This window comes from Globicephala melas, chromosome 2, assembly GCF_963455315.2.
Source record: "Globicephala melas chromosome 2, mGloMel1.2, whole genome shotgun sequence".
NCBI classification, from domain to species: domain Eukaryota; kingdom Metazoa; phylum Chordata; class Mammalia; order Artiodactyla; family Delphinidae; genus Globicephala; species Globicephala melas.
In genome coordinates, this window is record NC_083315.2 from 4,450,292 (window position 1) to 4,572,730 (window position 122,439).

The following is a 122,439-nucleotide window of genomic DNA, read 5'->3' on the forward strand; positions in this document are numbered from 1 at the left end:
GGACTTACCAAGCTCCAAGTTGCATGAGCCAGTTCTTTAAATAAATCTATAGAGTATGTAGGTAAGTAGATTAAAATATGATAGATGATAGATATAGATAGATAGATAGATAGATAGATGACAGATAGACACAGATAACTGATGGATAGATGTATAGAGCCCTTTGGTTCCACTTCTCTGGAGAACCCTACAAATACAAGGGACAATCAAAAAAAAAGCATTATAGAAGTATGTTATGGGCTGAATTGTGTCCCCCGCCAAATTCATATGTTGAAGCTCTAACACATAGAACCTCAGAATGTGACTGAATTCAGAGGTAGTGTCTTTAAAGATTCCATTACGTTAAAAATGAGGTTTTGGAAGTTCATATAATTCAACATCAAAAAAACAAACCACCTGACTTTAAAAAATGGGCAAAAGGCCTGAATAGACATTTTTCCAAAGAGGAAATACAGATGGCCAACAGGCGTATGAAAAGATGTTCAGTGTTGCTAATCATCAGGGAAATGCAAATCAAAACCACAATGAGCTATCACCTCACACCTGTCAGAATGGCCACCATCAAAAAGAACACAAATTGCAAACGCTGGAGAGGATGTGGAGAAAAGGGAATCCTTACACACTGTTGTTAGGAATGTAAACTGGTGCAGCCAGTGTGGAAAACAGTATGGAGGTTTCTCAAAAAACTGAAATAGAACTACCATAAGACCCAGCAATTCCACTCCTGGGTATATATCCCAAAAAAGAGAGAAAACACTAATTCTAAAAGATACCTGCACCCCAATGTTCAAACCACCATTATTTACAATTGCCAAGATACAGAAGCAACCTAAGTGCCTGTCAACAGATGAATTCATAAAGAAGATATGGTATATATACACAATGGAATATTATTCAGCCATAAAAAAGAATGAAATTTTGCCATCTGCAACAACACAGATGGACTTGGAGGGCATTATTCTAAGTAATAAGTCAGACAGAGAAAGAAAAACACTGTATGGTATTACCTACCAGTGGAATCTAAAATATACAACAAACTAGTGAACATAACAAAAAAGAAGCAGACTCACAGATATCAAGAACAAACTAGTGGTTACAGGCTGGGGGGCAATATAAGGGTAGGGGATTAAGAGGTACAAACAGTTAGGTATAAAATAAGCTATGGGGATATACTGTACAACATTGGGAATATAGCCAACATTTTATAACTATAAATGGAGTATAATTTTTAAAAATTGTGAATCACTATATTGAACACCTATAATTTATATAATAGTGTACATCAAGTATACATCAATAAAAATTTCCCCCAAAATGATCTTTTGTGTCTGGATGTCCACTAGACTGTGCAGTTCTTGTGGACAAGCAATGCTTCTCACCCATATTTGAATCTCCAGGACCTAGCTCAATGCCTGGCATATGTATTAGGTGCTCATGGAATATTTCCTGAACTAATGGGTAAATGTACAAACAGATGGCTGAGTGAACACTGAAAATGGATGAAGCAAGATATTACCAGTCTCTCAAGATATCATCTTTAATTTTAGAGTTCAAGTTACAGACTATTCACATTGTTTTGAGTTCACCTGGGAAAAAAATATCCTTAAGAATCGTCTGGCTGCGGAATTCTGACGAAAACAAGTGCAAAGCCACTGAGGAGAGCACTTAAACATTTAATCCCCAGAAAGAATTTCCAGTTAAAAAACAAAAACAGGGGCTTCCCTGGTGGCGCAGTGGTGAAGAATCCGCCTGCCAATGCAGGGGACACACGTTCGAGCCCTGGTCCAGGAAGACCCCACATGCTGCGAAGCAACTAAGCTCGTGAGCCACAACTACTGAGCCCATGTGCCACAACTACTGAAGCCTGCGCACCTAGAGCCCATGCTCCACAACAAGAGAAGCCACTGCAACGAGAAGCCCGTGCACCATAATGAAAGAGTAGCCCCCGCTCGCCGCAACTGGAGAAAGCCTGAGTGCAGCAATGAAGACCCAATGCAGCCAAAAATAAACAAATAAAATAAATAAATTTATTTAAACAGAAACAAAAACAAATCAACTACAACAACCAAAACCAAAAAGAAATGCAAAAAAGCAAACAAAACAAAAACTGCTCTTCTCTGCTTTATAAAACTTCCCCCCCTCCAAAAAAAAAAGCTTATTAATATGTTACTACTTAATTTGGGTACATATATAGATACAGGTGACTTATCTATTTGATTGTATGTTTGAGTGGATAATGTGAGGGTGTGAAGCATAAAACTCAGCACCCTGCCGAATACAGTTTCTTGAAAGGATAAGACATTTAAGTCTGAGATATATGTTGTTTGAAGTCCAAAATATTTTCTGCAAAAACGCAGCTCTGAGTTATGATGAAAATGACTTGTGTAAAGAATTTGTAAATCGTGCCCACTCATACACTCCTCTTTCACATCTTTCTCTTGTATCTTAAAAGAAAAAAATATGTATATATGAAGATTTTTTTCAGTATAATTAACCACATGCTCCTTTGACACCATAGCCATTGTTTCCACTGGAACTTCCTCTAATGGAATATGTTGTGTTCTTACCAGGAAAATAAAAGCAATTGGTTTTCTATTGTCTGAAGCATGAGAGTTGCTTGTTCTCAGCAAGCTTTCCCACAATTGCCCACCTCTCTCATCCTGTTTCTTTGTACCTGTCACCTATCTAAGGTGGGGTATTGCAAACCTCACCTTACCTCCTGTGTACACAGTACACTACTTAGTCCTTTTTGAATTACAGACTCTCTTGAAAATCTAGCTATTTTCTTCCCAGAAAAAAAAAAAGGCATAAACACAAATAGAGACATTTTGCATACAATTTGGGGGGCCTTCATAGACCCCTTAATGCCATCTAAGGAGTCCTGTTTAGGGACCTCAGGTAAGGAATTTCTGCCCGTGAGCAACCCCTTGGAAAAGGCAAGAATGAGCTGGGAGCGTGGTACCCATGCAAGATGTGACACCTCCAATGTATTTCACAATGTACATAAAGCTTTATCTAAGGCAAAACTTTTTAAGCAAAAAGGAATTGTTAAAGTGAGAAAATGATATTAAAGACCTAATTCCCAATAACAGCGCCTTTGATTGTTGAATTCTGAAATAAGTCAGTGTTACAGGGGAAAGATCCAGGGAAACTGGCCAAGTCATTACAGTAAAAAATTCATTTTATGCACAGTGTTTTAACAATCTTTTTTTTTTCCAAACAGATGAAGAGTTTAAAGAATTCCTCTACTAATAATATCATTTATTTTCAGAGTACAGTGAAGTGTAAAGTAAACGGATAAATAAATCTCAGTTAAAAGAAAATTTACACTTACCAAGATCACCAAAATACAAATCCATTAAAAATAGACCTTGTTTTTTTTTTTTTTTTTGCGGTACGCGGGCCTCTCACTGTTGTGGCCTCTCCCGTCGCGGAGCACAGGCTCCGGACGCGCAGGCTCAGCGGCCATGGCTCACGGGCCCAGCTGCTCGGCGGCATGTGGGATCTTCCCGGACCGGGGCACGAACCCGTGTCCCCTGCATCGGCAGGCGGACTCTCAACCACTGCGCCACCAGGGAAGCCCTAGACCTTGTTTTTGATGTCTATTTCACATTATCTAAATACATCCAGTTATGCAAATTTATATTTTTATTTCACATCTTTGCATTCTTGATATACATAAAACAGGACAAAGAACACATTTGCAATATTCAGCCTGGAAAATCCTGCTTGGGACAAACAAGATTCTCAGCTGCCCTGTTCTTTCTGCACATGTAAAAATATAATTCTAAATCATTGGGGTAAAAATCAAGATGGGTATAAGAAAAGAAGTGACTAAATTTTTGTGTCACCCGAGGTTATTTGTACTTGGCTTTTAAAATGCTCATCTAATTACCGAATAACTATTCAATGGGTAACAGTTCTTTGGGAGCTCCTTAAACGATTTCAAGAAGCTGAGCTGGTTGTTTCTGGGGTTCTTGTAATCTGTATGCAGTTGACACTAGCTACACACCAGTGCTGTATATTCACCTAAGATCTTTTTAAACATAGCAGTCAATGTCGTTATCCTTTTTTTGTGAAAATATCTTGCCAGGCTAGAAAATAAACAGTTATTTTTTCCACGAGGCAAAGGAAAAGGACAGACCAGTGTAATACAGCACTAATTTGAAAGGAAACAATCACATTGAATGAAAGACTTTACCATTTGAGTTATAATCTTATGAAATTCAAATATACCTAAATCACACCGTGATTCTAGATGACTGCGTGTTCATTCTGTTCAATGTTGCCCATGAGATCTTTTGTATCACTAGTTCCTGGACTCGATCCACTATTAAAATAGAGAGTGTTCTCAAAAGTGTCCTCTCGAGGGAAAGGCACACGTCTTTTCTTATAAAAGAAATACGCAGCGAAGCCAGCACCCGTTATAATCAGGAGGACCACTATGACTACCACTCCTGCCACGTTGGAAGATGGTTTGGAAGGGCCCATCTTCCTTGGGTCAGCTGTAAATAAATAAACATGTTAGGAAACGAGTTAAGGGGAGGCAGAGAGTAGAATGCTATGGAAACAATACAACTTTCTTCTTAGGAAGACTAAAATTCACAAATTTTCTTTCCAGTGACATTTGCCAAACAGAATGCAGGACATGAAAACAGAAGTCCATGTGATACAGAAGATTATTTTACATGTTAAGATGATCATGCAGTTGCAAGACTATTTCATGTATCTACGTAGCCCTGAACTGGTATAATATTTTATTTTATTTATTTTGTGTGTGTGTGTTCATGTGACCCTTATTTTATTTAATAATGGCCCCAAAGCCCAAGAGTAGTGATGCTGGCAACTCCAATATGCCTAAGAGAAGCCATAAAGTGCTTCCTTTAAGTGAAAAGGTAAAAGTTCTCAACTTAATAAGGAAAGAAAAACAGTTTGCTGAGGTTGCTGAGATCTACAGTGGGAATGAATCTTCCATCTACGAAATTGTGAAACAGCAAGAAAGTTGTGCGAGTTTTACAGTTGCGCCTCAAACTGCAAAAGTTACGGCCACGGTGCAACATTTTATCATTTTAAAATATTTACACCTGTTTCAAAATAATTCGGGGAAAAAAGAAAGTGAGTGATGGAAATCTGAACACACGAGTATTAGTTCACAGACAGCACTTACGAAGTTAATAAGGGGGCTTTAGGCAAGCTATAAATCTCACTTTGAGTGTTTTTGGCAGCAAACAACATGAGTGAAAGAGGATCAGTTCCTTATTCAAGCTGTCCATAAAATTAAAACTTAACACATTGCTTAAAAAAAAAAAGAAAGGAAAAAAATCACAGGGATTTCTAAGAGAAATTTCCTCGGTGGGCTCTCATAGGGCAACCCTTGGTAACAGAGCAATCAATGTCCTCAGTAAGATCTATGATAAAAACACCCAGTGACGCCAAGGCCTGCTCTCCTCGGGCGTCACTTAAGGAAGGTCGATGTCATAATGACAAAGGCTAGTATAGCTCAAGAAATGCGACTGAGAGGGCAGGGCGGATAGGAAGGGATTACTGTGGTTTTTAAAACAAACAAATTTGATTGATATATTACTAATATGGAAATTAAAATTTCAAAATGGTCTTACCTTTTGTCGTAATTAATGTATGAGTAGGTTCAGCATCAACAACTGTTTGTAAAATAAGAAAATAATTAAATACTGTTTGTAAAATAAGAAAATAATTAAATACTTATTAAAAACCCATAATAGTTGCGTGTAGATAGTGAGCATTATTTGGTTTACAAATACATCAAACCATCCATGTTGGATTGATGGTGATATATGATATAGACAGACAATAAATAGATGATAGATAGGTAGATAGATAGATGGATGATTGATTGATAGATAAAATCTGCATATTTATACAGATTGCTCTATCTATCCATCCTATAACAGCATCCTATAGCTGCATGATGAGTTTGAATACATTGGAAGATCTGAAAATATGATCTCCCCGGTTGCATTTGAGCCACTGATACTCACCCTCAAAATATACCCAATCTACCCATAAATAATGTATCCTAGGCTAGCAGTTTTGAAAATGGCTCACTGAAGCATAAGGTACTACAAGGCATTTGAATGAAAAATAAAATAAGATTCCAACATTGCACCAAAGGGTGTGGTATCTTAGAACAGAGCTTTCAAAGAATGAAGAACTACGCAATTCTAAAATAAAATAAAAATCTACTGGGGATGGAGTGTTAATTTATCCAACTCATTTATTTAAATCTCTTATCTAATTTATAATTTTGTCTCTTGGGAAAGATATTACATGAAGTAGAATAGCATAAAACATTATGGAAGTCCAGAGAGTATCACAGCATGGGCATATAATATTATTAATTCCCCCAGCCCCTGTCCTGACATGGTCTGTCATTCAATCTCCGAAGGAAACTTAATTGGTGTTACATGATTTATTCCCTAATAAATTCTCATTCCTCCTCACCGTCCACTTTGGTTTGGCCAGGGTAAGTATTTCACCCCTTCTTCTCGCACGCCATAGGCCTGGCTCTCCAAACTGCTCACAACTTCTCAAATTCATATGCATGGATATCCCATTATAAATGTATTGATATACCAAAATCATTATGTCAGTTAAGCAGAAAGAGAGTGTTTTGTGCTCACTCAAAACTGCAGACAGCAACTGATCACCACGGCAGATTGGATTTCTCACTTATAAAGAGGGAGATGGACTTCCCTGGTGGCGCAGTGGTTGAGAGTCCACCTGCCAATGCAGGGGACACAGGTTCGTGCCCCGGTCCGGGAAGATCCCACATGCCGCAGAGCGGCTGGGCCTGTGAGCCACGGCCGCTGAGCCTGCGCGTCTGGAGCCTGTGCTCCGCAACGGGAGAGGCCACAACAGTGAGAGGTCCGTGTACCACAAAAAAAAAAAAAAAAAAAAAAAAAAACCAGGGAGAGGTTTCAAGGAACCTGTAATCGCATTATATTGATAATTACACACCTGATATCAATACGTGAAAGAGATGGGAGCCTGGAAACACACATACCATAGGACAAATTCTAACTTACATTTTGGTCTTTTACAAATGTATCCTTTGTAGGAAGAACAGTGAATATTACTCCAAAATCCAGAAGATGCATATAAAGCGACACAATCATTTCTTTCTCCAGAGGGATCTCCTGTCTTCCAGTTGACAAAGGAGAGTGGGTTGTTGTTTATCCATAGCCACATTCCTGATTATCAGAGAAAGCCAATAAAAATAGAAGTTAAAAATAACTTGCCTTAAAATAAATTCAACTTATTCATGTAAAATTTCTAAGCATGTTATTTTATACTGCAATCAACAGCTGTTTTACAACCAAACTTTTCACAGGCAAGATAATAGTAACTAGTTGTTACAGGGAAACTAAGAATGTGTTTCTCATGTAGTTTTAGTTGAAAATTTATTCCTAATTAGTATAAATATGTAAACTTATCCTCCCCTAATTGTTTTTTTCCTGGCAAGAGATAGAAAATATTTTTTAAAACTTCTTTAACTTAGCTACAGTAGATATTCTTTAATTAGCAACTTTCAAGATAGCCTAATATGTGAGTCATTTAAATTTTCACTTCTTACCTCAAATGAAAATATGAGTTTGAATTTCCAAACTCTTCACAAATTAATCATTACTTAAGGCAAGACTTTCTAGGACTGAAAACTTGTTTTACCTACAACATTTTGAAATGTTTGTGATTCAGTAATCATGGTGCAAAGATTACCTTCAACGTTTCTATACAATCCTATCCAAAAGTTGGCTTTGCTTTGAAGCGGCTCAACTCGATATGACAGGAAACTTGATTCAGCAGCACTTTCAATGGTAACCAGAGAGGAACCTGCAGAGTACAAAAGGGCAAATATGATGGCAGTATATTTAAGTAGTTGAAAATATTTTTATCATGATAGTATTGATATTAAGAGCAATAAAAATCATCCCACTATCTCCACTTAAGGAGAAGAATTGCAAAGAGTGGCCATTTGGCTTCTAAGAATTTGTTTCCATTCTGAAAATATTATTTTTTTAAGCATCATTTGTGTAAGCACTTAACGACTCACTGCAGGATATACAATGATGAATAAGACACAGAATGTTTAAGAAGGTTATGGTTCAGTGGGTAGTAATAAGTTGAGAGTACAAAGAAATGTATTAGGAGAATATTTGTTTTAGGGGAAGAAACTAAAAGGAAGCATGGAGGAGACAGAATTTAAGATACTAGGGAGCATAATATTTCAAGTAGAAAGGATAGAAAATAATTCCAGGAAGAGGAAGAATAAGAGAAAAGATGAACAGAAAGGGAAGCATAGAGCTTCTTCATGAACAGAGATAGCTCACAGATGCATGGAATTCTCCATATTTAGTTTTTAGTAACAGGATTTGAAATAGATAGGTAGGTAGGTAGGTAGATAGACAGATAGACAGATAAGGCAATTATTGGGGTAAATGAATAGTGTTAATAGATAGTTCAGTTTGGCTGGATGAATCTGGTCAATGGGTGAAAAAAGACTTGGGTTAGGTCTCACTGCAGATGGTAGGAGACTGGTATTTAGGGTAATGTGGTGATTAAAAAACAGTTTTTTTCAGGCAGCAGAATGATGCAATGCACTCTGGGAGTATTAATCCAGCTGCACAAAAAGGAGAGAGGAAACAGAAAGACTGCTTACATGACTATGGCATTGACAACCCAGTCAAAGATTGATTCAGAGCCAGCACTGTATTTTATAGTTAAATTACAGAATTTTAAATAATAACAACTTAAAATATAATTTAAGCAGTTTATGCCAGACATTTTGCTTTGGGCTTTATAAGCACGATGTCACTAAAATTTTACAACAATCTTATTAAATTAGTACTACTGTTACTCCATTTTACAGATAAGGAACCTAAAGTCCAGAGGGTAAGTAATTTACCAAGATCCTAATGATAGAGGAGGGCAAAGTCATGGCATGATCCAGGCATCTGGACCTTGAGGACCTATACTTAACCATATGCTTGCATCCCATGTTACTGGGTCCTGGATTATTCTCTTGATGACTGTTTTCATTGCATAATTTCGTAATCCACTATTAAACATATTTCATAGACAATAGCCATTTCAATGTATTTGTGACATATTTTGATGAATGTGAATCATTCATTAACAGGAAAATATAGTTATCTAAAGTTGAAAACGAAGTTTCTACACATTCACTGCAAGATTTTTTTAAAAAAATACTCAGCAACATGAAAGAAAAACATTTTTTTAATTAAGAGAAAGCAGGTTTCAAGTGACATCATAAGGACTGGCAGAGTAAGTACCCCTGAAATTCCTCTCCTCTACAAAAGCAATAAGAACACTAACAAGTTTTTCAAAATCAACTTTTTCAGAACCCTGAAAGTTAACCAGCAGCTTGTAACAATCCAGGAAGCATTTATTCAAGAAAATGCTTGACTCTCAGTAAGAAAAGTAAGCTACATGGTGTTTTAACTTGTCCTAATCCCATAGCTTTATCCCTAGCTCTGTGACTGCGTTAAAAACCAACGGCCTCAAAATCACAGTGAAAACCAGAAGCCAGGAAGACACTGGGAAAGTCAGAATGGGATTGGGGTTCTTTATAAGTCACATTCTCAAAGAATTTCCATTATTTGATCTCTCTGACATTTCCCTGGAAAACCTCACTTGCCTTGATTTGACCTGACTCAGAGCTCATCCAATGTAAACAGCCTTTTCCTTGGGGGTATTTGTCAAAAACTAACCGTGGCAAGTACCTAATATCACAGCTGCCTGAAGCAGTGTGGGAAACAATTTTAGGTTAACAACAAGGTAACCAAAAAACTAAAAGGAAAAACTATGGAGTAAAATGTCCATAGGGAGCTTTAAGAAGCATTGACCTATTCCTGGGAGCCTAGAAGGCCACAGACACACATTGGGGTGTGTACACGCCCAGGACTATGTGCATGCCCATGAAAGATCTGAAAAGTCCCTACGCTCTCACCTCTGGCTGACCCTGAGGGTCTGCACAAGCAGGAAGTGAAGGCTAAGGCAGAGTTTTTAACTGCCTATATGAGTGTTGAAGGCATGTCTTCAGACCGAGCCCTTCAGTAAAACGTGGGGAACTTTCTGGTTCTAGGCACTAAGGAAATACGTTCCCAATCATTAGCTGACCACTAAACTAAGCAGGCAAGAGACTTCAGTAACCACACTTGAAAAAGAATACAAAACTTTACAGAATTCATGAGGGAAAGTTACTAAACAAGCAAATAACAACAAACAGCAACAAAAACAAACCTGGTGGAGTGGAAAGAAACTTATTTCCAGAGTTAAATATTCATTTTTCAACAAAAAATTATAAGAAATGTAAAGAAACACGGAAATATGACCCATACCAGCAAAAGCAGCAGTCAATACAAACTGTTCCTGAAACAGCCACACCTCTGACTTACTGGACAAAGACTTTTTAAATCAGCTATTTTAAAGATGTTTAAAGAACTAGAGGAAAAAATGTCTAAAGAACTAAAAGAAAGTATGAGACAGTTGCTCACCAAATAGAGACTATTAATAAAAAGGTAGAAATTGTTTTTTATGAAATAAAATTCTGGAGTTACAAAGTATAATAATTGAAAGGAAAACTTCACTGGAGAGGCCTAACAGTGAGTTTGACTAAGCAAAAGAAATAATCAACAAACTTGAGATTATCCAGTCTGAATAATGAGGGAAAAAAAGAAGAAAAATTTACAGAGTCTCAAAGATATTTGGAACATCACCAGTCAAATCAAGATATACATAATGGGAGTCCTAGGAGAGGAATGAGATAAAGAGGCAGAAAGAATACTTGAAGAAATAATGGCCAATAGCTTCCCAATGTTGATGAAAAACATTAATGTAAACATGCGGGAAGCTCAACAACATCCAAGTAAGATAATCTCGAGAAGCTCCACATCATAATCAAACTATCCAAAGATAGAGAATCTCAAAAGTAATAAGAGAGAAGTGATTCATCATGTCCAAGAAGTACTCCAATCAAAAGACAGAGATTGGCAAAATGAATAAAAAATAAAAATAAATTTTAAAATAATACAATTATATTTTATCTACAAAACACACATTTGAGATTCAAAAACATAAACATGTTAAAAGTAAAAGCATGGAAAAAGATAGTCCATGCAAATAGTAAATAAAGAAGAGCTGGAGTGGCTATACTGATACTAGACAAAAGACTTTTAGACAAAAATTGTTACTAGAGACAAATAAGGATGTTTTATAATGATTAAAGTTTTAATTCATCAAGAAGATATGACAAATATAGACATATACGCACCGAACAATAAGGCCTCGAAATACATGAAGCAAAAACTGACAAAGTAGACTTCTCCTGACTTCAAATTTAAAGGAAAAACTCATAGGGAGTTTTTAAACTCCCTGTGGCAACATATAAGTCTCCTGAAATTCCCTTCTCCCACATACACACCAGTGAACACCTACACATAGAGCAATTCTATCAGTAAAATCCAGAAACTCAGTGACTCCTACATATAGGGCAACTGAGAAAACACAAACATCTAAATGAGTAGGAAAGGCTGAGACACACTCTCTTCATAAACCCCACCCATGGCACAGTGCCGTATCATCAGGAGGGAGCCCCTAATGGCCAGTTTCTCCCTGAATAGAGAAGGGTTTCAACCATACATCTAGCACCCCAAATTTTTAGGCTCTTGTTCCTCTATTTGAAGGAATAGGCCCCCCAAATGCCTAACTCTGGAAGCTAATGGGGTTTGCAGCCACGAGACCCGTAGGACCACAGAAAATAAAGCAGCCGTTGTTAATGGGCTACGAACACCTGCCATGGCTATTCTCCCAGGGCTCAGCTAAGAGGGAACAGATAAAACGCCCGTCCCTCAGTCTTTCCCTAGAAGGGGACTGCCTGCATACTTTATAGCCTGCTGCCTGGGGGGTCCAGCTGCTAATGTGCACGCAGCAAGGGGCTAGCTGTGATCCTCCTGGGGGAGCTGGTGGGCCCTTCTGCCACCTTCTTTCTCCGACTTGCTGCAATGATAAAATCAGGTCACCAACAGGTCTCTGGAAGGAGCTTAGACACACACCTGGCTTATATACTTTCCCAGGTGCCCGAGGGTCCAGTTTCTAATCAGTCTGCTTTTATGTGCTAACTGTGATCCTCTCCTTTGGGATATCATCAGGTATTGGCACACCCTCAACCACTGGGAGCCACTAAAAACAAAGACAACAGCTGGTATAACCACAAAGTTTTGAGTGACAAACAGGAACTTGGGCTGGATTGACTGATGAGGTTCATCTCCCACACAAGACCACTCAAGACTGGGAGAGGTGCCTCTTTTATCTAATGTGCAGAAACCAACACAGAGAGTCAAGGAAAATAAAGCAAAAGCAAAATATCTTCCAAGCAAAAGAACAAGATACATCTCCAAACTGATATTAATAAAACAGAGACAAGTAATTTACCCAATAGAGAGTTCAGAATAACAGCTATAAAGATACTCAGTGAGGTCAGGAAAGTAATGCATGAGTAAAGTAAGAATTTCAACAAAGAGAGAGAAAATATTAAAAAGTACCAAAGAGAAATCACAAAGCTGAAGAACACAATAACTTAAATGAAAAGTTCAGTAGAGGTGTTCAACAGCAGACTAGAAAACTGGAAGAAAGAAACAGTAAACTCAAAGAAAGGGCAGTCAAATACATCCTGAAGCAAAAAGAAAAAAAGAATCAAAAAGAGTCAAGCTAGCTTAAAGGACTTATGAGACAACAGCAAGAGGATCAATCTACACATTACAGGAATTCAAGGAGAAGAGAGAGATGGGGGCAGAAAGCTTATTCAAAGAACTAATGGCTGATAATTTCCCTAACCTTGGGGAAAGAAACAGACATCTAGATCCAGGAAGCATACATAAGGAGTGCCAAATATAATGAATATAAAGAGACAAACACTGAGACACATTATATTAAATTGTCAAAAATTAAAGACAAAAAGAGATTCTCAAAAACAGCAAAAGAAAAGCAACTTGTTACATAAAAGGGAACCCTTGTAAGACAAAACAAATTTTTCAGGAGAAACTTTCCAGGCTGGAAGGGAGTGAGAAGATATATTTAAAGTGCTTAGAGATAAAAGCTTCCAGCCAAGAATACTCTACCTAGCAAAGCTGTCATTCAGAATTAAATGAGGGATAAAGAGTTTTCAAGACAAACAAAAGCTGAAAGAGTTCATCACCAATAGACCAGACTTATAAGAAATGTCAAGGGGAATTCTTCAAGCTAAAATGAAAGGACACTAATTAGTAATATGAAAATGTTTGAAAATATAAAACTCAATGGTAAAGGTAAATGTATAGGAAAATCCAGAATATTCTGATACTATAATGGTGGTAAGTAAATCACCTATAACTGTTGTATAAAGGTTAAAAGACAAAAGTATTAAAAATAACTATAGGGCTTCCCTGGTGGCGCAGTGGTTGAGAATCTGCCTGCTAAGGCAGGGGACACGGGTTCGAGCCCTGGTCTGAGAGGATCCCACATGCCGCGGAGCAACTAGGCCCATGAGCCACAACTACTGACCCTGCGTGTCTGGAGCCTGTGCTCCACAACAAGAGAGGCCGCAATAGTGAGAGGTCCACGCACCGCGATGAAGAGTGGCCCCCACTCGCCACAACTAGAGAAAGCCCTCGCACAGAAACAAAGACCCAACACAGCAAAAATTAATTAATAAACTTCTACCCCCAACATCTTAAAAAAAATAATAACTATAAATACAATAATTTGTTAACGTATACACAATATAAAAAGATGTAAATTGTGACATCAAAAATATAAAAGGTCGGGGGAATGTAAAAATACAGACTGTTTGCATACATTCAAAGTTAAGTTGTTATCAGCTTTAAATACACTGTTATAACTCTAAGATGTTTCATGTAATCTTCACAACAACCACACAATAAAACCTATAGTAGATACACAAAATAAAAGGAAAAGAATCTAAGTAATACTACTGAGAAATCATCAAATCACAAAGGAAGTGAGCAGAGAGGAAGAAAGGAACAAAAGAAAGTCAGGACAGACAGAAAACAATTAACAAAATGGCAATATTAAGTGCATACCTACCAATAATTACTATAAATATAAATGGACTAAATTCTCCAATCGAAAAACATAGAGTGGCTTAATAGATTAAAAAAAAAATCAAAAAAACACAAGACAACTATATGCTACAAGAAACTCATTCCAACTTTAGGACATACATAGGCTTAAAATGAAGGGATTAAAAAAAATTATTCCATGCAAATGGTGTTGAGAAAACTAGACACCCACATTCAATAGAATACAACTGGTCCACTCTCTAACACTATACAGAAAAATCAACTCAAAATGATTAAAGACTTGAATGTAAAACCTGAAATCATAAAAATCCTAAAAGAAAATACAGGCAATAAACTCCTCGACATTAATCTTTTTGTATTTGACACTAACAGCAAAGGGAAAAAAAGCAAAAATAAACAAATGGGACTACATCAACCTAAAGAGGTTCTGCATAGCAAAGGAAACCATCAGCAAAATGAAAATGCAACCTCCTGAATGGGAGAAATTTTCTGTAAACCACATGTCTTAATAGAGGTTTAATATCTAAAATATACAAGGAACTTATACAACTCAATAGCAAAAAAATAACCCAATTCAAAAAATGAGCAAAGGACCTGAACAGATTTTTTTTTCCAAAGGAGACTTACAAATGGCTAAGAAGTACAGGAAAAGGTGCTCAACATCACTAATCATCAGGGAAATGCAAATCAAAACCGCAATGAGATATCGCCTCACACTTGTTTAGGCTAGCTATTATTAAAAAGATAAGAGATAACAAATGATGCAGAGGAGGAAGAGAAAAGGGAACCCTGCTAGTGTGAATGTAAATTGGTACAGTCCTTTTGGAAAACAGTGTGGAGGTTCCTCAAAAAATTAAAAATAGGACTACCATATGATCCAGCAATCCCACTTCTTGGTATACATCCAAAGGAAATGAAACCACTATCTCGAAAAGATAGCTGCACTCCATGTTCATTGCAGCATTATTTATTATAGCCAAAACATGGAAACAACCTAAGTGTCCATCAACAGATGAATGATGAAGAAAATGAAGTATGTATATACAATGGAATATTATTCAGCCTTTAAAAAGAGGGAAATTCTGCCGTTTGCAACAGCATTGATTAACCTGGAGGGCATTATTCTAAGGAAATAAGCCAGACAGAGACAGACAAGTACTACATGATATTACTTATAGGTGGAATTTAAAAGTCAAACTCACAGAAACAGAGGGTACAACAGTGGTTGTCAGGGGGTTGGGGGGTGGGAGACATAGAGAGATGCTGGTAAAAGGGTACAAACTTTCAGTTATATGATAAATAAGGTCTTAGGATCTAATGTATAATATAGTGACTACAGTTGATAATACTGCATGGTATCACTGAAATTTGCTAAGAGATTAGAACTTAAGTGTTCCCACCACACACACACACAAAAAGTAAATATGTGACGTGATGGTCATGTTAACTTGACGGTTAGGAATCCCTTCCCAACAAATATGTGTATCAAAGCATCATCTCTTACACTTTAAATGTATTACAATTTTATGTCAACTATACCTCAATAAAACTAAAGAAAAAAACTAAACATAAAAGTAAAAAGAAGTGAAAACTCCAGACTGACTTTTGAATGAACCTGAAGGAAATGAGCATGTAACCCTTGCTCACCACTGTTGAATGAAGAGCCCTGACTTAGGGCATAATCAAAATTTAGCCACAAAGTAATTCAGTCAAGTATTCAGTGGGATTTAATTAAGTAGATTTTTAAATGCACCCCAAAAAGTTCACTTTATTTGACATTTTTATTTCAGGAGGGAAATTGTTCATCTATGTCATGTCACTTGAGTTTTGTTTCGTATTTATTCACACAGATAATCAGATCTAAATGCTTTTCTATTCATGGGAAAGCAAAATGGTTCCTGGGCACTTGTGAAGCCTGAGCCGATCAGTGATAAAAGATGAACGTGACACTCTGAATAATAATCCTAACAATTTAGAATATTGGGGCAGAAAGACTTGTTCAGCGAGTCACTGCTTTCTGCTAGAATTCTTTCACCTTTCGAGGCTACAACGTTAGAAATTATATTTGGGGGGCATGATGTCGACCTTTCTGTTACAATATAAATTATTAAGACAAAGAAACAAGTAATTTTACTTTCCTTAGGTTTTTAATATACAGCATTACTAGCATCCTGGTACTCTACATAGATGATTGTGGGATTTTCTGACGGTAAATGTGGTACTTACCCATTCGAAGACATTCCAGAGAAGCTTGGCCCCAGTTCCTTGTATATGAAGACTCGATATAGTAGCAGTGACCATGGAAAGGAATCCACGCTGTGTGCTCTGACTCGGGGCATCTACCAGGCAGCTGTGGAGGTTCAGTGGCAGGGATTTCTGTTAATAAAAAGACATTTCAAATAAAGTAAGACCTGAAGTTTCTTTAGTACATAGAATAATATATAAGCCATTAAGGAAATTTTCATCGCCTATCATTATTTTTTTTAAGCTCTAATGGTAATCATTTGGATATGCCATTTCTATTATTGAGTATTCTTTTTACTTTATCATTTTTTTATACAAAATGTATTTCCATAGAAGGTACTATGGTATAACGGCGGTCAATCACATTCATAATTAAGCATGAGGATCTACAGATAACCTACAAAGACATTAATAAGTTCCCCTAAAAGGTCAACCATAAATAATTTGCAAAGGCAGTCTTCCTTCTAGACAGTTTTCTTTTTCTAGGATCCTAGCCCTTATAAAACCTTCTTAGCTATGACTGACATTGATGTTATAACTAAACGGTATAGGTAGAATTCTAGGACTTTACCACTGTCCGACTCTATAACTGTATTCTAGGACTGTATCACTGTATTATCACTGACTCTGATGAACCTACGCATATTCTGATAAAATTATTTTGATATAGCTGTGCCGTCAACATCAAAAGTAATCATCATTTCCTGAGGACGCTGACATCATAGATTCAGAGGCCTATCCCAATAATAAAAATTCAGAAATGTATAAAGAGGAAATAAATTCTAGCAACGAAGAAAAATTTCTCTCTCTGTTATTTTGATCTCTCTATATTTGTTTATTGCCAGGTCAGTCTTTGGTTAGGTGAAGGAATCTGTTTTATATTATCCTTAAGCCACCCCAAAACATGTGACTGTTTAAGAATATCAACGGTGGTTTGTATCAGCTTATTGAGAAAATTTCAAATCCCTTGATTGTTTTTGTGGATTCAATTACCGTCTGATCTTTTGCAGAGAAAATAAAAACTTTCATTGCAACGTGCTGTCTTCCAATAGCCGTCAAGATCCATATAAACACACGCTGACTTCAGTCTGGGCTCATCACTGGCCCAATTAGTGTATCTCACCCTCCATTTATCGGTCCAAACATATTCATTATTGGTCTGCAAGAACAAGAACAACTATTAACATGGAGCCTGGCTTCGTTTAGAAAATACCAAAAGAACCCAGCAAGGAGTAAAAAGTATAGTTAAGACTGTGATTTGACAAAGAATCTTCAACATTTGGGAATTAAAAGAACATTATAAATTTTTTCTACCAAATCAAATTCAGGAAATGCAGCCTTTTTTAAGAAAAAAACGACTTCTTAAAGCTCCCCAGGAAGACATCGTTGGAAGCTATTCTGCAAAACACAGACTTAAAAACCTATGTCTTATTCTAGAAAACTCTCTTTATTTGCAGGCCCTCAGTGCAAAAGAGGGGTTTTACCTTTGGAACAAATAAAACACGTATTATATTATCACTGAAATGATAATAAAAACTAAGTCATTTTCCTTGCACTCATGGACCCGAGAGAAACACTTTTCTAATCTTCTTACTGTTTGGCTGTTGAAACAGGGCCAACAACAAATGACTTATGCAAGGTGACGTGGCTGGATAAGAGAGGAGCCTAGGTCTCTTACCTTCCAGTTAGGTGGTCTTTCAACCAAAATGAATCTGATGGCATCTTTTAAAGATAATTGTTTTATTCAATTTGCATACTTCTTATTAAAGTTATTGGGGCAAATTTATGGTCACATACAAATTAACTGACAACATCAAAAAGACTACTTATCAATAATGTTCTTTTGACGGTCTAAAAGAAATTTTACAGGTAAAACCTCACAACAGATGCTGTATAACTTTAATCAGAGATAAGTGAATTTTTAAACCATTCAAACAGCTGTCCCCTTTTTAACTGCATTATTTAATTTACCAAAGCAATTACCAAAGATTTAATGACAAAATCAAAAGCATGCATTATCTCGAGTTAGAATTTTGTAGTATTCTACCATATTTAATCAAATAATGCTGGCATAATCATTAACTCCATAGATGTAATAAATAGAACAGTATTGTTTTAGCTATAAATGTTGGGATAATGGAAAGCTATTTAATCTTTCTAACAATAAATAAAAGCCTATTTTAAACTCATAAGAGAATTGGGACCATATTTGTGAGAAGAAAATATATGAATTATCAAGAGAATTAGTTACTAAAAATAGATCCAACATAGAAGTAACGATGCCGTGCTTAAGTTTAAACACAGAAATCATCGTGTAACGACTTACTTTTAAATGTTTACTAACCTACTTGGGAGATACGCATTGCAAGAAGTGTAAATGTTGAGCTCTGCATCATGGTGGAAGAAGTTCTACAAAGTCTGGCACCAGTCTGCTTTCCAGCTCTACCCCCTTACCTCCTTTTATTTCTTCTTGGTACTCCTTCCTTATGAGCCACCATCCCAGACCACATCTGTAAAGTTTGACTTTCTCAGAGAAGCCCTGTTGGTCCTCTCCCCTTGCACAAATGATCGCTTTTCTCTCCTCTCCCAGCACTTTGTATATACCTCTCTTTGACACTGTATTATCTCTTGATTACTTGTTGACATCTCTATTTATTGTACTAGGAAGTTTGCTGATTGACTAGTTAGATGGATGGATGGATGGATGGATGGAGGATAGATGGATCCCCTGGCATCAGAGAAGACTCATTTTAGGAAAATGTTGGCAACTCCCACACCACTCTTAGTTCTGCCAACCTTCCTTCTCGGTTATGGAATACAGGGAATTGACCGCAATGAAATCTGTCACACACGGATGGAAGCGGCCCGGCTTCAGAACAGATAGCAACTCTAGAATGACTTTCCACAAAAAATAAGGAATATCCTCGTCGCCCAGGAACTATGCCCCTGACGCTTTCTTAATTCCTTTCTTAATCCCTATGGCATAGTTGTAATCATGACACTAGAAAGAAATAAGTTAATAAATAAAACTGTTTAGATGCAGAACTTAATTTTCATACTCAAAATATACAGTAACGCTGTATATTAAAAACCTAAGGAAAGTAAAAATAATACTTATCAGTTAGGTAAGTCTTAGTTTGATTTCTGACATAACATCACGAACTTGCTAGATCCTTGCACTGGGTCCTAGAGAGATTGGGTCTTGTACATGTCAGTATCATTTCCAAAGCCCAGCAGGTTTTTACACACAACAAGTATTCAACAGAATGAACAGAAGAGAATCATATTCAATCACAATTTTTCGATCATGTCAAGTCGCACGTGTTTCCAGCATCTCACCAAGTTACTGTTCAGGGCGATCCACACAGGTTCATTCAGCGTCTGCATCTGCATCCACGCAAACGCATTACTATAGGGATCTAGAATGCTAGCGATCAGGGAAGTGTGAAGCTTGCAATAGTCATCTGCTTCATGCCACTGCAGCTTTAATTTCATGAGTGAGTAGCTACTTTCGCCATATTTAATAAAGCCATCTGTTGGAATTGTTGTTGGAGAACTAGGCAAGGAAGGGTCTGGAATAAAAAATTATTTCCATTAATATTAAACATTACCTGAGCGCCATCTGTACATGACTTCCGTACCTCACACATCCTAAAAAGAATCTGAACAGCACAATTCAAACTGTCAGGGGTTAAACATATTTTCATGAGCCATTTCACATCGGAACACAAAGTTCTATTTTTTAACCAGTATGCCTGACTGAATTAAGTCATTTCCAAATGCTATTTAGAATATTAAGGTAAATACACGATCAAGTTTCTAACCTATAAAACCAAAAAGACTTGCAAATACTATGAGATCTAGTATCTGGATGAAAGACACGCCACAGTTTAATCTCATAAATTAAAGAACATCTATCATCCTGTCAACACGAATCTTTTTTTTTTTTCCATCTTGGTCAAATTTTAAGGTCAAGAACAGTCTTCCTCTCCTTCCCTTCCCCCACCCGACTCTGTTCCATTCCACCCATGAATTTGCATCTATTTGTATCTATTTGACTTCACCTGTGAATCCTGTACCTTCAAGAAACTGGTTTATGGTCTGGAATGAAGCCATATAACAGTTTCCACTTCATTTAACCTTGATCTCAGGATCAAGCTTTAATCTTATGATGATTTCCCATGTGAGCCCCATATCTTATCCAAACTGAAGCCTTCGCAAGCTGGTGTCACTCTGGCTTTCTGATCTTTCCTCCTCAATCTCTCAGCATGCGTTTCTAATAACGACTCTAGACCCACCCATACTTTGGGCCACTTACTGTCAAGACCCCAAAAAAATCTTGTTTCTGGGCGCCTTAGCTGATGCCTTAGGGCAGAACAGAGGTCAGCGGATGACAGCCAGAGGGTGAAATCTGGCCTGTTGTCTGTTTTTGTAGCCCGTGAGTTTTTAAATGGTTGGGGAAAAAAAAACAATGAAAAATATTTTGTGACATGTAAACAATACATGAAATTCCAATTTGTGTCCATAAATAAAGTTTCAGTGGAACTCGGCCACGCTCATTTGTTTACATACTGTCTATGATTGTCTGCGATCACAGCAGAGTTGAGTCATTGCAACAAAAACTTCATGGTCTACAAAGCCTGCAATATTTATAATCTGTCTCTTACAGAAAAAGGTTGCCAACCCCTGGTCTAGGGCTTTAGATGTCCCTGCCTACTGATGTTGTCTTGGCCAATTCTCCAACCTGTTCCACTGCATACCAACCCAACCCACCACGTGCCCTGTTCTGCCACTCCAAGAATGCCAAACTTTCTTTTGAAGAATCTGGTAAGGCAACAATTTTAATTCAGCAAGGAGGGCAGCCTCCCCTTTCTTCTGCTGTTGCTGCCACCGTGTGTTGATAGAATAGCATTAAACCAAGAGACCCAGCCCCGGATCCTTACATGTTACAGCCAGTAGGAAGTAAACAGTCTCATCGTTTCCCAGCTTGGAGAGAGCTGGGTTTGTCTTAACAACATGGGAAAAGTTTTGGACTGCTAAAAGTGCCCAATGAAGCTTGAGAGAAAGCTTTAAGAAGCTTCGCCAAAGGCTATACGCAGCCAGGAAATTAGCTCATTTATCCAATTAGCTTGTTTATTAAAACACTCATAGAAAAAATTATAAGGAAAAAACTAAATCACTGAGAGGTTACTTTCAGGTGGTTAGATTATGGGTAATCTTTTCTCTTTATGCTTTTCTGTATTTTCTAAAATTTCATCAAGGGATTGTTCTTAAGTGTTTTACATTCATATGTGTTCATTCACGTTTTTATTTAGGTATCTTTATATATTTACATGAATTCATATATATTCATTCATACATACTCATATATATGAATAAAAGCAACACTGTTTTACTTTCTATTTATTTAATTTTATCCTTTTGGCCACGCTGCACAGATTGCGGGATCTTAATTCCCCAACCAGGGATTAAACCCAGGCCCCAGCAGTGAAAGCCCTGAGTCCTAAACACTGGACCACCAGGGACTTCCTGAAAACAACACTGTTTTAAAAAAATACTGAACACACATTCTTTGTTGAAATTTTAGAAAATATAGAAAAGCATAAAAATGAGGAAAAAATTACTTAGAATCTAACCACATCAATATTTTAGTGTTTCCTCATAATTGTTATATATAGAGAGATATATATAGATGTATAGACATATTACATATAATATAAATGCAAATATATATACATAGAGAGAGAGCGTTAGAAAGAGACAGTTTTTGATAAATGAAGAAAAATACAATAGTACAGTGAAGGAACGAAAGGTCTTAATCCCACGATGCAAACACATCCACTATTCCTATTTTGATGCATTTCCATCGCCTTCTTGTTCTTTTTTTTTAAGGGGGTTCAAAGTGTTTTTTGCGTCATCAGTAGTCTACAAAATTTCATATTCTGCCTTTTTCACGTTAACACTGTCGACCTTTCCTGAAACCCAAGTCATTAAAAATTGTCAAAATATCTTTCGTTGGCAGCAAATATTCTATCCCTTGTGTTTACAGGAAGAAGAAAAAGAAGATTTTAAACAAGTTTAGGAACCATCATTCCCTCCTGGAAGGGGACTCCCCTCTCTCCCCAAAGTGTGGAAGCACAGATGCGTTACCAGTGGCCTAAGATTCTGGCGCTCGAAGGGTGTAGCGGAGAGAGAAAAGCGGCACGGCCTGGACCTTCTTTTGGATCAACAGGAGGTTAGACTTCCTGCAGGACTTTGCAATCACCTGAAAATATCTTCAGTGATTTTCAGTCATTGTCAGAAATTGCTATCAGTTCCCTGATTCCCCAGAAAGTATAGAAAAATTTGTTAGATCCGGGAGATCAAGCAGCTTCTAATTCAAGCTCCTCTGAGAGCTCTGCTCAGGGTGACAGCAACCCACCTCAACTTCAACCCTCATCTCTAATCTTTTATTTTCTGAACCTCTTCTATGTAGCCAAATGTTTCTATTCTAATTTCACTCGAAACTAAAATGCACACGACCATAATCTTGATTCTTGGTCGATATCCACATATCTGTTTTATTTTCTTTGCACCATAGTTAGGCTTCCTAAGATGAAAAAAGGACCACAAATAAGACATCTACATTTTTAGAGACACAGAATATATAACAAGTAATGAGGCATATAGGGTGTTTGGGGGCAACGGTTCTCAAATTACACAAATTGAAGTGAGGTATCCCTGCTCTGACATTTTTTACTTTTAAGGTAGAGGTAAGCAAGCATCCCAAATTTCTAACAAGATTAGAAAAAGTTTCAACCTCTAGTTTAACCTGTGCAAACTTTCTGGTAATGGATGAGGGGGCACATTCATGAATAAATTACGGAAAATATCCTTTTTGTCTGTCACAGCCATCCATGGATGAAAGTGAGAATCAAATAAACATGTTGATGGGGACTTCCCTGGCAGTCCAGGGATTAAGACTCCGTGCTTCCACTGCAGGGGGCGCAGGTTTGATCCTTCGTCGGGGAACTAATATTCCACATGCCACAAGGCACGGCCAAAAAAAAATTTTTAATTATTTAATTAAAAAAAAATTTTTTTAAAAACAACGTGTTGATGTGCAAGGGAAGGGTCACTTTTTTAAAACAAAACTTAATTTTTTTAGAGCAGTTTAAGGCACACAGCAAAATTGAGAAGAATGTCACTTTTTAAAAAGTATGGAAAAACCCCACCTCTTCCAGCCCAGCGTGGTCCGGTAGGACTTACCGGGAGGTGTTCGGCATATATAACCTCGCTTACTGTCACAGGTGTCATCCATCCATTTTCCTGCGTCCCTTGACTTCCCTCCGATAATAAGAACACAGTCAGCCTGTATATTCATGGAGAAGAAAAAAAAAAAGCCAAATGTGGATGGATAATTATTTAAACCAATTCATTAATAAGCAAAAAAAAAAAAAATCCTTTATCCCTAAACTCCAACTTTAAGGATAGTCCTAATTCATCTACAGCATGTTTAATTCATCCCTACTTTCCATGCTACTGGCCAATTTTCACGCAGATCCCTCACTGAACCCTTGCTATTTTAATTGAAAAGTAAGCAGAGTTGGATAAACTTTGGAGCTGGTTCTGAGAAACGCTGCTGTCAGAAATCTCATTAATTCCCTGACAGCTACCACAGCTTTCACCAGGGCCAGAGACATCTTCTCAGCCTCCAGCCTCATTATCCCATGAGCCTCAACTATCAGGAACCCCTAACCGTACATTTCAAAGATCCTCTGCTCATTCCCATCCCCCTTCTTAGCTATTCTTATCTTTCATTATCCTGGCTCAGCATCTCTGCTCTAAACCAGAAAACCTACACAGAACAAGGATGTTTCCACTACACAATGCAGGTGAACATTTCTCTCCCACTCTCTTTATCAAACTATATTTAATCCTCTTCATTTTATAAGTCCTGAAATTGTAACAACACAATATATGTGTTTTGATTCCAGTTTTGTGGAATACAAACTTTATATTTTTACACACACTAAGAAAAAAATCTAGGAATAAAACCAACAAAACAGTGTTGTTGTTTTTTTCCTGGAAGGTGAGTTTACAGATTTTGTTTGTTTCTGTTGTTTCTCCTTTTCATTATGTTCTAAAAACAAAAAAACTTGTGCAACATTGAATTTTTTTAAATGAAATTTACCACTCATCCAGGAAATCTTTCTAAGCAAACCCTATCTCACTCCAGTCTACTTTTCAGCCCTCATTTATGTAATAAGGATTGAAAGAATTTCTCCCCCGAAAGTCACTTACCCACAACCAGAATATATCTACCCTACACAGAGCTACCAAATTAATTATCATAAAGATGCCATCTTGATGAGATTGTTTTTCTGCTCAAAACTTTTTTTTTTTTTTGCTGCCTATCTGACAAAGTCCAAACTCTTTCTTAGGGCATCTAAATTTCTCTGAATTCTGCTTTCCACGTTCTAAAGTTGATGCCTATTTCTTTTCTGCATGACACTCCTACTATATTTAAAGCTCTTTACTTCCGCCCAAACCCATCTTGTGCCTTTTTCTTAAAGACTTTATTCACCTTTCCCACTTAACACAACCTTCCCCGGCCTCTTGCCATGATTCCCTAATCATGATGTTTTAAACTTCTTGGGAAGAAGACCCACATTCTTCCTCACATGCCTTCTTTCCATCAAACGAAGAGCTCCACAGATATGTGCTGCCTGATTAGATCACTACATCCCACGGTAAGTTTCTTTCCTCCTAACTACTATCATGCTTTATAGCTGATCTTCTCATTACACACTTTCATTTTGTTCCTCTCATCTTTCTTGTAGAAGACTTGGGGTCTAGCTTAGGTGTAAGCTTCTTCAAGGTAGAATAAAATCTTATGTGCCTTCATGGATTCCACAATGCCTAATGGTGTTTAACACTGATTAGTCAGCTTCAATGGTATAAGATTAAAAACAGTGAAATAAAGAAGCAATTGTCATGTACCACAATGTTCATTGAAGCTCTATTTACAACAGCCAGGACATGGAAGCAACCTAAGTGTCCATCGACAGATGAATGGATAAAGAAGATGCGGCACACATATACAATGGAATATTACTCAGCCATAAAAAGAAACGAAATTGAGTTATTTGTAGTGAGGTGGATGGACCTAGAGTCTGTCATACAGAGTGAAGTAAGTCAGAAAGAGAAAAACAAATACACTATGCTAACACATATATATGGAATCTAAAAAAAAAAAATGGTCATGAAGAACCTAGGGGCAGGACAGGAATAAAGACAGACGTAGAGAATGGACTTGAGGATATTGGGAGGGGGAAGGGTAAGCTGGGACGAAGTGAGAGAATGGCACTGACATATATACACTACCAAATGTAAAACAGATAGCTAGTGGGAAGCAGCTGCATAGCACAGGGAGATCAGCTCGGTGCTTTGTGACCACGTAGATTGGTGGGATAGGGAGGGTGGGAGGGAGACGCAAGAGGGAGGAGATATGGGGACATATGTATGTGTATAACTGATTCACTTTGTTATAAAGCAGAAACGGACACACCATTGTAAAGCAATTATACTCCAATAAGGATGTTAAAAAATAAATAATTAAAAATTTTTTTAAAAAAGAAGCAATCGTCTGTGTCTTAGGTTAATGCACTTAGCACTTAGCAGAGTGTTTGACACATAGTTATTAGCACTCTGCAAACAGTAGCTCAATCATGATGATGACGACGACGATGATAACTTCAGAAGCAGTAGGAGCTTGCAGAACTACACCCCAAATACTACAACACTTTCAAGAGTTTAGGGGTAGCTGATGCAGAGAACATTGCTAACTCTGGGTTCAAGCGTACATGCTGACGACAGCCTGGGCCCATACTGGAGCTGGCTTTCCCTATTCCTCGCTACCATCACCGTCTATGTCCTCCCACCCCCAACCCAAAGATGAAGCGTTCTTAACTGAATGTATACCCCTTCCTTCAAGGCTGGCTCAGTCTGAAACAGTTAAAATGTGCAAGAATGAACCGGATCAAGGAGTACTCTGGCAGAATTTTTCACAGAAGATTAACCACTAATACATCGACCTGAAGCAAACTGACAGTGTATGGAGAGGTGACGGAAAGCGATATTTACATCTTCATAAGAAAGACTACTCCTTCTCCCACCAGGGTAACCTTTCCCCCAGTTTGTGTAATGCACTCCTCGGCCATCCGTCCAAAGGAACGTGTGCTCTGAATTGACATCATTCAGCCCAGTCCAGGCGTGAAAAGTGGAGTTTTTCATATGATACGTAAGGAATGCTGAAAGAAAGTTTCACAAGATCATTGTGAACTTTGAGGGGAAAGACTCCAATATCAAAAATACTCAGAATACATTAATTTATAAATACCGAGCATGTGATCAATGTCTTTATTATCATTTAAAAGCACTTACCATGAAAACAAACACATTCTAACCTGAGCAGCATGTTATCACGTCAACTTTGGACTTTGTTTCTCATAAGAAAAGTCTAGGTTTTATCTGGGTCACTGCAGATAGTTGTATAGGTTGTGCCCTACCCAAGGACCCTGGGGTGCTGGGGCCGGGGAGGCTGAAATCCACCCTATGCCCCACCCTCCGTTTTGTACACCCAGATCTGGGTTATGGCTGCCTACCATCCTGCGCGAAGAGGTACATTTTTCTAATTCACGCACGGTCATCCTGTACTAGTTAGCACGTGTCCTGTTTCTATAAATAAGATAACCTGATTATACTGGGTTGGCCAAAAAGTTTGCTCGGGTTCTTCTAAAATGGATTAAAGACCTAAATGTAAGGCCAGACACTATCAAACTCTTAGAGGAAAACATAGGCAGAACACTCTATGACATAAATCACAGCAAGATCCTTTTTGACCCGCCTCCTAGAAGAATGGAAATAAAAACAAAAATAAACAAATGGGACAGAATGAAACTTCAAAGCTTTTGCACAGCAAAGGAAACCATAAACAAGACGAAAAGACAACCCTCAGAATGGGAGAAAATATTTGCAAATGAAGCAACTGACAAAGGATTAACCTCCAGAATTTACAAGCAGCTCATGCAACTCAATATCAAAAAAACAACCCAATGCCAAAATGGGCAAAAGACCTAAATAGACATTTCTCCAAAGAAGATATACAGATTGCCAACAAACACATGAAAGGATGCTCAACATCACTAATCATTAGAGAAATGTAAATCAAAACTACAATGAGATATCATCTCACACCAGTCAGAATGGCCATCATCAAAAAATCTACAAACAGTAAATGCTGGAGAGAGTGTGGAGAAAAGGGGACCCTCTTGCACTGTTGGTGAGAATGGAAATTGATACAGTCACTATGGAGAACAGTATGGAGGTCCCTTAAAAAACTAAAAATAGAACTACCATATGACCTAGCAATCCCACTACTGGGCATATACCCTGAGAAAACCATAATTCAAAAAGAGTCATGTACCAAAATGTTCATTGCAGCTCTATTTACAATAGCCAGGACATGGAAGCAACCTAAGTGCCCATCATCGGATGAATGGATAAAGAAGATGTGGCACATATATACAATGGAATATTACTCAGCCATAAAAAGAAATGAAATTGAGATATTTGTAGTGAGGTGGATGGACCTAGAGTCTGTCATACAGAGTGAAGTAAGTCAGAAAGAGAAAGACAAATACCGTATGCTAACACATATATATGGAATCTAAGAAAAAAAAAAGGTCATGAAGAACCTAGGGGTAAGACGGGAATAAAGACACAGACCTACCAGAGAATGGACTTGAGGATATCGCGAGGGGGAAGGGTGAGGTGGGACGAAGTGAGAGAGTGGCATGGACATATATACACTACCAAACGTAAAGTAGATAGCTAGTGGGAAGCAGCCGCATAGCACAGGGAGATCAGCTCGGTGCTTTGTGACCACCTAGAGGGTGGGATAGGGAGGGTGGGAGGGAGGGAGATGCAAGAGGGAAGAGATATGGGAACATATGTATATGTATAACTGATTTACTTTGTTATGCAGCAGAAACTAACACACCATTGTAAAGCAATTATACCGCAATAAAGATTTTTTTTTAAAAAAAAGGCACGGAGATTAAAAAAAAAAGGATGTTATGGAAAAACCCGAACGAACTTTTTGGCCAACATAATAATAACTAGGGGCCAAAGAGAGCTCTTAACCTTAAAAAGTTCTGAAAATAAAAACTATTTGTCAAAACGAAAAAGCATTAGGCTGTCAAATGATCACCACCTTGGACTGACAAACCAAAAGAGCTACCCGAATGGAACTCCTCCAGGACAGCCAGTTCCTAAGGGGTCAGCAGCCATCCACATCCACTGCGCATGCTTGGACCCAGGGGGCATCCTGGTGCTAAGTGCTCACATCACTGGGAGAGAAATTCAGAGAAAGCAGGACAAATATGGGCTCTTGCTTCTTTATCAGTTCTGTGGCAGACAGGATGGTGGCAAATATCCAGAAACTCTAAAAGGCTTAAATGTACATGTTCCCCATCCCTTCTCCAGCAGCCCATCCCCATGCCTGCCACACCATGGCAGCCGCCTTCTGAGGCCAGCAACCTCACCTGCCAGGAGCTGTGGACACCAAGGACACTAGATGGGACCGAGTGAATGAGCACAGACTCTACGGGACAATTTCCAAACTCTGCTTAAACACGACTCCTGAATGCAAATAGGAAACCAAATGACTAAGCACTTGGGTTACTAATAGAAAATGTAAAATAGAAAGAAGGCCACAGAGATCATCTGTTTATTCATGAACAAACAGTTCCACAGAAGGGTCATTGCTACAGGCTTACTCTTCGGCAGAGTAATAGACGCCACTACACTGCTCAGAGATTTGCTTATTTCTCTATTAACTCAAAGTAAAAAAAAAAAAAGAAAAGAAATTTCTTATAATATTTTTCAGAAAGAAAAGAGCATGGGTAGATATTTACTTTGGTTTTTTTATTTCCTAAATAAGATCATAACTCTTGCCTTATCCCCAACTTGAAATGAAATGTGGAAAAGCTCTACCTGCCAATATTTCAACACTGACTTGTTTTCTGCCAAGAACCACAAAAAGAATTCAACAGCGTGTGCCTGTGTTGCCAGGAATAATGTTAGTTTATCTGAAAATTGTTCCCTTCTGCACATCTCTATGACCCAGGTTCTAATTTTGTTATGGCAAGAATCAGCTCTTTGTGGTTAAGAGAGGGAATCAATTATTGTGTTTCTCTGCTGGGTAGCTAAGCCCAGAATGTGGTAGACCAGTTAGAGAAATGTGAGTGTTATATTCCTGAATTTTTTTTATTGTGTGCTATGGTTTGACACTTTTCTTTCAGAGTCTGGCAAGCTGCTGAACTTGTCAAAGGTTCTCAGTGAAAGCCTGGTTGATTTACTGAAGAATGTGTTCCAAGAAAGCACATGGTAGCATTTATGGAGTGAAATTAACACTTAGGAGAGCGCCACACAGCGTTCCAAGGTCTCTCTTCTTTCTTGTCTTTTTTGAGTATATCATTTTTTCCCAATAAATGATTTTGGAAGTCAAAGAACCTCAGAACCAAAAGGGAACTTAGAAATCATCCAGTCTACATCTTTCCCCAACGACAGCTCCTAAATTCCTACACACAACAAATATGTATTGGGCATCTTCCATGCTACATACCAGTCAACACATGTGACTCTGCAGCACCCATTTCAGTACCTTCCAACAAAAGCATTTTCACAGCCCTTTAAAAGAACTCACGAAGCATCCCATCCAATTCGTTCTAATTGTTAGAATAACCTCCTAATTTTGAGCCTACATTTGTTTCCCTGTAACTGCCACTCATGGGTTCTAAGTCTTCCTTCTTCAGTGGGACGATCCTTCAAAGTTCACATCCTCTTTTCCAGGCTGTGAAACCTAGTGTCTTTCAAACCGTCCTCACTCGCTGCTGGCTGTGGTTTCCAAACCTTCATCAGTTTAGCTGCTGTCATCTGAAAGGCCCGCAGTTGGTCAACATCATTTTTAAAGTAACTAATTTAACCTAATATCTACTTCCAGTAAGGTGGCCCCAAAAAGACCATGTGAAAGGGGTCAAGTACCTTTCTCTTGACCACAGTATAATGAATTTTACCATCTGCTGTATGTAAGTGGTGTGTTTCTTCATCCTGTTCTTCAAAGCTCTGGCTTATCCTTACGTTTTATCAAATGTTTTTTTCTCAATTTGTTCAAAGTTCATATTGAAAAATTAGTGTTATTGCATTATAAATTCTATGTCAAGTGACAAGAAGAGCAGTAAATGGAAAATGAGCAATTTCTAATTTTATTCCTGGAACTACTCTTCTTCTTTGACTCTTTGGTGAAAAAACAGGTTTGGCAGAAACAGATGGAATTGAAGCTGGAAGACCCAGTCTGCTTCCCAGTCCTGCCCCGTGCCCTGCAAGCTCCCTGGTCTAAGGCTCCCTGAGCACATTTCCTCATTCACAAGGGACTAACGATTCCTGCTTCATAGACTTGTTAGGAAAATGGAAAGGCAACTTACATGTAAAACGCTCAGCATAAGGCCTACAGCTAATAAAATAGCTCCCAACATGTGCTTGTTTTCCCTTCCTAGTCTTTACTCTGGAACACCGAAAATTCATTTACTATAAGCAACATTCTACCATTTTAGGGGAAAAAGTTACATATTTATGTTCATCACCGACTGTAAAATGGCCCACACACCTTGCTCTTTTTCATTGTGTATGGACACCAGATTTCCTCCAAATCCTATGCAAGCTTTTCGTGCCTCTTGCCAATTTTTTCTTTCTTCTTCAACAAATCCAAAGATTTTGAAACACTCGGATGGAAGGAGAAAAAAATCATAGGGATTAGATAAAGATAACAGTATTTGCTCTAAAGAAATCAAAATGATCCATGAAGATTAGAGCTAAATATACATTTGCTCACAACTAAATAGAAATGCAAAAATTGTTAGTTTTAGGGCTTCCGTGGTGGCGCAGTGGTTGGGAGTCCGCCTGCCGATGCAGGGGACAGGGGTTCGTGCCCCGGTCTGGGAGGATCCCACATGCCGCGGAGCGGCTGGGCCCGTGAGCCATGGCCGCTGAGCCTGAGCGTCCGGAGCCTGTGCTCCGCAACGGGAGAGGCCACAGCAGTGAGAGGCCCGCGTACCGCAAAAAAAAAAAAAAAAAAGGAAAAAGGAAAAAAAATTGTTAGTTTTATTACCCATCAGCTTTCTTTGCAAAGTTTTTTCTCTCTTGGGACAAAGGGCACGACTATTTGGGTAATACCGTCAAGTCTACTATCAATTCCCACAGAGAATTTAACATGGAATTTCCACATATTCTTGCCTAAAATTTTTAAAGTGATGAGCCAAGCAAACACTAACTTGAAGCTGAAAGATTTGCATTGCTACTCTCCACACTAGTCAGTGACGTGACTACAACTAAGTTTTCTTAGTACCTTGTAATTATAAAAATTCCAACCTTCCTTACAACCTCCTGGGACCGAGGGTGTGGTAGGGAGAGCCGTGGCATTGATACTACTGTTATGGCGTTGACAAATGAAGGCATTTGGAGAACCACAGTTAATGTCATTCCAGAACCCTGACAAAGAACAGAATAGTTAAATTAGATTTACATGCTTAAAAACAGTGTTTTTAAAAAAACTTTTCTAAAAACACTTTTTTAAAAAAAAACACCTTTGTATTGAAGTACAGTTGATTTACAATGTTGTGTTAGTTTTGGGTGTAAAGCACAGTGACTCAGTTATATATATCAAATTCTTTTCCATTATAGGTTATTACAAAATATTGAATACAGTTTTCTGTGCTATACAGTAGGTCCTTGTGGTTTATCTATTTTATATACAGGAGTGAAAAACACTTTTTAAAATGTGTTTAGTTTACAATAGCCAAGACATGGAAGCAACCTAAGTGTCCATCAACAGAGGAATGGATAAAGGAGTTGTGGTACGTGTATACAATGGAATATTGCTCAGCCATGAAAAAGAATAAAATAATGCCATTTGCAGCAACCTGGGTGGACCTAGAGACTGTCATACTGAGTAAAATAAGTCCGGCAGAGAAAGAGAAATATCATACGATACTGCTTATATGCAGAATCTAAAAAAAAAATGATACAAACGAACTTATTTACAAAACAGAAACGGACTCACAGACTTAGAAAATGAACTTATGGTTACGGGGGGGGGGAAGGGGGATAGTGAGGGAGTTTGGTATTGACATGTATACACTGCTGCATTTAAAATAAATAACCAACAGGGGAAAAAAGGATAATAAAAAGCTTACCCCCCCAAAAATAAATAAATTTTAAAAATGTGTTTATATTTTATAAGGATTCTCAAAAATGGTTTATGCTACAAACATCATTTTTACACAAGAGAGAAGAAAGATCTATGTGATACCCTTTTGCGCTTTCACTTAAACCAATAATAGTTCAACTTTATAGAGAGTTTACTATGAGCAAAGCACATACTAGATGTTGCAGGTTATTATCTAAATAGCCAGTAATTGCTAATAATAATAATCTAATAAACTTTATATACAAAGCATTTGCTTAGTGTTTTAGATGTATTATCTCAATCTTCTCAACAACTGATACATTCTGTTATTATTCCCATTTTACAGATAAAGACATAGAGATAAAGGAGATAGATAAACATTCTGGATACTTTCCTCATTCAGAACATGAAAACATGTTTCATAAAATGAGAAGTGAGAAGATTGTATCATTTAATTAGAGCAAATGTTAAGCATCGATTCTCCTTACAAATTGAACAGTTATGTTGCTAAAATTAGAATTCTCCTTGATTCTCTCTCCTTTTCTTGTCTGATTTAAGCACACAACTTGCTACTTTTAGCCTAAGGACGTAGCAAATGACATGTCACACCACAAGGCAGATTCAAGAAGATTGTGATCTTATCTACCTGAATTTGAATACATGGTGACACAGTTTTCATCATCATTTGCAAAATTGGGTTCCCCTGTGGCCCAAGCCACATAATCCACTTTGCTTCCGTCCATCCAACTGGAAAAGAAAGTTCAGCCGTTTAGCAAAAATCCAATCAGAAGAGTTCGCTACAGCCTAGTGGTGGGAACAGGCAAGTCAATCAAGATGAAGACAGCACAGCATCCGAAGCAAAGAGAAGAGAGGTTTCTAGAGAGAGCAGCAGGAAACCCCCACAGGTCATGGGTGCTCCCCCGGGGAACTGAGGTCTCCTGTAGTAACTGGATGCCTGGCTCGTCTGCTTTCTTTTCCCTCCCTGGAAGAAGTACTTTTATTCTTGATGTGAGAGAAGAAATGGAGATCCCAGTTACCCTGGAAGTGCACCAGAAGTAAACATCCTCCCATAGGACTTCTTAGGCATGAGTCCCACAAAACAAAACCACCCACAGACAGACGGAGAATACAGAGTTTCTCACTGGGCCTCTTCTCTGATTTTCATGTTTACTCTGGTTTCCCCTAAGGTAGGTGAGCCAATACTCATTTCCATAAATTATGGAAATTCGGGGGCCGTTCGTGAGCTGGAAGGAGACCAGGAGATCACCGAATCCGACCCTCTCATTTGGAGGATGGTTAAAACGGATGCTTGTCCAAAGGAGCATCACACATTTCTGATCTTTAAAAATAATGAGAGTGACTTTGGGTCTTTCTTGCCAAAAATGGCAACAGCAGTCACATGGAACATATGTGGTTAACACATCTATGCAGGAGCCAGGAAGACAAACTTGCTCTTCAAACTTAGAAGAACGTGGGTACTGATGAACAAGGAAAGAGACCCCCCAAAATGTACTAATTTCCTCCCTCCTGCAGCTCTTGCTGGTCCCTGAACCTAATGAAAAACAGTATAGTCATTCCTTTGAAGGGAAAGCATTTCAGGCAGTTGAAAGAATACTTCAAAAGCAGTGCTCCGAAAGCAGGAAGAGGGGCAACACGAAAGGCCCCTTTGGTTCTAGGCACCAAGGACAGTCCAAATGGGAATAATTTTTCAAATAGCTTCAATATTCATATCTGTATAATACATCTTCCTAGCAGACGATTTACTAACAGTTGATGACCTCCTGAAACAAAGAGAGGTGACATTTTGCAAGATCCAATCAGAGTCTGAGTTGTTGGAGATTCATAATGTTGAAATATTTAACAGGATTTTAAAAAATTGGTTTTTGTTTTTAAGATGCTTTGTAGATGGAGAGCCCAGCAGGATTTTTTTTTACATTCATTCAGCAGAACCAAAATCTGAAAATCACTTTTTGTTGCTCATCACAGCACTGTCCTAAGCAAAGTTGTTTTAGTTTGATTTACTTACGTAAACTTCTTATCCAAGCTGATCAATAAACCAATAAAATATGCTGGCTGTGCATCATTCCTGTTGACCTAGAACATGGAAGTTTACATGTAGTTCAATCTGTACTTAGATGATAAGCAAATTCTTAAATAAAACCTACAGATTAACGAGGCAGGCTATTTGGGGACTTTTCTAAGGAGGCATTCAGACAGAAACTTTGTTGTATATTCAATGGTTTTCATAGAAATAAAAGGAAAAGTATGCACATTATATAACAACCTGCATTTATATAGCAAATACCTGAAGACATTCTCTGTAACATCAGATGTCATTAGACACTATTAAAGACGTTCTTTAAAACAAAGTAGCCATTTGGGATTATGTGTCTAAGGAAAGACTTCTCCACCCACAAATATACTGGTGCAATATTAGGAAAGATCCTGAGAATTTCAAACCACGGTATATCTACGAAGATGGAGATAAGTCATGCTACACTCCAATACCTTTGTGATCAAATGAATTTTTATTCTTTCGTTACTGTTGAACTTATTTTTTTCCTTCTCTCCCTCTTACCTCCTTTCTGGAAAACAATAAAGATGCCATGAAGATTTTTAAAGAGAAAGATCAAGCCAAGGACGCTTGGAAAGAAACCAGTTATATCTTCACTGTTAGCTGACAATTTTGGCACAACCAAAAAAGACTTTTATATGAATAATCAAGCTGTACTATCTATTAACCAAGAATCTGGTTAAGATTAAGACATAAATTATAATCAACTTGCACTAAACACAAAGGGTCCAGGATTGATATATATCAACTAGTTAAGAACGATAATCTTTGAAAATCAAATTAGTGAACTCAAAGCCATCAAGTCTGGATTCTCCCAAAGCCCAGGCTAAACACTGTTTCTGGGTTCTCTGATTCTCCACTGAATACTCCAGCAATCAGGTCATTCACTTCTGCGATGGCCAATACCCAGCACCCCTGCCCTGACACTCACATCTTTACCCCTGACCTTAGGAGGTTCAAATTCAGCACATAATTGGAAATTGCACCATGGGGTAGCAATCGTAGACATTGTCTTTGCTTAGCACATGTCACTGTTCCATTCTTAAATTAATCATATGCTTACATATTTCCATAGAAACTTCTTTTCGCTTTCACTTCGGATAGAAACAAGATCTCCAAAATTCCTCTTGCAAAATTCTCGTGCCTTGTCCATGGTTTCCTTCTCTTTGCTAAAATAATACTGGTAGTCTTTGTAAATAGCCCACCCATCGTCAGTGACTGGTGGATCTGAAAAATTAGTGGAAAAAAGGTGATGAATTTTATTTAGACAAATTCAAGAATCTGGTATGTATGTCACACAAGAGTGAAAAGAGCAGAGTAGCACTATCAGAGGTATCTGCAGCTCTGAGAGCTCAGAAGAAGGAAGTTGATGCCAATACAGACTGAATCACCCAAATCCAAATATCTACTTTCCACTAACTCTGTAAAAAAGAGTTACTTTTCTTCTCAGCTAAGTTCCATGGTCATTATTGGGTAAAAGAACTCCCAATGTTACATTCACCAATAGGAGCTGGAATGACTGACATACACGCACCCATGATGTTTTAGGTTCAAAGAGTGGAAACTGTGAGAAAGCAACTTTCATCTTAAATCTAACAAAGAACTTGTAAAAGATGGACCTGGGTGCTTCAATGTGTAATTGAAGAACTAAGGAATTCAGGTACCAGGAGGGCTCCGAAGGCTTTTTCCCAACTATGGAATTCCATGATTCTGTGCTATAGTAGTTTGAGTAAAAGCCCCAAAGATGCCCAGGTCTTAATCTCTGGAATCTGTGACTGCTATACAGGAAAACGTACTTTGTAGACATGATTAAGTTAAGAACCTTCAGCTGGAGAGATTACCCTAAATTATCTGGGTGGGCCCTAAATGTAATTCATCAGTATCCTTACAGAGGGAGATGTGAGTACAGAAGAAGGTGGTGATGTGGCAAACGGAGGAAGATGCTACACTGCTGGTTCTGAAGATAAAGGGAGGGGCCATGAACCAACACATGCAAGGAATGCAGCTCTAGAAGCTTGTGACAAGGAAGGAGATTCACCCTTAGAGGCTCTGGAGGGAGCATGGTCCTGCCTATCCCTTGATTTCAGCCCAGGGAAACTGAGTTCACATCTCTGACCTCCAGAACTGTAAGGGAATATATGTGTGTAGCTTTAAGCCACCAAGCTTGTGGTAATTTGTTACAGCAGCCATAGGAAACTAATACATGAGGGCCGTGGATTTGATTCATGAAAGCTGAGAAGTGATATTAACATGCCTTACGTTTGTGCATGGAAGTATCTGTCTGGAGGAGTAGAGCCAAACTTTCATGAGATTCTCAAAGATATTAAGAACCTCTTCTCTCCACCTTCCTGGGGTAAGGTTTTTGGTTTGTTTGTCTGTTTTGGTTTTGGTTTGTTTTTTTTTTTTCCATTGAGAAAGGAAAGAGGAAAAAAATGAATCTATTTTCTATTTCTATCAATATAGAAATCAGGAAAAAAGGAAACACCTACTGTCTTGAGGAGCTGGGGTTGGCTCAGGCTTTGGTGTTTGTCCTGGAAAACAAAAGAAAATTAGATATAAACAGTGCTTGAACTTGTGCTATTACATATCCTTCTTGTTTCACTATTTTCACGGGTCAATAGAGCTAAAAACTTAACTGCTCTCTCTTTCTCTTCCTCCCTCCCAATCTTCAATTCTCCTATCAGTTGTGGGGGAGAAGAATAAAGAGAAACAGAATTAGGAGTTAAGAGTTAATCAGATCAGGTTCAACAATACCACCAGAAATTAGAAGACAGTTTTTTAGGCCCCAAAAGTAACATCATAGAAAAGAAAGAAAAGAACATGAGTTTTGGAATCAGAAAGTCTAAGTTCAAATCCCAGTTTGGGGGTTAAATGTCTTACCCTTAACTTTCTCAACTGCAAAAAGGAGTTAGTCACACACGTAAAGAGATGGGGTAAAATGTGAGTTCCTTGTGTTTAGAAAGTACTCAATAGATGTTCGTTTTGCAGTGGTGCATCTTATAACGAGCTGTGAAAGTACTTAAATTTTCATTATTTGAAACCATTAAATACGAACTATTTATTTACAAAATATAGTTTCTTCAAAAAACTTATTCTTGGGGCTTCCCTGGTAGCACAGTGATTAAGAATCCACCTGCCAATGCAGGGGACACGGGTTCGAGCCCTGGTCCGGGAAGATCCCACATGCCGCGGAGCAACTAAGCCCGTGCGCCACAACTACTGAGCCTGTGAGCCACAACTACTGAGGCCACACAACACAGCTACTGAAGTCTGTGCGCCTAGAGCCCGTGCTCCGCAGCAAGAGAAGCCACTGCAATGAGAAGCCCGTGCACTGCAACGAAGAGTAGCCCTTGCTCGCTGCAGCTAGAGAAAGCTCGCCTGCAGCAACGAAGACCCAACGCAGCCAAAAATAAATTAAAAAGAAAAGAAAACTTATTCTTACTAAATGTTTGTTTTATGAAACACTACATAAAATATTTTTCTTTCCAAGTAGTTACTAATACTTGGACTTTGCTGGAATCCAATAAAAGGACTCAAGTTACTTAGCTTTGGGTTTAATGAATTTAACATCTGTAAGAACAGAGCTACTAATAATACAAAAGGAAATTAGTCTTTGGTAGCTAAGAGACTTTTAAAGAAAAACTGGCCACTATTTATTCTTCCATTCTGAAAACACTGGAAACACTCCTCTAAGCCAGAGTAAGGAAAATAAGCAGACAGACAGTAGGAGAGCGACACAGTATCTTTAGCGATGGAGCTGGAACAGTAGCCAAGGATCCCCGACAGCAGGGGGCGACGTGGTTCCATTTATCTGTCCACAGAAGAGGAAGTGATACATATTTTGGTTCAAGGGTGGACCTGTTTATCTGAAAAGAATCTGACTTGGACATGTGGAACTTTCTGAGTCACAAATCATGACGGATAAGTATGCATTGATCATTTGGGGCCATCAATAACATGGTGGGTCTTACAGCATCAGGGGCCTCAAAATGGTACCAGTTCTTTGACTGAACATTTCCTTGAGAAATCCATAAGCAGCATATTCAGGCTGAGGGAGACTTTCACCTATTGGATGACTAACGTGGGTCAGAGGGTGGAAATGCCCAAACAGAAACTGCACCCTCATTACTCTGCTTACAGAGTAGAACACCTACCCACTCCCATGCCTATAGGACCTGAGCGAGAACCGCAGCTCGTGGGAATTATTTTGGAGGATGTGACTCTGGTCCAGGACTCCCGGGTGGCCTTTTGATCTTCTGTTCCTTTGGAACATTTATCTGTGCTCAGCGACTTCATTCTTATCCTGTGAAATGATGGCCCCTGCCAATTCCCTTATTTTGTTTGTTTGGTTCCACAGATAAAGGGAAGATATTGGGATCACTGGAGGTTAGTTCTCCAATCTGACATAAAGGAGAGGACAGATCATCATACCTTTTCGTATCTGGCAAATCCAGTTGTTAAGATGTTCACAGTTAATATCATTCCAGGACATACCAGGGTCACCTTTCAACTCACCACAATACTCAACATTTTGATAATTATTAGGTTCTCCATAAGCCCAATTTTCATATGAAACCTATATTAGAAACATTACATTACAACCATTAGCCATTTTTATCAGTCAATGCCAATCAACCAACCAAACACAAAAGGAAAGATGTTTACATTTCTTAATCGCTTCAGTTTTTTTTCACAATAGGTTTGTTTTGCAAAGAAGTTTTATGAACACAGCTGGGAAAGAAATAGCTTTCATTAAATGAAACTTCTGAAGTCAAATAGAGTATGCTATTAAGTATTATAAAATTTTCTTTCCCCCTTATTAAATAGAATGGATCCAGGGCCATGAAAGTGGGATTTGTATACAGGTAAAACCTGGCAAAAAGTTCCACTTCTCAGTATTGGGAGTTCCTCAATTTATAACTCATTCTTAAAGGATAATATTTCATTGTGATACTGGAAACTTTCTTTTTACTAGAGGGGTAGGAGAGAGAAATATAATTAGTTCTCCTTACAAAAGAAAAGACTTATGAAATGTTACTAAGGAAGCTACCAAACGTTGCCAAAGTGAACAGTGGAAATAAATGGAGGGCTGGGATTAGGTCCTCTGCGGAGTTCTCAGAGTGGAATCATAGCCCACAAGGTTTTAGAATAAGCATCATGATCTATTTTCCAGAGATCTAAATATAAAATCCATGTTAACAATGGAGCCATCAAGTAATCCACCCTACCGAGCACCTTGAAAAGTTGCTGATGGGTTGGGACAGGAAGTAGAACTGAAAGTATACAAAATCACTTCCTGTGATGATGGTCAGCACGTGCCACAGCCTCTCACTTCCCCGTTCCTGAGAATGGAGAAGTCTGACAAAGCCTAATGGTTTCTAATGGAATATCGAAAGTTGTTTCCATACCTCCTAGTCTACAAGAGGTCATAAAACACTCAATTTTTAAGAAGTCTAGCTACTTGCATACCAACTTGGCATGAGAGAATGAAGACATTATTTTATATCAATTAGGGGAAGGAGTTTCCTAATTTTTTTTCAGCCAGTCCACCATGTTCCACCTTGGGTGAACAGGAGAACTGTCCTGGGACAGGGGCAGAATAATGGTCCTAAAGCAGCATTCATTTTGCATAGAAAAAGGTCTCTAGCTCTCATAATAACCCATCTTAACAAAAATTTGGAGTAAGCCAAAAGGTTAATACCCAAATAAATACATGATAAAGTAAGAAAATGATATGTTAAGTCAAATTACTCACAGGAGATCCATCACTCCAAGTAAAGCCCTCAGAAGGACTTCCATATGTCAGTCCCAACCAAAACAGTTCGTGGTAGCTTCCACTAGCTCTGCAACATACAAGATATAAAGGTAGCTTATGAACCAAGTTTGGTTACCTATGAGTCCTAATCCAATTTGAAAATGACCCCCAAAACATAAATTAGTTAGTACACAGGTAAAGGGATTCAATGACTAAATGTAAGCTTTATGCAACAGTTGTGCATTTTGGTACAACCTGTAAATATCCTGAAAACAAGCTGCTGTTTGAAAGAACTGTAAAGCATTGGAAGGTACTCATTCATTTATTCATTTAACAATATGTACTGAGTGTCTTATACGTTTATAGAGCAATTCATCACAGGATTTATATCTATAAAATTAAAGCATTTAGAAGTGAAACTAAATCAAAAAGTGCCCACGGATTCAGGATAGGATATATGTATCCAAAGCAGCATAAGGAGCCAACAATTCTGGAAATATGAGAATTTTCTCAACATCATTAACACCCAAGGGGTCAAAGAAAGGAGTATTGTATAGAAAAGCTACTTACGTTATTAATCGCCATATTGTTTGCTGTTCCTCCTTATTATTGACACTAGCTAGATCTCCACCCAGAGCTCTACAAAAATCTCGAGATTCAAACCATGTTTTCTTCTCATGTTTTCCTTTTGTAAACAGCTAAAGGTGATACAGATTCAGAATTTATTTTACACTTCATAGCTTATCAAACCAAGAGAAATAATCTACTTGTGATGAGATTTCATTTATAGAAAAGCAAGACATTACAATGGCCCCAATTTGGGGGATGATTTTGTTGAGAAAACCTTAGAAAACGAACTTATTTTATGGCACCTGGAGAAGTCAGATTAAAAGCTTTAGGCATATGCGTTTGGCGTACAGCTTCTTGTAGAAGATAGGATTAATTTGGTTAAGTGTAAAAGGTAGCGTTGAGATGGAAGAGAATGAAAAGAAACTTGATACAGAGAAAGTACACATGAATTAAAAAAATTTAAGGGCAATAACCTCCCTAAGATTGCGTCACAGTTTGTTATCCTGTTTAGCTTAAACAACGAATAACGCGGCAGCCTTCCAACACTTTGTTGTTATGTTCTTAAAACTGCCTTTCCCTTTTTCCTTATGGATGTATATTTTAACAACGATTGGAGAACGTGTCATGACTGACACTTATCGGGAGAGCATCTAAAAAGATGGGATATAAGCTAAACTAAAGCTAAGATTTATAGACTGTAGAGAATATGTCATATTATCCACAGTGATAGTATGGGAAATACCCATCAGGATGCAAACAGTAAAGGAGTTCATCGTATCCACCAACTTTTATAATTTTCATTCATTATTTCTCATGAGACGTGGCGCCCACCATTGCACGCTTGTAGAAAAAGGGATTTGCTTCCAGTGGACTATGGTTGCCCAGCTGTCATAGAGCAACCCAAGGCGATCTTCACCTTGACCTTACTTGAGTTATCTGGATACAGGTAACTTGAGCAACTTTCCACTGCAGTAATTCTCAAGACTCCTGTGAATATCTCAAGTTGTTAGACGGTGATATAAAATTTTATTTTCTTAAATCAATTTACTAACAGCTGAATTTTATGACTAATTCTCACATCTTAATATGTACAAAGATGGTCTATATGTTTTCAAACAAACCCTACCCCAAGCACCTCTCAAACCATAATTTCTAGGGAAGCACATATATGGATTCGTTGAACATCCACCTGGATAACATCTGCTGGAAGCCCTGATTCACTTCCCAGCTCTGGAGAATTCTACTCCTTCTCTCAAAAATTCTGCAGCTCATCTCCACAGCCTGCCACCCTCAGGCGAATGGCTGTGCATAGGCCGAACCTGGCCTTTGTGCAATAACTCAAAAGTTTCCAGAGGCAGCAATCAAATACCTGATCGGCTTTGCATTAGTCCTCAATCCATTTGTAAAATCCTCTCCTGTCTTGGCTCAATATGTTCCCTTCTATGTAAATTATGCTTTTAGCTTTGACTGGCTAATCTGGATTGAACGGCTAATGAGTCTCTGTTGCTGCTAAGTAGAAGTTACCAGCTCAACTAGCCCTTGAGTTAGAGGAGACTAAACAACCTCATTCTGACACACGTTAGTAACTCAGGTTCTTCATCAGCTTTGCCTAACTGTCTTAAAAAAAAAACAGGGCCATATGCCTCAAAGGACTGAACAAAAGAAGTCCAGAGATCTGGCCTTTAGAGAATAATGTCATTAAGTGGTAGATAAGTACATTGCTGTATTTGGCTAAACCCAACCTTCTCTAGAAAGAATATGATTTACAAGAGAGAAAAAAACCCCAAATGCTTAATTCACTGGGGTATGGGGTATGTTTTTTGTTTGGGTGAACTTGATTGCATAAGGAGAAAACGGATGGTCCAGTCTAGGAATGTATTGGTTGATAGCAGGATATCAAATTGTCATTTATAGGTCACTGAACGGCCATGTGCCCCTATGGCAAGTCTTTCATCTCTCATCAGGCATAATAATCAGGGGTTAAATCAGAACAAGGGAGTATACTCTCTAGAATCCCAGTGTGACATGATCGCAGATTCGTTTATCAGTTCATTTAGCCTAAAGCTTGGGCTCCAAGAACAGAGCCAAAATGGGATGCAACAGGCTAGCATGAGGGGGAGCAGAAATTTTCACTAAGATAGAAAGAAGTGCGAGCTCATACTAGGGCAAGCAAGCATGGGAGAGAGGAAAGACGCCAAGAGTGGGAGGTGAGGAAGGAAAGGAGGCGAAGAAAGGCTGCCGCGAGTTGTGTTTGTGGTATGGGTTGTGTTTGCTGGTCTAAAAGCAACTGGTCCTTAGCAATCCACCCAAGGAGAGCTCTTTAAAAACAGTGGATGCCCCAGCCCCCTGCCAGATCAGTAAAATCAGGATTTCTACAGGTGGAGCCTGGGCATTGGTTTTGTTTCAATTCCTTAGGTGATTTTAGGCTGAAGCATATCCCAATTCTTTAAGAGCTCAGCAACTGAGACTTACCTTGAAACACAAGCTGGTTTTACTGGAGGTGCCCCAATCCTCTGGACATTTGGGTTCCGGGGTGGTTGTAGGCTCTGGTGGGCGAGTTACTCCTTCTGCCCAGTGTTTGCACACAAATTTTGCCTTTTCTTCACATCTCAAGACATCCCACAAGCCCCCTGCAACCCCAGTTCTCATGGCAACACACCCGGCTTTCCGTCCTGCAGGTAACAAAGCAGAATTCACTCAACAAGTGATTGTGAAAGCCAGCTATGTTCACGGAAGACCGTTCAACCCTGAGCCTCAAGCTGTGGGATCGAATCTACCTGTGACGAGAAAATGTAGAGGATCCTGCAGCATTTGGCTACTGATTTGTGCTATTTTTGAACCATTATTTACCTTTTATTTGTGTGGCCCGTATCCCCAACTGAATTATAATCTCAAATGTCAGGGTTTTGGTAACATTTTGCATTTCTAATATCTGGCAGGGTGTCCCCCTCAACACAGACATTTAACAGTACAATAGTTTTAGTATGATAAAATTTACCGTAATGACAAAAATAACGTTTTGGGTTTCTTTTCCCAAGGAAGTTGATTTTTTTGAATTTATTTTTTATTTTATATCGCTGTCTAGTTGATTTACAATGTTGTGTTAGTTTCAGGTGTACAGCAAACTGATTCAGTTATACACGTACATATACCCAAAAATAATGGGGTTTGATGTTTCTTTCTTTTTAAAAAAAAATTATTTAAGATCTGTTATTTTTCCCCCTGGGGTCCATGTAGATATCTGAGAACAGAAGTTCTTTGGACTTCAAAATGAGACACGCCTGAGCTAGAGATTTTAGATCAATTACTCAACTACTATGAACCCATTTCCTCGTCTTAAAATGCAAATACTGCTACCTACCTTACAGAGCTGTGATGCACACCAGCTTTAATGGATAAAAAAGTACATAAAAGACAGTGTGGACTACACTAAGCTTCATGGTTTGAAGCTTTCTGTTTTACCATCATCATTATTTCGAAATAGTAATTAAGATAGAGTTTTGGAAACATTAGGATTCCTTGCTGCTAAGATGAGATAGTCTTTGGTTGCTGTCCTTTTAAAGGCAGGAAATGTTTAGAAGTAACTCTCCAAGTTCTGGGGACGTATATTTTTCCCAAAGTATTTTCTGTAAGATTGCTAATTCCCTATGACTCGGGTTTGATCCATTTTTATTCCCTAAGGATGTTACAGGATTAATCTCTCAGAATCCTACTGCTAAATGATCAACACCAGTGAAATGAAGGAGTTTTGCCTGGAGAGTAAGAATTACCACCCTTCAAAAAAGCAAAAACGTGCACACAGTTCTTAATATACTGCCCTGTTCTTTCAAAATAAACTGAAGTCTTACTATTTTTCAGAATGTTCAATAATTAAACAAAAATCACACCATCCAAATTACTGATCTCTTTTCCTTATTGACAGCTGAGGATACAAATTTTTAAAACTTCTGAAGATTAGGACTTATTAGGCCAAGTAGTTAATTTGTGCCCTTAAGCTATATTATTCCTTCTTTAGCTTTTTATCCAGGCACAATGAAACACTTGCTATAAGGACATTGAATTTCCTAAGTGCAGTCATACTGAATTATGTCACAGGCTAGACACCAGTGCATAAAGAAAGCAAAGAACCTTTCAAAGTCTACTTCAGAAACTTCTTATTAAAGAAGGCAAATCGGGCTTCCCTGGTGGCGCAGTGGTTGAGAGTCCGCCTGCCGGTGCAGGGGACGCGGGTTCGTGACCCGGTCCGGGAAGATCCCACATGCCGCGGAGCGGCTGGGCCCGTGAGCCATGGCCGCTGAGCCTGCGTGTCCGGAGCCTGTGCTCCGCAACGGGAGAGGCCACAACAGTGAGAGGCCCGCGTACCGCAAAAAAAAAAAAAAAAAAAAGAAGGCAAATCAAAATTTATAGGGAGGGAGGGTGATCTTAGTGCAAACAGCCTGGATTTGGAAATTACAAAGATTAGTCTAAATCCGTGCTTATAAATTTTTCAAGTTCCAGTTTCCACCTCTTTACAATGAGGATACTTAAACTTACCTTGCAGGTCCTATAAGGAGAAAATTAACTCCAAGGCATATCAAGGGCTAAACGGGGTAGCCCATTCAAGATACGGAAATAATGAGTTCCACATAAGCACTACATCTTGTTCCAGATTTAGCGCAGTCATAATTCCATTCATAGTTACACTGAAAAGCTTTATACCCCTTGAGGACAGTTTTAAGTTCTCAGAAGTAAGTTAACCATTTGGAATCTTTATGACCATTTAGGATTTCATCACTGTTTCATAAATACTTCAAATAGAGCGGTACCGGATAACCTAGCAGTTTTCTCTTCCCTTTTTTTTTTTTTTTTAGACCACTGCAAACTAATGGGAACATTTTTAAAAGGAAAAGCAAAAAGAGAATGAAATATGAGATAATAAAATCTAAAAAGCACAATTAATTTACATAAGTCTGTTTGGAAAGGTGCTGTGAAGGAATTACAGGCTTGGCCCGATGGACGTGTAGGGTAAATGGAAACTCAAGATCAAAGTGCTGGGACTTCCCTGGTGGTCCAGTGGTTAAGAATCCACGCTTCCACTGCAGAGGGCAGGGGTTCCATCCCTGCTCGGGGAACTAAGATCCCTCAGGCCACATGGTGCGGCCAAAAAAGAAGAAAAAAGAACACAGATTCTTGGTCCGCTCTCCAGACCACCTGAAACAAGACCGAAGCTCTGAACATACCTGGCATATCTGAATTCCAGTGGGTGAACTGAACCCCTTCCGCGATGGTCCACTGAAAAGTTCCTTTGTTTTGTACATCTGAAAGTCCTATCCAAAAATATCTTTCAGGCCTCAATCCAACCCAACTAGTCAGAAAGGCTTGTTCATATCTTAAAAAAAAAAGAACTAAATTTTAGAAAAATGTGAATTTTTCTAATTATCCACATGAAAAATATCTCAATTGTATGCCTGAGCTATGCTTCAGTTGGCAAATCAAACCTATTGTGTTCTATTTACATGTCATTTAAATAATGCAAATTTTCACTAAGGAAATGTGATCTTATGAAGGAAAAATATCATACAGCTGATTGAATAAAATCATTCAACTGTACCCAAACTATTTTTCTCTGTTGCTCACCAGTCCCTCTGCTCCTCCTCAAAGTGAAAGAGAACTCAAAATGCAAAGGAGAAAACTATCGCCTTTTAAAATACATTGTTTGAAAATCAGTCCACTTTTCAAATATTTCAAATGCTCTACACAATTCTTGGTGAAGTAAGTGGAGAGGTTGTAACATTATCGAGGACAATACAGTTAGAAAATCTGTGTGGATTTTCCACTCAATTTCATTCTCATTTTTCAGCTCTGAAACAAAAGAGAAAATTATCAAGAAATACAGAGAACTAGAGATTCAATCTCTAGAAAGAACTGGGAGCAGAATCACAAATTCCAGCGTTCGCTCTCCTCTGGATCCCGTCCTTATATTTGACGTAATCTGGTAGTAATACAATGTAGTTGGTAAGGCAAACAAAATTTGTCTTAATTGATAAACAGACAATGGCGCAGCAACATATGCAAAAAAATATCTCTTTGGAGCAAAAGAAAAGTGATGTCCAGAGTTTCCAGGAACAAAGGGAGCTGTAGATGGCTCCAGTGAGAATAGAGAGAGAAATGGAGAGAAAGCCAAAATAACAGAACATTTGTTTGACCCTAGTCTGAATAATTTCATTCCCTAAACTGAACAAACCAAAAAAATTAAAAAGTAACAACTCAATTTTTCTTAAGGCCCCAAAACCAAATTGAACCACAGAGTTAGTGAGTTCCTGAACACAAGTATCACAGAAAACACATAAGGAAAAGCAAACTTAAAATAGAAAATCTAGGGAAATCTCTATTCCAGTAGACCAAAGACCAACAGTACAGATCGGAACATGCTCCCACAGTACTTAAAAATGTATAGCTCACTTCCAGGTCATAAGATAAAAATTATCTATGATCTTATTTTCAGAGGTTAGCATTGTATCAGGGTATTACAATGTATCAGACATTTAATTATACATGAAAAAAGAATGTTGAAAAACAAGTTCTTTTATAAAGACTATATAAATTCTATGACATCTTTCACTTTATCGAAGAATTTTTAATATCAATAGCATCCTCTACATTTTATTGGGTCTGTGTTGAAAGGTCAATAAATATAACTTACTGTATTAAAACTCAATGATTTTTACCTATTTACTTCCAATCAAATGGACATTTTAAAAAATTTCTTTTAAGTTTCTTCTGTGCCTGATCCAGTACTTTGCAAAAAGCAGGAGAAAAATAAATACTAAAACCTAAAGAAAGATGGGACTCTAGATGTTAAAAGTTACATAAAGGGCTTCCCTGGTGGCGCAGTGGTTGAGAGTCCGTCTGCCGATGCAGGGGACACGGGTTCGTGCCCCGGTCTGGGAAGATCCCACATGCCGCGGAGCGGCTGGGCCCGTGAGCCATGGCCGCTGAGCCTGCGCATCCGGAGCCTGTGCTCCGCAACGGGAGAGGCCACAGCAGTGAGAGGCCCGCGTACCGCAAAAAAAAAAAAAAAAAAAAGTTACATAAAATTCTCTGTGTCCACATCATTTTCTGGACCTAATAATCTAGTAAAACTAGCAAAGCAAAGCAAAACAAAGAATGGAAGACTAGAAAGAATGAATAAAATATTCAGTAAATCTCTCTGTCTTCTTTTTTGTTGGAGGTGGTAGTAAAGATAGAAAGTATGATTTTTGATATGACAAATTTTACTTACTTTTTTTGCTTTAAAAAATTTGAGATCTGCTACATTTTAAAAAAGTTAGATCTCTCATGGAGCTCAATATCAAAAAAACAAACAACCCAATTAAAAAATGGGAAGAAGACCTAAATAGACATTTCACCAAAGAAGACATACAGATGGTCAAGAAGCACATGAAAGGATGCTCAACATCACTAATCATTAGAGAAATGCAAATCAAAACTAAAATGAGGTATCACCTCACACCGGTCAGAATGGCCATCATCAAAAAATCTACAAACAAATGCTGGAGAGGGTGTGGAGAAAAGGGAACCCTCTTGCACTGTTGGTGGGAATGTAAATTGATACAGCTACTATGGAGAACAGTATGGAGGTTCCTTATAAAACTAAACATAGAACTATCAAATGACCCAGCAATCCCACTACTGGGCATATACCCTGAGAAAACTGTAATTCAAAAGGACACATGCACCCCAACGTTCATTGCAGCACTATTTACAATAGCCAGGACATGGAAACAACCTAAATGGCCATCAACAGACGAATGGATAAAGAAGATGTGGTACATATGTACAATGGAATATTACTCAGCCATAAAAAGGAACGAAATTTGGTCATTTGTAGAGACGTGGATGGTCCTAGAGTCTGTCATACAGAGTGAAGTAAGCCAGAAAGAGAAAAACAAATATCGTATATTAACGCATATATGTGGAATCTAGAAAAATGGTACAGATGAACCTATTTGTAGGGAAGGAATAGAGATGTAGAGGTAGAGAACGGACATGTGGACACGGGGGGGAAGGGGAGGGTGGGACAAATTGGGAGATTAGGTTTGACATAAATACACTACCATGTGTAAAATAGCTAGCTAGTGGGAACCTGCTGTATAGCATGGGGAGCTCAGCTTGGTGCTCTGTGACGACCTAGATGGGTGGGATGGGGGTGGGTGGGAGAGAGGTCCAAGAGGGAGGGGATACAGGTATACATATAGCTGATTCACTTCCTTGTACAGCAGAAACTAACACAACATTGTAAAGCAATTATACTCCAATAAGTAAATAAAGTTAGATCTATAAACAACATTTACCAGAGCATTAGCAAACTGTTCTGAACATTGTTTTATGCTACTAAAAGTAGCAAAATATTTTATTGTGTTTTCAATGAAGAATCCAAATAAAAACATGATTTTTAATGCTCCTATATTTACAAACCACACTTCAAGATTCAATGGAATTTACTCAGAAATTTAGAGCACATTGATATGCTTTTTTGGAAATGGTTCATTATTTGATACATTTTTTAAAAAACATGAAAATAGTTGCATACCTGTCTTCAATAGTTGTTAGGTAAGCCTTCTCATTCACACAGGTTTGGTTTGCTTCTGTAAATGTTGAAAGTGTGTGTCCAATCAAATAGCAGTAGAAGCCATGTCTTTTCCAGCCCTGTTGATGTTATGAAGAAGATTATCATGCATATTTATTATATAATATTATTTTAATAAGTCCTCTATGATGAAACACAAATTGATAAACAATAGAAGTGTGTAAAGAACACAAATAAGAATAATTTGACATGCAATGAAAACAATTTATGTGAATAAGGAAAACAGGAGTGCATTGTTCCTCAAATGGCAATTATGATACAAAATGGGGTGAGGGGAGTCATTCTCTCCACTTCTGATGCAACTTCCAACAAAAATCATTTGTGACATGTTTACCCAAGAAACTGAACAAGATGGCTAAGATCTCAGTTTTAGAATAGGTAACCACAGGAAATAATTTGCAGAGTAACAAGCCTAGTCACCTATTGAAGCCAGTAGTAGATGGTGAGTATAAAGCTGCACCACCTGGTCACAGGATAGCACTTATCAAACTTCTGGCAACATGATTTGATGTGCTTCCTCTCCCACACTTCAAACACACAGAAATAAAAGCATGCTAAATAAAATCATAACAATAAACAGAAAATCCAAACTAGAGTTTGGGAGAAAGAAGGGGACATCTCCAGGTATCAAAAATAAATACTAGAAAACTAAAGAGCTGGGATGGAAAATGCACAAGCTGAGACTGTAGTTGCCTGGTTATGTATCAGACCAAGATTAAGGTCCTGGAGTCTAGAGGCTGGGGTATTAATGTCCATACAGATTAGGATATTTGGCCATCAGCCCACCTGAGGCAGGGAGATAGAACTGAAGTCCTTGTGTAAAGATGATACCCACGAAGGGTAGCTCCTCTTTGAAAGGAGAGCGAGAAAACTCCACCCACAGAAGGAGGAAATGACAGAGATTCTTGTCACCTGCCTGGGGTTCTGGGTGAAGGAAGAAAAAAAAATTCTTCTGTTTGAAAATAAATACCAATTCTGTGCCATAGATGGGTGCCAGTCCCAACTTTACACTCTCCACATTGTATGAGAATCTAAGCCCCAAAAATAAAATATAAAATGTAGTCTACAGAAGGAGGATCTTGCAGGCACTTTGAGAAGTAAAATGTAAAACCACATGACAGAAATACGTCCACAATCCAGGTCACGTAAGACTATGACATTTGAGGGTCAGGGTGGGGATGGGATGGGGACAAATTCACAATCAAAAATTATAAACCATGTGAGAAAAATGCCTCATTTTAAGGGAAAGTCAACAGTTTAACATAATAAAACAATCTGGAAAAAATATAAAAAGAAGCATGTTGAGATGATTTAAGTGACAAAAGAAGAAACAGAATCAATGATGAAAGATGAAAATACTATGAACAAAGAACGAGAGGATTCAAACACACACAGAAAAGAATTTCTAGAAAAGAAAAATATGAAGTTAAAAACTCAATGGCCAGATTAAATATAGAAAATACAGTTTCAGAAAGATTAGTAAATTGACTGAATGTAGGAGAGATGAGAATATGAAAAGATGTTTTAAAAATCATATTGATAGAAAATATAAATGATAGAATGAGAAGGTTGAAAATCAACCTGAGAGAAGTTTCAGAAGCACTGAATAAAATTAATGACTGGTAATTTTCAAGAATGGAAAGATACAAATCCTCAAAATGGAGAGGCACACTCAATACCAAATGGACCCAATAAAATAAATCCAAAACGGAACACACTGTACTTACAGACAGAGAAAATGAGATCTTAAAATCAATCAGAGAGAAAATACAGAGTATCCACTTTTTAAAAAAAGATTTAGTCTAGTAGGAATTCCAATGGCAAAAATAAAGGCCAGGAGAAAATGAAATAATATGTAAAGTGCTGTCAGAAAACAGCTATCAATCTAGAATTCTAAAATGACCTACATAAGTTACTATGCAGGGTGAAGATGAATTCAAGAGATTTCCAAACAAAGAGAGTTTTCCACTCCCAAATCCCAGGGAAAGAAATTCTAAAAGATTTACTTTGGCAAGAAAGGAAAGACAAGAGGAGCAAGTGGGCTAAAAGTCTACACTGAACAAAGAAGTCAATAAATGTTAGTAAATCCAGGTCTAACTGCCTGGACAAATAGCAAAGATACCTAATTGGTGGTGGGAAGTTAAAGAATGGAATAGTAATAAGATCTGTAGTTTAGTCAATAATATTGTATCCATGCCAACTACCTGTAGTGATCATGTACTCTGGTTAGAGAAAATGCTGTCATTGGCTGAAGTGGAGTGGAGGATACAGGGGAATTCTCGGTACTCTTTTTTTCAACTTCTTGTGAGTCTAACATTACTTCAAAATTTGAAAAATTTTGAATGTTTGAGTGGAATAATTAACATCCATTTTGTTCATGAGGCAGAGAGAGATATTGGTTAACTTCAAGTCAGGAACGCATGTTAAAAATATAAGGGGGGGGGGGTTCCCTGGTGGTGTAGTCGTTGAGAGTCCGCCTGCTGATGCAGGGGACATGGGTTCGTGCCCCGGGCCGGGAGGATCCCACATGCCACGGAGTGGCTGGGCCCGTGAGCCATGGCTGCTGAGCCGGCGCATCCGGAGCCTGTGCTCCGCAATGGGAGAGGCCACAGCAGTGAGAGGCCCGCGGACCGCAAAAAAAAGAAAAAAAAAAAAAAAAGGAAGCAGCTGGAGAAAGAGGTTCCAGGGAAATACCATGCAAAAGATAGCTTCTGTGGCAATATTAATATTATTTAAAATTGACTTTATGATAGAAAAGCATTACTATGAATGAAGAAAATAATTACATAGTTGAAGGACTGATTCACCAAGAAGATATAATACAGATCAAAGTACATAAGTCAAAACTTGATACAATTACAAGGAGAATATTTTGTCAAGCAGACGAAATATTAGAAATATAGAATACCCGGATAATATAATTGCTAAGTTCTATCTAGTCACCATATATAGAGCCCTGAACCCCCAGATCAAAGATCATTCTGTTCAAGCACAGATGGAATATGTATAAAAACTGACTATGAACTAGATAATGAAGAAAATCTCAACAAATAACAACAAAAACTTTATATGAGCACAATGCAGTGAAATTTAAATCAACAGTAGCTCCCAATTATTTAGGAACTAAAACACAAACAAACCCCCATCACTACCAGCAAATTCTACCACTATGAAAACACACACACACATTTCTAAATAATTCATGGGTCAAAAAAACCTTCATGGAAATAAAAACTCTTTACAATTTAATCGTATGAAAACACCACATAACAAAACTTGGTGGCTGGTCCATCGTTTCAATTCCACCTTTTATTTCTGTAAGCATTTTAATACACATTCACTTTAATGTCATCTCCATTAATTCCACCGTCTAAGCTCCTGGTGGTATGTTTTATAATTTTGGATTTCACACTCGTCTGTGGGATTCCCAATCAGCCTGGGAAGGAGGACTTCTGCATAAGGAGGATTTACATTTGCGTCCGTCAGACATCCAGGAATATTAGCAACTTGAGACCACTTCATGCTAATTTCTTAGATCAACGTTTCCCATACAGGTAGCAATGAATTGAAAACTGAATCCCAGATCTTTATGACAGAAGGCCTGTAGTTTTGAATTCTCAGAAATACGCCTACACCACCAAGTACCCAGCCCCAGACAAAAAAACTATTATCTTCCTTTGTTGACAAGTGGATTTGTTTTCTAGACTTTCCAGTGATTTGAGGAAATCAGTGCCTAGAGCATGTGTTTTTAAACCGGCTAAATTAATATCTCTGAGTTCTTGTATCTTCTCCTGTTTAGTTAGAAACATAATGTTTATCTTTTAAGATCACTGAAAGCATAATAACCACACTCAACAAACAGTTGGCCAATATTTTCTTCTTCTTCTTATTTAACCTAATGATTAAATTGGATTTTATCATTATAGACATGACAGTTCACAGAAAAAATATACACAAAATTTTGATTGTGTAGAAGTAATAACATTTGAGGATTGGTTTATTACTTATAGAAAATTACAATAATAGACAATCTCCTGTACCTGCATATGATTAGGCAAAGAATATGTAAGTATACTGGTAGTGAAACCAGCAGTGAAAGTGTACTTGGCAGGAAACTTGGGTTCTAGCCTTACCTCTGTGTGACTCATACAAAGTTATCACTTCTCTGGGCTGAAATTTCCAGAACGCAAAAATTAAAAGGGGTTCTTCAAGCATCACTAAGATCCTTTCTATCTCTCACTGTATGATTTTCTGTGTTTGCTCTATTTTTCTTTATGGTTTAATTGGTCAGTACTCAAGTATGTTTCATGAATTCTGGTGTTTGTTATGATTTGATCACAACTTGACACTCTTGGACAGAAAATCAGTTTCTACTTTATTTTTATCCAAGAGAAGTGAGAAAGGAAAAAAGAGGAAGATGGGCAACTCAGCGATCAAACAGGAAAATGACAGCCATACGCCCCGTATTTTGCTTTCAGAAACAGCGCCACAGAAATCACTTACTTTAACCTCAAAGAAAGATAAGACCTGCGGGGAGGTATTACTAACTGTGCTGCAGGTGAGAATAAAGCACGATAGGACTGCATGGTTTGACTTGGTTTAACTGAGTTACTACCTGGTACTACCAGCTAGAGTCTAGACCTCCTGCCTCCCAGACCCTCAGGGATCTACTGAGAAGACTCCCCACCAGAAACAGGCTCACCAGAAATATTATAAATGGAAAAAATGACTAAGGATTGTTTGCTATCTGCAAGTTAAGGTTATCCACTGGAAATGTCCTTGATGACCCATCGCGTCATAGACTACCACTACCTGTAAGGTGAAGCAGTTGGCCCCTATTATTAAGTACCTTCACAGACAAAAATAAAGCTATCACATCATATCTGCTGATCTGAAACCACTGCGTGCTTTCTGTACTCACTCTCCGGCAGCCTGTTTCCACTTCCACTATTCCTGGAGTTTGGGCTTGTGATTTCATCTTACAGATGTAGCCAAGAGACTGTTCACAGGCCCGATCCGCCCAGTACCCATCCTGCAGAAAGCAAAGGAAAAAAAAAACAAAAACTCAATGATCATCAGTTGTTTGGTGCTATTTCCTCATAACTGCACCTCTGAAAAGGGAAATAAAGGTTCGAGGTTATTAAGAGAAAAAGGCATCTATGAAAACGAAAGGTAAATGGACATTTTACCAGGAAACTGCAAATTTGACTTTGGCTACAAAGATATAAAGAGATTGTAGCCCCAGTATGTTTTTTATATCTTCGCAGTCAAGCCACTCTGGAGGGGGATCTAGAGAGAAACGAAAAATGCTCATAAGCCCTTAAGAGATGGTCCCAACAGAAGGTTTACCTCCTCTTCCATCCCTATGGGCAGCTGTTTTCAAGTTAACTGAGTACGTTTAAAGCCACCCAGAAAGAAGGCCCAACCTGAAAACACACCTGAAACCAGTTTTCTTCCCTCCATTCTTCCCATTTCTATTGATGAGGGTCCCTCCTGAGCTCAGGTACCATATTTCACTCTATTTCAAATTCCACCCTTTCTGCCTTCCTTAGAGATTTCATGTTAAAAGACTTCTCTTCTCCTTCCCTTAACTGCTAAACACCTTGAAAAATGTTTTCCGTACCCACTACAACCTGGTACTCAACTCTTCAGCCAGTGTAATATTTGCAAATTGCAGATTAGGTTTGGCTACTCCCAGGCTAATGCATGTTTTCTCATGGCCAGTATTTTCCCTACACACCCCTCTACCTCTCACTCCATGCTTTCAGCCACACTGTCTTTTGAGTTCCCTACAAGTAGGATGCTCTCTGGTTTCCCCTTCCCAGGACACACTTCTGCCTGTTCTTTCAATAATTAACACATACTCTTTTCTTAAGCTTTCAACTTATCACCATAATAACAACCACAATGATAAAAACAGTAGCTAATACTTACTGAGCAGGAAGTTTGGGCCAGGCACTGTGCACGTTATACACCTTAACCCATTTAATCCTTATACCCACCATATGAACTGGGTATGATTATTATTATTATTTTACAAGTGAGGAAATAAGCCATACATCAAAACCAAGCCCCTGAACCACCATCTTCATTCTCTATTAACAAAAGATCACTTGATGATATACTTAACCACCAGCTTCATTCTCTATTAACAAAAGATCACTTGATGATATACTTCAGTCGCTAAAGGGATATTTAAGACACGGAAGCCATTTTTTCATATTTGGCATCTCTTTGTAACCTAAAAAAAAATCTGTAGCTCTCCAAGCACAGACTCTAGGCTGTTGGACCCAGAGGAGATCTAGCTAGGTCTCCATCCACTCAGGGCAACCAGCTAAAAGTAGGACCAAAGCTCTGAATTGATTAATCAAGCCATATAAAAACATGTGCCACCACCTGTGGAGAACAGGGAGCCCTCCTACACCATCGGTGGGAATGTAAACTGGCGCAGCCACTATGGAGAACAGTATGGAGGTTCCTCCAAAAAACAAAAATAAAACTACCCTATGACCCAGCAATCCCACTCCTAGGCATATACCCAGAGAAAACTATAATTTGATATATGCACCCCAATGTTCATTGCAGCACTATTTACAATGGCCAGGACATGGAACCAACCTAAATGTCCATCAACAGAGGAATGGATAAAGAAGATGTGGCACATATATACAACAGAATATTAGCCATGAAAAAGAACAAAATAATGCCAATTGCAGCAACATGGATGGACCTAGAGATTGTCATACTGAGTGAAGTAAGTCAGACACAGAAAGACAGATATGTATCACTTATACGTGGAATCTAACAAACGTGTACAAATAAACTTATTTACAAAACAGAAGCAGAGTCACAGATGTAGAAAACGTATGGTTATCAGGGGAAAAGGGGGGAAAAGGGGGAAGAGATAAATTGGGAGATTGGGATTGACATATACACACTACTATATATAAAATAGATGACTAATAAGGACCTGCTGTATAGCATAGAGAACTCTACTCAGTACTCTGCAATGACCTATATGGGAATAGAATCTAAAAAAGAGCGGATATGTGTGTATGCATCACTTTGCTGTACAGTAGACACTAACACAACACTGAAAATCAACTATACTCCAATAAAAATTTAAAAAAAAACGAACTTAGAACCAAGCATAAGAATGACATGGGCGTTCGTTACTGGTTAATTTCATCTTTGAAATGAAAGTTTCTGTCTGTTGCTTTTCTAGTCCTCTTGAGAACTTGGGTGTGCCAGACAATTGAGAGACTCAAAAAACTGAATCCGAATTCTCGTTCAACCTTGATCTATGTCAATTCAGTAGAATAGCAACAATGGAAACAATCGTATGTAGTAAGTGGGGCAGAAGGAAAATTTCCTTGTGGCTTTCGCTAGATATCAGTAACTAAAGTTGCCTTACTTTGCCTTTCATCACCGCACAGTCTTCCTGCCTATTGTTTTCATGACTTGGTTCTCCACGAAGCCATTTGGTAAATGTTACAGGGGATCCATCACTCCATTCAAAGTACATTTGAATCTTGATGTCATTTAAGCCAATCCATAACTCATCACTTGGCTCTAAACAGGAAGAAAAACACAGAAGTCATTTACCCAAAGTTTTCTTTCTAAACATCAGAAGGTTATCAGGAAAAGAAGACCCGTTCCTTATCAACAACTCCCTTGATATTATCACTACCATGAAAGACCATCCTCTTGAGCTTCAAACGGATCTACCTCTGTAGACTGAGACGTCAACTACATTTTACGTTGTCGATTTTTTTTTTTTTTTTGGTGGTACGCGGGCCTCTCACTGTTGTGGCCTCTCCCGTTGCGGAGCACAGGCTCCGGACGCGCAGGCCCAGCGGCCATGGCTCACAGGCCCAGCCGCTCCACAGCACGCGGGATCCTCCCGGACCGGGGCACGAACCCGTGTCCGCTGCATCAGCAGGCGGACTCCCAACCACTGCGCCACCAGGGAAGCCCCTATGTTGTCAATTTTAGTTTAAAATGTGTAATGTATTCTTCACATTGTGGATATGACTGTATTCTTTTGTTGTGCTACTGCAAATTCTATCTCCTGGGAGTTGTTAAACAGAAACTGAAGTGGGTCTATCATGATCCTCTATCTTGTGAAGCTGCTTTTTTGTTATAAATCATTTACCAACCACACTCATGGTGCTGGAAATACAGCAGCTTCTTTATACATAAATCTATTTGACTACTATTAAATCTTATTGAATGTTTTAAAATAATAAAAACTAAAAACCACTCCTATTTTACTGACGATGTTATCAAGAACATTCTAGGGGTTTCTGTTAAAGTTTAATCACTGTAATAGGAGTGAAAATGATCCATACAGTGAGAAGATATATAAATGAAGGGTTGGGCTGTCTTCTGGCATTTAGCACTTATTTATTAGTCTATGTATATGAATGAACCTGCCACCATTGTCACTAGAAACACCAGAAAAACCCAAATAACAAACAGAAGTTAAAATAAAAACACCAGGTATAGATATAAAAGAGGATCATTCTGTTTTGAAAATTCTATGAAGAGCATTATTGATTTTCTCAGTAGTTTTAATTCTAAGAATTCTAAATATCGTAAGTAAAAACGGGACCAAATAGAAGGCCTGAGGTCTCGTGACTAAAATCACCCACATTTCCATATTTTAAAAACTGAAGGAATACACAATTCAATATCTATTTAAGTTTCATATGTTCTTTAAACAGTTAAATAAAATTACTTGCCAGAAGTTTGTAAAGATGATGTTGTAGTAGAAAATGAGAAATATGCCACATTGTATAGGAATTTCCCTAAATGGTTTAGTCTCTTCCTCCTAAAAGTGTCACTCAACTTTGCTTTTGGAGAAGTCCCTGACTGGCCTGGTGCCAGTCCCAGCAGATGTTTCCAGCACCATGCAACATGAATGGCATTGCCAGGATGATCCCTTTTCCTTTCACTTAATCTGGCAGATCATGTTCTTTGGGCAGAAAATATAGGCTCCAAAATGACTTCATGTACCCCTCAAGGTTTTTAGGTTCAAGACCAGTGAAAACCTAAACTCCCAAGTCCCACGATTATAATAAAGTATTAAGAGTTTCTGATAAACATTTTTCTCACTAAACTGTTCTCCCCCTGTAGCTTCTGTACGCACAAGCTTGATCCTACAAAAATATATAAGATGCGAGCATAAAGTTGTTAGACGGACTTATCAACCTGTTAGGGAAGCTGTCTTTGTTGATGGAGTCATAACTTATATGCGTAGGTCCCAATGTATCCCCTGTATTTCCATGATTAACATGAAAGATATCAACTCAACTAGCTACAAAAAGGTTTTCTAGGCTTCTGACTTAGAAACAATCATTTTAATTTTATAACTTTCCTTTACCTTTATCAATATGATTTGTATTGTTTTAAATAAATAAATCTTTATCAATAATAAAAAAGAGAAGGTTTCCATAGTGAAAGTTTACTAATTCTCCAGCTGAGTTTAAAAGCAACCTTCGTCATCCAAACTCCTAAAATAACTACAGCAATAAATATATAAGGTTCTCCTATTACTAGACCATATTATATAAAGTAGAGCAAAATTTGCACGTTAGCCCTACAGCCTCTTAACTAATGTGTTTCCCACCGATTCACTTGCAAACCTTATTCCCTACTATAAGTATCATGCCATCTCTGTCACGATAGTATTCAGATACACTGGTTTTGATTACATTAGTATCGTGTAGTCCAGATGCTCCAGGACAGGTAAATGTAGAATAATCGAGAAATTATTTATGGGCTGTAGCAGAATACCATCGTCACCCTAGCGAACTCAGTGAGGCGCGCAAAGGAGCAAGGACTCCGTTCAGCACTGGCACCGACAGCAGCAGTGCTGGGGATGTTCTACATCTTTTTCTGAGACTACGTTACTCTTCTCATCTATTTGTTCACTGTTTTTTTCCTTCTCCCCTACCCCCACTCCTATCCATTTTCAGGCAGTAAGTGTCAGGAAGCAGTCCCCACCATCGCCAGCATCCATTTCCTCTTGTTTTGCTCTCTGGAAACGAAAAGGTCCAGCTATTCTGCAGTAGCATAAGTGGAAGCAGAAAACCATCATCGTTGAATCAGCAAGTATGGCTGAGTGCCCGTCATCATTACTTCCTTCCTCAGCCTCCTCCTCTTCAGGATAAGCATATTCCCAACTCGCTTTACTCACTTTTGAAATGTTTTTGATAGGGCCAATCTTTTAAAACTTTACAATATTGAGTTACTACATGTTCTCTTCGTCTCTTAGAGTCCTAAAATGGAGATGCAAATTTCTTGAAAAGGTTTAGGCCACCATCTAACCACTCCAATCAAATAAATTCTTTCTTTCCCTGCTCATCATTCTAGCAGCCTTAGCTAGATTAATAAAGAAAATAAAATTCAGAGGATGAGATGGTTCATTTAGAGACCTTTCCTGTGAGACAAAACATGGGCCTTAAAAGAGAAAATACTTCCGTACACACAACTAATTCCAACTAGTGAAATATTGTTCACAAATTTAAGGTAGACTGCTCTGAATCCAGATTATATATAGAAACACAGTATTTTTTTTTGAAACACAGTATTTTTAAAACTATGCATACGTTGATTCCATATTAAAAAAAACTCAAATGTTCTCTTAGTGGTAAAAATTCTTTAAATTACTATATAATTTTAATATTTGAGGCATGATCGATATTTGTTACTAAATTGTTCATTGAATTGTTAACTTGAATTTATTAGATTTAACATTTATGATTAAATTTTCCGAAGATGGGTGGTAAGTCAGGAAGATGAGAATCAAGTGTATTACAGACGAAGTTCCTACCATAGCCCAGCTGGGAGATAATGAAGTCAAATTCCTCGATGCTGTGTATACTTGCTAGGTCACCACCTTCCTTCCTACATGCAATCAATGCATCTCTTTGGAGTTTCTTCTCTTCTCTGTAAATCTTGTAACAGTGACCTGCATACGGCCACCACTGACTTGGACAGTTGGTAGGCACATCACTTTCTAGAAAAAAAAAAAAAAAGAGTTTGGAAAACATTTAAAAGGAGCTTTTTTTTATTGTTTTAAAAAGTTTTTAATTTAACGATATTTTCTATCATTCTCTACAGGAAACAGTTCATAGTCATAGGCAAATATAGCTAATATTTATTTTTTGGCACAGATATTCACAAAAGATAGACGAGATTGTGTTTGCTTTTAGACTAAAGATGATATGGAAGTCATCTTTCATTTTAAAATAAAGCCAAATGAGAAATCTGTTCTTATTTTCAACTGTACCTACAACAAGGCCACAGTAAGATACAATAGACTGTCTCATTTCGTCTGCATTTTATCATCGGCAGACCTGTCCTAAGCATGTTCTATAAATACTGGAAGCACAAGAGTTTTGTCATATAATGCATTCATTCCTCAGAAGATTTCAAGTTGCCTCTATTCTACGGGCATTAGGAAGCCACCCATTCCTCAGAGGATGGGCACGACTCACAAGGCAGGCAGGAGAAAGACGTGCTGACACAGGGCCTAGAATGGGTGGGGGGCGGGGGGGGCACCACGGAGCTTCTGAAACCATGGCAGTGTGAGCCGGCCACCTGTGCCTTTGAACTAACCCACTGCCGTGCACTTGCTCCCAAAAGATGGCACATAACTGCAGAAATCACAGGGACTTCGATTCCAAAGTCTTTCAGGCAAAATCTGAATCTGCCACAAGCTGTGTGATGTTGGGTCAGTCACATCGCATGAACCAAACTATCCAGGTATGTAAAATATTGTAAATCATATGAATACTAGTACTAATATTAAACTACCCATCCTCACTGTGCTCTGCACTTGAGATAATATGACTATAAATTACAAATACGACAACAATGTTTAATCAAACCAGTAACAGTGACCAAGGTCCTAATTATTGCTACTAGTAGTCAGGGTCAAATTTCATGACCTTGATTATACATTACAAACATGACAGTAATGAGCTAGGGAAAGTGACAGTAACAATGTTCGAAGGCAAGAGACTCGCTTCATTCATCCTCATATAGGCCCTGAAATGGCACAGGGCCTGGCACAGGGTAAGTGTCATGAATTGTTGGTCAAGAAAAAGAATTGAAGTTATATTTACTAGACAACAGCTTATTATGACCATTTTGTGGATACTATTTCAAACAGCAATTGAGCAATATATCTTGCGTAAAGAGGGACTATATTGCCAAATGAATGTCAACTTCTATATTTAAGTTTGCTACTAAATGTTCTCAAATGTGCTGCCTTAGTAAAGGTTCAGTACAGGGCACCTTTGTTATCCGTTTCATGTATCAGTTCCATAGTCTCTCAAAATCTGGGAATGTCTGCATCACCTTTGTATAAGCTCAAAATTCTGTGTACGGTCATTCAAGTAAATAGGCAGTCCTGAGATCCAAACACTGTATTATTATAACAGAAAAATGCATATTTTTAGAAAATCTATTCCTTCTATACAGTTCCAGTGGTGACCAAAAAAAAAAAAAAAAAAAAAGTTAGTATCACTCTGGAGCCCTCTTGTGGGATATTTTAATTTTGCTGCTCAAGAAGTTGAAAATGATGCCAGCACATGCTGAGGGCTTCAGAAACTAAACAGATGCACTTTAAAAATATTTCAAAACATGAAAACAACCGATGTAGAGGCGTCCCCTGGGGCAGCCACAAAAAATGGCTTATTCCTGTACAGCAACACTGTCTGACTGAAATATAACATAATCCACAAACGGAAGCCACGTATGGAATTATTATACATTTGCCAGTTGCCATGTTAAGTACAAGTCTCAAGAGAGACAGGTAACTTCCATTATAATAATACATCATATTTAACCCAATATACCCAAAATATGATCATATCAATATGTAATCAATTAAAAAATAATGAGATCGTTCACTTCTGTTTTTCATGCTGTGTCTTGTGAGTCCAGCGTGTATTTTACACTCACAGCAAATCTCTGTTGGAACTAGCCGCATTTCATGTGCTCAGTGGTCACATGTGGTTAGTGGCTACTGAACTGGACAGTGCAGCTCTAGCAACCTAGGGGTCATGGACGAACAGGGTGGCATTGCAAAGACAAACAGGGGACGAGGTGGAACCCTTGCCGAAGAAAGTCACCAATAATGTATGCTGCATAATCCTAACTCTGATATGCTTTTCCAAGCTCTGGTTTATTTGAGTTTACAGATAAGATAGAATGATTAATCCAGGAAGTATAGAGAAATTCAAAAACCAATGGGAAGTGGAAGTTAGCAAGTGAAGCAAGTAAGGCATGTAACCGAGCAGGACCCTAGGGGGCCTTCCTGGGACAGACCCCCTCCCCCATATCCTCTGCTGTAGCTCCCCTCTGAAGGACCCAGATAATAGTATCTCATGGACATTTCCTGAGTTGTTTTACAGATGCTAAAACCACCACCAAATGGAAGAAATTAACTACTTGATGATCAGGAGCGTTTTGGCACCTAAGGATTGATAACATCAACCCCTGGGACACTGCCATGTTCCCTCACCATCAACCAATCACAGAATTTTGCACAAGCTGATCACATACCCTGCAACCCACCTCCCTCGCCTGGACTTTACAAATGCTTTCCTGAAACCCATAGGGGAGTTCAGTGTTTTGAGTACTAGCTGCCCTGGACTCCTGGCTTGGCACCTGCAATAAACCCTGCAATTTCCTTCACCACAACCCGGTGTCAGTAGATCTGGCTTTACTGCACGCAGACCAGCAGACCCAAGTTTGGTTCCAGGAACAGGCATAGCACAGAAATAAGAATAATGGACTGAGTGCTTGACAATATGAACAAACATTCACAGGAAGAACAAGTGTTAGTATTTCCACTTAATAGATAGGAAACTAAAACTGGGGTGTTAAGGAACAAGGCCAAGTTACAGAATTCTACCTCCTTACCTCAGATATGATAAAACCACCATTCTCCTCACCCCCTAAGTGGTAATTCCAAACCTTCTGAAGGAGAATTATATGAGCTCTTCCAAGAGGGAAGGATTATATCAGTACCCCTTCTCATATGGGAGGAATAGAGGAGACGAAATACAAAAATGACTGAGGTCTCCCTGAGGCGTGCCCACAGCCATAAGGGTGACCCTGTAAAGTATAATCAAACCCAATAATGGGACCCTCATCTATATCCATTGGGGAGCTCCGCCATATTTGTATCCATCAAAATGGCAAACACACCCACTCTTTGATCTGGCAATTCCACTTCTAGGAATAATCACACACATCAAATGACACATGTATAAAGTTACTCACTGCGGGATTGTTTGTAATAATAAAAAATTGGAAGTAAACTAAAGTTCCATTAATAGGGGACTGGTTAAAAAAAAATATGGTCTCTCCCTGCAATGGCTAACGTACAGCCATAAAAATGAGCACAGAAGCTACCTATGTACTGTAGGGAATGATGCCCCAAATTGTTATTAAGTGAAAAAAGTAGAGCAAAGTGTATCATATGCTGCCATTTGTATAAAACAGACAAAAAGAATTACAAACATATTTATTCACATATTCATAGAATAACTAGGTAAGGATATACACCCAGACACAGTTATTCAGAGAGGAACTGCAAATCTGAAGTAAGAACTGGAAGAAATTATTATTATTTATCATGTGGTACCACAGACTTTCTAGCCATGTCGATCATATTTTAAAATACATGAAATTGCTTTTAAAAGTCAAGGAGCAAAAAAAGTGAAGAATGCCACGCTGTCAGATCTCCCAAGAAGAATATATATATACACACATAAATGACCATGAAGTATTAAGTGTCTCTCCAAAAACAGGTGATGGTGAAAAAAAATGTATCCATAGTTAGTTTGCTTTTTGTCAATTTGAAGAAAAAAATGCATTCCGGGCTTAGTAGCTTAATTCTTCTATAAAATTATGATAGAGAGCATAATTGCAGTTTTTCCCGCTGGTCTAGCCTATATATAAAATTCAGTGACTACTTCTGGGATGTTTTATTCCATTTTGGTGAAGACTTCAGTGTATATGTTAAACTAAATAACACTGGTGCCCAGATACGCCATTAAATAGTGAGGACATAATAAAAACATTCCTTTCAGATACTGATTTCCTAGCTTGGATTCCAGTTTTGTCACATGTGCGAGTTTTTTATATCCTCTGAATATCTTTTTCCTCATCTAAAATGTGTGAATAATAACACCTACCTCACAGGGCGGCTGTGAAGATAAAATTTTTATTAATGCTGTGTCAAAGGCTTTGCTCATGCCCAAACACTCCAGCACACTCAGGAAAGGTTAGCAACCACCAAAAAGACATTCTGTAGGAATATCATTAAGTTGATACCATAAATGATCAACAAAACCTGTCACTGCCTACAGTTAGGACTAGACTGTAATTTGATCTTTAAATTATAATATTTTATACACTTCAGATCAAATAGATCACTTACCTGAGGGGATAACAAAAGAATTCCAAGTTGTGTTGCCCTTTTTACAAATATAGCCTAGCTTCTGAACACATCGCAGATTTTCCCATTTAGCACTTTTCCCGGGATTTAGTGACACACAGCTTTTTCCTGGTTCCGCTGATGGACTTCCTTTGGGGAAAAGAAAAAATAAAAGTGGGACTATTATAGGAATTGCAAGTAAATAGACCCCCCAGAGCCTCGTGCGTTTATCCCTGGCATTTAATGGATCCCCACCCTTTCTGCTATACATTCACAAAGAAATATTTAGTGCCTGCAGAGCAAAAGACATGTTGGGTGTCTATTTGTTTTCTCATGGTTGGATCATTCCAATACCTGAAATGTTGATTATATAAGTTTACTTCTTTGAAATACATTTTTCCCCACAATATCAAACAATAAAGCTAAACCTTAAACCCTGAACAATCTTCACACTGGGTGATTTTACGTATGATGGGGGGTAAATAACAAAAGAATACACGATGTTCCAAATCAGCTATATTCAACATTGTCGATACCTCCCCAGAAACCTAAGTCAAGCTAACGGTGGACCAGCCAGAGAATTTCCGGACATGGGAAAACCTCCTCCAGTTAGAAAGAAGAGGCAGGAAAGAAGGCAACGCGAGGAGAAAGAGAAGCAAAGAGATGCTAGAAGCAGCAATGCGCCACAGTAAAGGCTGATAAAGTACTCCCAGAGCTCAGACTCTCTCTCAAGATTTTCAGCTCAGCCTACTGAAGAATACTTGTAGCAGCTAACCTCTCATCTCACTGCTTACTGGAAACGGATTAAAGAACGAGGTCAGGTCAACCTTCTTAATGCAATCGATACATGCATAGATGCCCACATTTCTCATGCTTTTCCACCACTTTAATAAATGATTTTGAAACCAGTGCTCTAAAACCTTGCTCCATCTCACAAGAGAAGACAGGGTGATGAGTCACATTTTGTCAATGTTTCTTCTTTGTGACCTCTGACATCTTTACGACCTGGACCTGGACCACACTTTCCCTTCCCGAAAGATGGGAATCACATCACCTGTTCCATAAAGCCTTTGTCAAAAATTTTTGGAAGCTGCTTGAACAGCACACAAAGAAAAAATTGTTAGTGCTAAGGATAAAGATGTTTTTTAAATGTGTTGATAGTATGACCAGAATTCCAGTATAACTGAACTAACAGATCAGGTACCAGTACTAGAAAGAAACTTTCGGAAACAATAATGTATTTTACAGCTAACGGTTATTATTTAATATATGAGCTGGTAAATCATAGTAATGCAGTTATTTATCAATAGAACACAAGACCTGCTTTAACAAATCAGCTCTTTGTCTTTCAATGGTTACTAGAGTTATATATTTGAATTCACACGTCTATACCTTTTGCGTGAACTATCCTCACTTCAAATGTAGATGTATTTTAATAGGCGCTTTACTTGTCAAGTACTCAGTTGAAGGCTGATTGAACAACTTATACAATAACAACTTCTAATGTCCCACAAGGTTTCTAATTTTCATTTGAAGAAACTCTCCTATTATTTCAGAAGGTGGTTTAATTTTGCGCCTACTTCTCAGGAATTGGTTTAATTGGTTTAATAAGGAAGGACATTTTCCTTTCTCATTAATATTCCAATTTTATTCCTCACTTTCCCAGAATCTAGACCCCTCAATTTTCTCACTGAACTCTCAGAATGCAAGTGGTTAAATATTACAATAATCATCACTTAAAACTGAGTAATAAATAAAATGATCTGCCTACAATAATTAAGCAGCAAAGAATAAACTCTAATCCCCCAACAAGCGATTCTTATTGTCTAATGATCTGACTGAGCCAACCGGCATTCTCCAATAGTGTGACTGAGTCAGTAAGCTGACATATGCAATTCTCACTCATAAATAGCACCTCTTATATTCCCTTGCAGCAGTGTTTACTTCCCATATTCCAGAGGAAAGCAGAGCTGAGGCTTAGTGACAGCCCTGCAAACATCATGCCTTGAAGGAGGACATTTAAAGTCAAATTTCATAGTAAAATCTAATCAGTTTAAACCGACGTATGGGCTCTAAAAATTCCCTCTCATGTTTTAGCATATTCCGAATATTATCTCTTTATTTCAAAGTTTTTCTTTTTAATACCATAAGTCGGTAACATGGAAAATGTGGAGAGTTTAATTTTCTAAGCCAAATGCAAAAACCATTCGATGGCTTTAAAAAAAGAAGTTTGACCATATGAAGAAACACCACACTAGTATTTTCCATAGCAGAACTGGTAAATGAAAATGTGACCCGTCCTTTCTCACACCTACGGCAGACATCACTAATCCTTACCTGCACACTTTCCTAATAAATCAAGATTAGTACAGGATGGGGCCTGGGTTGGGAGTGGAGAATCATACTCAGTAGAGGGCCTTAAGCAGCCACTAACAATGGTTGGTATTGGTGAATAAGATGAAGACGTTCTGTCATCATTGGTCCTTTTGTTTTCTCAGAATAATTTCTGTATATGTAAAACATCTTTATCATCTAGTCTCCTTTTATGTTCTGTTACCTCTATGTTACAACAGTACAGAAATAATTAGCTCAGAGTATTTTCTGTCCTGCAAAAAATGGGAAAGCCGTTGAAGGCTTGATCATCCCCTGTGTTTTTCTACAACTAAACTACAAACTGTCAACAAAACTACTCATGAATGATTATGCTAGTATGGAATATTACAATCTGTGGCTGGTATTATTTTTAATCCAACTCTAGTCAATTAAAAATAGGAGAAAATGGCATCAACGTAGACCTTCAGATCATTATAACGATGACAGAAATACTGCAAATATCTCATGGCTCAAGATAATGAGAAATTCTCCAGCCTAAAACAATTTAAATTTCTTAAATTCATAGTGTGTGTGCAGATATAAATAAATATGTATAAAATCTTTGAATATACTATGTAGCATTATATATTATATATATCATAAATATAAAATCAAATTTTTGAATATAATACCTAGCAAATCAAGGATGCTCTGCGAATATATACTTTAACAAAGTCCTCTATTGACCTGTGTGATTATCCTTCCAGACAAGTCCTTATCCCAGAAAGCTGGAATAACCTAATGGTGTTAGAGTATTCAAATCTAGTTGGCAGGTTTCAAAGCAAGGTGAGAAATAAACTGTACTTGATGAAATCTCCCAGTTCTTCTCTTTGATATCTACACGTGAGCTGATGAAGGTCTCCGTGGTACCTAGCTAAATTAAACGCAGATGAATTCAACCAGCTTAACGCCACCAAGTTAATCAGACGAGCTTAACCCTACCTGGTAACCAGTTCAAGTATCGGAACGGACTGCCCCCACTCCACTGCCATCCACTGTTGAAACTCAGACTGTTCAGTCCAATCCAGAGTCCGGAAGTCAAGGAACTGGTTAACCCTTTAGGACAAAAGCAAAACAAAAACAAAACTGACATTCGGAAAAGATGGTGAAATCAAACTCAGAATTAGGTACTTGAATCAAAATGTACTAGAGAGAAGTAACGAAGATCGTGCCGAGCATGTCTCCTTTGATCCTCTCCTCAGCGGGAATCAAGTACAACCATTACCTCCACGGGCACGTAAAGAAACAGAGGTGAGAACACAGATAAGCCAGCAACGGTCTCGCTAAGCGGCTAAGCATCCTTGCTAAGGATCGTGTGAATGTGCTTCTAATTTGGAGAAGACTCTCTTTGACTATCGTCAAACAAAAACATGTTTACTTCATTTTAGAGTAAAACTAAGATTTCTTTTGTACCAAAGTCACCGTTTTCTATCATGAAAAAGTTTAATACACACTTCAATCTATTTCACTCTCATAAGTTATTGCCCGACCTCATATTTTAGAACTTATGCTCAGAATTTTACTCGATGACATTTTAAAACATCCATTTTTTTTCCTCATTAAGATGATGATTAAAAACTAAACACTAAGTGCTTGTGTTACTACGAATAACACTTAGGCAGCTAATAAATCATAATTACAATGTTTCAAAGTCTGTGCTAGGCCCGAGATGCAATAAAAAACAAAACAGAAGCAACATGGACCTCAGTCCGCCCAGGTTAAACAACTCTAATGTGTTATTACCTGTAACTTTTTAAAAACCATGGATTTGCTGTTCTCTCTATATTCTTTTTAGTTGATTTAAAAGAATTAATGGAAAGGAAAACTATCGTCTGTCTTAAATAAAATACCAACCTGAAGTGTCTATAAACATAAAGGGTAATCATAAATGGACCACTTTATATCTACTGTTCTCTAGAGGATATATTCCCCAGTCAAATTTTTCAATGGTGAGAATAACCACTTACTATATTCAGGGCACTGTTTTCGCTCGTTTTCAATCCTCACAAACTCTAATTAGGTACTGCCATCTCCATTGTACAGATTAGGAATTTGACACCCAAATAGTTTAGATGACATGTGCAGAGTTGAAATTTAAACCTAGGTTCTTTTTGGGATTTAATTCCCCGACCAGGGACCAAATCCACGCCCCTGCATTGGAAGCACAGACTCTTAACCACTGGACCGCCAGGGAAGTCCCTAAATCTGGGTTCTTATGACATCAAATCCCAGACCCTTTAGCTCTGATGCAACCAACTAAGCTATCCAAATTCACCGAAATTTTCCCCAATTTTCATTAGCTGATATATACGCACATTCATGTCACAAATTCAAATGAAAGGGGATTACAGTGACTCGATGCCCCAGAATCCTACCTCACATTTTTTGCTCCCCAATGCCATAAAAGCAGAGATCACGTTCTTGGAGAAATGTGACCGGAATGCTGTCAGTTTATTCAGCACCTGGCAGAAAGGCACTGACAAAGGGAGAACCCGCTTGAGGATACTGACTAGGTTGATATTGATTAGGTAGGTTGATGCTTAATGAACTGAACTGAATCCAATACTGGAGCTATTTACTGAAAAGTAAATCCTACTGCGTAATTTCTTTAAAGTAATAAAAATGGGATGAAATTAACTACTAGCATGTAAAAAGTCAGTGAAAATTAATTCAGATCCACTTATCTTTATCAAGTGTTGTAGAAAAAAAAAGTCTGAGTTAGTACAGCTCTTGCCCTTAGGTACTTTATACACTTTGAGAGGTATCTCGTCCAGGGCCTTCATTTTACAGATGAAGAAACTGAGGACAGAGAGGTTAAGAAACTTGTGGAGAGTGAAACAGAGGATGAGTAAATTAGGACTTGCACTCAGGGTTCACTTCGGTGTTTCCAGTGAATTCAACCCTTGCTTAAATTAAATTTGCCTGTGAGTTACTATTATTGATATAATACATTTTCCAGATAAGTTTAGATGTTAGAGCACCTTTAAATAAAGAACCATGAACTAAAAAGATATTTCTGATAAATGTCATCCCTCCCCAAACAATAGTCCATGGCAGAACTCACTCTGGTTTACCTGTGAAGACTCAGCATTTGGTTCTCCAAAGTTGGAATTTTACCAAAAAATAAAATAATTATTACAAGCTATGTCAAGGGAATGACATTATCAAACGGGAAAATCTTAATATTTCTCTAGTCTTAAATCTCTGCAATGAGCATCATCGACTATGACTGCATTCATTACAAAGAAAGTACTGATAATGAAGTGATAGAAATTCATTCATAGTAAACCAATTTTATAGTTATTCATCTCATTGATGGTTTCCCTTTAGTTCATTAATTATTTTACATAGTTATTAAAACTCTTTTGAGTACTAAACTATTACTTATGTCTCTTTAGGGTAAATTAAAGAAACCAACAAAAACGGCCATCTCACCTCATTCATGTAAATAGATAACTTATAAGGTGTCAGGAGGAGATGCCTGTCTACTAGTCTGTACCTTAGAAATGTCATTCTGGGATCAGTGTCATGTTGATACTATATTTTATGTTAATAATTATTCTATTAAATACCACTGAACATTGATTTTTTCATAAATTATTTTTCTTATTGAAATATAGTTGACATACAATATTACATTAGTTTCAGGTATACTACATAGCGATCTGACATTGCATACATTATGAAACGGTCACCACAATAAGTCTAGTAACCATCTGTGCCCATACAAAGTTATTACAATATAATTGACCATATTCCTTATGCTGCGTATTACATCCCCATGACTTTGTTATATAACTGGAAGGTTGTACCTCTTAATCCTCTAACTATTTCACTTACTCCCCACCTGCCCTCCCTTATGGCAGCCACCCATTTGTTCTCTGTATCTATGAATCTGTTTTCATTTTGTTTTGTTTTCTAGATTGCATACGTAAGTGAGATCAAGAGGTGTTCATCTGTCTCTGACTTACTTCACTTAGCATAATACCTTCTAGATTCACCCATGTTGTCACAAATGGCAAAATTTCATTTTTTATGGTTGGGTAATATTCCATTGTATGTATGTATATATACCACATCTTCCTTATCCATTTGTCTATCAATGGACGCTTAACGTTGTATCCATATCTTGGCTATTGTAAATAACGCTGCAGTGAACACTGGAATGCATATGTCTTTTTGAATTTGTGTTTTTGGGTTTTTTCCAGGTAAATAATCAGAAGTAAAATTGCTGGATCCCATGGTAGTTCTATTTTTAGTTTTTTGAGGCCCCTCCATACGGTTCCCCACAGTGGTTGCACCAGTTCACATCCCCACTGACAGCACATGAGGGTTCTCTTTTCTCCACATCTTTGCCAACACTTGCTATCTGTCGTCTTTTTGATAATAGCCACTCTAACCGGTGTGAAGTGGTATCTCACAGTGGCTGTGATTTGCATTTCCCTGGTGATTAATGATGTTGAGCATCTGTTCATGTGTATGTTTTCTTTGAGAAAACGTCTCTTCAAGTTGTTTTGGTTTTTCTCGGGCTTTGGGGGTCTATTTTTGATGTTGGGTTGTATGAGTTCCTTGTAGATGTTGGATATAGCTATTCCCCAAAATCAAATATTCTGGTATGTTTTAAAACTTATAATAAAATACGCATATCTAAGTTTTCAAAACTATGAATTTTTGAACAGAACTGTAGGAATAAATAAATTAGATTTTGCCTGAGATTGCTTAATTAAATTACTACGTTTGGCATGATGGGAAAAGATGATCACTCTTTAAGGAAATTATCCTTTGAGACTCTCCTTATCTACTCTAGGTACTCCTAGGCTTGTTTTGAAGAATTAAATTCAGTAATACTTCTTAAAACAGGGCCTAATACACAGTATATGCCAATAAATGTAAGCTATTGCTATTATTAATATTATTATTATTGTTATTACTCCATGTTGAATTCGGGTTGGCAAAAAGTGTGATTTACAAACAGATTTCAAGCTTTGTGTTAAATATATCACTTAAAGCTGATGAGTGTCATACACAATTTTTTCTCTAATGTGTTTTTAATTTTATAAAGAAGATGACCAAATTTTCATTTCTTTTTTTTTTTTTTTTTGCGGTACGCGGGCCTCTCACTGTTGCGGCCTCTCCCATTGCGGAGCACAGGCTCCGGACGTGCAGGCTCAATGGCCATGGCTCACGGGCCCAGCCGCTCCACGGCATGTGGGATCCTCCCAGACCGGGGCACGAACCCGTGTCCCCGGCATCGGCAGGTGGACTCTCAACCACTGCACCACCAGGGAAGCCCCCCAATTTTTTTAGTATTATTACGCAAAGCATCAATTCCACATGCTAAACTTTTTAATGTTTAATTTTCCTGCATGTATCGTCTGAAACAGTTTATACCTACTTTTGAACTTAGTTGTAATAGAAGACGTATTACTGTCCAATAGTACACTGTATTGTTCTTTTCTGTACTGTGGTCCAAATTGTTCTCCACCCAGCACCATATGGAAACTGGCAAAAACAATCAAAATAACTAGCCAATTTCACTTCCTATATCTTATTTCAGTTCTATAAATCCTAATCCTATGCATACATAGTTATAAATCTGATTCAGGAACTGAGGATTCAATAGGGTGTTCCAACATTTTTGAGGGTAGAAGAGATGATGAAATGACTCTGGGTGATATAAGAATTGGCCGCTGGGCAGAAGCTGTTAACCCAGCAGACAATGTGAAATCAGATTGCCAGTTTAGAATAAATTTACTGGAGCAAGGAGCTGCTGACACCTAAATTAAAGGTTCTCTTTAGTGCTTTGGGGGCCACCAGATCCTTGCTTATTTTTAAGTGAGACCCAGGCAGAGCGTAATGGAAAGACAGTGCTGAATTCCAATTCAGTTATTTTCAGAATGGGTGGCATTAGGCAAAATTCCTACCTTCTCCCTCCTAATCTGTTAGCTATAAAGTGGGGACAATATTACTCATTTACAAGGTTGGTGTCAGCTTTAGAAACAAAGCTCAGTGTCTGACACACAACAGCTGTTTAATAAATAACAGCTAATTTGATCTCAGAGTCATAAGAGGCTTATACCTTTTAGAAAAATGAAATTCACTACTCAAAATTCTCACATAAAAGAAATCATATTTTAAAAGCGTAACTATGTGTGTTTTTTAAAAAATGTTAGCGCCCTATTTTCCAGAATGGAGTAGATGACAATCCCTCACTCACCCCAGGATTTTCTAGTCTTCCCCAATATATGCCGATAAATCCCAAAGGTCATGAATATCTTCCCTCTAGAAAGCAAAAGTCTGGTTTATTTTTTAAATTCCCCGTCAGACTTTTTTTGTCCCCTAATGCATGGCATTTTTGACTTAAAGAAAAGCAGGAAATATTACAAATCTCATTCGAGAAGTCATTCCTACCCGGATTTCAGTTAAAATTTGCTGACTGAAATTCCGGAGGCTTGGATAAGATTCAAATAAGTATCTGAGGTGAACTCAGCCTCCCAATCTCTTAGGGCTTGTTTGCGCTCCTGGGGACACAGTAATAGCCCTTGCTGATTAGAGAAGCATTTCCTGCAGCCAGAAGGCTGATAGCGGGGCCAGGAATGAGGAAGTGAGTGGCCCAGAGATGCTGTCCTGCTCACAGAGCCTCTTTCCCCTAGCAACTGGGGAAGAGTTCAAAAGTAACCTGTGCTCTGTCCCTTGGCTTCCAGAAAGCCAGAAAACAAGCAAACCTCAGAAGAGTCAAGATAACACAACCCGCAAACAGATTCCTTAAAAAAAAGGCCAAGTGAAACCATTTCAACTCTGAGGTTTCTCTAACCCGTGCAAGCCAGCGCAAATCACACCAGGATTGTCTCAACTCATTCTCTCTCTTCCTTAATCACCTACATAAATTTTGTCTTATCTCTGTCTCTGTTTTCCTCTTTTTCTCCTTATTTTTACACATGGTTGCAAATACTGGTCCCTCTGTACTTTGCCCCAATACTGCATACAAAGACCCCAAGGACCAACACAAAACAGAATCACTGAGCAGACAGAGGCGTAATCCCATCTCTGAGCTCACGAATGCCCATAGTGAGGTCGCAGTGCTTTTCTACTGTCAATCTCTTTAATGATGGCTGAAAGAAAATGGTGGCTTGCAGCCTATACTGAAAGCAGAAAATTTTTAAATGTTATACTTGGTACAAGAAACATTTCATTACAGTGGAGCTAGTACTCATGATTTAGTCCTCAGAAATGGACTAGAAAAGTCTTTCTTACCCAATAATGCTTTGTGTATTTCACAAGGTGGTGCTAAAAAAAATTTGTGTTACATTTTTTTCTGCCCAAAATAGAATGCAATCAACATCTTCAAATTCAGTTAAAAAATAATAACTTATAGGAGAAGTGTGTTCCAGTTGGTGGAGAGGATCACCCGCAAAGAGCTGGAGAAAGGGAATCCTAGGTGATGAGACAAGGCTGGGGACAGCTCTGTCCCCTGTAACAGTTCACACACACACTCCCACTGCAGCACAGCAGCCTCAGGTCATCGCCCCCAAGGTCCCCCAGCTTCACAGAGCCGGGGCCCAGGCGGTCAGGCTCCTGAGGCTATGCTCCTTACTCCTGAGCTCTGCTGCCTGCTATCCAGGCAGATGCAATCTGTAAGCTTTGCTGATACAGCAGGTACTGTACCCAGTGCTTTGCCAGGTGGGGTCCCCATCCACTTGCCCTAGAATCACCTGGAAATTTGATAACATGCAGATCCCAGGACCCCACATCATGCCTACTGATCTACAGTCGCTGGGGTTTGCACCCAGGCAGCCTCACTTTAACAAAGTTCCCTGGTGACTGATAAGCAACTTCACACTTAAGAACCACTGTCTTCTCGCCATAAACTGACCACTGGTCCAACCGTGAGGGTGAATTTCTAAACAATGTTTTTTCTTGTGCTGCATCCTCACTTGTCAGTCAGCAAACATCCCTTGAGACTGTCTTCCCGGAAGGTTCTGGGTGAATCTCTTTAGGGGTTGGGAGGACATACATATTCACAAGACACTCCTCACTTTCAGCCATCTGCCTCTCAAATCCATTCTCTACACAGCCTTCAGTTTGCTTATAATTTGTATTTATTTGCTTGTTTTCTTGTCTATGTGTTTTCCCCATCGGACTTTAAGCTCCATGTGGACAGGACATGGCAGGCTTTGGTCACTGCTGTGTCCCCAGGAGCTAGCACAATGCCTCACACAGAGAAATCACCCATCTTGTAGAATGAATGAATGAATAAAAATCGAATGTATTTATAGTCTTGTAGGGGAAGTGGGACATATGTAAGTAACCACTGTAAAAGTGGTAAACAAATAAGAGAAAAGCAGATGGAAATAGAGAAGACTGCATTTCAACTGTATAAAATGTGGGGAATTCCAGGTACAAGAAATGCCATGGGGACAGATGTGGAGGTGAGAAAGTATGAGACATAGACGAGGAACCCAAAAGTTTTCTCTTGTCAAGACTGCGAAATGCACAAAGGGGAACAGCAGTCAGTGGACAGGTGACAGCCCCTGAATGTCAGGCAAAGGTGTGTTGTTAATTATTTGATAGGCGATGAGAAGCCACTAAGAGTTTTTGAACATGGTGGTCACTGGATCCGAGATACTTTCAGCTAGTAAGCAGGGTCAGGGTGAACGGGAGGGAGGGGCTTAGGGCAGGGAGTCGAGGATGCTCTATCTCCCACACTCGTTTCTGGTCCTGACCTCTCCGCTCCTCAAGCATGGATTGCAGAAGCTAAAACAGACTCTCTCATCTCAAGCAAACATTAGCCCTTTTCATCTTCACAACCTCATAAGAACAAATGCTAAAAAAACAAACATTGTAGAAAGAGTATCAGTAAGACCTGAAAACCATTAGAGACTGGGAATTTGAAAGACAGGAGGCAAAAGGACGGCTCTTCACTTGTCCCTGTTTGTGGTGGCAGCTCTTCAGTTTATCGTGTTAAATTCTCCCACGCTAATGGAAAACCAACGGCTTCAAGCTATAGACCTAGAGTATTTGACCAGTATAGCACCCGTGTCTTGTGTCCAAGAACAGCATCGCTAATTGATTGTAGCATCTTCTACTCTGAGCCCAAATAAATCCTCCGAATCATTCTCAGCACAAGTTCTAGACACTGACACAACTGACAGAAGAAAGTGGGCTCATGAGCTGAAACCTATTCGCCATCCCAGGTGTCTTTTTCGGGGTGCACATTTGTCAAACCCTCTGCACCATCTGCTTAGGACTGACTCTATCATGATGTCTCGAATTATTCGTGTTGTATGCTTTTAAGTTAAACTATACGGAAATAAAATAATCATGATTTCACAACTCTGTTTTCTTTTCGCATCTTTACCTGTCAGGTATGTCTGCTCATGTATCTCTGTGATGCTCAAGAGTTCGGCATCCTGTTGCTGGCAGCTCTTCCTCGCCTGGTGCCAAGTTAAAGCCGATTTGGAGTTTATCTGGTAGGAAATGCTGGTCAACGGATCTTTATTCCATAAGCTTTCACTGCCCTCGACTGTAAAAGAAGTCAAAAGGAATTGACTACCTTATGCGTGGAAAGAATTTTCAGTGAACAATATCTTTTAAACAATCTTGGTAGCATTATTGCCTAAAGCATTATCTTTCCCTTATTTTCTTTCTTTTAATCAGTTTTAAAGTGACTATGAGATTTTCTTTACTCCTGAAATGAAGAGGGGGAGTTTTCAAAGATCGACCGCATTCCATCTGCTTCATGTGCCTCCAGAAAGACAGGGACTCACCATCTCTATTTTTCCATTAGGACATTTGAGATCAGATGAGTTGGGAAGTGAGGCAAATACACAGACTAAGAATAGAGATGCCAGCCCAACTTCCTTAATCTAGAAAAACAATAATAAAGGGAGAAGAGAAAATAAATATGTCTTCTCTCAGCAACGGATATTTCACCCGTACATTCTAGTTTGGTCTTTTTAGACCAAAGACACAGGCATTAGAGGGGAAGGTCATAGACTCCACAGACAGACTGACCAGGACCTGCCTCCAGACTCTGTCACTCACTGGTGAGTCACCCTTAGTTAAATTGTTAACCACCTCTGGAGTCTCATGTTCTTATCTCTAGCACGTATTAAACATAGGCAGCTCCTGGCAATAGCTGATTGTTACCTTTTCTTCGCTCAGAGTAAAACACTTTTTAATTCAAATTTTTTTTTTAATTTAAAAAAATTTTACGATTCCCAATATACTCTATAAACGTGGCTACAGTCTATGAAAGGCCAATAATATAGATGGATAAATATTATTGATTGCATTTTACACATAAGATGTTTGAGAAATGAGTCAACAGATGAAATATTTTTGTGTGCTTCATGATATAAAAACTTCTCTTTTGTCTTTTTAATAATGTAAAATTCTACTTACAAGTCATGTGAAGTCATAATCCTTTCATTTTTTTATAAGGAAAAGATTACGTAAACGCAAATTTTCTGAGGAGTATTCAACTTGCTAACAAATTGGACAGTTGTCCGTGTGTATAGAGCCTACACCATATATATGCATACAGCCAACATTATACATACACATATAGCCCACACTTTATATATGCATATAATTGTGATTCTTTGTATCTGAAGTGACCTTTTTCATATACTTACCACACACTATGATATGAAATTTGTGGTTCATGAAACACCAAAGAGGAAGAAAACTATATCAACATTTCATTTGGGCAACAGCATAGACATTTCTAAGACGTTTTAACTATAAAATTATTATATATTCACATAAAAAATATATTTGAATTAGTAATGTTAAATTTAAATTACCACAGTCTGAGGTCTTACTAGTTTAATGTGCAAATGGATTCTTCGCCCTGTAAGTGAGATCACTCAGATGAGACTGGTTTGAGGTTTACTTGAAGTCGGAGCTATTTTAAATAAATATTTTTAGAAATTTGGAGGTTTTGCTTGTAGTGTGGTAGAAAGTGTGAGCTATAAAAGAAGGAGGGGATGATTTTCTCATCCAGAAATGAAGGAAAGGGCTACAAAGGACCAAAGAAAGAAATGCAATTTGCTGCTTCTCTTCATTTAAAGAAAGGGTATTTTGCATTTTCAATCAAGGGATTAAGACCTATTTCTCAACGCATGCATAGGTTTGCTGACTCTGTATCTCCCCAAGTGGTTCAAATTCCCACAGTAAACCAGCGCAACTGACTCTGAAAGCTAAAATTGCAAGCTATGGGCAATTGAGAGAAAGGAGTCTTTTCCTTTTCCTGTTCTCCTGATACTTGAAAATAAACGTCTAAATAGAAGGAAAACATTACAATAAACACTACAGAGGGCAGTGAAGAGCATGTACTGGGTGTCACTAGGTCAACAGCCGGGACCTCGTCTTCCTGTATTGAATCTGCTAGTTTAAGGCTAACATCAAATAAAATGTTCTTTTGAAAAAAACACACAAAGCAAAGACAACGAAAGAGTTTGGGAAAATGCAAAGCCCTTCAAGAAAGGCATGGACTGTATAAAATGTGCTTTGAAATTGTAATGCATGTTGAAATCAAAAGTGTTTTAAATTTCCAGTTATTTTACCTTTACAATGAACTAGGCCAAATACATAATTTGCTTTGGAAGACATAAATTGGAACCAATGAGACTAAAAGCTTATTCTAGAGCCTACCCAGTTTATCTCTAAAACACACGTCTAGCCAAGGTGGTTTTTTTTTTTTATGATTAGCGGCTGGCCATTTGTCCTCCATTTAATGATTCATTAAATCATATGTGCAGCAAACAACGTCCCTGTCAACACCATGTAAGTGCAGGATGTTACAGCTGGACCCGTGAGATCTGCAGCCCCAAGACACTCCATGATAACGGATTTAGAAAATACCATTCCTACAAAGTCCAGAGGAAGATGTTTCTCAATCACTGAAAAACAAATCTTGCTTCATCTTATGAGGAAAATGTTCAGTTTTGTTTTCAGACAAAAAGCCTTCTAATATAGAGATCAGACATCAGTCAACCTTTCATGGGAATCAAACCTTTAAAAGTTGTTATAAAACAGAAATGCATTTACCTCACCCAAGAATGGGAGAGCGGTTCCACCATGAACACAGGAAGACTGAGTTTTTGTGAGTATTCACCCAGAACTGAGGGACTGGACCCAGAGGGGAATTACAATAATCTATGGGGCTGAGAAATCAAATTAATTTTTAGTAAGATGTTTAGGGATTAAAAATCAAAAGAGATAAATAAGCACAATTCTTGGAATTCTGTCTTTAACTTGACAGACTAAGATATGTTTGTAAATTGGACTGTTTTTTACAATAACGCTTGGAATACCGCGATGGTATGTGGATGTGTGATCCTGAAAGCTTAGTGGGGTACGCGGCACTATTGCAACGCAGGTGGTCTCACAATCAGCCCAGACTGTATCTGAGGCTCTGACCCAGCGCCTGCCCCTTGGCAGGACAGCAGGAAACAGGAGCTCTGATCCACAGAGTCTGAAGTAGCAAGTGGTTGGGGGTAAGAAGTTCAGGGGAAAGGAAAGGAAGGCCGATGCTGGCAGCAGGAGGAGGGTGTGGGTGATGGAGAGAGGGAAGCCAAGAACCCTTCCTCCTCTGTCTTCTTCAGCCACATCCCTGCCTTCCAACACGAATGCCCTCGTCCACCCCACCCAAAACCTGCTGCCCTGCTTCTTTATAAATTCTAGAGCATGGAAAGGACACCAAGAATTTTTATGGCCCCCTCACTTCAATACGATGCAATGCCACTTATTCTGCATCATTGCAATAAGACTTACATTTTCATTTTAAAACCCCTCCAAGCATAGACATAACTGACTTCCATTGAAGCTATGTTAAATTAAATAATAGTCTTCTTAAACTTAATTTAAGAAGAGTAGCATTACTATCATTTTCACAGTGAGGAACCCTTTTCATTACATTGACACAAAACTCAGGAGCCACTCACATCTCTCTCTCTCTCTCTCTCTCTGTCCATCAAAACCAAGGCTGTGGCATTGCTTAAATCCTGTTTTTGATCTATAGTTTAATAAAGGTAAATCATTGGGGGGGTTGGAAAATGGGATGCCCACCTGTGGCATTAAGTATATATTGCATCGTATACAGTATAATTTGCCCTGAAGTCTTAGAAAATAACTGACAGTAACAGTGGAATTTGAGGAGAAGTCGTAGTTAGTGAAAATAAAGGGGTCATTTGAGGCAGCCTAGGGCTGAGAGTCAGAAGATCTGTGTTCTTGTCTTTAGCCAATATGGATCACTCCCTCCATTATAAAATGGGACAATGACATCTGTAGAGGGTGTGGTGGGGTATGATGAGATAGGAAATGAGAAGTCACTTGGAGGAAGAAATGTTCTCGATAAACACAAAGTCTGATCACTAGGTTGCATACTAAACGTGCCAAAATTGTCTTGATGATAAAGTTACTTACATTTCAATGGACAATATCCAAATAGCCTATCCACGTCATAATCTGTAGTGGTTCCACACCAGAGCCATCCGTCTGATCGCCCAGCAGTTGTGCAATCCGCATACCACTTGTTTTCAAACTTGAATGGAAATGCACAGGTTGCCCCATTGGCATTGCCCAGGAGTGTGTACATGGCTAGAAGAGACACATTGACTTGTACTTAGAATGGATGTGAATCTCCTGAACGATTACTTTCCAATCACAAGGTTACTGCAAGGATCGGTCTTACGCTTCTGATCACAGCTCTTACACTAACACAGGGAATTCCTTTGTATTTCCCTTCTCTTGCGACTCCTGTCTTTTGCTGGATACGTGTGTCCTCGGGAAAAACTCTAGCACCACTTCTATGCTGCTGTCTTTTGCAATAAGATTTTCCTCTTTGCTCTCTTGAGCCAAAAACAGTCAGCTCTACGGACAACAACTTTGACTTCTGCATTTCCTCCAAACAGGGAAAAGGCCATCCTTCCCCTCGGTTGGAATCAGAGAATTACTGAATCTCTAGATTGAAAAATAACCTTATAGCTGTGTAACCCAAACACACAGTCAAAACTTCAATCCCCTCCAACCACTCCTGTCCAGCCAGACTCCGCTTGAGTCCCTCAACAACGGCTACGAGAAAGGGTAGGAACTTTAGCATAAGTCTCCAATTCACATCATGGAAAGAAATCACGTAAAACCCTTAGATACTATCTATAATCAGTATTTGTCTTTTTTAAAAAAATGAGTCCAAACAGATCAAAATGTGAAACTCTAGGTTCACCTAGAAAGGAAAGTTGAAACAAATATAGAATTGTGGACTTCCCTGGTGGCGCAGTGGTTAAGAATCCGCCTGCCAATGCAGGAGACATGGGTTCGAGCACTGATCTGGGAAGATCCCACATGCCACGGAACAACTAAGCCCGTGCACCACAACTACTGAGCCTGTGCTCTAGAGCCCGCGAGCCACAACTACTGAAGCCCACGCACCTAGAGCCTGTGCTCCGCAACAAGGGAAGCCACCACAATGAGAAGCCTGTGCACCGCAACAGGCAAGAGCAGCCCCTGCTCGACGCAACTAGAGAAAGCCCGCACGCAGCAATGAAGACCCAACGCGGCCCAAATAAATACATTAATTTCAAAAAAAATAGAGAATCGTTATGGATCACAGTTTGGCGTAAGTCAAAAGGAAGCTCATATCTCCATTGACAACCAAACCACTCAAGTAGCTAAATGCTCCAGTATGTTCAGTCTACCTTTGTAGGGATGCCTCTTTGGGTGATAATAATCCTCTATATTGAAATATTCAGTCTCTTGTGACAAGTTTATATTCAGAATTTTTTCTAGGTAGGAATACTCTTTTCCTAATTAAGTTTCATAGATTCTATGACTTTAAAAAGTTCTTTAAAGACATCTTGAAAGTCATTAAGATAATATAACATTTGTAAAACACATAGCACAGCATCTAACATATGTAAAGAGCACAACAAAAAAAAGCTACTTACCTCCTTTCCTTTTCCTTTGCTCGTACTTATTTTGTCCACCTTAAAAGCTAGGTTTATTCTCGGTTCCCTCAAAATGACTCTTTTGCCAATTGCCCAGCTGTTAGTAACTTTAAAATGTGATTCTAGCTTTTGTTGCACTAAGTTACAGGACTAATTTTCCGAATCATAGACTGTATAAAGAACATGCTGGATTTGTAATAATTACACCATTGTTCCTTCATACGAAGAAAGCGTGATAAGACCACCTAGGGCTAGCGGTACTGTTCATTCAGCTAGCCAAGGAATTCTCAGTGCTCAGTTTACAGATGTCAATCAGAAATGGCTTTTTAAGGACTAACTTGATTTATTAAACAAAGCACTGATGAGGCCAACTTGATTAACAAATCACGTCACTGCACTCAATTGACTCTTCCTCTTGAGGGCCACACTTCCAATCCTCAGATCCGTCCAAGTCTACAAAGTCGGAGTCGATCACTCAAAATTAAATCCTTGGCCTCAGACAGTTTTCTTCCCCAAGTTGTCTTTAGAGAGACAAAGACTCTGCATACATCCTCTCTGCACTGTCTTTACTTCTAATGCATATTCCAATGAATCGATTGCAAGATCACTCTGAAGGGCTAGATCTTCTAGCAGGAACATCTTAAGTATTGGGAGAGACTTAGGGAGTATGCAAAGTGTGGTCAATGAACCATCTGCATCCAGCCACACAGTATTGATAAAAATAATTCAATAGATCCTAGGCCCTTCCCCCAATATGCTAATTTAGAATCTAGGTGGGGGGGGGACCTTGGGATCTGTATTTTTAACAAGCTCTCCACGTGACTATTAAGCATCTTAAAGTTTGAGAACCACTATCCTAAATCCTATGCATATTTTTCTCAAAGCAAACAGAAGACCAGAAAGTAGGGGCAGGGGGTGGAGAGAGGACTACAGAACTTCAGCGATATCTTTTAAAATAAAATGAGAATTCTGATCTCTTAACACCAAACTTTCTTGTGTTGGATTCCTCAATTAGAACGATTGTCCCACCTGTGGAATCTGACTCAGTCAAGTTTGGTTCACCCTTGTCCTGCCCTATAATTTTCCGACAAGTTTCTCCTGAAATGCTGTGCTACTTAGGTTGCCTCTTAGGTAATTTCTAAACCTACATTATGTTCAGTAAAAGCCTTGGGATAACTTCTTTCTGAGCCCTCCTTCGCACTCTTCTTCAGTTCCTACTCTCTTCTTCTCTTTATAGAACATAGAAGGAAAATGGAAAGCTGTCAGATCATCACCTTGCAAAGAGCTGAACTCCGATGATCTGCGTACCTGCCGTAAGCTAAGTTCAACCAACATTTGCAGCCTCAGTAACATAGTAATTTTGCAAACAGCTTAATCTCTTGCCCCAAGAGGCAGGCTCTTTCTCTGACCTTGAGGTCGTTCTAGATCACACTTCACAGAAATCAAGTGTCCAAACCTGGAAAGTGGTTACAACATCATCTGACTCAAGAAGCCTTTGTAAAGGGCTTCAAGTTCTTTTTTGGTTTTTGTTTTATCTTTTTTCTGTGCAGCCACTAGAGAATGAAATTTGGCCAAGATGAGAGAAGACTAGATACTCTGATTTTATTTAACCTTCAAGAGTTGAAGGAACCAACTACATATACAATTATTTCCTGCCCCACGGGTGCTACCACTTTCTCAAACAGCAGACTAAAGACGCTGAAGGTTAGTTTATAAGCTAATTCCTTAGCTTTTCTAATTTGCTGATTATTACATAATGTCTCTAAATACCCATAAGGTAACAAATAAATTAGAAACATTTAGAAACCAAAATTGTCAAGATTTCATTTTACACAGTCTGAATTGGTAAAGAATGTTGTTCCACGGATCATTTGTTCAGAGGTAATGTAAACCAAAGGAAAAGAAACATTTCGTTAAACTCTTATCACGACAATCATACAGTGTAAAATGGAAGACACCGGGTCAAACATTACAGTGAAAAGTAATTTCTAAAAACGGTAACCCACTGTTAAAAAAAAAATCTTAGCAAAAGTTACAAGAAATGTCTTCTCATTAATCACAAATAGCTAAAGTATCATTTAGGACTTTGAACCACATTTACTCATTCACAGAACACAGAAGAGTTCCAGACACAAAAGTAATCAACTAATACTCTTCTAGTCCAGACTAAACAAGAATATGCTTATTCCCTTGAATTCGTTTCCAACCAAGAAGATGAGAAAGACTTGACAGAAAGGAAAAAAAAAAAAAAAAAAAATCCCAAGCTTCTTACCTTCATAACCTCTAGAGCATAAATCATCTGTGGTTCCGTAAACTTTCCATCTGCTCCATAAGCCTGATCCCTTGTAAAGCATAATGTTCTTTTCTTGTCTATTGCCATAGTTAAAAAATAAATCTTCTCCCTTGATTCCCAAAAGCGTGTCATTTTTGCACTCCCATCTCTGAAATTCACTCTTGGAGTCACAGGCATACAGAGTGACGGCAACCCAGTCACTTTTTGATGGTACCCCTAAGCATAACTTCAAGGCAACGCTCATGATCTGCGATTCAGACACCCATCGGAATTTCTGTGCTTCGCTGTCTGGGTTGCAAACTGCAGTTTGAACTGCACTGGGAGTTAATGCTTCCACGCAGCGCCTGTGATCTTCATTGTATATTAAAAATTGCCTAGTGTCTGTTAAAAAAAGAAAGAAAGAAAGAAAGGATGCTTAAGTGGATACATAGGACAAAGACAATATTTTAGGTCAAAAGTTCTCAATGTTTCCATTTCCTGAAAGACCTGTGATCACAGGAAAAGGGTTGAAATTGACTCAGCCTGGGCCGGCTCTGCTCCCTCCGTGGGTCCCTGAAGCTGGAGAGAGACCGGGTTGAGGGGCCTCTTGGGAGCATGTGGCTGGACATCTTCAAGATGTCCTAGTTCAGACAAGGAACCTTATGAAAAGACTTAAATGCACACAAACTGTAGTGGAGTAAACACAAAAGGTAGGTAACGGAGGAAGAAATAATACTCATCTGAGAAAAGCAAATTTGGGGATGAATACAATAATTTATAAAATTAAACACTTGTGTATCCTGGAATAGAATTTTGAAGTCCTACTATCCCTACCCTTTTTGAGATAGATGAAACCTATACCCAGTGATTCTAACTATAACATTAATTAGTAAGGTTTTTCGTATTTAAAAAAACAATTTTGGGCTTCCCTGGTGGCGCAGTGGTTGAGAGTCTGCCTGCCGATGCAGGGGACACGGGTTCGTGCCCCGGTACGGGAAGATCCCACATGCCGCGGAGCGGCTGGGCCCGTGGGCCATGGCCGCTGGGCCTGCGTGTCCGGAGCCTGTGCTCCGCAACGGGAGGGGCCGCAACAGTGAGGGGCCCGCTTACCGCAAAAAAAAAAAATAATAATGTCCAGCAAATTTGTGAGCTAAGGGTCTTCTGGGAAGCCCAGAGGTCTGGGCAACGAGAGAAGTTTTTTTGTTTTCTTTCCCATCCAACAATAGGTATCTTGGACACCTAGTGTCTTTCATTTCATTGGCATATTCAACCTAACCTCTGCATAACAAAAAGATACAAAAATGCATTTGATAGTGTTATAATTTGTGAAGTTTGCAGTAAAGGTTGAATAAATGTAGGTTTTATATCATTTAAGGTAGTATTTATGAGTGTAACTTTATAAATAACAGTTTTTTTATACTTGTAATTTGGGGCTGGTACTTTAAATAAGTATGTATAGATAATTTATGCTTACAGTACATAGCTGCTAGCTGGCAAAACTCAACTTCCTCTTGACAAAAAGAAAAAAAGAATAAAAAGATCTGGTAAGCATATTTTTGTCCTTTAAATCAAAATTGGTTTCATGTTTCATCATGTAAAGTTTTTTCTTTTTTGTCTATTTTTTTAATAGACAAATGAAAGGAACTGCCTGTTTTGTGGCACAAATATAAATTAAACACTTTTTGTGAAGTTTAACTAAATTCTTTCTACTTAAGAGGTTCTTTCAAAATGAGCTGAGATAGTATCACAGATGTTTGAGTGTCTGGCTGAATGAGCTTGGTATTTTTTTTACGCTTGATTTCAACTTCAATTTATTTTTTTTAATTGATTTGATGGAAGGATAAATTGATTTACAATGTTGTGCTACCTTCTGCTGTACAGCAGAGTGACTCCGTTATACATATATATACATTCTTTTTCATATTCTTTTCCATTATGGTTTATCCCAGGATATTGAATATAGTTCCCTGTGCTATCCAGTAGGACCTTGCTGTTTATCCATCCTATATACAATAGTTTGCATCTGCTAATCCCGCTTTCAATCAGGTCATCCCAGTGAAATTATCAAAGTAATCACAGTGCCACTAAGAGAGGCCGTTGCTTCCACAAGCCAAATTCTATCTACCGTCCTCAGCACCCCGTGGGGTTGGCTCCACTTACACTCGGAGATCAGTCTTGGACTATCAACTTCAAGGTCCTAATGGATCTTTGCCTGAAAAGACTACGTTCTCCGGCTGCATCTGCTCTTGTCTACACTTGTTAGAGACCTCTTGCCTCTGTCTTGCCTGGGTTCCTAATTCAGTGCTCCTTCGAACCTCTGCCTAGATTCCTTGGCTGGGTTCCTCATGTCTGCTGGTTTGATTTCTTGGAATCGGGACTCACTAGAGCCTGAATTCAGAAGATCTGCTTCTGCTGGCATCTTTGGGATTGACGCCTGTCAACAGAACATGCGGTGTCAACCAAGCTCCTCCCATCTAACTGAAGGCCTTCCCAAGCCTGATCTGTGTGAGGCAAAATGAGGAACTCTGTGCGTTGGTAATACAATTAAAATGTTAATAATATTTTGTTTTGTTCACAGTAAAACCCAGGAAATAAGAAGAAAAAATGTTCTTTAGAAACAGTGACAGGATAAATTACCATACACAAACGTAAATGTGCTCATCTAAAAAGGTACTGAACTCTGAAAATGTTACCATAGATACCTGTAGACTCAGCTATATTGCCCTTCACACTTCATTTGTGTTGGCTATTCCACCTGTTATTTTCCTATCTAGACTTACCTTCCACATTTCACAGTTTTTCTCAGTACCATCCCAACCATAAATCTCTCTTCCACCTCCTACTTCAGCCATTTGATTTTACTGTTGAGTGGCCAACACTTAGTAACTGTCTAAATTCAGTCAACCAACGAGTTGATAACCAACCATTTAAGGTAAGGTGCTTGGAAGTCATATTGCATGAATAGTGTTCCTCTTTCAGAATTTTTATACTTATCTGACTTTTATTTCGTGTACTTAATTTTTGTCTGTAGTTCCATCTTAAGTTCACTCTAAATATGATGGTATTTAATGAGCAAACATCCAATATTCTCTTTTTCATTAACGGCACCATCATCCACCTAGATCCATAAGCCAAAAACCCAGGAGTCATCTGGATTTCCAGCTTTCCTTCGCTTTCTAGGACAACAGTAGAATCTGTTGGCTCTACCCCAACACATACCATGATGGTTCCTTTTATGTGTCAAATTGGCCAAGACATGGAATGCAAATATTTGGTCTGTGAAGGTTGTTTTGGGAGGTTTTTTGTTTTGTGTTCTTGTTCTAGATAAGGTTAACATTTAAAGCAGTAGACTTTTAGTAAAGCAGATTATAGTCCATACTGTAGGTGGGCCTCATCCAATCAGTTGAAGGCCTTCAGAGAAAACAGACTGAGGTCCCCTCCAGAAGAGGAAATTCTATCTCTAGATTGTCTTTGGACCTGAACTGCAGTATCAACTCTTTCTTGAGTTACCAGCCTGCCAGCCTCCACCACTGCACGAGGCAATTCCTTAAAATAAATCTCTCCAAAAAGATATTGACAGATAGATGACAGATAGATAGATAGATAGATAGATGATGGGGAGAGAGAGACACACAGAGATACACACACACACACACACACACACACACACACACACACACACACACACACACACACACACACCCCCTACTGGTTCTGTTTCTCTGGAGAAACTTGACTAATACAAATACCCTAATCCATTCTTTTCTCTTCACCTCCACTGCCTCACCCCAGACTAAGCCACCATGTTCTTCCTCTGATCTTCCTCACTTTGAAACTGGAATCATCAGAGATAATGCCTGATCTCCCAGTTTCCTGGTTGACATGGGCTTAACATGTCACCTGACTCCAAACTGTAAACCCTACCTAATGTCATGGAATGTTTCTACTTAGCCACATAAAAGAGGCAGATTTCTCTCTGTTTTGCAATCCCTTTGGCAGATTGACGGTGCATATCACAGTCGGCTTGAATAGTTATTCAATAATAAAATTATTTTTTTTCTTCTACTTTCAGGGAGAGGTTTTCTAGGTTAGAAGAGATTTTGCTTTTTACCATATCTCTTCCCACATTTAAACCCTTCAAGAGGACCACTGCACACATGGGAAAAAAACCCTCCAGTCTCCATGTCACAGCTTACTAGATGGGGCTCGATCCAGCCCTGCTGACCCTCTGCTCTCACCTCCTCCCACCCTTGTTCTCACTCACCACCTGCCGGCCACAAAGCCTTTCTGCTCCTCAAGAACTTTAAGCTCATTTTCACTGTAGAGACTTTGTATTTCAAGTTCCCTCTTCTTGAAATACTCATTAAGGTTCCAACTCAAGTGCCAAATCCTTAGTGAGCTAACAATCCAGATTTTACTCGTTTATTCTCTATATACTATTCATAACCATCTTAAAATATATACTTTTAAAATTTTGTTTACTTGTGTTTTGTCTGTGCCCCTACTGGAATGTAAATTCGCTGAGTAGAAAGACTTATCGTTCCAATCCAGTACTGTATTCTCTCTTTTTGGAGCATAATAGTCCCTCAACAAATATTAGTTGAATGAATAAAAGAAGAGTCATTAAATCTGAAGCATCTCCTGACTGTAAACCCAGTTACATTCTTTTATTTAATAGTTGATTAATGATGATGGTTCTATTTCATAAGACTTTTTCCCTTGAAATTTTATTTTTACCAAAGAGTGATTTATAAATGTTTATACTTATAAAAGGAGTACTTGGGGACTTCCCTGGTGCCGCAACTAAGGAGCTGGAGAGGCACAACTAAGGAGCCTGCAAGCCGCAACTAAGGAGCCCGATGCAACGAAATAAATAAATAAATAATTTTTTTTTTTTTTAAAAAGGAGTACTTGGAAATGAAAAGCTTCTATTTCAATACAAACTTATCTCTTCTTGCTTCCTTTATTTATCTTTGACATTAGGAAGCAGTGCAAGTTTGATATTGCCTTTGCTACACAATACAAGGAAATGTAAAATCATTGCTTTATGATCCCGCATTCATACATTATTCTTCTCCTCAACTAGTCAACATGTAAGTTTTGCTTTTATCACTGTCTCCGTGCAATGTCTCTGAGTTAAAATGTCATACTTCTTCCTCTGAAAATGATTCAAGACCTTGACCAAAAGACAGCTTGTGGCATTTTTGTCACTATTAACCAGACCAATGTTTCATTTGGATAAACATTCGATTTTTGTTTTCTATACTAATTTTTTTTTGTAACAGAAATATTGCAAAGCTGAACAAATGATAACAGATGATACTTACACATCAGAAATGTATTTACAGAATTGAAGAGACCTGTCATCCATCCTAACTCAATCTTACTAACCTCACACTTATTTTTCAACAAATAGGTGCTGGGCACCATGCTAGCGACAATGCAAAGACAAACCAGACACAAATTCCCTGCCACAAGGAGCCCACACTTCAAGGGGAGAAGTATCAAAGGTCAAAATACATTTAGGAAAGAAGCAAGAAGTTTCCACACAATGCCTCAGGTTAAAAATGGCTGAAACCTAGATATCCAATCACAGGTACAAATTTTCTTTTAAGCACATTTTAACCATTTTAAAATAACATTGAGCAAGTCATTAAATTTCCAAACTTACTGGCAAAGAAAGTTACGTAACTAAAGGTGACAAGTTAGAGATATAACTATTATATGCTGCACTTCCTTATATGTGTTTAGGCTTTCCCCACCAACAATACATAAAATGCTGACATGAAAGCATAAAAGCTAATAACTTCTGGAAGACAGAGAAGCTGGATAAGAGGAAAATAAGTGGGTATTCTGTAGCAGATGCTACCAGAACCATTTCTTCCTGCCTTTTGCCATTTCAGTGAGCGCCAGCCCCGGGCCCCAGTGGCATCACCACATCTCTGGGCCGGGGGGCATTTTCTGGCCATCAGAGAACGCTTCACACACTGCGAAGGCCAGTAGGGTCAGAGAACGAACTCCTCCTAGGAGTAGCCCTTTGCCAGTGACCAATGGCTACAGACGAATAAACAGCCCCAATCTTTGCACCGTGGGTAGGATGATTCTGAGGCGCACATCCTACATTGTCACACAGGGCACCTAGCAAGGCTGAGCTACAGCTGTCCACAGGGGCCATGGCTCCTGGACCCACCATGGACCAGCGGCCTTTATTCTGGTCTCAGGTCCGCACCCTTCAGCTAGTCTTTCCCAGGACTGGCTCCCAAATAAACTACTTCACTCAAATCATTGTCAGAGGTCACCACCTTGAGCCATCCAGACTAAGAATCTATCTATTAACCCCTATAAGTGAATGTACACCCACAGATGTGTCTCCAAAGAACTGAAAGTAAGTTAATAAATAAATATTTATTTTTATAAATTTATAATATTTATAAGTTAAAAATAAATATTTATTATGAACCTAGTATATGCAAAAAAAAGAACTACAACAAGTGCTGGGGGCAGGGGAAAAAACTAAGTATCACACTATTAGGTTTAGCGATGTTGAACAAAAGGATAAAGGAAAAATTGAGAATGATTTTATTTACCACTTCAATCCTTCATTCATTCATCAAATCTTCAGAGAACCTACTAATTTAAGTCCCTGCATTTGGCTATCTGGGGAGGTCCAAGTATGAATCCAATATGGGTTGTGACCTCAAGGAAAGAATAGAGGCTGGGAAAAGGAACTCTGCCAACTTCCTGCCTCCCCTCCTAAAGACAGGGATATCTACACCCTCCCTGGGTTCGTTCACTCCCATCTCAGTAGCTCTCCCTCAGCCTGCTGATCCCTTTACCTGTGTCCTGGATTCCATCCCCTCCTGAGGCTCTACTCACTATCCTTCCATTTCTCCCCTATATCCTCAACCTCAAAATGCCAGCCTCTCCCCCAATTTCAAGACAAACAAACAAAACCTGTAGGTAAGATGTTGACCCTACACAGCTTTTTCTTCTTCCACTCAACCACACTAATTAATCTTTATGTATCATGGTCACCTGATTGTGACATAATCAGAGCTGTACTGCTCACTGGCTGTGTGACCTTGGTCAAGTTTCTAAACTATTCTGTGCTGCCTTTTCGTCCCCTCCCCCGACAAAGAATGAGGAGGAAAGCACAGGACCTGCTAGTTGTTGTGAGAAGTAAATGAGATCACCTAAATAAAGCACTGAGAACGGTTCCTGACACAGAAATTGCTTGATACATGTAAGTGTATTCTTATCACTAACTTGGGAAAATCAGTCTTAAAGGCAATGTGAAATGGTCCAGAACAGGATGAAACCAGAGAAACAGAGAACCTTTGCAGCAGCCCAAAGAGAAGGACAGAAGGACAGAGACAATGGAGACCCCCAGAGTTTCCAGGTGATGTGGTGGAGAGAGGTATATTCTTCTGGGTCAGCAAACTTGCAGGCAAATGCTCGTTCCACCGTTCACTAGCTGTGTTGCCTTAGTTAATCATTCTAGTCTCAACTCCAGATCTGTAAAATGAGTATAATAATGCTCTCTGATAGAGTTGCTTTGAATTTTCTAAATGAGATAATTTAAGCAAAGCACCCAGCATACCATTTTGCAGAGAGTAAACCTTCAAATGTTAGTGTCCTCTTTCCCATCTCCAAGTGAAAAGTCTAAACAATTGATACAAAGAGAGGGACTAAGTAAGTCCTTCTTTGACAGACTGTTGTTTTGAAGCACGTTTATGTCTTTCCTGATGGACACACTCCAGCTGGTAAATTACATCTCCTTCTTAGCCTCAGAGCCAAAAGACCATGGTCAAGAATTAGCTCTGGTCCTTAATGGCTAGCTGACTTCCAAGCCTCAGTTTCCTCGTGTAGTAAAATGCGGACTGTAACACCCACCCAATCCATCTCACTGGGATCTGATTAAGGATCTGATTAAGGAACTGCAAGCAATTACTTAAAGTGATTAAAGCTCTGAAAGGGCTCTGTGACCTTATCTTGGTCTGTAATTAGAAGAACCTGTCCAACAGTGCTTACTTCTCTGTCAGTTTCCATTCCTTTTGAAAGGGCACTTGCCTTCCCATCTCCTTTTACTTTCACTTTTATTCTACGTGATTTCCACTAGTTCCCTCTATGGACCCATGTAACCATATGGTATTTCCATTCAATAAAGCTTGATGGTTGCCAGGAGGCAAGAGGACACTGCCGTTCTCACATCGACATCCGTTTCCCTCTCTCTGCCATGCAGATAACAAACCACTTCAGAAGTACTTTCCTGTGCAACTCCCCTTGTGATCTGTGATCTCCTGGTTCTCCCTTAGCTGCTCAAGGTTCAGTCTCAGACTGGGTTTCAGGATCAGTGTCATCACTGTAATCTCCAGGTCCCTTTGAAGACGAGGGTCTTTGTCTTAACTGAGGTTGAGTGTATTTGATTCTTTTTTTTTTTTTGACAGGTTACCTTCTGTATTTTCTTTTTTTAAAACTTATTGAAGTATAGTTGATTTACAATGTTGTGCTAATTTCTGCTGCACACAGTGATTCAGTTATACACATATATATATTCCTTTTCATATTCTTTTCCATTATGGTTTATCACAGGATATTGAATATAGTTCCCTGTGCTAGACAGTAGGACCTTGTTGTTTATCCATTCTCTATATATAATAGTTTGCATCTGCTATCCCAAACTCCCAATCCATCCCTCCCCCACCCCCCTCCCCCTTGGCCACCACAAGTCTGTTCTCTCTGTCTGTGAGTTTGTTTCTGTTTCATAGATAAGTTCATTTGTGTATATTTTAGATTCCACATTTAAGTGATATCATATGGTATTTGTCTTTCTCTTTCTGGCTTCTTTCAAGCGTATTTGATTCTTTAAAGCTCACATTTAACCAGTGGTGACTCTTCCTACCTAGAAATTAGGTCCAACACCCTCAGAAGCCACTGAAATGTCACTCAACAAAGCAATTGTCTTCTTGCCTATATCTGGAATATCCTACATCCACAGATCTTCATCTCTGAATTATAGAAAAATCAGAGGTTATTTGGGACAACAACATGAAAAATAGACAACTATAAGAGCAATTGAAAAAAGAAAGGTGACAAAAATTTGGTTTTGGTCAACAATGTCTGAAAGTATGTCTTAAATCTGGTATCCAAAACAAGTCATATGTATGAAGGAAGAAATGAGAGACTAGAAATGAAGAAAAGTTAGAAAGAAAGAAAGGAAGAAAGGAAGGAAGAAAGAAAGAAAGGAAGGAAGGAAGAAAGAATGAAAGAAAGAAAGAAAGAAGAAAGAAAGAAGGAAAGAAAGAAAGGAAGTAAGGAAGAAAGAAAGAAAGAGACAGAAAGAAAGAAAGACAGGAAGGAAGGAAGGAAGAAAGAAAGAAAGAGAAAGAAAGAAAGAAAGGAAGAAAGAAAGAAAGAAGGAAAGAAAGAAAGAAGAAAGAAAGAGAGAAAGAAGAAAGAGACAGAAAGAAAGAAAGAGAAAGAAGGAAAGAAAGAAAGAAAGAAGAAAGAGAGAGATAGAGACAGAAAGAAAGAAAAGGAAGGAAGGAAGGGAGAAAGACAAGAAGAAAAGTAGAAATATTATAAGGAAATTTTTATGAAAAATGAAAACTAGTAAGGGAATAGGCAGTGGGCAACTGTTCCCTGAAGATGTCCAAGATTGGTATGAAACCAATCATCTGTGGAGCAAAAACGCATTGCTTCTGTTTGATAGAAAGAACGCTGCCCTGGGAGTCAGCAGGCCTGAGCATTCAGCAGGTTGTGCCACTAACCAGTGAGACCCTGGAAAGATCACTTAACCTGTCAGGACCTCAGTCTTCTTACCAATAAACGAGGAGGTTGGATGCAGTACAGCAGTGGGCTAGAGGTCACATTCACTCTGTTAGTTTTTGGGTTTTTTCACCCTCAGGGGCCAGTGAGAGCCTCTTACTGACACCTCTTCCCAACTCTGCTTCCAGTGGCCTCACGTTGGTAGTTTGAAATCAACCATGGTGGGAGTCTCACACCGTGGAAATCACTCCATGCCACAAATCAGTGCTTTTTCTCTTCTGAGAACCAACTGTTACGTTTACCACCGCTGCACTGCCTGTGAGCCAAACCGTCCCAATTTCAAGCTAAACCTCTGTGCCTGAGCAACTCTCACTGTATCTCTACCACGATTATATCCCCCACTGAGGTCTAGACGTTGGCACAAGAACTGAATGCAGTTCTTCCTGCTAAAGAGCTCACTCTTCCTCTGCTATGCTTGGCCACCCGGTCCCATCCAGGCACAACACGGGGTCTCGTGGTGTTGATGATGCAGGATGTTCTCAGGGAAGTGGGAGAAAGGGTTCTGGGTTCGAAAGAAACCACAGGAAGCAGGGAGATCTTTTTTGGGGGGTTGTATAAATGGGAAGGGAGTCCAGGGGAGGGGGTACGGAGGGTTTGTATATTTATTCTACCGCTAAGTAGGTGCTCTGCTTTATCCAGAAACCTCCGTTCATGTGCCACTTGGGCCAAGAAAAGGTCAAATAAGAATTAAAGGCTCTCAAGTTAATAACAAATTTTCTGGAAAGAGCTCCCTTATACATGTTTTTGTTTTTGTTTTGCTTTTATTCTTTAAGATCCTTCAGCACTCTCCTGCTTCTCCCATAGTTGTGTCTATGAAGAGGAAGACATTCATCAGAGCAAAAGGCATCCTGCTGTCTCCAGGAGGGAAAACTGCCTAAGCAAAGTGAGAAAGACTTTTTGCCCCCAAAACATTAAGAGCAAATTTAAAGAAACTTAGGGAATTCCCTGGCAGTCCAGTGGTTAGGACTCTGCACTCTCACTGCCAAAGGCCCTGGTTCAATCCCTGGTCTGGGAACTAAGATCCCACAAGCCACGCAGTGTGGCTAAAAAAAAAAAGAAGAAAAAAAAAGAAATTTAGGGGCTCTATCTGTGGTATCTGTGCTGCCCAGTATGGTAGCTATTAGCCCCAAGGGTCTATTGTACACTTGAAATGAAGCCAGTCTGAACTGAGATGCCCTGTAAGTATAAGATGCACATTGGATGTTGAAATTTTAATTTTAAAAAAATGAATGTAAAAATATCCCAGTAAATTTTATATTGATGAATGTTGACTAATAATATTTTAGATACATTGGGTTAAATAAAACATATTCATAAAATCAATGTTTCTTTTTACTTTTTTAAAGGTGGCTGCATAATGTGGCTGACGATGTACCTATTGGAAGGTGCTGGGTTAGGGTCCAGGTCTCATCCAGTGTCTGTCTGAAGACCTTTAGTGACAGAGAACTTACCCCTAAGCAGAACATTCTATTTGAGACAGCGCAACCGTTAGAAGATTTTCACTGCTCTTAGTTTTAACCTTTGGGGTCACAAAGAATATATTAATCCTCCTGCACAAGACTGTTTTTCAAGATGAAGACAGGGGTGATGTGGAGCTCACCTGCCCTGCTGTCACACTCCTCACTGTCTGAGGGATGCGCTCTGCAGCCAGGACTCAGGTAAAATGTGTCCTCGGGCTCCAGGACTCTTTCCTCGGCATTGTTTTTTTGGGAAACTTCTCCTTTAAATGCTAACGCTACTGCTTGTATTGAACAATTGATTGCTATCATGGGACTAAAAAGAAGTCACTACTATTGACAGCTGACACTTAGGACGCAACTACTATGGGTTATATTATGTTCTAAATATTTTACACAGTTCAACTCATTGAGTCATTGCCACAACTGATGAGGCAAGTAATACAATGCTCCTTACTTTACACACACAACAATTAAAGCACAAAGAAATTAAGCAGCGTCCCGGCAGGGGCCAGGTGCAAACCATCCTGCCTTTGCTTGTGTTTTTATAATCCCCACTACTTCGGGCTCATGGTGAGTTAACGCTTTCTGTGATGGAACACTGTCCCTGGGAGGCTTCCTGGTGGTGGGGAGTTTCCGTCTCCTCCGTGGCCCCTACTCACACCCGCGTCCAGCTCAACAGGGCATGGAGCGCCCTTTCGCACAGGCTGGGCGCAGACGGCGTTTGCTGATTTGAGAGGAATGAAGGGGGATCGGGGAGCCAGCATTTCCAAGTTGAAACCCGTTTGTCCCATGTAAAAAGAGACCTGGAAATAAAAATTCCTACAGGCACTCTCATTCCAAGGGTAAAGCAGGTTGAGACTGAAATAGAAGAGAGAGTATTTCTTCTACTTCTCCATAAAAGAAATAGAAGAGAGAGACTCCATAATGTCTTTGGGCTTCTGAAAAGCTCTGAATCTATGCCTCATGAGCAATCATCAGTCTCCAGGAAAAAAAAAAAAGGGTGAGGTGGACAGGAATAAATCAGTGTGAACAACTTAGAACACAGATAAGGATCAACGTGGAACATAGATAAGGATGAACTCTCCGGCAGTAAAAGCTAGATCAAACGGTTCACCCACTGCTGAGTGAAGTAAGTCAGAGAAAGACAAATATCAAATGACATCGCTTAGATATGGAATCTAAAAACAGGGTACAAATGAACTTATCTACAAAACAGAAATAGAGTTACAGATGTAGAAAACAAAAGTATGGTTACCAGGTGGTAAAGGGGGGGAGGGATAAATTGGGAGACTGGGACTGACATAAGCACACTGCTGTATATAGGACAGATAACTAGTAAGGACCTACTGGATAGCACAGGGAACTCTACTCAGTACTCTGTAATGACCTATATGGGAAAAGAATCTAAAAAAGAGTGGATATATGTAGATGTAAAACTGATTCACTTTGCTGTACACCTGAAACTAACACAACATTGTAAATCAACTATAATCCAATTAAGCAAAAATGTAATGGCTCATTCACAGAAAAAGAGATGAGTTCTAAAACTCCCGTGGAATCTTCGGGCGGGGGGACGATCTGCAATCCATCCTTAGACCTACCATGAAGAGAGACACCAGTGCCGCCTTCCTTTTGGTCAAAAACACTCAGAAGTTGTTGGTGGGGGGTTAGATAGAAACTGAAAATTAGAATCAGCCAACCACAGAGGAAATCGCTCTAAGAATAAAGCGGGGAAGAGGCAACGGCAGATGAGAGAAGAGGTAAGAGGAAGATGGGGCTCTGTGGCGCTCAGGTCAGGCCGCCCCTCTGCCCTGCCAAGCGGCCGCCTCCTCCGGGTGCCCCGCTTCCAGGCCTGGGGACCAGGCGGAGGTTTGCCGCAGAGCTGGTGGTGCGGAAGTCCTGTTTTCTCTTCCCCGCAGGTGTGGAAGAAATCCCTCAACCCTGACCCAGAGGGGAGGGGGTACCCCAGGCCCCAAGTCAGAAAGCTTCCAGGTCAGAGCCCACTTACCCAGGAGCTGCACGGCAACCGGAAGGAGAGAAAGGAAAGACAGGAGCGTGGACAGCTTCATGGCCCAGGGTTGATCCTCTTCTTGCAGGGATGGAGAGCAGAGAGCCGGGAGAACCAAGACAGTGAGGGCGCCGGCTCGCCCCGCCCCTCCCCCCTCTCTGCACAACCGGCTGAAAAGAAGCTTGGAGGCAGGGCCCACTTTTAAAGGGCTTCTGAAATTAGGGAAAACCTCCAATAAGGAGATATCCTGTCACATGAGGGCGGTTGGAAAAACAGGAATTCAAAGTTACAACTTTGCTTTGTAAGCTAACTTCTGAGAAGAGCAGACACAGGGGAAGGGGAGAGAGGGACACGTGGGGGGAGAGCGATGAGGAAGATGGGGGAGGCGAGAGGGGGCCGGTGAGAAATGAGCAGCCGGGCCGGCCTGCAGGGCAGTGGGAAGTGAAACTGCTCTGGACCTCCTGGTCCTGCTCGGAGGATGGGGCCATGGGGAGGGCAAGCTGGAGGCCACTACCTGGCCTGGAAAAGTCAGGTTTCCTCTGGGAAGCCACTCAGCAGACAAATCCCACCGGAACATGGTAGAGAGGGTAGGCACTAAGAAAAAGGACAGTTTTCTGGGGGAAACATACTCTTAAGAGCTGAAACGGACCCACCTCGTTCTCCATATTCAGTGCTTAGAGCCTCCTTTTTCCTTAGAAATCTTCAAAAGAAACTTCACGTGGAGCTTTGTTCCTTTTGGCTAGAAGAAAAGTGAAATAGAGACTAAGCCTAGGAAAGAATCTCAGTCATAACAGGAGGGAGAAACTTCTAGAAGTCTTTTTCTAGAAATTTCTCTAGAGAGCCAGAGAAAACAGTGACAGGATTTGCAGTAAAGCCTCACTGCCCATCCTCGACCATAGTGATCTTCTTCAGGTTCGCTAGGGTCCTCTTGCTGGCAGAAAACCTGCTCATTTGGTCAAAAAGATGTATATTCATTACAAGATAGGCAGAATACTTTCTTTTAAAAAAATGGAAACAGGTATTTCATTAAGCACCATATTAACCCTAAACATCTATTTTGTTATTTTTTCAGAAGTGAAATATGAATTAAGAACATTTTGAAGAAGATATTAGTAATTAGATAGCCAACCCACAACTGGCGTGTGGGAAATGTTAGCCAGTCAAAAAGAAGCTACTGGAAACATTGTATTCTTTGAAATTTTAAATGAATAGTTTGTCTTCAAGTGGAAAGCTCACACAAAGATTCACACCTCTGTGATAATGTTATAAACTTTGCTTCCTAATAAAAAATGTGACATTGTTCTCTTACTGAATTTCTTTTTTAGCATTCTAAATTTAAGATTATTCTGACAGGATGAAAAAGATGGTAAAAATGTAGGGCACAAGAAAAACGTTCCTTTTTTTGTTAAGCTAACTCTTCACTGACATAAAGAAGTTGGTTACAAAACAGAGCAGATGAAACAAAATGTTGTTTTCTAAAACAATGCTTCACTGATTTATCATGAGAAAAAAAATATTTTAAATGAGGCATTCATGGTTTTTAAATGTAAATCAATTCTATAAATTAAAAAAGTTTGGCCTAATTTGGATTTCTATTAATTTCAGAAGCAAATAAAACTTAACTGAATTCTCCCTACACTCATATTCAGGGTTTTTTAAATTACACAAGTGTGTCATATGGCCAACCAGGATCAGTGGTAGAATCTGTGACTTTGAAACAAAAGGAGGCCAATTGTCCCACAAAGAATTTACCCCATAACACTGACCTTACTGAAACAAAGATTTAACAGGCTAAAAGAAAAAGAAATCCAACTCTTGGGGGAGTGAAGGTGGAACTGGAAGCTCTAGAAATCCATCATTCTACCTCAACAGCTACTGAATTTGCAGAAAGTGTCTGCAGGAGCTATTTTGGAACTCTAGACTCTAGTGGAAACCTGGGAGCATCCGGTGGAGAGCTTGGTGGAGAGGCTGCTAAACATCAGTGAGTTTCAACCTCTCCCCTGTGGTAGTGGCTACCACCCTCCACTCCCCCATCTTTGTGGCAGGTAACAGTGAGGGTGGCAGACTGTTTGGTGCAGCTTGCCAGAACCACGACAGACCGTCAGGAACTTGTCCTCCAAATATCAGAGTTGTGTGTTCTGAAGGCTGACTGCGCTCTTCATTGCTTTCACCACTTCTGTTCAACGTAGTACTGAAAGTTCCAGCCAGAGCAATTAAGCAAGAAAAAATTAAAAAATAAAAGCATCCAAGAAGATGTGGCACATATATACAATGGAATATTACTCAGCCATAAAAAGGAATGGAATTGAGTTATCTGTAGTGAGGTGGATGGACCTAGAATCTGTCCTACAGAGTGAAGTAAGTCAGCAAGAGAAAAACAAATACCGTATGCTAACACATATATATGGAGTCTAAAAGAGAAAATGGTTCTAAAGAACCTAGGCGCAGGACAGGAATAAAGACGCAGATGTAGGGAATGGACTTAAGGATGCAGGGAGGGGGAAGGGTAAGCTGAGACGAAGTGAGAAAGTGGCATGGACATATATATACTACCAAATGTAAAATAGATAGCTCATGGGAAGCAGCCACATAGCACAGGGAGATCAGCTTGGTGCTTTGTGACCACCTAGAGTAGTGGGATAGGGTGGGTGGAAGGGAAAGCAAGAGAGAGGGGATACGGGGATATGCGTATGCATATAACTGATTCACGTTGTTATACAGCAGAAACTAACACACCATTGTAGAGCAATTATACTCCAATAAAGATGTTAAAAATAAAACAATAAAAATAAAAGCATCCAAATTGGAAAGAAAGGAGAAAAAGTATCGCTCTTCACAGATGGCATTATTTTATATGTGGAAAACCCTAAAGCTTCTACAAAAAACAAAAACAAAAAGAATGCTAAAGCTAATAACCAAATACAACAAAGTTGAAGAATATAAAATCAAAACACAAAAATCAGTTATGTTTCTATACACTATTAATGAAAAATCTGAAAAGGAAATTAAGAAAACAATTCTATTTACAATAGCATCAAAAAGAATAAAGTACTCAGGAATAAATTTCACCAAGGAGACAAAAGACTTATACAATGAAAACTACAAAACATTGCTGAAAGAAATTAAAGAAGACCTAAATAAATGGAAAGCTATCCCATGTTCATAGAATGATAAACAAAGCACCGTTAAGATGACAATACCACCCTATCTCTTAGAATACTATCTCTTAGAATACTACCCTAAGAGATCTACAGGTTCAATGCAATCCCTATCAAAATCCCAATGATTTTTTTTGCAGAAATAGAAAAACCCATCTTAAAATTCATAAGAAATCCCATTTAGCCAAAACAGTTTTGAGAAAGAACAAAATTGGAGATTTCACACTTTCTGATTTCAAAACTTACTACAAAGCTACAGTAATCAAATAGTGTGGTACTGGCATAAATGAGTCATAATGACTAATAGAATAGAACAGAGAGGCCAGAAATAAACCCTCGTATTTGCATTCAATTGATTTTTTTACAAAGGTACCAAGGCCATTCAATGCAGAAAGGATTCAAAATGGATCAAAACCTAAAGTTAAGAGCTAAACTATACAATTTTTATAAGAAAACATTAGGAAAAAAACTTCATGACATTAGATTTGGCAAATGATTTTTTCTTTTTGGACATGACACCAAAAGCAGAGCAACAAAAGAAAAAAGTAGATAAATTAGGCTTCATCAGAATTAAAAACTTGTGTATCAAAGGATACTATCAAAAGAGTGAAAAGCCGACTCACAGAATGAGAGAAAATATTTGCAAATCATACACCAAATAAGGGATTAAGACCCAGAATATATAAAGAAATACAACTCAACAGCAACAGCAAAGCAACTTATTCTTAAAATGGGCAATGGACTTCAATAGACATTCCTCCAAAGAAAATATACAAGTAGCCAATAAGCGTGTGAACAGATGCTCGATATCATTAGTCATCAGAAAAGTGCAAACAAAACCACAATGGTATAACGTTTCACATCCATTAGGATAGCTATTATCAAAAAACAAAAACAGAAAATAACAAGCATTGATGAAGATGTGGAGAAATTGGAACCCTTGTGTATTGCTGGTGGGAATGTAAAATGGTATAGCCACTGTGGAAAACAGTTTGGCAGGTCCTTAAAAAGTTAAATGCGGAATTGCCCTATGATCCAGCAATTCCACTTCTAGGTATATACACAAAACAATTAAAACCACAGACTCAAACAAATATTTGTACACCAATGTTTATTGCAGCATTATTCATAGTAGCCAAAAGGTAAAAGCAATACAAGTGGCTATCAGTAGATGAATGAATTAACAAATGTGGTATATATATACAATGGAATATTATTCAGCCATAAAAAGGAATTCTGATATGTGCTACCGCATGTACAATCTTGAAGTAATACAGAAACAAGAGGACAAATATTGCATGATCCCACTTCTATGATGAACGTAGAACAGGCAAATTCATAGAGACAGGAAAAATAGAGGTTACTGGGGACTGGTGTGGGAGGGGAGAATCAGTGCTATTGTTTAATGGGTTCAGAGGTTCTCTTTGGGATGATGAAAATTTCTGAAAATAGTGGTGATAGTTGCATAACATTGTGAATATACTTGCAACCACTGAATTGTACATGAAAATGATAAATTTTATGTTATGTATATTTTATCACATTAAAATGAAATCCTCTTTATACCCTTCTACTAAGTTTTGGTTCTGGTTTTTGGTTTGCTATTGATGACAGTGGTTGTTTTCAACTAGTACTTCCTTCAAGCTAAAGAAGGATTTCTATAAAATAAAGGAAATCCTCATTTTTTCTAATTGGTAAGACAATTGCTGAACTATTTCATTTCCTCTTAGACTTTCCCTTCACACCCACTCAATTCCATATAAGATGAACTTAGTGACTCTTCTCTTCTGAAACAATTTCAAGAAAATTAGCTCCACAAATTATTTGGTAACCTGTTCTACCATTTCTCCTAGCTAAAACTGGTGACTGATGCAGAAGTTTGTTTTATTTAACCATCTCTATCTTTTAATGGGCAAATTTACTCAAATGATAACAAGATAATTTCAACTCAGAAGGAAAAAAGAAGATACAATGACGCAGTTAAGTAAAAACTTTAAAAATGTAAAGACAGAAAACTGGTTTTTTATGTTCTTATTCCTCGATTTTCCAATCCTATCAAAATACATCAAAACACCAATAATGCATTTGCAATTTAATAGAAAATAATTATCTTATAGCAATCAAAAAATCTTTGTATTGGATTATTTATCTAAAAGTTGACTTTAATTTGTAATTCTCTTCAGATGGTATATTTAGATTCACTGTAATCTACAGTATATGCAGACTATTTGAAGAGCCTGTGAGTTTTATAGTTTTGCAATCAATGTGTTGTTTTGTTTTGTTTGGCATGGCATACATCTTTATAATATACTGGGTGGGCCAAAAAGCCTTCAGTTTTTTAAGTAAAAATAAAAGACACATTTTTCATTATCACCATGAACTTTATTGAACAACGTATTCACCCTTTTGTTCCACTACTTTCTGTCATTTTTCAGGCAACTTCATAATTCCATCTTCCCAAAACTTTTTGAGCAAAGAACTTTTCCAGGTGCCTTTTACAGTCTTCCAGGGAATTGAAATTTTTTCCACTAAGAGAATTTTGTAAAGACTGAAATAAGTGGAAATCTGAAGGCGTGATGTGTGGTGAATACAGAAGATGAATAATAACTTCCCAGCCAAAGTGTAATAGTTTTTGCCTGTTCATCAAAGACACATGCAGTCTTGCGTTATCCTGATGGAAGATTATGCGTTTTCTCTTGACTAATTCTGGATGCTTTTCGTCGAGTGCCATCTTCAGTTGGTCTAATTGGGAGCCGTACTTGTTGGAATTAATGTTTGGTTTTCTGGAAGGAGCTCATAATAGATAACTCCCTTCCAATCCCACCATATACACAACATCACCTTCACTGGATGAAGACTGGCCTTTGGTGTGGTTGGTGGTGATTCATTTCGCTTGCCCCACGATCTCCTCTGTTCCACATTGTTGTACAGTATCCACTTTTCATTGCCCATCACAATTTGTTTTAAAAACAGAACATTTTCATTACATTTAAGTAGAGAATCACATGTGGAAATATGGTCAAGAAGGTATTTTTCACTTAACTTCTGTGGAATCCAAACATCAAATCAATTCACGTAACCAGGCTGGTGCAAATGATCTTCAACGCTTGATGTGGATATTTTGAGTATGTCAGCTATCTCCCACGTGGTATAACGTTGACCGTTCTCAATTATTCTTTCAATTGATCGCTATCAACTTCAACTGGTCAACCCGATAGTGGAGCATCATCCAGCGAGAAGTCTCCAGCACAAAACTTCACAAACCACTTTTGACACGTTCTATCAGTCACAGCACCTTCTCCATCCACTGCACAAATATTTTTGTGCGTTTCATTTGCATTTTTACCTTTCTTGAAATAATAAAGCATAATATTCCAAAAACGTTGCTTCTTTTCTTCCATCTTCAATATTAAAATGGCTACACAAAAATTTACCAATTTTGATAAGTCTTCTTTTTTTAATTCGAGAATAATTGCTTTACAATGGTGTGTTAGTTTCTGCTTTATAACAAAGTGAATCAGTTATACATATACATATGTTCCCTCTTGTGTCTCCCTCCCTCCCACCCTCCCTATCCCACCCCTCCAGGCGAGCACAAAGCACCGAGCTGATCTCCCTGTGCTATGCGGCTGCTTCCCACTAGCTATCTACCTTACCTTTGGTAGTGTATATATGTCCATGCCTCTCTCTCGCTTTGTCACAGCTCACCCTTCCCCCTCCCCATATCCGCAAGTCCATTCTCTAGTAGGTCTGTATCTTTATTCCTGTCTTACCCCTAGGTTCTTCGTGACATTTTTTTCTTAGATTCCAGATATATGTGTTAGCATACGGTATTTGTCTTTCTCTTTCTGACTTACTTCACTCTGTATGACAGACTCTAGGTCTATCCACATCATTACAAATAGCTCAATTTCGTTTCTTTTTATGGCTGAGTAATATTCCATTGTATATATGTGCCACATCTTCTTTATCCATTCATCTGATGATGGACACTTAGGTTGCTTCCATCTCCGGGCTATTGTAAATAGAGCTGCAATGAACATTTTGGTACATGACTCTTTGAATTATGGTTTTCTCATGGTATATGCCCAGTAGTGGGATTGCTGGGTCATATGGTAGTTTTATTTTTAGTTTTTTAAGGAACCTCCATACTGTTCTCCACAGTGGCTGTATCAATTTATATTCCCACCAACAGTGCAAGAGGGTTCCCTTTTCTCCACACCCTATCCAGCATTTATTGTTTCTAGACTTTTTGATGATGGCCATTCTGACTGGTGTGAGATGATATCTCATTGTTTTGATTTGCATTTCTCTAATGATTAATGATGTTGAGCATTCTTTCATGTGTTTATTGGCAGTCTGTATATCTTCTTTGGAGAAATGTCTATTTAGGTCTTCTGCCCATTTTTGGATTGGGTTGTTTTTTTATTATTAAGCTGCATGAGCTGCTTATAAATTTTGGAGAGTAAACCTTTGTAAGTTGGTTCATTTGCAAATATTTTCTCCCATTCTGAGGGTTGCCTTTTGGTCTTGTTTATGGTTTCCTTTGCTGTGCAAAAGCTTTGAAGTTTCATTAGGTCCCATTTGTTTACTTTTATTTTTATTTCCATTTCTCTAGGAGGTGGGTCAAAAAGGATCTTGCTGTGATTTATGTCATAGAGTGTTCTGCCTATGTTTTCCTCTAAGAGTTTGATAGTTTCTGGCCTTACATTTAGGTCTTTAATCCATTTTGAGCTTATTTTTGTGTATGGTGTTAGGGAGTGATCTAATCTCATACTTTTACATGTACCTGTCCAGTTTTCCCAGCACCACTTATTGAAGAGGTTGTCCTTTCTCCACTGTACACTCCTGCCTCCTTTACCAAATATAAGGTGACCATATGTGCGTGGGTTTATCTCTGGGCTTTCTATCCTGTTCCACTGATCTATATTTCTGTTTTTGTGCCAGTACCATACTGTCTTGATTACTGTAGCCTTGTAGTATAGTCTGAAATCAGCAAGCCTGATTCCTCCAGCTCTGTTTTTCGTTCTCAAGATTGCTTTGGATATTCGGGGTCTTTTGTGTTTCCATACAAATTGTGAAATTTTTTGTTCTACTTCTGTGAAAAATTCCAGTGGTAGTTTGATAGGGATTGCATTGAATCTGTAGATTGCTTTGGGTAGTAGAGTCATTTTCACAATGTTGATTCTTCCAATCCAAAAACATGGTATATCTCTCCATCTATTTGTATCATCTTTAATTTCTTTCATCAGTGTCTTATAATTTTCTGCATACAGGTTTTTTGTCTCCTTAGGTAGGTTTATTCCTAGATATTTTATTTTTTTTGTTGCAGTGGTAAATGGGAGTGTTTTCTTGATTTCACTTTCAGATTTTTCATCATCAGTGTTTACGAATGCCAGAGATTTCTGTCCATTAATTTTGTATCCTGCTACTTTACCAAGTTCATTGATTAGCTCTCGTAGTTTTCTGGTAGCATCTTTAGGAATCTCTATGTATAGTATCATGTCATCTGCAAACAGTGACAGCTTTACTTCTTCTTTTCCGATTTGGATTCCTTTTATTTCCTTTTCTTCTCTGATTGCTGTGGCGAAAACTTCCAAAACTATGTTGAATAAGAGTTGTGAGAGCAGGCAACCTTGTCTTCTTCCTGATCTTAGTGGAAATGCTTTCAGTTTTTCACCATTGAGGACAATGTTGGCTGTGGGTTTGTCATATATGGCCTTTATTATGTTGAGGAAAGTTCCCTCTATGCCTACTTTCTGCAGGGTTTTTATCATAAATGGGTGTTGAATTTTGTCGAAAGCTTTCTCTTCATCTATTGAGATGGTTATATGGTTTTTCTCCTTCAATTTGTTAATATGGTGTATCACGTTGATTGATTTACATATATTGAAGAATCCTTGCATTCCTGGAATAAACCCCACTTGATCATGGTGTATGATCCATTTAATGTGCTGTTGGATTCTGTTTGCTAGTATTTGTTGAGGATTTTTGCATCTATGTTCATCAATGATATTGGCCTGTAGTTTTCTTTCTTTGTGACATCCTTGTCTGGTTTTGGTATCAAGGTGATGGTGGCCTCGTAGAATGAGTTTGGGAGTGCTCCTCCCTCTGCTATATTTTGGAAGAGTTTGAGAAGGATAGGTGTTAGCTCTTCTCTAAATGTTTGATAGAATTTGCCTGTGAAGCCATCTGGTCCTGGGCTTTAGTTTGTTGGAAGATTTTTTAATCACAGTTTCAATGTCAGTGCTTGTGATTGGTCTGTTCATATTTTCTATTTCTTCCTGATTCAGTCTTGGCAGGTTGTGCATTTCTAAGAATTTGTCCATTTCTTCCAGGTTGTCCATTTTATTGGCATATAGTTGCTTGTAGTAATCTCTCATGATCTTTTGTATTTCTGCAGTGTCAGTTGTTACTTCTTTTTCATTTCTAATTCTATGATTTGAGTATTCTCCCTTTTTTTCTTGATGAGTCTGGCTAATGGTTTATCAATTTTATCTTCTCAAAGAACCAGTTTTTAGTTTTATTGACCTTTGCTATTGTTTCCTTCATTTCTTTTTCATTTATTTCTGATCTGATTTTTATGATTTCTTTCCTTCTGCTAACTTTGGGGTTTTTTTGTTCTTCTTTCTCTAATTGCTTTAGGTGCAAGGTTAGGTTGTTTATTCGAGATGTTTCTTGTTTATTAAGGTAGGATTGCATTGCTATAAACTTCCCTCTTAGAACTGCTTTTGCTGCACCCCATAGATTTTGAGTCGTCATGTCTCCATTGTCATTTGTTTCTAGGTGTTTTTATATTTCCTCTTTGATTTCTTCAGTGATCACTTCGTTATTAAGTAGTGTACTGTTTGGCCTCCATGTGTTTGTATTTTTTACAGATCTTTTCCTGTAATTGATATGTAGTCTCATAGCGTTGTGGTCAGAAAAGATACTTGATACAATTTCAATTTCCTTAAATTTACCAAGGCTTGATTTGTGACCCAAGATATGATCTATCCTGGAGAATGTTCCATGAGCACTTGAGAAAAATGTGTATTCTGTTGTTTTTCGATGGAATGTCCTATAAATATCAATTAAGTCCATCTTGTTTAATGTATCACTTAAAGCTTGTGTTTCCTTATTTATTTTCATTTTGGATGATGTGTCCATTGGTGAAAGTGGGGTGTTAAAGTCCCCTATTATGAATGTGTTACTGTCGATTTCCCCTTTTATGCCTGTTAGTATTTGCCTTATGTATTGAGGTGCTCCTATGTTGGGTGCATAAATATTTACAATTGTTATATCTTCTTCTTGGATTGATCCCTTGATCATTATGTAGTGTCCTTCTTTGTCTCTTCTAGTAGTCTTTATTTTAAAGTCTATTTTGTCTGATATGAGAATTGCTACTCCAGCTTTCTTTTGGTTTCCATTTGCATGGAATATCTTTTTCCATCCCCTTACTGTCAGTCTGCATGTGTCTCAAGGTCTGAAGTGGGTCTCTTGTAGACAGCATATATATGGGTCTTGTTTTTGTATCCATTTTGCCAATCTGTGTCTTTTGGTGGGAGCATTTAGTGCATTTACATTTAAGGTAATTATCAATATGTATGTTCCTATTCCCATTTTCTTAATTGTTTTGGGTTTGTTATTGTAGGTCTTTTCCTTCTTTTGTGTTTCCTGCCTAGAGAAGTTCCTTTAGCAGTTGTTGTAGAGCTGGTTTGGTGGTGCTGAACTCTCTCAGCTTTTGCTTGTCTGTAAAGGTTTTGATTTCTCCATCAAATCTGAATGAGATCCTTGCTGGGTAGAGTAATCTTGGTTGCAGGTTTTTCTCCTTCAACACTTTCAATATGTCCTGCCACTCCCTTCTGGCTTGCAGAGTTTCTGCTGAAAGATCAGCTGTCAACCTTATGGGGATTCCCTCGTGTGTTATTTGTTGTTTTTCCCTTGCTGCTTTTAATATGATTTCTTTGTATTTAATTTTTGACAGTTTGATTAATATGTGTCTTGGCGTATTTCTCCTTGGATTTATCCTTTATGGGACTCTCTGTGCTTCCTGGACTTGATTAACTATATCCTTTCCCATATTAGGGAAGTTTTCAACTATAATCTCTTCAAATATTTTCTCAGTCCCTTTCTTTTTCTCTTCTTCTTCTGGAACCTCTATAATTCAAATGTTGGTGCATTTAACATTGTCCCAGAGGTCTCTGAGACTGTCCTAGTTCTTTTCATTCTTTTTTCTTTATTCTGCTCTGCAGTAGTTATTTCCACCATTTTATCTTCCAGGTCACTTATCCGTTCTTCTGCCTCAGTTATTCTGCTATTGATCCCTTCTAGAGTATTTTTAATTTCATTTATTGTGTTGTTCATCATTGCTTGTTTCATCTTTAGTTCTTCTAGGGCCTTGTTAAATGTTTCTTGCATTTTGTCTAGTCTATTTCCAAGATTTTGGATCATCTTTACTATCATTATTCTGAATTCTTTTTCAGGTAGACTGCCTATTTCCTCTTCATTTGTTAGGTCTGGTGGGTTTTTACCTTGCTCCTTCATCTGCGGTGTGTTTTTGTGTCTTCTCATTTTGCTTATCTTACTGTGTTTGGGGTCTCCTTTTTGCAGGCTGCAGGTTCGTAGTTCCCATTGTTTTTGGTGTGTGTCCCCAGTGGCTAAGGTTGGTTCAGTGGGTTGTGTAGGCTTCCTGGTGGAGGGGACTAGTGCCTGTGTTCTGGTGGATGAGGCTGGATCTTGTCTTTCTGGTGGGCAGGTCCACGTCTGGTGGTGTGTTTTGGGGTGTCTGTGGACTTATTATGATTTTAGGCAGCCTCTCTGCTAATGGGTGAGGTTGTGTTCCTGTCTTGCTAGTTGTTTGGCATAGGATGTCCAGCACTGTAGCTTGCTGGTCGTTGAGTGAAGCTGGGTGCTGGTGTTGAGATGGAGATCTCTGGGATATTTTTGCCATTTGATATTATGTGGAGCTGGGAGGTGTCTTGTGGACCAGTGTCCTGAAGTTGGCTCTCCCTCCTCAGAGGCACAGCACTGACTCCTGGCTGCAGCACCAAGAGCCTTTCATCCACACGGCTCCTTAATTTGGGATGATTCGTTGTCTATTCATGTATTCCACAGATGCAGGTACATCAAGTTGATTGTGGAGATTTAATCTGCTGCTTCTGAAGCTGCTGGGAGAGATTTCCCTTTCTCTTCTTTGTTCGCACAGCTCCCAGGGGCTCAGCTTTGGATTTGGCCCCGCCTCTGCGTGTACGTTGCCTGAAGGTGTCTGTTCTTGGCTCAGACAGGACGGGGTTAAAGGAGCCGCTGATTCGGGGGCTCTGGCTCACTCAGGCCGCGGGGGAGGGAGGGGCACGGAGTGCGGGGCGGGCCTGCGGCGGCAGAGGCCGGCATGGTGTTGCAGCAGCCTGAGACGTGCTGTGCGTTCTCCCGGGGAAGTTTTCCCTGGATCCTGGGACCCTGGCAGTGGCGGGCTGCACAAGCTCCCCGGAAGGGGGGTGTGGAGAGTGACCTGTGCTCGCACACAGGCTTCTTGGTGGCGGCAGCAGCAGCCTTAGCGTCTCATGCCTGTCTCTGGGGTCCGCGCTTTTAGCCGCGGCTCACGCCCGTCTCTGGAGTTCCTTTAAGCAGCGCTCTTAATCCCCTCTCCTCGCCACCAGTAAACAAAGAGGGAAGAAAAAGTCTCTTGCCTCTTCGGCAGCTCCAGACTTTTCCCCGGACTCCCTCCCGGCCAGCCGTGGCGCACTAGCCCCTTCAGGCTGTGTTCACGCCGCCAACCCCAGGCCCCTCCCTGCGCTCCGGCCGAAGCCCGAGGCTCAGCTCCCAGCCCCGCCCGCCCCGGCGGGTGAGCAGATAAGCCTCTCGGGCTGGTGAGTGCCGGTCGGCCCGACCCTCTGTGCGGGAATCTCCCCGCTTTGCCCTCCGCACCCCTGTTGCTGCGCTCTCCTCCGCGGCTGCGAAGCTCCCCCCTCCGCCTCCTGCAGTCTCCGCCCGCGAAGGGGCTTCCTAGTGTGTGGACACTTTTCCTCTTTCGCGGCTCCCTCCCACCGGTGCTGGGCCCGTCCCTATTCTTTTGTCTCTGTTTTTTCTTTTTTCTTTTGCCCTACCCAGGTACGTGGGGAGTTTCTTGCCTTTTGGGAGGTCTGATGTCTTCTGCCAGCGTTCAGCAGGTGTTTTGTAGGAGTTGTTCCACGTGTAGATGTATTTCTGGTGTATCTGTGAGGAGGAAGGTGATCTCCGCGTCTTACTCTTCCGCCATCTTCCCGGAAGCCCATAAGTCTTTTTTAAAATGCACGCTAAGAAAATTGTTTCCAATGAAGTTAAAGACAGCTAAGTGCTACCAGAGCCATCCTACAGAAAAAACAGAACGAACATTTTGGTACACGCAATACTTATTTAACATTACAAAAAAATTTAAGTATAAGATTATGTGACCCATTTAACATTTGAAAAACATTTAAGAATAAGGCAAAAAATGTACTTTTATGATCTAAAAATGACCCAAATTTTATAGATGGAAATCAAGACCAATAATAGTAGGCATCTTCTTCAGAATTACACCAAATATGTAACACTACCTATAATTTTTAGCTATTTAGAAGGTAATATTTTTTATTTATTCATTAAAATAGTCTGGAAAATCTATTCCCTCAGGTATCTACATCTTTAAAAAGAAAAATAAAGAAATGCATTGTAGAGAAGGCTTTTCTGAAAAATCCATTAATGTTCCAATTTCAATGCAAGGAAAACTATGAGATTTTTAATAGGATCATTCTGACAAATTAAGATTTGTAAATGTGTAAGTGCAGATTTCACAGCAAATAGTACTTGAGTAATTATACCTAAAACATATAAAATCATTTTTTATATATTTACGACTACACTACTTTTTTAAAACATCTTTATTGAAGTATAATTGCTTTACATTGTTGTGTTAGTTTCTGCTGTATAACAAAGTGACTCAGCTATACATATACATATATCCCCATATCTCCTCCCTCTTGCGTCTCCCTCCCACCCTCCCTATCCCGCCCCTCTAGGTGGTCACAAAGCACCGAGCTGATCTCCCTGTGCTATGCAGCTGCTTCCCACTAGCTATCTATTTTACATTTGACTACTTTTTTAAAAAAGACTATTTTTTTAGAGCAGTTTTAGGTTTACAATAAAATTGAGATGAAGTTACAAGACTTCCCGTCTCCTCCCCTGCTCCCGCACATGATAGCCTCCCTCATTTTCAACATCCTCTGTACTCTTCCTGTTCATCTCTTTTCCCTCCCCACCCCACCCCAACTACTGATTTTTTAATTGTCTCTACAGTTTCACCTTTTCCAGAATGTCACATAGTTTTGAACCATATAGTAGGTAGCCTTCTCCAGTTGGCTTCTTTCACTTACTAGTATACAGCTAAACTTCCTCCATGTTTTTTCAAGGCCTTATAGCTGATTCTTTTCTAGAACTGAATGGTATTTCATTGTCTGGATGTACCAAGGTTGATTTATCTATTCCCCTACCAAAGGACATCTTGGTTGTTTCTAAGTTTGGGGAATTAAGAATAAAGCAGCTAAAAACATCCACGTTCAGGTTTTTGCATGGACATAAGCTCCCAGCTCCTTTGGGTACATGTTTAAGGAGCATGACTGCTGGATCAGATGGTAACAGTATGTTTAGTTTTGTAAGAAACCATCAAATTGTCTTCCAAAGTAGCTGCACCATTTTGCATTCCCACCAACAATGAATGAAGGTTCCTGTTGCTCCACATCCTTACTGGCATTTGGTGTTGTCAGTACTTTGATTTTGGCCATTCTAAATGGTATGCAGTGGCATCTCATTGTTGGTTTAATTTGCATTTCCCTGATGACATGTGATTTGGAGCATCTTTTCATATGCTAATTTCCCATCTGTATATCTTCTTTGATGAGGTGTCTGTTCAGGTCTTTTTTCCGTTTTTAAATTGGATTGCTTGTTTTCTTATTGTTGAAATTCAAGTGTTATTTGTGTATTTTGGATAACAGTCTTTATCGATTTGTCTTCTGTAAATATTTTCTCCCAGTCTGTAGTTTGTTTTCTACTTCTTTTGATATTGTTTTTCACTGAGAAGATGGTTTTTAATATTAATGAAGTCCAGCTTATCAATTATGTCTTTCATGGATCATATCTTTGGTGTTATATTTTAAAAGGCATCACAACACCCAAGGTTACTAAGTTTTCTCCTATGTTTTCTTCTAGAAGTTCTATAGTTTTGTGTTTTCCATTTAGATCTGTGATCCATCTTGACTTAATTTTGTGAAGAGTATATCGTCTGTGTGTAGATTCATGTTTCTGCATGTGGATGTTCAGTAATTCCAACACCATTTGTTGAAAACACTATCTTTTCTCCATTTTATTAATTTTGCTCCTTTCTCAAACTGGTTGACAGATTTATGTGGGTCTATGTCTGGCTTCCCTGTTCTGTTCCTTTGCCAATAAAATTCTGTCTTGACAACTGCAGCTTTATAATAAGACTTGAAGTCATGTAGTGTCAGTTCTCCAACTTTGTTCTTCTCCTCGATATTGTGTTGACTATTCTGGATCTTTTGTCTCTCCATATAAACTTAAGAATTAGTCTGTCAACATCCACAAAGTAACTTGCTGGGATTTTTATTGGGGGTGCATTGAATCTATAGATCAAGTTGATAGATATAGACCAGTTGATACAATTGCTATAGAGATACAGTTGATCAACTCTGGATCAGCTCAAGTGAAGAACTGACATCTTGACAATATTGAGCCTTCCTATCCATGTACATGGAATATCTCTCCATTTATTTAGTTCTCCTTTGAAATCTTTCGTTTTATAGTTTTGCTCATATAGATCTTATACATATTTTGTTAAATTTTCACCTAAGTATTGCATTTGGGGAGGCGCTAATTAAATATTAATGTGTTTCTAATTTTTAATTTCACTTGTTCATCCCCTGATATACAGAAAAGTAGCTGACTTTTGTATATAAACCTTGTATCCTGCAATCTTGGTATAATCACTTTTTAGTTCCAGGAGTTTTTTTGGCCAATTTTTATGAATTTTCTACGTAGATGATCATGTCATCTGTGAATAAAGGAAGTGTTATGTCTTCCTTCCTAGTCTGTATACATTTTATTTCCTTTACTTGCCTTATTAAATTAGTAAGGACTTCTAATATGAGGTTGAAAAGTAGTGGTGAGAGGGGACATCCTTGCCTTATATCTCACCTTAATGGGAAAGCTTCAAATTTATTACCATTAAGTATGATGTTAGCTGTAGGCTTTTTGTAGATAGTCATTATGCAGTTGAGAAAGTTCCACTCTATTCCTAGTTTATTGAGATTTTTTAAAAATCATAGATATTGGATTTTTTCAAACACTTTTTCTGCATCAATTGATAAGATCATGTTATTTTTCCTATTTAGTCTGCTGATATGATGGACTGCATTACTTGATTTTCAAATGGTGAACCAGCCTTGCACACCTGGGATAAATCCCACTAAATTATGGTGTATAATTCTTTTTATAGCTTTTTTTATTGGAGTATAACTGCTTTAAAATGTTGTGTTAGTTTCTGCTGTACAATGAAGTGAATCAGCTATATGTATAACTATATCCCCTCCCTCTTGGACCTCTCTCTCACCTACCCCTATCCCACCCATCTAGGTCATCACTGAGCACTGAGCTGAGCTCCCCATGCTATACAGCAGGTTCCCACTAGCTATCTATTTCACACATGGTAGTGAATTTATGTCAAACTTAATCTCCCAGTTGGTCTCACCCTCCCCTTCCCCACCATGTCCACATGTCCATTCTCTACATCTACGTCTCTATTCCTGTCCTGCAAATAGGTTCGTCTGTACCATTTATCAAGATTCCACATATATGCATTAATATACGATATTAGTTTTTCTCTTTCTGGCTTACTTCACTCTGTATGACAGATGCTAGGTCCATCCATATCTCTACAAATGACCCAATTTCATTCTTTTTATGGCTGAGTAATATTCCATTGTATATATGTACCACATCTTCTTTATCTATTCATCTGTAGTTGGATATTTAGGTTTTTTCCATATCCTGGCTATTGTAAATAGTGGTGCAATGAACATTGGGGTACATGTGTCCTTTTGAATTATGGTTTTCTCAGGGTATGTGCCCAGTAGTGGGATTGCTGGGTCATATAGTAGTTCTATTTTTAGTTTTTTAAGGAACCTCCATACTGTTCTCCATACTGGCTGTTTCAATTTACATTCCCACCAACAGTGCAAAAGGGTTCCCTTTTCTCCATACCCTCTCCAACATTTACTGTTTGTAGATTTTTTGATGATGGCGATTCTGACTGGTTTGAGGTGATACCTCACTGTAGCTTTGATTTGCATTTCTCTAATAATTAGTGATGTTGAGTATCTTTTCATGTGCCTCTTGGCCGTCTGTATGTCTTCTTTGGTGAAATGTCTTTTTAGGTCTTCCGCCCATTTTTGTATTGGGTTGTTTTTTTGATAATGAGCTCCATGAGCTGTTTGTATATTTTGGAGATTAACCCTTTGTCCGTTGCTTCATTTGCAAATATTTTCTCCTATTATGAGGGTTGTCCTTTTGTCTTGTTTATGGTTTCCTTTGCTGTGCAAAAGCTTTTAAGTTTCATTAGGTCCCATTTGTTTATTTTTGTTTGTATTTCCATTACTGTAGGAGGTGGGTCAAAAAAGATCTTGCTGTGGTTTATGTCAAAGAGTGTTTGTCCAATGTTTTCCTTTAAGAGTTTTATAGTGTCCGGTCTTACATTTAGGTCTTTAATCCATTTTGAGTTTATTTTTGTGTATGGTGTTAGGGAGTGTTCTAATTTCATTCTTTTACATGTAGCTGTCCAGTTTTCCCAGCACCACTTATTGAAGAGGCTGTCTTTTCTCCATTGTATATTCTTGCCTTCTTTATCAAAAATAAGGTGACCATATGTGCGTGGGTTTATCTCTGGGCTTTCTATCCTGTTCCACTGATCTATATTTCTGTTTTTGTGCCAGTACCATACTGTCTTGATTACTGTAGCTTTGTAGTATAGTTTGAAGTTGGGGAGCCTAACTCCTCCAGCTCCGTTTTTCATTCTTTGAAATGAATTGAAATTGATTTCTTTGACTATTCATGGTCTTTTGTGTTTCCATACGAATTGTAAAATTTTTTGTTCTAATTCTGTGAAGAATGCCATTGGCAGTTTGATAGGGATTGCATTGAATCTGTAGATTACTTTGGGTAGTACAGTGATTTTCACAATATTTATTCTTGCAATCCAAGACCATGGTATATTTCTCCATCTGTTTATGTCATCTTTGATTTCTTTCATCAGTGTTTTATAGTTTCCTGAGTACAAGTCTTTTGTCTCCTTAGGTAGGTTTATTCCTAGGTATTTTACTCTTTTTGTTGCAATGGTAAATAGTATTGTTTCCTTAATTTCTCTTTCTGATTTTTTGTTGTTAGTGTATAGGAATGCAAGAGATTTCTGTGCACTAGTTTTGTATCCTGCAACCTTACCAATTTCATTGATTAGTTCTAGTAGTTTTCTGGTGGCATCTTTAGGATTTTCTATGTATAGTATCATGTCATCTGCAAACAGTGACAGTTTTACTTCTTCTTTTCCAATTTGTATTCCTTTTATTTCTTTTTCTTCTCTGATTGCCAGTCTAGGACTTCCAAAACTATGTTGAATAAGAGTGGTGAGAGTGGACGTCCTTGTCTTGTTCCTGATCTGAGTTGATATGGTTTCAGTTTTTCACCATTGAGATTAATGTTTGCTGTGGGTTTGTCATATATGGCCTTTACTATGTTGAGGTAGGTTACCTCTATGACCTTTTTCTGGAAAGTTTTTATCATAAATACGTGTTGAATATTGTCAAAAGATATTTCTGCATCTACTGAGATGATCATATGTTTTTTCTTCCTTAATTTGTTAATATGGTTTATCACATTGATTGATTTGCGTATATTGAAGAATTCTTGCATTCCTACCCCCCTTGATCATGGTGTATGATCCTTCTAATGTGTTGTTGGATTCTGTTTGCTAGTATTTTGTTTAGGATTTTTGCATCTATGTTCATCAGTGATACTAGCCTATAATTTTCTTTTTTTGTGATATCTTTGTCTGGTTTTGGTATCATAGTGATGGTAGCCTCATAGAACAAATTTGGGAGTGTTCCTCCCTCTGGAATTTTTTGGAAGAGTTTGAGAAGGATGGGTGTTAGCTCTTCTCTAAATGTTTGATAGAATTCTCCTGTGAAGCCATCTGTTTGTTGACATTTGTTTCTTGGAAGATTTTTAATTACAGTTTCAATTTCATTACTTATGATAGGTCAGTTTATATTTTCTAATTCTTCCTGGTTTAGTCTTGGAAAATTGTACTTTTCCAAGAATTTGTCCATTTCTTCCCAGTTATCCATTTTATTGGCATATAGTTGTCTGTAATAGTCTCTTAAAATCCTTTCTATTTCTGCTATGTCAGTTGTGATTTCTCCTTTTTCATTTCTAATTTTATTGATTGAGTCCTCTCCCTTTTTTTCTTGATGAATCTGGCTAAACGTTTATCAATCAATTTTGTTTTTCTTCTCAAAGAACCAACTTTTAGTTTTATTGATCTTTGCTATTGTTTTCTTCATTTCTATTTCATTATTTCTGCTCTGATATTTATGATTTCTTTTCTTCTACTGACTTTGTGTTTTCTTTGTTCTTCTTTCTCTAGTTGCTTTAGGTGTAAGGATAGATTGTTTATTTGAGATTTTTCTTGTTTCTTGAGGTAGGATTGAATTGCTATAAACTTCCCTCTTAGAACTGCTTTTGCTGCGTCCCATAGGTTTTGGGTCATTGTGTTTTCATTGCCATTTGTTTCCATGTATTTTTTAATTTCTTCTTTGACTTCTTCAGTGATCTCTTGGGTATTTAGTAGTTCACTCTTCAGCCTCCATATATTTGTGTTTTTTACAGTTTTCTTCCTGTAATCGATTTCTAATCTCATAGTGTTGTGGTCAGAAAAGATGCTTGATACGATTTTAATTTTCTTAAATTTTCTGATGCTTGATTTTTGGCCCAAGATGTGATCTATCATGGAGAATGTTTCATGTGCACTTGAGAAGAAAGTGTATTCTGCCACTTTTGAGTGGAATGTTCTATAAACATCAATTAAATCTATCTGGTCTATTGTGTCATTTAAAGCTTATGTTTCCTTATTTATTTTCTGTTTGGATGATCTGTCCTTTGGTGTAAGTGGGGTGTTAAAGTCCCCTACTATTATTGTGTTACTGTCAATTTCCCCTTTCATGGTTGTTAGCATTTGCCTTATGTATTGAGGTGCTCCTATGTTGGGTGCATAAATATTTACAATTGTTATATCTTCTTCTTGGATTGATCCTTTGATCATTATGTAGTGTCCTTCTTTGTCTCTTGTAATAGTCTTTATTTTAATATCTGTTTTGTCTGATATGACAATTGCTACTCCAGCCTTCTTATTATTTCCATTTGCATAGAATATGTTTTTCCATCCCCTCACTTTCAGTCTGTATGTGTCCCTAGGTCTGAAGTGGGTCTCTTGTAGACAGCATATATACAGGTCTTGTTTATGTATCCATTCAGCCAGTCTGTGTCTTTTGGTTGGAGCATTTAATTCATTTACATTCAAGGTTATTATTGATATGTATGTTCCTATTACCATTTTCTTAATTGTTTTGGCTTTGTTTTTGTGGGTCTTTTTCTTCTCTTGTGTTTCTCACCTAGAGAAGTTCCTTTAGCATTTGTTGTAAAGCTGGTTTGGTGGTGCTCCATTCTCTTAGCTTTTGCTTGTCTGTAAAGCTTTTGATTTCTCCATCGAATCTGAAAGAGATCCTTGCTGAGTAGAGTAATCTTTGTTGTAGGTGTTTCTTTTTCATCACTTTAAGTATATCCTGCCACTCTCTTCTGGCCTGCAGAGTTTCTGCTGAAAAATCAGCTGATAAACTTACAGGGATTCCATTGTATGTTATTTTTTGCTTTTCCCTTGCTACTTTTAATATTTTTTCTTTGAATTTAATGTTTGTTAGTTTGATTATGTGTCTTGGTATGTTCCTCCTAGTATTTATCCTGTATGGAACTCTCTGTGCTTCCTGGACTTGGGTGACTATTTGCTTTCCCATATTATGGAAGTTTTCTACTATAATCTCTTAGAAAATTTTCTCAGACCCTTTCTTTTCCTCTTCTTCTTCTGGGATGCGACCTGTATAATGTTGGTATGTTTACTGTTGTCCCAGCGGTCTCTGAGATTGTCTTCAATTTTTTTCATTCTTTTTTCTTTTTCTGCTCCTCAGCAGTTATTTCCACCATTCTGTCTTCCAGTTCACTTATTCGTTCTTCTGCCTCAGGTGTTTTGTTGTTGATTCCTTCTAGTGTGTTTTTCATTTCAGCTATTGTGTTGTTCATCTCTGTTTGTTTGTTCTTTAGTTCTTCTAGAACTTTTTAAAACTTTTATACTTTCTCGAGCTGTGCCTACATTCTGTTTCCGAGATCCTGGATCATCTTTACTGTCATTACTCTAAATTCTTTCTCAGGTAGGTTGCTTATTTCCTCTTCATTTATTTGGTCTTATAGGTTTTTACCTTGTTCCTTCATCTGTGACCCTTTTTTTTGTGGTCTCTTTTTTTTTTTTTTTTGATGGGTCAGTTTGTGTTCCTGTCTTACTGGTTGTTTGGCCTGAGGCTTCCAGCATTGGAGTTCATAGGCTGTTGGGTAGAGCTCAGTCTTGGTGCCAAGATGAGGACCTCCAGGAGACCTCACTCCAATGAATATTCCCTGGGGTCTGAGGTCCTCTGCTAGTCCAGTGGTCCTGACTCGGATCTCGACCAGAGGAGCTCAGGCCCGACCCCTTGCTTGTGAACCAAGATCCTGCAAATCGTACAGGGCAGCAAAAAAAAAAAAAAAAAAAAAAAAAAAAAAAAGGAGCAAAACAATAACAAAGGGAAAAAAATAAAATTAGAAAACTAACAGATATGTTAGAAAAAATAAAAATATAGATTAAACAACCAGAAGGTAAAACAGAATCACAATAGGAAAAAAAGAGGGAAAAAGAAAAAAAAGCTGAATAAGGCCTTGGCTGTGGGGGGTGGGGCTTAGGCAGGGGTGGGGTTTAGGCAGTGGGCGGGGCCTATGCTTAGGACCCACAGGGCCAGAAAAGGCCCTGGGGGTTCGGGGGTGTGGGGCTTAGTCTCAACGTGCAGGAAGGGCCAAGGAGTGCCTCTGGCCTTGGAGGGTGAAGGACCAGGTCCAGGTCTGGGACCCAGGCTCCCTGGGCCCGAGTGTCAGGGGAAACACCCTCTGCACCTCCCCTGATCCTCTGATCCTGGAGGGCCCCTCTCCATCCGCCTCTCCTCTGCTCCCCCACCCCCCATCTCCCTCCTAGGCCCCGAGGACCCAGGCAGGCTGGAGGGGGCCTTCAGAGGGTGGAGGACCTGGCCCAGGAGCCCAGCAGGCTTCCCAGAGCTGATTGGGCAGGGGACATACTAGGCACACTCCCCCCTTATCCTCTGAGCCCTCCCAGGGTCCCACCAGACATGGGAACCCCTCCCCTCTCTCAGCCACCCCTCGGGGCACCAGTCCTGTACAGCCTCCACTTCTCCTACCTCCTCACTTCCCCCCATGTCCTACCCAGTCTCTTGGGGGTTCCTCCCATCTCCTTGGGTGCTGAGGTCTCCCAACAGCAACCGGCAGGTGCCCTACCTGTGGGGAGACAGGAACTCTGCATCCTTCCGTGCAGCCATCTTGACTCTGCCTCCCTCTTTTTATATCTTTTTGTATTTGATTTGCTAATATTTTGTTGAGGATTTTTGCCTCAATGTTCATGAGAGATATTGTTCTGTAGTTTTCTTGTAATATTTTTGTATGGTTTTAGTATTAGGATAATGCTGGCTGTGTGGAATGAGTTAGGAAATATTCCTTCCTCTTCTGTCCTCTTAAAAGAGATTGCAGAGAATTGGTATGATTTCTTCCTTAAAAGTTAAGTAGAATTCACCAGTGAACCCATCTGTACCTGGTGCTTTCTGTTTTGGAAGGATATTAATTATTGATTCAATTTCTTTACTCGGTATAGGCCTATTCAGATCATCTATTTCTTCCTGTGTGAGTTTTGACAGATTGCTTCTTTCAAGGAGTTGATCCACTTTGTCTAGGTCGTCTAATTTGTGGACATAGAATTGTTCATAGCATTCCTTTGTTATCCTTTTAATTTCAGTGAGATCTGTAGTGATGTCCCCTCTTTAATTTCTGATGTTGCTAATTTGCGTCTTCTCTTTTTTTCTTAGTTTGCATGGCTAGAGGCATAACAATTTTATCAATCTTTTCAAAGAGCCAGGCTGTAGTTTTATTGATTTCTCTATTGATTTTCTGTTTTCAATTTCACTGATTTCTGCTCTAATTCTTATTATTTCTTTTCCTCCCCTTACATGGCATTTCATTTGCTCTCCTTTTACTAGTTTCCCAAGGTGGAAACTTAATTTATTGACTGTAGATCTTTCTTTTCTAATATGTGCATTCAATATTATAAGTTTCCATCTAAGCACTGCTTATGCTACGTTCTACACATTTCGATGTTTTGTTTTCATTTTTATTTACTCCAAAATATATTTTAATTTCTCTTGAGATTTCTTCTTTGACCCATGTGTTATTTAGAAACGTTTAATATCCACATAATTGGAGATTTTTCTATTACCTGTTACTGATTTTTAATTAAATTCCATTATGAGAACAGACATTATATTATTTCTATTCTTTTAAATTTGTTAGTTTCTGTTACACCCCAGAATGCGGTTTATTTTGGTAAATGTTCCTTGTGAGCTTGAGAAGAATGTATATTCTGCTTTTATCAGATGAAGTAGGCTGTAGATGTCAATTATATCCAGTTGATTGATAGTGTCATTGAGTTCAACTATGTCTTTACTGATTTTCTGACTGCTGGAACTGTCCATTTCTGAGAGAGGGGTGTTGAAGTTTCCAACTATAATAGTGGTTTCATCTATTTCTCTGCATTTCTATCAGTTTTTGCCTTATGTGGTTTGATGCTCTGTAGGTGTATACACATTAAGGATTATGTCTCCTTGGAGAACTGACTCCTTTATTATTATGTAATGATGCCTTTCTTAACCCTCGAAAAATTTCCTTACTTTCAAGTCTGGTCTGTCTGAAATTAATATAAGTACTTCTACTTTCTTCTGATTAATGTTAGCATGGTATATTTTTCTCCATCCATTTAAT

The 122,439-nt window shown here is 38.6% G+C and overlaps 1 protein-coding gene across 1 annotated transcript; it reads right to left on the bottom strand.

Annotated features, from left to right (window-relative positions):
* Positions 1-3,397: 3,397 nt before the first annotated feature.
* On the bottom strand, positions 3,398-98,192 carry MRC1 (mannose receptor C-type 1). Its single transcript, XM_030832379.3, has 30 exons — positions 98,048-98,192; positions 84,752-85,153; positions 80,960-81,133; positions 76,887-77,051; positions 68,471-68,584; positions 65,159-65,305; positions 60,533-60,718; positions 57,110-57,267; positions 54,617-54,727; positions 49,639-49,754; positions 46,286-46,434; positions 43,539-43,738; positions 41,067-41,194; positions 40,497-40,584; positions 39,173-39,317; positions 37,231-37,272; positions 35,805-35,968; positions 34,694-34,761; positions 33,314-33,414; positions 31,828-31,970; positions 31,090-31,204; positions 26,505-26,671; positions 23,628-23,730; positions 19,719-19,951; positions 17,373-17,538; positions 16,362-16,511; positions 7,756-7,869; positions 7,065-7,229; positions 5,619-5,660; positions 3,398-4,505 (listed from the first exon to the last, which is right to left on the bottom strand). The coding sequence occupies exons 1-30, from the start codon at positions 98,106-98,108 to the stop codon at positions 4,255-4,257; spliced, it is 4,368 nt and encodes a 1,455-aa protein (XP_030688239.1). The 5' UTR covers positions 98,109-98,192; the 3' UTR covers positions 3,398-4,254.
* Positions 98,193-122,439: the final 24,247 nt, after the last annotated feature.

Bases quoted from the DNA above. Each gene is read 5' to 3' on its own strand.
- MRC1 (XM_030832379.3), bottom strand. From the start codon at position 98,108: ATGAAGCTGTCCACGCTCCTGTCTTTCCTTTCTCTCCTTCCGGTTGCC. The intron at 68,585-76,886 runs GTAAAGATGCGA...TTTGTCCTAAAG, and splicing joins TGAGCAGACATACCTGACAG to GGTTAACCAGTTCCTTGACT. The intron at 31,205-31,827 runs GTACTAAGAAAA...CTTCCATCCGAG, and splicing joins GGAATTTTTATAATTACAAG to TGTTTCAAAATCTTTGGATT.